This window comes from Arvicanthis niloticus, chromosome 20 (genome assembly GCF_011762505.2).
Source record: "Arvicanthis niloticus isolate mArvNil1 chromosome 20, mArvNil1.pat.X, whole genome shotgun sequence".
Lineage (NCBI taxonomy): Eukaryota > Metazoa > Chordata > Mammalia > Rodentia > Muridae > Arvicanthis > Arvicanthis niloticus.
In genome coordinates this window covers 48,186,750-48,299,105 of record NC_047677.1, presented here as the reverse complement: position 1 = coordinate 48,299,105, position 112,356 = coordinate 48,186,750, and the positions used below count along the sequence as shown (strand labels likewise).

Sequence of the window (112,356 nt, the reverse complement as noted above, 5' to 3'; positions counted from 1 at the left end):
TTATGAGAGGATGTTTTGCTGAAGCAGACATGTGGTGTTTTTCTGGAAGCTGCCTGGAAAGGGGCATGTGATATTTTGCTAGAGCTTGAGAGATATTCTTTTGGAGAACACATGACGTTTGGAAAGAGTATAAATATAACTCAACAGATGGCAGACAATGCTGTGTGGCATTGGTTCGACTTGCCACTCTTTGCTGATGCTGGTCTTCACTGCCGATGCTGTGGCATTGTTTTGCCTTGCCTTCTTTGATGATGATCATTTGTCATAACATTGGAGAAAGAAATGAACCAAAGAACTTCTGGTGGTGTTCCAGCAGCTTCTTCCTGCTTCTGCAGACTCAGGCCAATTGGTAGAGCCTCAGAGTTTCTTCTAGATTGAACTGCCATTGCTGACTCCTGTGAACTCAACTGCTGATATCCTGACAAAGCAGATTGGACTCACCCCCAAAGAACTATTTCTAAACAGGTCCACACCCTCCTTTGCCCTGTTAACCTTTCTTTTCTACTACCTCGGGTGGGTGGTGAGCTAAAAGAGAGGTTAAAACTTTTAAGTAATCTTATTAAAGTAAGTTTTGGACAATATAAGCCTACACAGGGCATCTGGAACTTTCCATGTGTGGGTTATGTTACCAATACTGCATTGGTGCTGGAGGACATCAGACGCTTGGGTAGACTGAGGACTGTGGGGACAGATTGGGAAGCTCCTTCTCTTGGACACAGTGACCCTGAGGCACCAGGGCTTCTCCTATTCAGACCTTCTCTGCAGGGTAGTTAGGTGGCTCAGGCCTGAGTGAGTGTCACAGTTCACACTCACCTAGTGTCACCGCTCACACTCACACAGAGTCACAGCTCACAAACTCACCTAGTGTCACAGCTCACACTCACCTAGTGTCATAGCTCACACACCTAGTGTCACAGCTCACACTCACCTAGTGTCACAGCTCACACTCACCTAGTGGTTTACACACAGTGTGACTTTTATCTCAGGCACTCAGGAAGCTAAGGCTCCAGGCCAGCTCGACTGTCTAAATGACAGTTCAGTTAGGAGAGCTTGCTTCTGGTTTTGTTTGTTTGGTGGCACCATGCACTTCCTTGGTTGCTTCCTGCTTTCTTCATTTGTGTAAGGAAGCTGACTTTAGAGTCACATGTGCCTCATTGTGTAGAGCAGCTAGGGCTGTGTAGAGTGACCCTGTCTCAGCGTTTGAGTGGAGGCAGAGAAGCTGAGTGTCCCCCTCCTCTATCCCCAAGCCCTGTGGAGCTGAGCAAGTCACTTTGTTTCTTACCCGAGGGAGACACAGGAGTCACTGCAGGCAACTACAGAATGAGCACACTGGTATGGGCAGGGTGGCCCACTGCCTTTAATCTGCACTTGGGTGACAGACAGGCTGATGTACAAAGTGGGTTCTAGGCCAGCCAGTATACAGTGAGGCCTTGTCTCAAGCAAAGGGATGGGGAGAGAATGGGAACTTGGGAGGCTGGAACATGGTCCTTTCTTGTGAGACTTTCCTGTTGGTTGACAGGTGGCAGTGTTTTTTGGCGGTCTGTCTATCAAGAAGGATGAAGAGGTGCTGAAGAAGAACTGCCCACACATTGTCGTGGGGACTCCTGGCCGAATTCTAGCCCTGGCTTGAAATAAGAGCCTGAACCTCAAACACATTAAACACTTTATCTTGGACGAATGTGACAAGATGCTTGAACAGCTCAGTGAGTGGCCGTGCCCAGGCCCCAGCTCAGGTGGTTTGGGGAGCCGCCCTTTGAGCCAAATGATGTATGTTTGACACAGGAGCACTTGTGTGCAAGGACAACTCTTATCTATCACCCATGACTGATGGCTCTGGGCTTTCTTCTCTTCCCCTGGTGCTGTGCTGTGCTGTGCAGCGAGGCCGTGTGCTCAGCCTTGTGCTCTCCTTTCTGTAGCAGGTAATAGAATGTGCTGACACCACACGTCATCACCACCGTCCCCCCCTTAGGGATGGACCACGTACTTACTGGGTGTTACACTAGAGCAGCAGGTGCCTGCCCTTGTATCCCAGTATAGCATGCGTGATCAGGATTCACACATGTGCAGGTTTCTGGAGTTAAACTCTGGAATTCATCTGGTAAATGTTCACAGGAGATCATGTGTTCCATGTTGTAGCGTTCCAAGTGGGGTTAAAAGACAATTTTCATTAAGAGTTTCACTGGGGAGTGCTAGAGAAATGGCTCCTTAGTTAAGAGCACTGGCTGCTCTTGCAGAGGACCTGGGTTTCATTCCCAGAGTCCGTACGACAGCATATAACCAACTATGTGGGAAGCAGCTCTGCTCTCGCCTTTCATTGCTTGGGGGGAAAAACAACTCCATATATGGCGAGCCTGCTCTGAGAGGTGTGGTTCATCCCTTCTTAGACAGGCATAGGGAGAGCAGCTCAGGAAAGGGCCTTCAGAGGTGTGTGCGAGTTTTCTTGGAGACAATGTGTATGTATAGGTCTTACCTCATAGCACTGGTTAGCCTGGAACTTGTTATGTTAGAGACCAGGCTGACCTCAAACTCAGAGATCTGCCTGCCTTTATCTCCTGAGTTCTGGGATTACAGATGTGAGTTTATTGTTTTTAAATGTGTATGTGTGCATGCATGCCTGTGCCCATAGAGGAGGACAGAGGCATTGAACCCCTGCAGCTAAGTTACAGGCAGTTGTGGGAGCTGGAACCTAATGTGGGTCTTCTGTAAGAGCAGCAGGCGCCCTTCACTGCTGGGCCTCTGTCCAGCATCATACTCCATGTTTAAGGGCCACTGTTCCCTGAGCCTCTGGTGAGCTTTGTCCCCACTTTGTAAATTTGGACTTTAGGTTCAGTCAATTTCTTGTCTGAACACAGGAGTGGAACTTGACCCCAAGTCTTTTTCTAAGTGCATTCCTAACTCCATGTTGTTACTAGTATACAGAGCTCCTGGTCCTCCAGCCAGGACCTCCTAAGTGCTGGGGTTACAGACATGTCCCACAAAGCCTGGCTTGTTCCTGAGATCATGGAAACGCCACATCTCTGCAGTGGCTTCCCTCAGAGTTTCATTGGCCTCACCAGCCTTAAGTCACTGACTCATTATCTTCTGTGAATTTTTTTTGCAGACATGCGTCGGGATGTCCAGGAAATTTTTCGCATAACCCCCCATGAGAAGCAGGTCATGATGTTCAGTGCTACCTTGAGCAAAGAGACCTGCCCAGTCTGCCACAAGTTCATGCAAGATGTAAATACCCTTCTACCTTCTCTCCCTCCACTCCCCACCAGCTGCCTCCTCCCCCTCCTCGCCCTCTTCTTCCAGACTCCCTTGTCCTTCAAGCACCAAGAAGGGAGCTTATGCCCATCTGGGAGCAACAACTCCTTGAAGAAAAACACAGAGGCAGAGACAGTTAGTGATAGGGTCTGCGCGTGCCAGGGAAACTCCGGAAGACTTGGTCGGGTTAACGTGAGAGCGGGTAGTGTTTGACATTTTTTGATCACGACATTTTTGAACCTCTTCTCCCTGTGGGGGTAGGGCAAAGTGGTGTGCCCTATCACCCTCCCACCGTCTCCTACACACCCCCTTCAGCCACGCACCCTCCAGGTGGCATGGAGCATTCAGCTGGAGCCTCTGCTCACCGAAACTCTACAGTCAGTGGCAGGAGAGCGAGAGAGGGACAGTCAGGTGCAGGGCCTGTCCAGAAGAAGAACAGACAAACAGCACCATGAATTGGCCCCTCCCAACCTCCAGGAGCGGGGGCCTTTGGCACGTCAACCCCCCAGTCCCCTACTTCTTCCCTCCCATACCTCCCTGCGCCCACCGGAGCCTTGGTTGATGTGAGCTGGCAGCAGAGAAGCGCCGAGGCACGACGACAGATGCAGACCTGCGAGCAGTGGAGCAGCCGCGGAGGCCACGGGGAGCCTGACCAGGATGCTGAGGACCCATCCAGCCTCTTTTTCTGTTCCCGGTTTTTTCCTGAACCTAATATGCTGTACCCCATTTTCCCCATACTTGTTGGGGGAGGAAGTGTCCTGAGTGGGATGGTGGATTTTTTTTCTCTCATTTTTTTAAAATGAGGGTTATAGGAAACATCAAATGGGAAGCTGTACTGACAAGTGACCAAGTGGGTGTCAGTGGAGAGACGGAGCAGTGGATCCTTCCACTCTTCCCAGGCCTTCCCTTGAGAAGATGGCTTTCTGTGGGGCTGGGCTGGGGCAGAATTAGGAGGCAGCTGTGGGACTTATTTGAGGAGCCTGCCTTCTGGAAGAGGTTTCTGTGACCCTCGCCTTGGTCCCTGGCTGTGTAAACTGTCTCTCAAGACAGTGTGGAGAGTAGGGCAAGTCCAGCCTGGAGTTCACTGTCTGCCTCTGTTTATGCTCCTTCCTTTCCTTCAAGGGTTAGGGATGGGGATGTTTTATTTTTTATAAAATGTGAGGCGATTTCCTTTCCGTTGCTCTTTTCACCTTTGATGCTAAAAGATCTTTGTATTAGAACTGAAGAGAAAGTGGCAGCTGAGCTATAAATCTCACAGCTGCTGAGAGGAGGGAGATGGAGAGAGAAAGAGACACCATGCCCTCTAGTTAGGAGTTCAAGAAAGCAGGCAGGCTCAGGGATGGAGGTCTGAGGGCATCTGCAGGGGCTGGGACTCAGCGGGTCAGGTAGGAGGAGCTGCTTAGGGTGTTGCCTGGTACCAGGAGAGAAGAGAGGAAAAGGGCAAGTTGTGCTGAGTTAGAGCTCAGAGCTGGCCTGGCCTGGCTGAGGCAGGTGTGGGTGAGGGAGGCTGCAGTTCTGTTGTCTGGGACCCTTTGTCCCCAATTCCCCAACTGTAGATGGTTTTCACTGAATTCAGAGGCCATTCTCTTCTAAAGCAGATCTGGTGGTTCTGAGCAGGTGTCTCTCACCCTGAGCCGTGTTTGCTCCTCTTTAGTGACATTTTAGAGAATGTACTACCTCAACCACCCGAGAGCTGGGGTCTGTGCTGCCGATGCCTGGCTATTAAGTGGCTTTTGATGGTGTCCAGTGCAACCTTCTGGTCTTGAGGACATTTGCCAAAGTGCAGAGAGGACAGTTGAGTGGGGCAGTTGTCCCTGCCTGTTCTGGTGACATCACTGCCTCTCCTGGTGTTCTGGCCATGCTCTTCCCTTGAGCACGATGCCCTGTTATCTTTGCTCCGCCACTTCCACCTGGTATTGGGCACCTTGCTCTGTGCAGAGCTCCCATCTCTAACCATTGTCAGCTGGGCTTAAAATTTAATTGATGTGGATGCTATCAGATCTAGCTGGAAAGAGACCTCAGCACAGAGTATTCTTTGTGGTGGGGAAGGGTTTTCAGTCTTCTCTCTCCTCCCCATCTTTCCATGGGGTGTACTGGAGATCAGCGTCCTCCACCCTCCCAGTTTAACTCCCCCACTCTGCCCTCCTCTTGCTCCACCCCTCCTCCCCCTCAGCCTATGGAGATCTTTGTGGATGATGAGACCAAGTTGACGCTGCACGGGTTGCAGCAATACTACGTGAAACTGAAGGACAACGAGAAGAACTGGAAGCTCTTTGACCTTCTCGATGTCCTCGAGTTCAACCAGGTCAGTATCGAGGGTCTGAGTGGCGTGAGCACTGCACATCTCCAGCTGTGCAGAAGCCTGTGTAGAAGTAGCCTGTGATTGACAGGCCGTGTAGGTGAAGCAGTGGATGGCGCAAGTCTGAAGTGGGAAGATGCAGTTGGGTAAGAGCGAGGTAGAGTACTTGATGACATCAATAAGCAGAGAAGAGCTTTGCAGGCACCTGACACCTCAGAGCGAGCCTGGCGGCTGTGCTAGGCCGCTGTAGAGCTGTGGGGGTCTTGGTGTTTGAAGATCATTTGGTTTTCTAGTCTGTAGTTCTCATTATTAACATGTTCACAGGTTGCCTTGCCCTTGTGAGTGCTGGTTTGAGGTCTCGTGTCCACGCAGCTCAGAGGCCAAGATGTTCAGACATTAAGGCCTAGACAGATGTACATGCAGTCAGGTTGAAGAGCAGAAAAAAACATCTGTGTAGGGATATCTGTGTTGGAATAAGGGACTGTGGAAGGAATTCCTTTAGAAATTGTGCCAGGTCAGGGAGGTGGTGGCACACGCCTTTAAACCCAGCATTCAGGAGGCAGAGGCTGGCAGCTCTCAGGTCTACAGAGTGGTCTACAGGGTGAGTTCCAGGACAGCCAGGACTGCACAGAGAAGTGCTGCCTTGAAAAGCAAAAAAATAAAATAAAATAAAATAAAATAAAAATTCTGCCAGATGTGTTAGCATACCTCTTTAATCCCAAGCGCTGGACAGAGACAGGTGGATCTCTGAATACAAGTTTGGGGCCAGCCTGGTCTACATAATGTGTTTCAGACAACTAGGGCTAATAGAGAAGCCTTGCCTCAGACTTTCTGCCCTTCAGAGGACGCACACTGAGTGCACAGCACCTGTCCATATAACTGCCCTGGTGATTGAACACACTCTTGAAAGTGCACCCATGTACACCTGTCATATATTCACAAAACCATGCACACAGAGATTTTAAAAACTTCAAAAGTGAGATTTCTGGGTCTGGGGAAGTGACTCAGAGTTTAGAGCACTTTGTTCTTCCAGGAATTCCCAAGTTCAATTCTCAATGCCTATGTCAGCTCCCAATCACGTAATTACAGCTGGTGGAAGAAGAGGGTCCAGTGTCCTCTGCTGGCCTCCACAGGCACCAGGCGTGCATGCACAAGCCTGTGTGCAGGCAGTCCACACACCTGAGCCTGACTGTAAAAAACTGGTACAAGTATCACACCCATGCTCCCTCAGGTGGTGCACATACATCACGCCCGTGCTCCCTCAGGTGGTGTGCATACACCACACCGGTGCTCCCTCAGGTGGTACACATACATCACGCCCGTGCTCCCTCAGGTGGTGATCTTTGTGAAGTCCGTGCAGCGCTGCATCACCCTGGCCCAGCTTCTAGTGGAGCAGAACTTCCCAGCCATTGCTATCCACCGTGGAATGCCCCAGGAGGAGAGGTGGGTTAGAGGCAGGCAGGTGGGCGGCCATGTGTCCTTGTGTGTTTGTCTGTCCATGTGTCCATGTCCTGTCCTGAGGGGGAAGCGGTGTGGAGAGAAGGGAGTCTCAACCCTCTCATTTTCTCTCACAAAGGCTCTCTCGGTATCAGCAGTTCAAGGATTTTCAGCGGAGGATTCTTGTGGCTACCAACCTGTTTGGCCGAGGCATGGACATTGAGCGTGTGAACATCATGTTCAACTATGACATGCCCGAGGACTCGGACACCTACCTGCACAGGGTAAGCTGCCCAATCTCACCCCCACTGCCTGTGTGTGTGCTCTGCACCTTCCTCTCCTCTGTCTTCCCTATGAGGCTTGCAGTCTTCCCCTTCTCCTTCCAGGTGGCCTGAGCAGGCTGATCTGGCACCAAGGGCTTGGCCATCACATTTGTGTCAGACGAGAAAGATGCCAAGATCCTGAATGACGTGCAAGACCATTTCAAGGTCAACATCAGTGAGCTGCCCGATGAGATCGACATTTCCTCCTACAGTGAGTGCTGCCTTCATGTGCATGTGTGCATGCATGCATGTGTGCGTGCATGTGCGTGCGTGGGTGCGTGTATGTGTGTGTGTGTGTGTGTGTGTGTGTGTTTCCATTTTGTATCTTATTGTAACTGACTGTTTTTTCTTCAGTTGAGCGGACATGGTAGAGGATTCACCCATTCTGGACTGTGGCAGTCTGTTGTAGAAGAGGACACGGGGTCAGGAGGAAACACTACCAACCACCCCTGACACCTTGGCCCACCCTATCTATGCTTCTCTGTGTCACCACCACTCCTAAACCTAGTCCTGATTTATCAGCGTTGTTTGTTTGTTTTTGTTTTTTAACAAAACTAAGAATGAAACAACTGTGTCTGTGGTGTCTGTAAGCACTCTGTTTGGGGCTTGAACCAGGGTCACTCTGAGGGCTTTGAGCCCTATTGTGGGGCAGCAGGGTCATAGTGAGGTAGGGCCCAAACCCAAGAGCCGGTGGCTTCCCAGCTGCCTTCACATCCTGGTTTCACTCACTTTCTTTTTTTCTTTCTTTTTTTTTTTCGGAGTGCTGTGCTGTTTGTTGGCCATGTTTGGCAGTTCATGTATTCCTGTCTCATGGACAAATGGGAAGCTAGCAACGGGTCATGACAATGGAAAAGACTCCAGGAAAGGTGTCCTCAGGGAGACAAAAATCTCCTGCGATAAAACCTGCAGAAAAGCCAGACAATCATACAACCTCTCCTTTGCGCCGAGCAAAGGCTGCTTAATTTACATTTCCACCACATTAGGGATTAATGACTCTGAATTTAGGAGCCTGCAACTTTGGTGTTTTCACAGGTTCTTCAGGTGAGTGTAAAGCGACAAAAAGAGCAGTATGTCGCTAAGTGTTAGAGCTACCCTCAGTGGGGAGAGGTGGAGAGAACCCTGGTGTCCACAGCTCCTCTGTTCACACCGTGCTGACTGAGGGTCTCCACTCATGAAGAAGATAACAGAGGCTGGAGGCCGGTGTATGTTGTGGTCCCACCATTAGATTATCATAGAGGAGCTAGCTAGGAAGTGCAGAGGACCCTGCCTCACCCCTGCAGGTGCAGTCTGCATTTTGGTAAGACTCTAGGTACATTGTTTCCACTTTAAGACTTGGGACAAAGTAGTCAATACTATACAAATGTCCTTTAAGAACAGAGAGGCCGTCTGTGGTTCTGAACTGCTTCCCTCTCACCAGCTCTCTTACATGTCCAAACAGTGTCACTTGTTTGCCTGATCTCCATGGGAATGTGGCTCTGTGCAGGCTAAAAGGGTCTAGCTGTGCTTTCTCAGTGAGCCAAACTTCTAAAGGTGAGCTCTGTGGTTTCTTTCTTTCTTTTTTTTTTATTGGCTATTATATTAACATTTCAGATTTTATCCCCTTACCCCCATTCCCCCCACCACCTGGGAACCACCTAGCCTATCCCCCTCCTCATGCTTCTATGAGGATGTGCCCCCACCTACCCCCCACTCCCACCTCCCCACCCTCAATTCTGCCCCACTCAGTGTTCAGCCTTCATGGGACCGAGGATCTCCTGTCCCTCCTATGCCTGACAAGCCCATCCTCCCCTATATGTACAGATGGAGTCATGGGTCCCTCCCTATGTGCTCCCAGGCTGGTGGTTTAGGCTGGGGAGCTCTGGTTGGTTGGTATTGTTGATCTCCTCATGGGGCTGCAAACCCTTTCTGCCCCTTCAGTCTTCTCTCTAATTTCTCCGTTGGGAAACTCTTGATCAGATCAGTGGTTAGCTGTGAGCATGCACCTCTGCATGTGTCAGCCTTTGCCAGACCTCTAAGGAGACAGCTATATCAGGCTCTTGTCAGCATGCACTTCCTGCCGTCCACATCAGTGTCTACCTTTGGTGACTGCACATGGGAAATACCCAGGTGGAATGGTCTCCAAACGGCCCCTCCAGTTTCTGTCCCACACTTTGTCTCCATATTTGCTCCCTTGAGTATTTTTGTTACTTCTTCTAAGTAGGACCGAGGCATCCACACTTGGTCTTCCTTCTGCATGAGCTTCATGTGGTCTGTGAGTTGAGTCTTGGCTATTTCAAGCTTTTGGTCTAATATCTGCTTATCAGTGAGTAAATACCATGTGTGTTCTTTTGTGACTGAGTTATCTCACTCAGGATGATATTTTCTAGTTTCATCCATTTGCCTAAGAATTTCTCAAATTTGTTATTTTTTAATAGCTGAGTAATACTCCATTGTGTAAATGTACCACATTTTTTTTTTTATCCATTCCTCTGTTGAAGGACATCTGGGTTCTTTCCAGCTTCTGTCTATTATAAATAAGGCTGCTATGAACATAGTGGAGCATGTGTCCTTGTTATATGTTGGAGCATCTTCTGGGTATATGCCCAGGAGTGGTATAGCTGTGTCCTCAGGTAATGCTATGTCCAATTTTCTGAGGAACCGCCAGACTGATTTCCAGAGTGGTTGTACCAGCTTGCAACCCCACCAACAATGGAGGAATTGTTTTCTTTTTCCACATCCTTGCCAGCATCTACTATCACCTGAGTTTTTTATCTTAGCCATTCTGACTGGTGTGAGGTGGTATCTCAGGGTTGTTTTGGTTTGCATTTCCCTGATGACTAAGGATGTTGAGCATTTCTTAAGGTGCTTCTCAGCCATTTGAGTTTCCTCAGTAAAGAATTCTTTGTTTAGCTCTGTACCCCATTTTACATTAGGGTTATTTGGTTGTCTGGAGTCTAATTTCTTGAGTTCTTTGTATATCTTGGATATTAGCCCTCTATCGGATGTAGGGTTGGTAAAGATCTTTTCCCAATCTGTTGGTTGCTGTTTTGTCTTATTGACAATGTCCTTTGCCTTACAGAAGCTTTGCAATTTTATGAGGTCCCATTTGTCAATTCTTGATCTTAGAGCATAAACCATTGGTGTTCTGTTCAGGAACTTTCCCCCTGTGTCTAGGTATTTGAGGGTCTTCCCCACCTTTTCTTCTGTTAGTTTCAGTGTATCTGGTTTTATGTGAAGGTCCTTTATCCACTTGGACTTGAGCTTTGTACAAGGAGATAAGAATTTGCATCCTTCTACATGCTGACCTCCAGTTGAACCAGCACCATTTGTTGAAAATGCTGTCCTTTTTCCACTTGATAGTTTTAGCTCCTTTGTCAAAGATCAAGTGACCATAGGTGTGTGGGTTCATTTCTGAGTCTTCAATTCTATTCCATTGATCTTCCTGCCTGTCTCTGTACCAATACCATGCATATTTTTTTTTTTTTTATCACTACTGCTCTGTAGCACAGCTTGAGGTCAGGGATGGTGATTCCCCCAGAAGTTCTTTTATTGTTGAGAATAGTTTTTGCTATCCTGGGTTTTTTGTTATTACAAATGAATTTGCAAATTGCTCTTTTTATCTCTATGAAGAATTGATTTGGAATTTTGATGGGGATTGCATTGAATCTGTAGATTGCTTTTGGCAAGATGGCCATTTTTACTAAATTAATCCTGCCAATCCAGGAGCATGGGAGATCTTTCCATCTTCTGAGATCTTCTTCTATTTCTTTCTTCAGAGACTTGAAGTTCTTGTCTTACAGATCTTTCACTTGCTTGGTTAGATTCATTCCAAGATATTTTATATTATTTGTGATGATTGTGAAGGGTGTCATTTCCCTAATTTCTTTCTCAGCCTGTTTATCCTTTGAGTAGAGGAAGGCTACTGATTTGTTTGAGTTGATTTTATATCCAGCCACTTTGCTGAAGTTGTTTATCAGGTTTAGGAGTTCTTTGGTGGAAGTTTTAGGGTCACTTAAGTATACTATCATATCATCTGCAAATGGTGACATTTTGACTTCTTCCTTTCTTATTTGTATCCCTTTGACTTCCTTTTGTTGTCTAATTGCTCTAGCTAGGACTTCCAGTACTATATTGAAAAGGTAGGGTGAGAGTGGGCAGCCTTGTCTCCTCCCTGATCTTAGTGGGGTTGCTTCAAGTTTCTCTCTATTTAGTTTGATGTTGGCTACTGGCTTGCTGTATATTGCTTTTACAATGTTTAGGTATGGGCCTTGAATTCCTGATCTTTCCAAGACTTTTAACATGAAGAGATGTTGAATTTTGTCAAATGCTTTCTCAGCATCTAGTGAGATGATCATGTGTTTTTTTCTTTGAGTTTATTTATGTAGTGGATTACATTGATGGATTTCCGAATATTGAACCATCCCTACCTTCCTGGGATAAAGCCTACTTGATCATGATGGATGATTGTTTTTGATGTGTTCTTGGATTCAGTTTGCAAGAATTTTATTGAGTATTTTTGCATCAATATTCATAAGAGAGATTGGTCTGTAGTTCTCTTTCTTTGTTGTGTCTTTGTGAGGTTTAGGTATGAGCGTAATTGTAGCTTCGTAGAACAAATTGGGTAATGTTCCTTCTGTTTTTATTCTGTGGAATAGTTTGAAGAGAATTGGTATTAGGTCTTCCTGGAAGGTCTGATAGAATTCTGCACTAAAACATCTGGTACCAGACTTCTTTTGGTGGGGAGACTTTTAATGACTGCTTCTATTTCTTTAGGGGTTATGGAACTGTTTAGATAGTTTATCTGCTCCTGATTTAATTTTGATACCTGGTATCTGTCTAGAAAATTGTCCATTTCATCCAGATTTTCCAATTTTGTTGAGTATAGGCCTTTGTAGTAGGAGCTGACGATTTTTAAATTTTCCTCAGTTTCTGTTGTTATGTCTCCCTTTTTAGTTCTGATTTTATTAATTTGAATACTGTCTCTGTGCCCTTTGGTTAGTCTGGCTAAGGGTTTATCTATCTTGTTGATTTTCTCAAAGAACCAGCTCCTGGTTTTGTTGATACTTTGTATAGTTCTTTCTGTTTCTACTTGGTTGATTTCAGCCCTGAGTTTGATTATTTCCTGCCATCTACTCCTCTTGGGTGTATTTGCTTCTTTTTGTTCTAGAGCTTTCAGGTGTGCTGTCAAGTTGTTAGAGTATGTTCTCTCCAGTTTCTTTTTGTAGGCACTTAGAGCTATGAGTTTTCCTCTTAGTACTGCTTTCATGGAATCCCACAAGTTTTGGTATGATGTGTCCTCATTTTCATTAAATTCTAAAAAGTCTTTAATTTCTTTCTTTACTTCTTCCTTGACCAAGTCATCTTTGAGTAGAGTGTTGTTCAGTTTCCATGTGTATGTGGGCTTTCCATTGTTTTTGTCATTATTAAAGACTAGCCTTAGTCCATGGTGGTCTGATAGGATACGAGGGATTATTTCAATCTTTTTGTATCTGTTGAGGCCTATTTTGTGACCAATTATATGATCTATTTTGGAGAAGGTACCATGAGGTAGGTGCTGAGAAAAAAAAATATTCTTTTGTTTTAGGATGAAATGTTCTATAGATATCAGTTAAATCCAATTGGTTCATAACTCCTGTTAGTTTCATTGTGTCTTGGTTTAGTTTTTGTTTCCATGATCTGTCCATTGCTGAGAGTGGGGTGTTGAAATCCCCCACTATTACTGTGTGGTGCAATGTGTGCTTTACTAAAGTTTCTTCTATGTATGTGGGTGCTTTTGCATTTGGGACATAGATGTTCAGAATTGAGAGTTCATCTTGGTACATTTTTCCTTTGATGAATATGAAGTGTCTTTTTTATTACTTTTGGTTGAAAATCGATTTTATTTGATATTAGAATCACTATTCCAGCTTGTTTCTTGGGACTATTTGCTTGGAAGATTGTTTTCCATCCTTTTACTCTGAGGTAGTGTCTGTCTTTTTCACACAGGTGTGTTTTCCTGTATGCAGCAAAATACTGGGTCCTGTTTATGTATCCAGTCTGATAGTCTATGTCTTTTTATTGGAGAATTGAGTCCATTGATATTAAGAGATATTAAGGAAAAATGAATGTTGCTTCCTGTTATTTTGTTAATAGAGGTGGAATTATGTTTGTGTAGCTATCTTCTTTTGGGGTTGTTGGAAGATTACTTTCTTGCTTTTTCTAGGTTGTAGTTTCCCTCCTTGTGTTGGAGTTTTCCATCAATTATCCTTTGAAGTGCTGGATTTGTGGGAAGATATTGTGTAAATTCGGTTTTGTCATGGAATATCTTGGTTTCTCCATCAATAGTGATTGAGAGTTTTGCTGGGTATAGTAGTCTGGGCTGGCATTTGTGTTCTCTTAGGGTCTGTATGATATCAGTCCAGGATCTTCTGGCTTTTATGGTCTCTGGTGAGAAGTCTGGTGTAATTCTTATTGGTCTGCCCTTATACGTTACTTTACCTTTTTCCCTTACTGCTTTTCGTATTTTTTTTTGTTTTGTACATTTGATGTTTTGATTATTATGTGACGGGAGGTGTACTTTTCTGGTCTAAACTATTTGGAGTTCTGTAGGCTTCTTGTATATTTATGGACATCTCTTTCTGTAGGTTAGGAAAGTTTTCCTCTATAATTTTGTTGACGATATTTACTGGCCCTTTAAGTTGGGAATCTTCACCCTCATCTATACCTATTATCCTTAGGTTTCGCCTTCTCATTGTGTCCTGGATTTCCTGGATGTTTTTGGGTTAGTAGCTTTTTGTATTTTGCATTTTCTTTGATAGTTGTGTCAATGTTTTCCATGGTATCTTCTGCACATGAGATTCTCTCTTCTATCTCTTGTATTCTTTTGATGATGATAGTCTATTATTCCTGATCTTTTTCCTAGGTTTTCTATCTCCAGGGTATTCTCACTTTGTGATTTCCTTATTGTTTCTACTTCCATTTTTAGATCCTTGATGGTTTTGTTTAATTCCTTCACCTGTTTGGTTGTGTTTTGTGCACTTCTTTAAGGGATTTTTATGTTTCCTCTTTAAGGGCTTCTACCTGTTTACCTGTGTTCTCCTCAAATTCTTTGAAAGTATTATTTATGTCCTTCTTAAAGTCCTCTATCATCGTCATGAGAAGTGATTTTAATCCTGAATCCTGCTTTTTTGGTGTGATGGGCTGTCCAGGGCTAGCTATGATGGGAGAACTGGGTTCTGATGATGCCATGTGTTCCGCGCCCCTCCGTGTCCCCTTCGCCCGTGGAAGAGAGACACGTGAGGCAGTGTTCGGGTAGTTGCCACAGCGAGACTTTATTCTTGTATAAGCAGAAGCGGAAAGACAGAAAGACTGGAAGAGGCACTGCTTATATACACCCTAGAGTGACGTGTTCACTTCTGATTGGCTGTTCACTCATTACCCATAATACACCCCAGGATGGACAGTGACTTTGGCCCACTTTCTGCCTTTGCACCTGCGCAGTCAGTTGTTTACTAGTGGGAGGACAGGATGCCCTCGCCATCTTGTAATGGCGAATGCTGACACGCTCACTGCGGCTCCCAACAGCCATGTAACTTCGGATTCTGTTGCTTACGTTCTTGTGCTTGCCTTTCACCATCTGGTTAACTCTAGTGCTACCTGCTACTCTGTGTCTCTGACTGGAGCCTGCCTTTCCAGTTATCTTGTGTCTGAACTCCTCAGGGTCCAGATGTCTCTGTGATCTTGTAATCCTGAGCTCCAGCTGCTCTGAGTACAGTGGTACCTCTAGGATGCCTCAGGATATGGTGTTTCCACGGTAGCAGACCAGCTAGGTATCCACTGCTCTGAGTGCAGTGTCTCCTCTAGGATGTCTCAGGATATGGGTGCCTGCTGCTCTGAGTTCAGTGTCTCCTCAAGGATGTCTCGGGATATGTTGTCCACTGCTCTGGGTTCAGTTGCTCCCCTAGGATGTCTCAGGGTTTGGTGTCTGTCGCTCTGAGTTCAGTAGTCCCTCTAGGATGGCTCGGAATATGGTCTCCACACGGGAGCAGACCAGCTGGGTGTCTGCTCCAGGCACTAGGCCCAGGAGAGGGGGTTCACTCACTTTCTAATGTGGCTGTGGACTTGAGGCTGGGGCACTGCTGGGGCTCTGAAGGTAAAGAGCAAGCTCCATGTCCTGGTACCTTGTCTCCTTAAGCTGGATTTCTTGTATGAGGGTCTGTGTCTCCCAGGCATCCTGCCCTGCTAAGTGGGGGCCTGCTAGAGCCCACCCAAGGGCGAGTACGTTCTCTCTCTCTCTCTCTCTCTCTCTCTCTCTCTCTCTCTCTCTCTCTAGCAGAAGACTTGAGTTTGGTTCATAGCATACATGTGGCAGTTCACAACCATCTGTAATTCCAGTTCCAGAGGAGAGATCACCTTCTTAGGGCCTCCATGGGCACTCCACACACATGGTGCACAGACATGGGATCCCTGGAGGGGCGGCAGAAGGAGGTGAAAGTACAGAGTGCATCCCAGCCGCTGCCTGCACTGCTCCACCCGGAACTGGGGACCAGTGCTCTGCAGACCTTGAATGCACTTCAGGGTCAGGCATTGCTAAGGCACCGTGTGGGCCCCGCCTGGTCTGGCCTGACAGAGGCTGGAACTTGTGTTGCTGGTTTGAAATTTCAGATCCACACAACAACAGTTGTACCACCAGCCTCAGCACTAAGTGTTGTAAGGGAGGCCATGTGGGTGGGCGTGGCTCAGAAGGGGTAGGTGGGATTACTCTGGGTCACAGGAAAATGGATGTCTTCAGAAAGACGTGCCCCAGAGTGCAGGCTTCCATGGGGAAGAGCACTGCCCCTGCTCAAATGTCCGAGCAAAAGTCTCACCTTCAGTGCCCCTGGCTGCACCTCTCTCTATGCCTCCTTGGGTTAGCAAAGAGGAGGATGGTCTCTGCACAGAAGAGCTTTCCCACAGTCGGGGTCTCTCCTCAGGCTGAACTGCCTTTACCTACGGCCAAATGCCTCAGTCTCCGTTTCATTCTTTGTTTTAATTTTCAGAATATTTTACTGTATGTGTACAAGTTTTGACAGCATCTGTCTAAGTGTACTAAATGTGCATTGCCTGTGGGGGCCAGCAGAGGGCACTAGAGGGCACCCGTGGAGCGGGTTACAGATGGCTGTGAGCCACCTGACTCAGTGCTGTGCATCACAGCTGGGTTTTCTGCAAGTGCTCTCGCCGCTTAGCGCTCCATTCCTGAGATCCTCTTTCTGAAGAGATCTGGCCGCCACATCCTGGTGGGAGGGATGGATGTTCACAGGAAAAGCCAGAAGACTTAGCCTTGCTAGGTTTCCCCACTGAAGACAACTACCATTGGAGTTCCCTTTGCCCGGTCATGTGTGCTGGATAGTTTTATGTCAGCTTGACACAAGCTAAGCCCATCACAGGAGGGAGCCTGTTGGGAGCCGCAGTGATTCGCCATTCCAAAATGGCGCGGGCATCCTGTCCTCCCACTAGTAAACAACTGACTGCACAGGTGCAAAAGGCAGAAAGCGCGCCAAAGTCACTGCCCATCCCGGGGCGTAATATGGGGTGATGAGTGAACAGACAATCAGAAGTGAACACGCCACTCTAGGGTATATATAGCAGTGCCTTTCCCGGGCTTGGGGTCTTTCCGCTTCTGCTTATACAAGAAGTAAAGCCTCGTTGTAGTAACCACCCGAATATTGCCTCACGTGTCCTTATTCGTGGGCGAAAGGGGACACGGGAGGTGCGCGGAACAGGAGCCTCAATTAAGAAAATTCCTCCATAGGATGGGCTGCAGGCAAGCCTGTAAGGCATTTTGTCAATTAGTGAGTGATGGAGAAGGGCCCAGCCCTACTCCCTGGGCTGGTGGTCCTGGGTTCTGTAAGAAAGCAGGACTGAGCACATTCTTGAAAAAGGGGAGGGAGGATGGGGAAAGGAATGTGTGGCAGGGGTGGGGATTAAAAGGAGCCGGGGTGGAGGCTGCAAAGTGAATAATGGAAAAAATGAAAGGCTGATTTCTGGGTGTGGTGGTACATGCCTTTAATACCAGTACTTGGGAGGCAGAGGTAGGCAGATCTCTATGAGTTCAAACCCAGCCTGGTCTGCCAGGGATGTCAGAGAAACCCAATCCTGTGTTGACAAATCACAATGGTGGGGATTGGGGGTTGGGGGAGAAGGCTGAGCAAGCCAGGAAGAACGGGTCTTCCATGGCCTTTGCATCAACTCCTGCCTCTGGGTTCCTGCCATGTTTGACTTCCTGTCCTGACTTCCCTCAATGATGAACAGTGATGTGGAAGTGTGAGCCCAATAAACTCTCTCTGCCCCAAGATTCCTTGGTCATGGTGTTTACCACAGCAATAGAAATTTCAACGGAGACATGTCACTGTGAGGTTGGTTCTCACACAGTACAGTCTCCATGAAAGCCCTAGAGAGTGAAGGCAACCCCTTCACCCTTCCAAAACACCAATACAGCTGCTGCCCTCTTCCAGCCATCTCTAGAAATGTTCTTGCAGGTGGCGGCTGCAGTAGGAGCTAAGGATCCCAAGATCTATCTAAAAAAGAACCAGGTGCTGGGGCTGGAGAGATGGCTCAGTAGTTAGGAGCACTGGCAGCTCTTGCAGAGGACTTGAGTTTGGTTCATAGCACACACGTGGCAGCTCACAACCATCTGTAATTCCAGTTCCAGGGGAGGATCTGTCGCCTTCTTAGAGCCTCCATGGGCAGTCCACACACGTGGTGCACAGACATGTATACAGACAAAATGCTCACACATAAAGTAAGATTTAACGTCTCAAAAAAAAAGAGAGAGAGAGATTCAGATAGTGTTTTCTGTGGGTAATGTTGCTCTGTGGATACTATATGCATATGGTGCACAGATGTGTGTGCAAGCAAAACAGACATATACATAGGAATAAATCAGAGGTTGGAGAGATGGCTCAGAGGTTAAGAGCACTGGCTGATCTTCAGAGGTCCTGAGTTCAATTCCCAGCACCCACACCGCAGCTCACAACTGTCTGCAACTCCAGTTCCAGAGATTCCAACACTCTCACACAGACATACATGTAGGCAAAACACCAATGCACATAAAATGAAAATAATTAAAAAATATATTTATTGGGCTGGGGAGATGGCTCAGTGTGGTGGATAGCCCTAGCCTCTTGTTGTCATGGTAATTCCACTCCTGGGAGGGGCCACTAAGGAGGAGTAAATCTTGTGAATCTTCTGTCCAATCGAATTTGTTAAATAAAGGCTACAGCCTGTGATTGGGCAGTAGAAGAGGAGTGGGAGGAGCCAGAGGCAGGGGAAGAGGATAAGAGTGAGAAGAGCCGTTGGAGTGAGAGGGCAGTTGGTGGAAGCAGAGAAGCTGGGGAAGACCTTGACCTAGGAAACCGCAAGTTGTTAAGAGCTCTCATAGCCGGGGAATAGTGTAGTTTAATGGTAAATCTGCCCAATCTAGGCATGCAGCATTCATTTGATATTTATTGACTTGTGTCTTTATTCTACGGACTCCCTATGGGCAAGAGATTTACCGCAACAAATTGGTGCCCAACTTATTATTTAGAACCCAACTAACTTGAGATGAAACTGTATTGAAAGCTGAATGGGTCTGAGGATCTACAAAGAACAAAAAGTTACAAAGTACAAAAACTTCCCCAACAGCCAAAGGTCAGGAGCAGCACTCAGCTTACAGCTGGGCTTGCTCACTGCCCTGTGAAAACTGAAAGAAGGGTCTTCCGAGAATTCAAAAGTGAAACAAAAGTGATTGCAACGAGACCAGTAGGTCATAGTAAAGAGAATTAAAAAAAAAAGGTGAATAGAAATGGATAAATAGATGAAAAAGACTTTAAAGATGCAAGTAGTAAATTGCAGGCTGCTCTAAGTTAAGAGAGCCAAACAGAAAAATAAATAAAAGTTATAGTAACAAGAATGGAGTGCCGGGCGGTGGTGGTGCACGCCTTTAATCCCAGCACTTGGGAGGCAGAGGCAGGCAGATTTCTGAGTTCGAGGCCAGCCTGGTCTACAGAGTGAGTTAGGACAGCCAGGGCTACACAGAGAAACCCTGTCTCGAAAAAAACCAAAAAAAAAAAAAAAAAAAAAAAAATGGAGCAAGAAATAAGTGAATAGAAACAGATAAATAGATGAAAAAGGCTTTAAAGATGCGAGGAGTAAATTGCAGGCTGCTCTGAGTCAAGAGAGCCAAACAGATAAATAGAAAGGTTATAGTAATGAATTGTAAGGAGGGACTGGTGATTCTAGAACACAACTGCCTGCGAGGTAGTTTTCAGGTAGAAACAGTGAATTGAGGGCTCCAGACCAGATAATTTTTCAATATAAAAAAAACATATTTTGATACTTAAAGATGTCAAAAACAATAGATATCTTTTGGGCTTTATATGATGATATTTCAAATGGTTTGACAGGAATCAACTTAGGGAGAATCCAGTGTCGTGTGTGTGTGTGTGTGTGTGTGTGTGTGTGTGTGTGTGTTCGCGCGCTCGCTCTTGTCTCTGCTCTTCAGAACAGTCCTGAGCTGTCTTGTGCTCACAATGACCTGGGGAACATGCTCAGAGCCCCGGGCCACTGGGAAGAATCTAAGCCATGTTATCTGACAGGAACTGAAATGCAAGCAAGTTTTGCAGTATGTTGGGGTCCACACTAGCCCCACGTTGGGGCGGCCAAAAACGTTGCAGCTCAGGCAAAATGTTGAGGCCCGGGCCGACCCACGTTTGGGCGGCCACTGTATCCAGGCCCAAGCTGCCGCTCCAGTCCGCAGGTCGGGGTTCAGCAAGAGTGAGGGTGAGGGCAGATTCTACCTAATGTCTGATGTGTCTGATTCTCTGATCTCAGTCTGAATCTGATCTGTTCTGTCTCTGCCTTTTATATGTCTCACTTCTAAGCCACGCCTCTAAGTTACACCTTTAATCATGCCCTTAGGTCTTGTCTCTAACTCTGATCTCTATACTTCTAAGTCATACTCTTAAGTCACACACCTTTAATCTCACACACCTTTACTCTCACACACCCAAGGTATCTAAACCAAGATTATCAGAGTGTGCTCAGCTGTTGTAGGCTATTGTAATCCAAGTCTCATGTCAGGGTATATGGCTCAAGATGGCTGCAAAGCTGATAGCTGCTTTCTGCTAAAAGTCGGCCCCCAACAGCAGTAGTTTGTCATCATGGCAGCTGGGTTTTCAATGCTTTGCCACTCTATCTATCTATCTATCTATCTATGGTTCTGCGTACCTCCAGTTGTCCTGGAACTCTCTGTGTAGACCCAGGTGACCTAGAACTCCAAAGATCTGCTGCTTCTGTCCCCACCCCACCCTAGTGCTGAGATTAAAGGCATAGGCACCACACCAAGGTTTTAATAACACCTTGACCGGCTTTAATGATAAATTCTTTAAAGGTTGTCATTGCTGACCTACAATTTCCCAAATGGCTTGTAACAATTTCGTGGTGTCATGAAAGAGGTACGCTTTTTGACAGCAGTGTGGTTCCCTGTTTTCCTGGCTTGTTAAAATCGAGTGGGTGTACTCATAGTACCAAGTTCCACAGTCCAGGAGAGAGCCGCCTGCAGGCCATGTGTGGAACTGCAACCACACATCCTGATCAGTGTTGCAGCCTACCCTGAGCTTTGAGGGTAACAACAGCAGTGAAGCAGGGAAGCCAGGTCAGCTCGCGTCTAAAGCGCCATCTTCCCAGAGCTTGCAGCTTTTTTGGACAGCAGAGAAATTGAGACATCCCCCAGGAGGTGAGGGGGGAGGCTGGACTCAGGATGTAAACAAGCACATTTCTGAGAAAGTGAAACTGGCTCGATCCACAAGCATCGCCTCCCAGAGTCACCTCTGGAGGACTCAGAGCAACCCAGCAGCCCAGCGGCCCAGAGGAGGTTCTCAGAGTTCCCGGGTCCCAGCTGTCATGAGTCTTCACCCGGGTTGTGTGAGCTGCCTTTGAGTCACCCCTTACTCCTGTAAGTAACTGTCTTAGGGTTTTACTGCTGTGAGCAGACACCATGACCAAGGAAACTCTTATAAGGACAACATTTAATTGGGGCTGGCTTACAGGTTCAGAGGTTCAGTCCATTATCATCAAGGCGGGAGCATGGCAGCATCCAGGCAGATATGGCACTGGAGGAGCAGAGAGTTCTTGTTCCTCTTCTTCTTCTCCTTCTCCTCCTCCTCCTCCTCCTCCCCCTCCCCCTCTTCTTCTTCTTCTTCTTCTTCTTCTTCTTCTTCTTCTTCTTCTTCTTCTTCTTCTTCTTCTTCTTCTTCTTCTTCTTTATTTATTTTATACATAGGAGTACACACCAGAAGAGGGCATCAGATCTCATTAGAGATGGTTGTGAGCCACCATGTGGTTGCTGGGAATTGAACTCAGGTCCTATGGAAGAGCAGTCTGTGCTCTTAACCTCTGAGACATCTCTCCAGCCCTGAGTTTTACATCTTCATTTGAAGGCCACTAAGAGAAGACCTAGTATGGTTAGGAGGAGGGTCTCATTGCCATCCCCAAGTGACACACTTCCTCCAACAAAGCCACACCCACTTCAACAAGGCTGCACCTCCTAATAGTGCCACCTCCTGGGCCAATCTTATTCAAACCACCACAATCACCTGTACTCGGGGTAACCCAGTAAAGTCTCACTGGCTCACCAAGGTGGTCTTTGGTGCCATTGTTACTTTTGCCTGCTGTGGGTTCATATTTTGGGGTGAGAGGAGGGTGTCAAGTCTACCAGGACAATCCTGTCACACAATGTGGGTGCACATTTGAATTTAGCAAGCTGTAAGCAGGGAAAACCGCAGGAGGGGCTGATGGGTTACAAGGGAGCTGTTCCTATCAGCCCACCTTTGCTGATGGTTACTCTGATGTGAAAACGCTCTAAAGGAGGTGCAGGATGCTCAGGGAACCTTACTGTACCACACCAGTGCCATCGAGACTCACCCTGCATCTGTAGATGCACACAGAAATCCCCTTCCACTTACAAGGATCCAGAGAACACCCCAGAAACAGTAGCTGTACTGCTTTAAACTTAAGTCTGGCTTTCCTGGTGCTTAGTGTAACCCGGCTTGTTGCCTGCAGACTGTGCAACTGGACAGACTATGATGAATGAATGAAGATGCCAGCCAGCATGTGGCAGACCCTCTGCATCCATTTATAAATATGCCACACCCTCTTTCTCAAGGTGCACTGGCTGGTTCTGTGTCAATTTATACAAGCCGGAGTTATCACAGAGAAAGGAGCTTCAGTTGAGAAAATGCCTCCATGAGATCCAGATGTAAGGTATTTTCACAAATAGTGATCAAGGGGGCTGGGGGGAGGGGGCATTGTGGGTGGTGCCATCCCTGGGCTGGTAGTCTATAAGAAAACAAGCTGAGCAAGGCATGGAAAGCAAGCCAGTAAGCAGCATCACTCCATGGCTTCTACATCAGCTCCTACTTCCTGACCTGCTTCAGTACCAGTCCTGACTTCCTTTGGTGATGAACAGCAATGTGGAAGTGTAAGTTGAATGAACCGTTTCCTCCCCAACTTGCCTCTTGGTTATGATGTTTTGTGTAGAAATAGAAATCCTGACTAAGACAAACCTAGTCAGGGCATGAGCCACAGCTTATGGCCTAGGCATGTGTTAATGAATAACTAGTCCCAGTGTCGTCATTCCGGGAGCAGATCTGGGAAAGGAAACTCATCACGGGCCCTTCTAAAGCCTCTGGGCATTTTTGGATGCCTTGAAAAGTTAGGAGATGACTTTGAAGTTCAAGAGATGGCGCCTCAGCAAAAGCCAGCTGCAGCTGGGAAGGACTTCCCACTCTAACCCATGGGACCGGAGCCAGGGAAAAGGGGGGTGAAAAAAAGCCACTAATCCCTGAACAGGAAAACCCACCAATCCCTGACCCACCCCAAACTGAGGACTTGAAATCCCATCAAGCCTTACTCTGGAAATCTTTGCCCTGAGAAGCCCTGCCCTCTCAGAAATCCTACATGAGACCCACCCTTTGTCCAGTTCCCTGCTGCCCACACCTGGGAGCAAAGGCCACGATCTCTGGTTTCGTCCCTCCACACCCTGGATCCTGCAATAAATCTCTTTCATGAGATTTGCTGCCTGGTGTGACTTTCTCTCTCTCTAATCAGAAGAAGACAAGAAGAAACACAGCAATGAAGAGAAGAAGGAAGATGTGGACTGAGGCACCTTAGATCCTGCGCTCAGCTGGGGAGACTCTCCCCTGAGAGCTGCAATGCCTCTGCTGAGGGGGCTTCCTCTCAGAGCTGTGTGGATACTGGGCCCCTGTGTCTCAGGATGCCCTTCCACAGGGACACTGTCCCACCTCAGAGCTGTGTGGTTCCTGGGCTTCCAAGTCCCAAGATCCCCTTCCATCTGAGCAGAAACACATCTACAGCACCTCCCCCAAACCCCAGCCAGAGCAGAGAAACATTGGGAACAGGTCTGGGAAAGAAAAAATGGACATAATATATTTACATAGTTATGTGTATCCCACTTCTCCCCGTGACGAAATGACATCACTGCCTCACACCAATTGTTCGGCCAGTATAATTTCTCCACAGGTATTTACTAAGCTTCACTCCCCCCTGGCTGCTTTAAGCAGGACTGTTCATGTACACTCCAGGCCTGGGACCATTTAACCCCCTAACTGCTGTCTCGTACATAAAGTCAATGCCTCAGGACCAGCTGATAGGGTTGAGTGGAGGGAACTCTCTCAAGCATGGCCAACAGCCCCACCATTTGTTAAGAAGCTGTAGCTGGTGCATTAAAATCCATTTTAACTCAGGCCTCTGAATATTTCATTACTTGGATGACCTGTTAGTATGACAAGCTAGAAGGCAAGATCACACCCTAACCTCAGAGAATCTTAAACAACAAGCCATAAAAGCCCTAACAGAAAGAGGCTTTATTATCCACAGTTAGATTGAACTAGTTCGCCGGGCGGTGGTGGCGCACGCCTTTAATCCCAGCACTTGGGAGGCAGAGGCAGGCGGATTTCTGAGTTCGAGGCCAGCCTGGTCTACCGAGTGAGTTCCAGGACAGCCAAGGCTATACAGAGAAACCCTGTCTCAAAAAAAAAAAAAAAGATTGAACTAGTTCAGGCTGCAGAGATGGCTCAGCAGTTAAGAGCACTGACTGCTCTTCCAGGGGTCCCGAGTTCAATTCCCAGCAACCACATGGGGGCTAAAAACCATATGTCATGGGATCCAATTCTCTATTCTGGTGTCTCTGAAGAGAGCTACAGTGTACTCATATACATAAAATAGAATAAATCTTTAAAAATGAAAGATTCAACTTATTGGTCCTATCACATTTCTAGAAAGACAAATCAGTGTACCCTCAGTCTGGCCAGCTACACCTGTCAGTGACTTCCCCAGTGCATTAACCCTAAATAACCCCTCAAAGCTTCATAGGCAATAATAATTGGTTTAGGTCTTGGCTCACCGTACCAATGAGGTAATCACACTTCTTACTTAAGGGTGACAAGGACCCCTTCTCTCTGCTCTCCCTGATGCCAGCAGCCAGAGGGATCCTTTGTTCTACTAAAGACCATGTTAGAAACACCTGGCTCGTTATGATCCACAACACCCAATCCAGGTTTTACATTCAGTTCTTCCCCACAGTGTTTGGAGCCTTACATCAACCTCAGGGGATGCTAGAATGGCTCCATGCTCCAACATGGGTTGCGCCTCAACTACTAACCGAGGTTTAATCTTTATCCACTGTTAGGACAGGAAGAGAGCATACCTTATAAATTGTAGGTAAAGAACCTGATTTCTGGGCTGGAGAGATGGCTCAGAGGTTAAGAGCACTGCTTGTTCTTCCAGAGGTCCTGAGTTCAATTCCCAGCAACCACATGGTGGCTCACAACCATCTATAATGAGATCTGGTGCCCTCTTCTGGTGTGTCTGAGGACAGCTACAGTGTACTCATCATATACATTAAAAAACAACTGATTTCTGTTTTCCCTTCCCCATCTCAGGCATCCAATGGCTCCTGAGAAACCACACCTCTTTTGCTAATAGCCTCATTGGCTTCCCAGGACAGACAGACAACCATTACCCTAAAGATAAATTCCTGCAGCAACACCAGTCTTTAGGTGGCTTCCTTCTCCACTGTTCTCTTGGTCTGCTATCCCAAGTCCCACAGCTTTTACAGATGGAGAGCCACAGGATGCTGTCTACACAGTATACCAAAGACACACGGGCTCTTGGTCACATTTTCCCCTCTTACAGATAAATCTCCCCAACTTAAAGAACTGTATTCCATCTTTCTGATCTTAACATATCTAAAAGAACCAGCTAAACTATATTCAGACAGCAGTTATACGGTCAACTTCCTCCCGTGGCTAGCCTGCTCCTATGTCAGACTTGGTGGGGACCCTTTTTCCCAACTATTAATTAAGATTTCAAAAATATTTTAAACTAGAACATATCCCATTTTTAGTCAGCCATGTGTGGTCACACTCATCCCTCACCAGAGCTGTCTCTGATGGCCACAGATCAGCTGGTAAGATTGTTACACCTGGGGCCTTCACTCTGTCACCCCTCACTGCTAAAGAACTCCCATCAGACAACCATATTAACCCAAAGGGGCTACAGCTCAAATTCCCCAATGCCCCCATAAAATACCTCAAGCACATCCTCAGAACTTGCTCCTCCTGTCCCTCCCTAATTCACACCCCTGCTACACAACAATTGGGCACCAACCCCAGAGGCCCTCAGGCTAATGCCCTCTTGCAAGAATGACGTCACCCACATCCCATCACTCCATACACACAAAAATTTGTATTTGTTACTGTTGATACCTATTCTCATTTAAAACCTAATTAATCACATGTTCTCCATCTTTGCTATTATGGGGGTCCCTCTCCATGTCAAAGCTGATACTGGACCTGCATTCATTCAACAGCCATCAATTCTACAATTTCTGCAAGTCTTGAAAAATTGTCCACCACACTGGTGTCCCTCACAACCCTCAGAACTAAACTGTCATTGAAAGAACAAATCAAATACTTTAGAAAATAATTAATGATACACAAGGCTTCCTACCACCAACTACCAAATTAAACCTGGGATTATTCACACTGAATGTGTTCAACATCTATGTTACCCAAGACAAACCTCCCACTGTCTGTCACTGGAGTCAACCACCACTATCCATCCTGGTCAGATGGAAGGACCCATTTGACAGGTGTTGGAGAGGGTCAGGTTACCTATTAACTACAAGAAGGGGATTTGTTTGTATCTTTCCAGAGGACCAACCTCACCCTGTCTGGGGGCCAGCCTGCAATATCTGATGAGACCCCTCCAGTCGGAAAGAGGTCACACCTGGGGATCACAGAGAAAACAAACAGGAGACCATGCAGGCACCTGAGGGCACACAACCAGATCACCTGGAAGGACACTCATGTCCTCACTGACACAGCTCGATGCAGCTGTTTCCACCCCCTCCCCCACCCCACACGAGGCTCCTTCTGTGTCATTCTCATGGCTGTTTTTACCCTCCTTAACACCATGCTGGAGCTACCCCCACTCCTGCTAACACTATGCTTTGCTTGTTAATGTCAGGGAACCATATCATGGGGAGAACCAGATAATCGGGACTGGAAACTGCTCACCAGCAGGATGTCAGAAACCCATTATGATTCCTACACACAAATGCCACTTCCAGTGCTGGTTCCTTTGCTTGCTTTCCTTGACAATCAGACACATCATGCCTTAAGGACGTTAACACCTATGGAGGATTTGCCTATTGGTCCTGTAAGTTAAAAATGGGGGTGCATGGGACACCCCACACTACAGATATACACCACCCTACCCTTCCTAATGTTAACCACGTTTAGATAAACACTGCAGAACACTGGGAGGAAACATGGAGAATGGGGTGATTTATGTTCCCTTTGATACCAAACCCTCTTCCCAGTGGACAGGGGGTCTACAGTGCAGAGACAATGACCCAGGTCCACACAGACAATCTCAGGACTGAGAATGAAGATCCTTGTAAATAAAATACATACATCTGGAGCTACACAGGCTTCATCTGGGAAGAAACAGGACGAATCTGTGTTTCAGCCCGAGTCTGAGAAGACAGATCCTGAGGGAAGAGGCAAAGTCCTCTTTACAGTCAGGCTTGGCAGTGTGAGCCGCCCACTGCAGGTGAACACAGAGCCTGGACTCTGTGGGGTCCGTGTGGGACTTGCAGCCCAGCGACTCCATTTAAGGAGAAGCATCTCTCCACTGCATCCCCGACCACTTGTACTGACATTGTATTCCCGGAAGTGGCTTTTCTTCTAGAAGACTCCAGGGTCTGATTTCTGAAGAGAAGGAAGAGGAAGGGTGGAGGAGAGGACACAGAGAATCTGGCCTGTGGGTTTCTCCTGGTGTCCAGACAGCTCCTGGGTCGGAACTCGGAGACACCATGACAAACAGCTCTGTCCACAGCACAGGGTTCAAAGTCTTAGTCTCCAGGCGGTGAGGTCAGGGGTGGGGAAGCCCAGGGCTGGGGATTCCCCATCTCCCCAGTTTCGCTTCTGCTCCTAACCTGGGCCAGGTCCTTCCGCCCGGACACTGATGACGCGCTGTCAGGTCTCACCCCCATTGGATGACGCGATCCCGGGGAACCAATCAGCGTCGCCGCGGGCACTGGTTATAAAGTCCACGCAGCCCGCGGGACTCAGACGCCCCGGATCGCAGACGGGGACGATGGCGCCGCGCACGCTGCTCCTGCTGCTGGCGGCCGCCCTGGCCCCGACCCAGACCCGCGCGGGTGAGTGCGGGGTCGGGAGGGAAACGGGCTCTGTGGGGAGGGGCGGGGGCGGCACCGGGAAGCCGCGTCCCCGCGTCGCCCACCGGACCCTCCGCCCCTTCTCCACCCGCGTCCCGATCCCCGCGCCCGGCTCCCCTCCCGGCCCGCGCACCCGCCCGGGGTCCCGGGAGGAGGTCGGGGTCTCACCGCGCGCCGCCCCCAGGCTCACACTCGATGCGGTATTTCGAGACCGCCGTGTCCCGGCCCGGCCTCGGGGAGCCCTGGTACATGGAAGTCGGCTACGTGGACGACACGGAGTTCGTGCGCTTCGACAGCGACGCGGAGAATCCGAGGATGGAGCCGCGCGCGCGGTGGATGGAGCAGGTGGGGCGGGAGTATTGGGAGCTGAACACACGGAACGCCAAGGGACATGAGCAGAGTTACCGAGTGAACCTGAGGACCGCGCTCCGCTACTACAACCAGAGCGAGGGCGGTGAGTGACCCCGGGTCGGAGGTCACGACCCCTCCACGTCCCGACACAGGGGCCGGAGACGCCCCGGGTCCCAAGTCCGAGGTTCGTGGGCAGAACCGACCCGGGACCGGTTTCCCTTTCAGTTTGAAGAAGTTCCCGGTGGGCGGGGCCGGGGCGGGCGGGCGGGGCCGGGGCGGGTGGGCGGGGCCGGGGCGGGCGGGCGGGGCCGGGGCGGGTGGGCGGGGCTGACCGCGGGGTCCCGCAGGCTCTCACACGTTCCAGCGCATGTACGGCTGTGACGTGGGGTCGGACGGGAGCCTCCTCCGCGGGTACACACAGTACGCCTACGACGGCCGCGATTACATCGCCCTGAACGATGACCTGGAAACGTGGACGGCGGCGGACACGGCGGCGCAGATCACCCGACGCAAGTGGGAGCAGGCTGGTGAAGCAGAGATATACAGGGCCTACCTGGAGGGCGAGTGCGTGGAGTGGCTCCTCAGACACCTGGACCGCGGGAAGGAGACGCTGCTGCGCACAGGTGCAGGGCCGCGGGCAGCTCCTCCCTCTGCCCTCGGGCTGGGGCTCAGTCCTGGGGAAGAAGAAACCCTCAGCTGGGGTGATGCCCCTGTCTCAGAGGGGAGAGAGTGTCCCTGGGTGTCCTGATCCTCATCACAATGACTGCACTGACTCTCCCAGGGCTCAGCCTTCTCCCTGCACAGTTCCCAGTCTGTCTCAGGAGGGAAGGAGAGAGTTTCCTGACTTAGTAACAGCAGCTTCTCCCTGCTGTCAGCCATGGCCTCTCCCAGGCCTGGTTCTCTGCCCACACCCACTGTCTGTGGACACTGACTCCTGTCATGCTGAGTGTGTCAGCACTTACACCTCAGGACCGGAAGTCTACACCTCAGGACCGGAAGTCTCTTTTACCCAGTGGGAGACATGGACTCCCCTACACTAGGCTGGTTCCCCCAGTTTCTAGAACTTTCGACATGAACACATTCTCACAGATCCCTATCTGTCTGTAGAGTTTTCATCTCTTTGACAACACAATTCTGTCTATTTCCACAGTGCTGAATGGTCACGTGAGCCTTTATGGGGTAACCTGGAGCAATGTAAACTGTGGGATCTCTTTTCTTGTTTCTGACCTCTTTCTGATTCCGCTTCCTCTCCCTCTCCCTCCCTCTCCCCTCCCCCTACCCCTCTTCTGCCCCCTACCCCTTCCCCTCCCCTCCCCCATCCCTCTCCCTCTCCCTTCCCCTCCCCCTCCCCCTCTCCCTCTTTCCCTCTTCCTCCCTCTCCCCCCTCCTCCCTCTCTCCCTCCGCCTCCCCCTCCCTTCTCCTTCCCCCTCCCTCTCCCTTCCCCTCCCCCTCTCCCTTCCCCTCCCCCTCTCCCTCCCCCTCTCCCTCTCCTCCCCCTCCAGCTCCCCCTCCCCTCTCTGCCTCTCCCTCACCCTCTCCCTACCCTCCCCATCCTTCTCCCCCTCTCCCTCTCTTCCCCCTACCTCTCGCTCTCCCTCTCTCCCTTCCCCTTCCCCCCTCCCTCTTCTTTCCCCTCTCCTTCCCCCCCCCTCTCCCTCTCTCCCTTCCCCTTCCCCCCTCCCTCTTCTTTCCCCTCTCCCTCCCCTCCCCCTCTCCCTCTCCCTCCCCCTCCCTCTTCCTTCCCCTCTCCCTCCCCTCCCCCTCTCCCTCTCTCCCTCCCCCTCCCCCTCTCCCTCCCCCTCCCTCTTCCTTCCTCTCTCCCTCCCTTCTCCCTCCCTCCCCCTCCCCTCTCCCTCCCTTCTCCCTCCCTCCCCCTCCCCTCCCCCTCCCTTCTATCCCCTGCCTCTGCCTTCCCCTCCCCCTCCTCTCCCCTCTCCCTCTCTCCCTCTTTCTCCCTCTCTCCATCTCCTCCTCCCCCTCCTACTCCCCCTCCCCACTCTGCTTCTCCCTCTCCCTCACCCTCTCTCCCTCTCCCTCACCCCTCTCCCTCCCTCTCTCCCCCTCACCTCCCCCTCACTATCCCTCCTCCCTTTCCCTCCCCCTCCCCCTCCCTCTCTCCCTCTTCTTCTGGCATTATTTTACTTCCAGTCAGTTTCTGTCTGCACTGGAGTGAACCTGTTTCTCCAGGCCCTTGTATTATCACTTGTATCAGTTTCCACAGACTGGATGATTACACAACTTAATTCAGGGTTCCAGCTAAAGGAGAGATTCTTGTGAGCTTAGACTGTTTCCTGTCAGAACTAAACATCCAGAAGCCTCCTGCTCTTCCTCTGCCCCCACAAGTTACAGTGTTTCCCTAATGAATCAGGAACTGGACTTTCTGAGAGACAGGGTCTTCTGCAATCCAGGGCTGGAGTGAGAGGGAAGATCCACACACCCTGTGAGCCTGCTGTGTTCCAGTGAGTGCTGCACTGGGGTCCACAGCACACTCCAGGGATCCTGTGTAACACACCTGTACCTCTCACCCCAGAGGCAGGGGCTGGGGGTCATTTTCTCTGGCTGAGTGTCAGAGGTTCACCACATTTCTGCTACACACTGTGTGATGGCTGTTCACTTAGACTGACGGTTATGCTGGTCAGCAAGATGACCGCAGTGGTTGAGTCTCAATGGTGGCTCCCTTTCAGGAGCATATGATTCTAATTTCTAATATAGATATGAAGACAAACACATATTAAATTACTTATTTTCCATTCCCTCTTCCATTCTGTGACTTCCTATCTCCTGCTATAGAACATCACATAAGGTCGGCCATGTTGACCCACTGGCTCATGTGGATTCCCTCTTAGCTTCTGAGTTTCCCAGGATAATGTGCAGTTCTGTGCTGAGGGGACCAGCTCTGCCTGTTGGTCACTAGTGCAATGACAGTTGAAGTGTCAGACACATAGTTCAGTGTCATCATTGATTTAGCTGAGTCTTATGTAGATTTCACTTTGTCTTGTTAATTGTGGGATTTCTTAAATCTTCCACACAGATCCCCCAAAGGCACATGTGACCCATCACCCCAGATCTGAAGGTGAAGTCACCCTGAGGTGCTGGGCCATGGCCTTCTACCCTGCTGACATCACCCTGACCTGGCAGTTGAATGGGGAGGACCTGACCCAGGATATGGAGCTTGTGGAGACCAGGCCTTCAGGGGATGGAACCTTCCAGAAGTGGGCATCTGTGGTGGTGCCTCTTGGGAAGGAGCAGAGTTACACCTGCCATGTGGAACATGAGGGGCTGTCTGAGCCCCTCACCCTGAGATGGGGTAAGGAGGGTGTAGGTGCAGAGCTGGGGTCAAGGAAAGCTGGAGGCTTCTGCAGACCCTGAGCTGGTCAGGGCTGAGAGCTGGGGTCATGACCCTCACCTTCATTTCCTGTATCTGTCCTTTCCAGAGCCTCCTCCATCCACTCCTTCATCCACTGACTCTAACATGGTGATCATTGCTGTTCTGGTTGTCCTTGGAGCTGTGGCCATCATTGGAGCTGTGGTGGCTTTTGTGATGAAAAGGAGGAGAAACACAGGTAGGAAAAGGCAGGGTTTGAGTTTTCTCTCAGCCTCCTTTAGAAGTGTGCTCTGCTCATTAATGGGAAACACATCCACACCCCCGCATTGCTGCTGTCTGCAACTGGGTCTGCTGTCAGTTCTGGAAACTTCTAGTGTCAGGATCTTCCTTGAACTCTCACAGCTTTTCTTCTCACAGGTGGAAAAGGAGGAGACTATGCTCCAGCTCCAGGTTAGTGTGGGGGACAGAATTATCCCTGAGGCCATTGGAGTGAAGCTGGGGATGATGGGAGCTCTGGGAATCCATAATAGCTCCTCCAGAGAAATCTTCTGTAGCTGTCACTTGTACCTTGATATGAATACATACACACACACACACAAATATATATACATTTGTTTTGTTTTACCCTAGGCAGGGACAGCTCCCAGAGCTCTGATATGTCTCTTCCAGCTTGTGAAGGTGACACTCTAGTGTTGATTGGGGAGAGGCAATGTGGACATGATTGGGTTTCAGGGACTTCCAGAATCCCCTGTGAGTGGTGGGTTGTTGGAATGTTGTCTTCACAGTGATGGTTCATGACTCTCATTCTCTAGCATGAAGACAGCAGCCTGGAGTGAACTGAGTGACAGCAGTGTGTTGAGGTCTCTCCTGTGACATCGCCCAGTTCTCTTTAGGCAACACTGTCTGATGTTCCCTGTGATCCTGTGGGCTCATGTGAAGAACTATGAAGCTCAGCCTGCCCCTGCACACCAGAACCCTGTCCCTGCACTGCCTGTGTTCCCTTCCACAGCCAACCTTACTGGTCCAGCCAAGCACTGGGAGACATCTGCATCCTGTCAGCTCCATGCTGCCCTGAGCTGCAGCTTCTCACTTCCACACTGAGAATAAGAATCTGAATGTGAATTTGATTGTTAACATCTTGACCTGAGGGTTGGCTGCTAGTTAATTTCATGAATTGAGAATACTTAAGAGATTTTTGAAGAAATAAATTGGCAGATGGAGAACCTTCCAGAATCTGTGTCACTATGCTGTGTCTATCTCTTGGGACAGGATGAGGTGCCCAGGTGTGCTCAGTCCATTGTTGTCTTTGATGGGGTCACTAATGGGCTGTGTCACCTCTGGTCTCTGCTCTCTCCATCACTATGAAGCACATGCTGAGAGTCTGTGATCACAAGGACACAGGGATGAGAGATGAACAGACAGATCACATCCTATACCCGAGACCCTGAGCCTGGTCCTGTTTCCAGGATTATGAGTCACTAGGTCTAAAGATCAGAGACCCCAGTGGGGATCCTTCAATGTCCTGGGTACACAAGATAAGTCACTACATTTCCTCCCATCCTTTTGTTTTAGCTACTAATGATGCAGTCTTGAAGCTGCCCTGGGCACTCCCTGTAGCCATGCTACTGTTGTGGTTTCTGCTTCTCCTTCTTTCCAGGGTTCCTAGGTATAGGATATGTTTTTCTGTTGAACTCTCAGGAGCAAATCCACAGCTGAGATTATTGGCTTCGATTTTCAAAACCTATTTTTAATAGGGGTTCTTAAATGTTTAACCTCTCTTCTAGTTCACTACCCACAGGAAAGTGGAAAAGAAAGGTTATTGGGATGGGGAAGCAGACCTGTTTAGAAATGGTTCTTTGGAGCAAATCCAGATTGTGTTGTCAGGATATCAGCAGTTCAGTTCACAAGAATCAGCAATGGCAGCTCGATCCAGAAGAAGCCAGGAGGCTCAGCTGTTTGCTGTTTAGAAGTAGTACCTTGGGGTGATTTCAATCTCCAACTGACAGGATACCAGCAGTCCAGGTCAGTAGTGTCTGGATAGCAAACAGGAATCATCAGCTGGGGCACAACCCAGCAGGAACTGTCAGGCCTCCATCAAATTGGCATGAGTCAGCAAGAATGACCAGGACCAGCAGGGATACCAGGAAAAGTTCTCTGCCATGACTCTCTCAACAAAGTGAAGATCAGTGAAGATGAAGACAGGAAACCAACGTAGCATTGCAAAGTCAGCTGTGCAAGCCTGCCATCACTGTCCATTGTGTCCTGTTATACTCCCTCCAAACATCACATGTCCTCACATAAGTCTTGCCTCAATAAAACACCACATGAGTTTGTCTGAGCAAAACTCCACTTGAGCCTGTATCAGATGACACATCCAGAAACTTCCACTTCACTCTGCCAATCAGCCCAAGTCTGCACAAGCAGCAAGAAACAGCCAGAACATCACCAGAAGAGTTTTGGTGCGTTTCTCTCTATGGAGTCAGGAGAAACAATGACCAATAAACAATGGTAAGGTTGACCAATACCATGCAGCCTCGTCTACTGTCTGCTGGGTTTTATTTATATTCCTTATAAACACCATGTGTCCTTTCATGTGTCTGCTTTAGCAAAACAGTTTTTTTCACCTGTGTCTGCTTATAAAACATCATTTGACATAACTGACTTTCTGAAGGAACCAGAAGTTTCCACTTTCAGAACAGGGATGCATCTCTCTCCTGTAACTTGGGTATTGTCCCCTGAACCCTTTATACTCCTGGACTATCTTATCTTTTAGCAGCTTGTGTTCTTGAGTTAATTCTCTGAAGTCTCTTAATCTCTCTTCCCAGCTCAGTGAACCTGTGGCTTGCAGCCCTGACATGGGCATGCAGGATGCAGTATTCAGCATAGTCTGCCTTAAAGTCCTGTTCATAAGCCTGTTGTTGCTCTGCATTGTGGATGGCTCTGTATTGCAGGAGACCAAAGTCCTACACAGAGGGCTGTGACCATTTAAATTAACTAATATTTATAGCACTAAAGATACTGGAGCATAATCCGAGGTAAAATCTGCCAGCTCAGCAAGAAAACATTATTTTTTTAAACTTTTTTTTTTTTGGTTTTTCGAGACAGGGTTTCTCTGTGTAGCCCTGCTGTCCTGGAACTCACTCTGTAGACCAGGCTGGCCTCGAACTCAGAAATCCGCCTGCCTCTGCCTCCCAAGTGCTGGGATTAAAGGCGTGCACCACCACCGCCTGGCTATGTTTTTAAACTTATATATCTTTTTTTTACAAGCCTGATTCTACAACTAAGCTGTCAGCTCTTCTGAAATCTCTTTCTATTCATGTCATTCTATCATGCTAGTCTACATTTCTCTTGAGCTCTAAACCCAAGAGGGCTCCTTAGCTCTCTTTCCTAGATATCTGTTTCATCTGGATCCTGCCAGATGCATCTCTATTGTTCCTGCAAGCCCAAAGAGGAAATCCCCATCACTTACCTGGTGATCCTTCCAGAGAGGCTCTTCCAAGCAGAGAAATATATATATGGAGAGAGAAAGAGAGAGAGAGAGAGAGAGAGAGAGAGAGAGAGAGAGAGAGAGAGAGAGAGAGAGAAAGAGAGCTGTCAATGAACCACATCACTGATCACTGTCATGAGATGTTCCTACTCAGGGATTGCTAGCTTTTTTTTTTTTCACCCCCTTTTCCCTGGCATTGGGCTCATGGGTTAGTGTGGGAAGTCCTTCTCAGATGCAGCTGGCTTTTTCTGAGCTGCCATTTCTGTGGGGCTGCTGGAGACAGGAAGAGCCTGGAGAGGTGATGCCACTGTGGACAGCTCCTGAGTGTTTCACCAAGGCTGCAGACTGAAGCAGGACAGAAGGTGTTGCCACCATGGACAGCTCCTGTGATGCCTGCAGGCTGAGGAGATGTAGTGGAGCCGCCATTTTAATGGGAGCCCCCATTTTGGACAGCTCCTGTGGGACATTTTACTGAGGTGGCCTGTAGGCTGGAGCAGGAAGGAAGGGCCTGCGGCCACTTTGACAGATTTAGTGTTAGGGACTACAATAACCCAGGATAAGCCCTTTCTCCCTAAGTTGTGTCTTGTCAGATATTCAGCCACAGTGATGGAAAAATGGAACTGTGTTGGTTACTTTTCTGTTGCTGTGATAAAACATAATCTCCAAGGAAACTTATAGCAGGTTTATCTGGGGTTTAGGATCCCAAAGAGTTTAGAGTCCATCAACATTATGACAGCAAACACCAGGCATGGCAGCAGGAACAGCTGAGAGCTCACACCTCCAACCATGCCTCCCAGTGACATACTTCCTCCAGCAAGGCCACACCTCCTAAGCTTCCCCTAACAGCACCAACTGGGAACCAAGTATTCAAATGACGGAGAATATGGGGGTCATCTTATTCAAAGGACCACAGTAACTCACACAGACAGTGACACCCAAACTCTCAGTGCAAATATGGGATCTTCCAGTTGTAGTGCCAGGGAAATGTTAACAATTCCCCAAAACCAGACAGGAACTGATCCGATGTAATCACAGTAGGGCCTTTTTATTTGAGCTAGCTCAGGCCAGTGCACCGTGCCTTGCAGGACATTTTTGGTGGTGAGGAGTCCCAAATATGTACCACGGCAAGGCTTTATAGTAAGCAGCAAGTGGTGGGTAAGTGTGCAAGCATCTAATTGGGAAGTTACTATGGCTTAAACATTATTAGCTGGTGCCAGGAGTCATATCATAAACTTAATTTTTGCTTCCCTCTGCACTGGTGACCATTAGTCAGGGGATTGGCTTGTAACCTGGGGGTGCAGTTTTGTTGTGGGAATAACATGTAGACACAGGTCTTGTTGGGGTAATAATCTGTAGACACTGGTCTTGTTGGGCATTAGCCTAGAGACCAGTGTTAGGCTCAGGTTTTGGAAACTAATGCTAGGTACAGGCCTCTTAGTTTGCCTGAGTTAAAGTTCTCTAAAATGGAGTCTGAATTAGAAAGGTTTGTTCTCTCACAGGTGGCAGCCAGCTGACACTGTCACATGTGGGATCTAGGCAAGAAAGCCTGGTTCTCCAGAGTCACCCAAGGGAATGCTGGTACCTATCTGTCAGGAAACACCTTTTCTAATGTCATGGTGGGCACCTCTTGTATGTGCCAAGTCCAGGAATGAAGAAACTTTCCAAAGGAAACATTCAAACCCAGTAGTCTCCAAGGAAAACATGGAGATGGCTCAGAGTATAAAGGTTCTGGCCACCAAGCTTGGCTCCCTGAGGTTGATCCACGGAAGCCACATGGTGAATGGAGAGACTTAATTCCTGTAAGTTATCCTCTGAGGTTCACGTGGGAATCATGACATGCACATCCCTACACATAATTATTAAATTAAACAGTAAAAATGAAAAAAGGAATCATGATGGTTTCCTGTAGAAGGACATGGAAACACGTATGTATAAGGACACGTATGTCTAAGGACACGTATGTATAAGTTGTGTCCAGTTTGCCTCCAGACTTTCCAGTGAGTGAGTTTTCCTATGTCCAAAACCCACATTGTGATGAGAAGCTGCCAGGAGGATTGAAGGGCAACCCATGCAAGGACAATCACAGGAGTTTTAAACTGTTTTATGTAGTATGTATTTATACTATTGCTTTATGTGTATGGTGTGCAAATGAGGGCACTCCCCAGCTGTGGAGTGTGTGTTGGGGGAGAGGGATTCAGAAGACAACCTTTGGGTACCAGTTCTCTCTTTCCATGTGGGAGACTGAACTCAGCTGGTCAGACTTGGTGGCAAACACCTCTGCCTGAGTCACCTCACCATCCTGGCCTGGGTGCCACCACCCTGTTTTTGGAGGTGTTGATAAATTGAACCCAGGGCCTGTGGTGTACAAGGTGGACACTCTAGTCACTGAGGCACATTCCCAATGTTTGAAAACCAGTCAGCAGACAAGGGCTTTCTGTTATTTCAAAGGACTGTATTAAAGCTTTGGGATTAAGATGAAATTAGAGACTGTCTGTTAAAAAACAGACATGGGTGGTGTACAAGAAGCACATTGGCAAAGCAGCCCCCTGATCTGAGGACCTAAATCTAGGAGAACCAGGACTGAAGAAAAAATTTCAGGTTTCTTTGGAGACTCGCTTGTGTCATGAAGAAACTTTCTTGTGTCATGTGATGTTTTTCTGGAAGCTGTCTTAGGAGAGGATGTTTTTACTGAAGCAGACACGTGGTGTTTTCCTGGAAGATGCCTGGAAAAGGGGCATGTGATGTTCTGATAGAGCTTGAGAGGTGTCCTCTTGAGAGAACACGTGATGTTTGGAAAGGGTATAAATATAACCCAACAGACCATGGATGACCCTGTGTGGCACTGGTTCACTTTGCCTGTCTTTGCTGGTCTTCACTGGGCTTTGCTGATGCTGGTCTTCACTGTCGATGCTGTGGCATTGGTTAGCCTTGCCTTCTTTGCTGATCGTTTGTCATGACTTTGTAGAGAGAAATGAACGGAATAACGTCTGGTGGTGTTCCAGAAGCTTCTTCCTGCTTCTGCAGACTCACAAATTGGTAGAACCTCAGAGTTTCTTCTAGATTGAACTGCCATTGCTGACTCCTGTGAACTCAACTGCTGATATCCTGACAACACAGACTGGACTCACCCCAAGGAACTATTTCTAAACAGGTCCACACCCTCCTTTCCCCTACTAACCTTTCCTTTCAACAATGAGCTAGAAGAGAGGTTAAAACATTTAAGTAAGCTTATTAGAGTAGGTTTGGACAATATAAGCCTACACAGGGCATCTGGAATGTTCCATGTGTGGGTTATGTTACCAATGCTGCATTGGTGCTGGAGGACATCAGACGCTTGGGTAGACTGAGCACTGTGGGGACAGATTGGGAAGCTCCTTCTCTTGGACTCTGTGACCCTGAGGCACCCAGGGCTTCTCCTATTCAAACCTTCGCTGCAGGGTAGTTAGGTGGCTCAGGCCTGAGTGAGGCCCTGTGGCTGCAGAGAAAAGAATCACAGAGAGCCAAGGCATAAAAATAAAGATGGTGTCACCTCTGAGTAAAATTATGGAGCTGGAGAGACTGTTCAGAGGTGAAGAATGCTACTGCTGTTCCAGAGGTCCTGGGTTCAGTTCCCAGCTCTCACCCACTTTAACTCCAGTCTCAGAGGGGATAGGGCGCCCTCTTCTGTCCGCCTGGGGCACTACATGCATATGGTGCACAGACATGCATGGAGGCAAAACACCCATTTACTTAAAAATATTTTTTAAAGAACAAAAAAGAAATGGAGAGAAATATGATTTCTGTAAAGAGATCCCTGAACAGTATTTGGGGTCATTACAGCATGTAGGAAGACCTCCAAACCCTAGTGCAGGACTCTAGGGTCCCCTGCACTGGTCTTAGGGATTCAGCAAGGGAAGGGAGAAATTGACACAACTCCCTCTACAGTGGTCTGATGCTCCTGGTCTATGAAGTCTGTGTGTTCATTCATTTATGCTGTTTGTGTTGTTGTGTCTTCTTGTAGTTCAGGTTGACACTGAATTTTTTTTTTTCAGATTTTATTAGGTAATGTCCTGCCTGCATATGTGCCTTCCCGCCAGAAGAGGGCGCCAGGTATCACTACAGAAGGTTGTGATTTACAGCGTGGTTTCTGAGAATTCAACTCAGGACCTATGGAAGAGCGGTTAATGCTCTCAATCTCTGAGTCATCTCTCCAGTCCCGACCTTGAATTTTTGATCATCCTGCCTCACCTCAGCATGCCAGTGTCGGTCAGGATCACACGTGCTCTGTGTGTGTGTGTGTGTGTGTGTGTGTGTGTGTGTGTGTCTGAGTCTCTCTGTCTGTCTCTCTGTCTCTGTCTCTGTCTCTCTCTCTCTCGCTCGCTCTGTGTGTGTGTCTGTCTGTCTGTCTGTGTCTGTGTCTGTGTCTGTGTCTGTGTCTGTGTCTGTGTCTGTGTCTGACTGGTGCTGAGTAACAATCTGGGGGAGGAGCCGGAGGTGTAATCTCACTCAGAAGTTGTGTTTCAGACCGAAGATCTTAAGGACCCGTGAAAACCGCAAAACAGAAGGTTTGGGGCTGAAGGGAAAATCCCTGGCTGCTTCAGTATGAAGAGGGCAGAGGCGATGACAACTCCCTGCCTTCCTGAGCATTCAAAGCTCACAGCTGCTTAGGTGATCAGGACCTGGACCGGCTCCTACTCCTGTGTCCTGCTGCCCTCTGGCGGCCGTGAGCGGCAACGCAGCTCCCAAGGGTCCTGGGGACAGACTAGGTTATGTCAAATGTCCCTCCAGACTGTAGACTAGAGTCCATGAACTAACTGGACTTCTTAGAGTTGACTTCTCCAGCCCCCGAAGCTGTCTGGGTCACACTGAAGAAGGGCCACACTAAGGAACCAGGTATCCCCTGCACAGCCCCCACATCAGAGCATTAGTTTCTTTTTCTTTTGTGGTTGCTGTTGCCTGGGATTTATCCCAGAGCTTCCTACCTGTAGACCGTGTCTTAACTACACACCAGCTGAGTTTAAAGTGACCCATCTAAGAAAGGGTCCCGGGTTTCTTTGGGAATGTCTTTAATCCCAGCCCTCAGGAGGGCGGATCTCTGCATTCTTCAACCACACAGCAAGTTCCAGAACACCCACGACTAAAGACCGTGATCCCCAGGACTGACATCTAGAAGGGGGTGGTGGAGTCGGTGGGAAAGTTGTAACAAGTAAGAAAGGAGCATGGATTCCCAGGGCTGGATCCCCAGGTCCCCAGGATCCCAGCCCTGGGAAGTGAATGGGGTAAAGGAAACAACCTCAAATTACTTCATTTTTCCTTGACAGCGTCTTTCACCTGAAATTTCCCCTCACATTGTAGATGGGACCTGGGGACAGCTTCCAGCAACTGAGCTGCATCCCAGCCCTTTACTTTTAAGATGTAGTCCAGGCTGCCCTTGAACTTATTCTGTAAGTGAAGCAGGCTTTCCATCCAGTGCCTCAGGCTCCCAATTAGCCAGGATTACAGGTCTATAAACCAGCCTAGCTTTTGTTTAAGACTTGGTCAAGGTTGCCAGGCTATGATGCACATCTTTAGCGCCAACACTTGGGAAGCAGAGGCAGGTGGATCTCTAAGCTTGAGACTAGCCTGGTCTACAGAGTGAGTTCCAGGACAGGCAGAGCTACACAGAGAAACCCTGTCTCAAAAAACAAACAATTTGGTCAAGGATGTTCCTTCACTCTAGAACCTGTGGGTCATGACCCCTTTGGGGGTCAAAGAACCCTTTCTCAGGGGTTGCTTAAGATCATCAGAAAACACAGATGTTTATATTACTATCCTTTTTGTTGGTGGTGGTGGTGGTTTTTCAAGACAGGGTTTCTCTGTGTAGCCCTGGCTATCCTAAAACTCACTCTGTAGACCAGGCTGGTCTCGAACTCAGAAATCTGCCTGCCTCTGCCTGTCATTATATTACTATTCTTAACAGGAGCAAAATTATAGTCTAGGGCACAGCCGTGCTCACCATCAAGCCTGGCTTTCCTGGTGTTCTTCCAGCCAAGTCTTCCCTGCTGAGCTGCCTCCTGACATGGTGACCCGCACAGCTCAGCTGTCCCTAACTCCTGCTGTTTACAGCACCATGAAAACACCTCATACCTTTTAATAACGAATTTGGTTGCTGTTTGGAATAAGGAATATTTTATTAAGTTCTTTCTCAAAATACTTTCGTGATCCTGACCTACAACTCCATATTAACACAGTAACAGCTTCAGAACGGGTGTTAAATTTTTTTTTGGAGATAAAGAAATATGAATCCACATTAATGGTCCCTTTTGCCAAAGGACTGCTGTGAAACACCCAACAACTGATCAGTCTGTATAATGTATCCACTGATAGCCAACAACTTTCCCTACTCTCTGCAAAGCTATTCTTCTTTCATTAGTTAATTATGGAGGGGAATTAAGATTTGCATCCCCCTTGAGAACATCAAACAGAGGTTTAAGTTCTCCTGTGTTGAGCTCAAGGTGAGGTGTTAGCCAATTAGCATCTCCTCGAAGCTTTTGAAAATAATTTAAAGTAAGTAAACTATCTTATCTTATTTGAATTTTCTGTGCCAAATTTGTTTAGGAATATAAGTGATGTCTTAAATATTGAAATGATAATTGCCTTTGAATGTTTTCTGGAGCAACAAGCACTCCCCAAAATTTTAAAGCTCATTGTATGAGAGCAAAGACTTGCAGAAAAACTCCTTCAGAGAGATCAGCTAATAAAATAGCATACAATGAATAATATACACTGAAAGATTTAAACTCCTAAGTTCTTGTATTAAGGAAGCAACAAATTTGTTATGTAATGAAGGGCTATTAGCCATTTCTTGAGGCAAAACTTTCCAATGATATTGCTTCATGGGCTCTCAAAAATTGCGAGTAAATTCACCGAATGCAAACCTCCCACCTTTACCAGGGTGTAAAGGAATGGCATAAAAACAATCTTTTAAATCCATAATAATTTTATATGTATTTTCTGGAATGGCAGCTAGAGTAGGCAAGTCAGGCTGTAATGCCCCACAAGTTTCATAAGTCTTAAGTCTGAACTTTGTTTTGGATTAATGGAGTAACTAATCTCTTGTAGCTGGGTGAGAGTAATAGATGATATATCCAGAGCTATTACCAGTTTTCCGTGTGATTTTGTCTGTGTGGGGTAGAGCAATGTCAATGGCCACTAGGGTAAATTTTCCATGCCTAAACCCTGTCTACTGGGATTTCCTACAACTTGAATGGGCTTGGTGGTGCCCTGAGAAAATCTCCCCAGTCCTTGTCCGGGTTGGAACCCCGGCCTCATCATCCGTTGAGTCACCACCTCATCAGGGCTGTATCTCAGCACTCCCATTAGAGACAATACATCTCGGCCCCAGAGGCTGATGGGGAGGAACAACATAGGGGTTGACTGTGCCGTTGTTCCCTTCATTATCAGCCCAAGTAAGACCTTTAGCACTTTGTTGAGGGTTGGCAGTCTGGCCAATACCCTTAAGATGGGGTAATGAAGTGGTTAAATGTGGAAGGCCATTTGTCTAATGAGATGACAGTGGCATCAGCCCCTGTGTCAATGATTCCCTCAAACTCTTTGCCATCAAGTCTAATTTTTAAGGAGGGTCTTTTTTCTGTAATGGGTTGGATCCAATAGACGTCTGACGAACCAAGGCCATCAGCGCCTCTAGAGGTTTCATAGATACATTGTTACCAGGGAAAAGGGAAACCAGAGGAGCTGATCAATCCTTTGGCCTTTGTGGATGGGCAGGGGTCCCCAGGAGGAAGAGGCCAAAATGTTAATCTCTCCTGTGTAATCATTGTCTGTTATCCCAGGGGACATGTGCAGACCCTGTAATGGCCAGCTGCCTCGCCCTAACACCAATCCACACATCTTTGGGGGCTGTGGGCCAAAAGCTCCTATGGGTGGATTTGAATTCCCATTTCTGGGGTTAATATTGTGTCGGAGGAGGAACAGAGGTCCAACCCTGCGCTGCCTGCAGTTGCACAGCAGAGGGAGGAGACTGGGTGCCTGTCAAAACTGGCATCTGTGGAATGAACCCAATTCCCCTGGGGCTAATCCGAGAATTGGAGGCCAGGGGTTACCCCCGCGGGAAGTTTCCCTGTTTCTGGGAAAGGATATTGCCCTGTGCATCTGTTTCAGAACGACATTCAGAGACCCAATTTTTGCCACATTTACAAGGGAGACAGACAGTATTAGGTGCTGCTTTTGGTTCAGAGCAGTTTCTATAGAAGTGAACAGGCTACTTACAATTAAAACAAAGTTTTGAGCTCTCTTGTGCTGCGTTTTGTCTCAATGCAGCTCTATTGGCTAATCCCATAGCGTGCTCTGAGCCTATCCCAGCACAAAGCTTAATAAAATCAGAAATTTCTGCTCTGTGGAGATGGAGACGTATTGCCGCTTGACAAGCAGTGCTGGCATTTTCGAAAGCGGGGTGTTTTTTCAAAAGCGCTTTCGGTTTCATCTTTGCCAACGAGTTGTTCTGTGGCATCATTAAGCCTGCTGATGAAGTCACTATAAGGCTTGGCCGGACCTTAGCAAATTCTAGGGAGAGAGGTGGCGGCCAAGCCCTTAAGGGAGAGGCGTTTCCATGCTTTAAGTCCAGCATTTTGTATTTGCTTCAGTAGCCCTGGGGGAAAACGGACTTGTGCCTCATCGGTGTCAGAAGGGCTGCGCCCTGGGAGCTTATCCCTAGTCCAAGTCCGAGAGGCTCTGCTTTCTAAATTGCGGAGCGTAATTTCTCTGCAATTTTCAACAAATTCAGTCTTCCATAGAACATAGTCTCTGTCGGATAAAGCCGCTCGGGCCAGAGAGTACCAATCATTGGGAACGAGCCATCAGTCACTGAAGATCTCTAAAAAGGACAATGTGAGGGGGGCCGTGGGCTCATAATTGGAAACTGCCATCCTAGCCTTACTACGGTGACGGGAAGGCAAGGACTGGCCCTGTCATCCTAGCCTTACTACGGTGACGGGAAGGCAAGGACTGGTCCTGTTTTCTTGAAAGACCCTCTTGGGGGGGTCTTTAGATGGTCCTTCAGAAGATAAGGTTGTTAACTCTAAACCAAGTGCCCCAAGTTCTTTGATTAGTTGGAGGTGTTCCCTTTTACTCTCTAATAATGCTCGTAGAGAGGCTGTGTCCCTGGAAAGTTGGAATTTTGCTCGAGAAATTAAGTCTTGAGCCAGCTGGGGTGAAGCACTGACACTGTCAATGAAGCCACAGGGGGTGCAGAGGGAAACAAAGGACAGGCTTTGAGGATAGGAGGGGGTCTGTCAGAATTGTGATGCTTAGCAGGTCTCTTCCCCAAGGCCTCAGTGGGGGGCAAGAACTCATCCATTTCTAGCAATGGATATATCTGGGGTGGTGGTGTACAATGTATAGATTTGGGGTGGGGGGTGGAATTGGGGTAGGGAGTTTATTGAGAGGTTCCTGGTCAGGTGGTATGGGAAGATTTTTGGTAACAATCTCAGGAATTCAATGGCCACCAAGGAACAATGTGTGTGGGGGGGGGAGGGGGAGAGTTTCAGCAAGGACTTCTCCTCCTTGTACAATAACCCTCTCAAGATCAAGATGTTGGTTATAATTTTTAAAAATAACATGGATAAGGTTTCAATAGGAAAAAGCCTGAACTGGAAGCGCTTGGGACTAAAGGTGGTAGAATAATAATCTGGTCAGGCATCACCCACGCATTTCCATCATCCTACATTAATGGTTCCTTCTTGAGGAAACCAGAGACAAACATCAGAAATAAAAACAAAAAATTTACGAAGATCTTTCTTTTTAACCCAAGTTCCTCTCGTCTTGAGGGCCTCCTTGAGACCCCGGGGAAAAACCTCTTGCTTACCTAAGGCCTGTCCAGTTTGCTTCATCTGACTTACCCAGATCAGCTGACAGACGGGCGATCATGAGGAACCTGTATAAACCCTGTAGGTCGGTGGTTTCTGGGGATGAGAGGCCACTCCCTGAGGCCAACGGTCTCTGCGACCCTTACTCAAATAAGGGCTCCCCATTCAGGCACCAAATTGCCCTGACCCATGGGGCCTTCGACAGGGTACCCTAAGAGAAAGGGGGAGAGAATGGAAGGTGTCGAGAGCCCAGTCTGTTATCTGTCGTGAGCAGGTTGTGATAAGGGTTTAGGGTCCCCGTGGGGAGAGGAGCAACAGGTCCTCTCCACTGAGGAATCCTATACAGGATTGACTGTGAGATGGTCGGTTCGCCGAGAGGGGGGAGAGAGTACGCCAGAGACAGAGGTTTGATATTTAATTGCTCTTTAATAATGCACAGCAAACAATATATTATCACCAATGCTAAAGCTACTGTAACAATGAGGTATTGCCACATTTCCTATGCATTGACTCTATCAATGTCAATACAATAAACACAAATAATAAGTTGCTAATTACCAAGGAAATAAGTATAGCAATAAGTGCATTATTAATTGTGGGTTATACGACCTGAGTCCTTATGACTGTAGTTTCTATCAGCTCAGGTCCGGAGAGTGCTTGACTATGAAGTTAGAGGCTTCGGTCTCTCGGCTGTCTCCTTGATGATCAGGTACAGAGTGCTCAGTCTCTCGGCTGCTGCTTTGATGATCCATGCTGCAGAGTGCTTGGTCTCTCGGCTGCAGAGGAGGCCTGGACGGAGGATCACGCTAGGTAACCGTGGCTACCAGTGTGATGAAGTGCTCCGGCCAAGGGCTCCTTTTTATGCTTGAATTAGGGTTACTTCTGACATACACAGCAGATAACCAGATGTGTCTGGTTATCTGTGGGCTATGACTTCATTGCAGCTGGTCATCACACTTATTCAAAACAACTTGTTTTTGTGCACAAATATTTTGATTCATAAGGTTTCAAAACAACTTCTGGTTATCACAGCACTTCAAAACAACTTCACTTCAAACTTGGTTTCTTTCCTATTACAATATGGAGTTGGTCCTGTTAAGGGCCTGCTCCTTACAATCCATCCCCTGGTACCTGAAATGATGTCAACATGAAAGGTATCACTCAGCAATCGCAGTTGGGGGATTTACATGATTTCGGCACAAAGCTCTTTGATAATTTCCATCCATCATATCCATCACTGCATGGTTGCCCTTCATACAACCTATGGGGTGTTCTGGTATAGTATTAGCTTTTCTGGCTATTTTGTATGTTCTCCAAGCTGAGCACCAATCTAAATATGCTGCAAATTCAAACAATAAATGGTAGATAAGTGCTCTAACCAGTGCTGTGCTAGCAAATGATTGTAAGCTTTTGGGGTGTGTGTTTTATCTAAGTGATTCATAGCGCAGTGCCAGTCTCCATCTAGGAGATGCAGGGCTTCCCAGGTGCTGTGTCTTACCATAGTTCTGCATAGCTCGTAATGGGGGTAGTTGTCCTTAGTTAAGTAGCAACTAATCATGCTACTGAGCAAGTGACATAAGTGGTCAAATGGGTGTTTATGTATTCTGGCACTTCTGTTATGATTTTCATGGTGTAGTATGTGGTTCTGGGGGTTGTTAAATCTGGACAGGTAGGCTTATTACCTTGTCTGATTCCATGTCTCAGAATCCCTTAAATAATTCAATGAGGGCTGCTATGGTTTTTACTGAATGGACTGGTCCTGCTAGGCTTACTCTGAGGTGGGGTGGTGCTCCTTTCAGTATTATTTTGGCAAATCCAGGTAGCATGGGTGCTGCTGTGGGGTGTCTACCTCATTGTAGATGAAATATAGGAGGCCTAATTTCCTGGCCAGGGAAATTGCATCTTGGTAGGTTGCCCATTTGCCTGCTGCTTCGAACTGTGCTAGGTCTAGGGTGGGGAAGGCATATCTCCATGGGGATGTTATCCAATCTAGGAGAGGTTTTGTTTCTCCTCTACCTACTTCCAGTACTTGTTCAAGGGCTTTGAAAATGGCAGGGTTCTCAATAATATTTCTAATTCGTCTCATTTCTCTTTCATGTAACAAGACTGTATCGGCTCCTTGTTCCCATAATCTCACTATATATGTGGTGTCCTTTGCACCATTTTGGGCATACTGTTTTCTTAAATCTGAAAATTCAGACTGTGTAAAAGGTCTTGACTCCTCTATTTCCATCCCGTCTAAATTTGGGGGTGGTGGGAACTGACCACTTCCTCCTCCTTTCTGAGGGTTTTTTAAAAAATCCAATTTAGGAGTCTTTATGTATGGCTATTATTGGGAAGGAAACCACCTGTCCTTGGAGGGTGATCAGGCCTCCTCTGGATTTGGCAACACTCATGGCTAGCCTTTTGCCCATCAATCTGTCTTTATCTATGTCTTGTATGGTTTTCATAGTGACTGCCGGTACCTGATCCTTTTTGGCTTGTTCTGCTGCTATGTGAACGGTATCAGAATCAGTCAGAGGATGCTTTATATCAACAGGTTTCGTGCCAATTCTGCCCTTTACTGCCTGTGCTGCATCCTTCCATTTCAATTCTTCTTCCGTTTGTGGCTCTCTGCCAGTAACGGGGTGTATTTTGAGCCTTTTAAATTTTTTGGCAAGCGCTTGCATGTTTAATATAGGAGATCAGCCAGCCAATACAGAAGCCTAATTTCCTTTTTTCTAATATACCACTGGAGATTACTGAGGCCCTTGCTTTTCATTAATTCCTCAAATCTCTTGTCAGCCTGTCTCTCCACTCTTTTGCTGAGGAACCTTCTCATCAGTCAATCCTGCCAACTACGACAGCTGTCTAGAACCCAGTATGTTATCTGTCGTGAGCAGATTGTGATAAGGGTTTAGGGTCCCTGTGGGGAGAGGAGCGACAGGTCCTCTCCACTCAGGAATCCTATACAGGATTGACTGTGAGACGGTCGGTTCCCTGAGAGGGGAGAGAGTATGCCAGAGACAGAGGTTTGATATTTAATTGCTCTTTAATAATGCACAGCAAACAATATATTATCACCAATGCTAAAGCTACTGTAACAACAAGGTATTGTCACATTTCCTATGCATTGACTCCATCCATGTCAGTACACAAATAATAAGTTGGTAATTAACAAAGAAGTAAACATAGCAGTAAATACATTATTATTCATGAGTTATATGACCTGAGTCCTTATGACTAGTTTCTACCAGCTTAGGTCTGGAGAGTGTTTGACCACGAAGATAAGGGTGTTCTGCAGCTTCCAACAGCTCTGGTCCAGAGAGTGTTTGACCACAAAGTTAGAGGCTGTCTCCTTGATGATTGGGTACAGAGTGCTCAGTCTCTCGGCTGCTGCTTTGATGATCCATGCTGCAGAGTGCTTGGTCTCTCGGCTGCAGAGGAGGCCTGGACGGAGGATCACGCTAGGTAACCATGGCTACCAGTGTGATGAAGTGCTCCGGCCAAGGGCTCCTTTTTATGCTTGAATTGGGGTTACTTTTGACGTACACGGCAGAAAACCAGATGTGCCTGGTTATCTGTGGGGCTATGACTTCATTACAGCTGGTCATCACACTTATTCAAAACAACTTGGTTTTGTGCACAAATATTTTGATTCATACGGTTTCAAAACAACCTTTAGTTATCAAAACAACTTGTGGTTATCACAGCACTTCAAAACAACTTCACTTCAAACTTGGTTTCTTTCCTATTACAATATGGAGTCAGCTCTGTTAAGGGCCTGCTCCTTACAGAAGGGACAGGAGACACAAAGAACGAGACCAAGACAAGTTTTCTGATTAAGGTCCTCGAGCTGTATTTTCTCAAGCAATTCATACAGGCAGGGAAGAGGATAATGTGTTTGGGGGAATTTCACAGAAGCTGGGCATTCTGCCAATGGGGATATTTTGTAGCCCCGATGTTTTTGTCTGGCTCAGGGCACAGCAACCACTTTCCTTAGGGCGCAGTGACCACTGGCCACCTGCTTTCTCAGGAATTGATAGCTGAGGAAAAACAAAACCTAAAACTATTCTTTCAAAATGGAGTCAGGTTGGCTCCAGGCACATCTCCATCCACAGTAAGCTGGGAGGCTCAGCTGTTTGCTGTTTAAAAGTAGTGCCTTGGGGTGATTTCAATCTCCAACTGACAGGATACCAGCAGTCCAGGTCCCTGGTGTCAAGATACCAAACATGAATCAGCAGTGGTGGCACAACCCAGCAGAAACAGCCAGGCCTCCATCTGTGAGTGGTGGGTTGTGGGAATGGCCTCCACCAAATCAGCATGAGTCAGCATGAATGACCAGGACCAGCAGGGACACCAGGAGGAGTTCTCTGCCATGACTCTCTCAACAAAGGGAAGATCAGTGAAGATGAAGACATGAAACCAACGTAGCATTGCAAAGCCAGCTATGCAAGCCCGCCATCACTGCCCATTGTGTCCTATTATACTCCCTCCAAACATCACATGTCCTCACATGAGTCTTGCCTTCCACAAGTCTTGCCTCAGCAAAATACCACACGAGTCAGTCTTAGCAAAACCCCACTTGAGTCTGTATCAGCTGACACATCCAGAGACCTCCACTTCACTCTGTCAGTCAGGCCGCTGCAGAAGCAGCAAGAAGCTGCCAGAACATCACCAGAAGCCTTTTGGTGCATTCTTCACTAACAGAGTCACAGAAACAATGACCAATAAACAATGGTAAGGTTTACCAACACCATGCAGCCTCGTCTACTGTCTGCTGGGTTTTATTTCTATTCCTTCTAAACATCATGTGTCCTTTCACGTGTCTACTTCAGCAAAACATCCTTTCACCTGTGTCTGCTTCAGCAAAATATCATTTGACGTAATTGATTTTGGAAAAAAACAGAAGTTTCCACTTTAAGAACAGGACTGCTTCTCTTCTCTGTCCTGTAACTTGGGTACCACTTCCTGAACCCTTTACACTCCTGGACTATCTTATCTTTTAGCATCTTGCGTTCGGGAGTTAACTCTCTGGAGTCTCTTAATCTCTGTTCCCAGCTCAGTGATCCTGTGTCTTGCAGCCCTGACTTGTGCATGCAGGTATTCAGCATAGTCTGCCTTAAAGTACTGTTCATAAGCCTGTTGTTGCTCTGCATTGTGGATGGCTCTGTATTGCAGGAGATCAAAGTCCTGCTCACAGGCCTGTAACCATTTAAATTAACTAATATTTATAGCACTAAAGACACCAGAGGAAAAAAAGACACCAGAGGTATAAACTGAGGTAAAAACCTCCCAGCTCAGCAAGGAAACTATTTTCTTAACTGTATATGAGATAATCTACTTACAAACCTAATTCTACAACTAAACTGCCAGCTCTTTAGAAATCTCTATCTGTGTTATTCTTCTGAGCTAGTCTGCATTTCTCTTGAGCTCCTCCAAACCCAAGAGGGCTCCTTAGCTCTCTTTCCTAGATTTCTGTTTTACCTGTGTTCTGCCAGATGCTTCTGTTGTTCCTGCAAAGCCTAAAAAGAAACTCTCCATCGCTTACCTGGAGTTCCTTCCATAGAGGCTCTTCCAAGCTAAGAGAGAGAAAGAGACAGGAGGGGGAAAGAGAGAGAGAGAGAAAGAGAGAGAGAGAGAGAGAGAGAGAGAGAGAGAGAGAGAGAGAGAGGGAGAGAGAGAGAGAGAGCTCTGTCAAAGGTCCAGTTGCTTATATAAGAAATCTAGCTCTTCCCATACAACCTTGGCAGACTGAACCATGTCACTGTCGGGGGATTTTCCTGTTCAGGGATTGCTAGCTTTTTTCTCACCCCCTTTTCCCTGGCATTGGGCTCATGGGTTATCGTGGGAAGTCCTTCTCAGATGCAGCTGGCTTTGCTGAGCTGCCATTTCTGTGGGGCTGCTGCGGACAGGAGGGGACTGGAGAGGTGTTGCCACTGTGGAGAGCTCCTGTGTTGTTTCACCAAGATTACAGGCTGAAGCAGGAAAGAAATTGTCGCCACCATGGACAGCTCCCGTGATGGCTGCAGGCTGAGATGTAGTGGAGCCGCCATTTTAACAGGAGCCCCCATGTTGGACAGCTCCTGTGGGACATTTTACTGAGGTGGCCCATAGGCTGGAGCAGGAAGGAAGGGCCTGCGGCCACTTTGATGGATTTAGAGTTAGGGACTATAATAAGTAAGGACAGGCCATTTCTCCCTAAGCTCTGTCTTGTCAGATATTAGGCCAAAGTGATGGAAAATGGAACTGTGTTGGTTACTTTTCTGTTGCTGGGATAAAACATTGTGTCCAAGGAAACTTATAGAAGGTTTATCGGTGATTAGGGCCCCAAAGAGTTTAGAGTCCATCAACATCATGACAGCAAACACCAGGCATGGCAGCAAGAACAGCTCACACCTCCAACCATGCCTCCCAGTGACATACTTCCTCCAGCAAGGCCACACCTCCTAAGCTTCCCCTAACAGTACCAACTAGGAACAAGATTCAAATGACGGAGAATATGGGGGTCATCTTATTCAAAGGACCACAGTAACTAACACAGACAGTGACACCCAAGCTCCCAGTGCAAATATGGGATCTTCCAGGTGTAGTGCCAGGGAAATGTTAGCGATCCCCCAAAACTAGACAGGAGCCGATCTGATGTAATCACAGTAGGGCCTTTTTATTTGAGCTAGCTCAGGCCAGTGCACCATGCCTTGCAGGACAGTTTTGGTGATGAGGAGCCATGCATATCTATCGGGGCAAGGCTTTATAGTAAGCAGCAAGTGGGGGGTGAGTGTGCAAGCATCTAATTGAGAAGTTACTGTGGCCTTAACATAATTCGCTGGTGCTGGGAGTCATATAATAAAGTTAATTTCTGCATCCCTCTGCATTGGTAGTCATTAGACAGGGGATGTGCTTGTAACCTGGGTGTGCAGGTTTGTTGGGGGTGTAACCTGGAGACGCAGGTCCTGCTGGGGGTTAGCCTAGAGACTGGAGCTAGGAGTGGGTTTTGTTGGGAGGTAACTTGGAAACTAATGATAGGTACCAGCCTGTTAGTTTGCCTGAATTCAAGTTCTCTAAAATGTAGTCTGAATTTCAAAGATTGGGCCTCTCACAGGAGGCAGCTGGCTGATACAGCCACAAGTGGGACCTGGGCAAGAAGGCTTGGTTCTCCAGAGTCACCCAAGGCAGTGCTGGTACCTATCTGTCAGGAAATGCCTTTTCTAATGTCATGGTGGGCACCTCTTGTATGTGCCAAGTCCAGGAATGAAGGAACTTTCCAAAAGAAGCATTCAAACCCAGTGTTCTTTAAGGGGACCATGGAGATGGCTCAGAGTATAAAGGTTCTTGCCACCAAGCTTGGCTCCCTGAAGTTGATCCACGGAAGCCACATGGTGAATGGAGAGACCTGACTCCTGTAAGTTATCCTCTGAGGTTCATGTGGGAATCATGACATGCACATCCCTACACATAATTATTAAATTAAACAGTAAAAATGAAAAAAGGAATCATGATGGTTTCCTGTTGAAGGACATGGAAACACGTATGTATAAGGACACATATGTCTAAGGACACGTATGTATAAGTTGTGTCCAGTTTGCCTCCAGACTTTCCAGTGAGTGAGTTTTCCTGTGTCCAAAACCCACATTGTGATGAGAAGCTGCCAGGAGGATTGAAGTACAACCCATGCAAGGATAATCACAGGAATTTTAAACTATTTTATGTGTTATGTATTTATACTATTGCTTTATGTGTATGGTGTGCAAATGAGGGCACTCCCCAGCTGTGGTGTGTGTGCTGGGGGAGAGGGAGGCAGAAGAGAACCTTGAGGGGCCAGTTCTCTCCTTCCATGTGGGTTCTGGGGGACTGAACTCAGCTGGTCAAATTGGTGGCAAACACCTCTACCTGAGTCACCTCATCATCCCCTCCTGGGTGCCACTACCCTGTTTTGGGAGGCGTTGAGAAATCAAACCTGGAGTCTGTGGTGTACAAGGTGGACACTCTAGTCACTGAGTCACCTTCCCAATGTTTGAAAACCAGTCAGCAGACAAGGGCTTTCTGTTATTTCAAAGGACTGTACTAAAGCTTTGGGATGAAGATGGAATTAGAGACTATCTGTTAAAAACAGACATGGGTGGTGTACAAGAAGCACATTGGCAATGCAGCCCCCTGATCTGATGACCTCAATAAAGGAGAACCAGGACTGAAGAGAAAATTTCCGCTTTCTTTGGAGACTCGGTTGTGTCACATGATGTTTTTCTGGAAACTGTCTTATTAGAGGATGTTTTTGCTGACACAGACACATGGTGTTTTTCTGGAAGCTGCCTGGACAAGAGGCATGTGATGTTCTGATAGAGCTTGAGAGGTGTCCTCTTGAGAGAACACATGATGTTTGGAAAGGGTATAACTATAACCCAACAGACCATGGATGACCCTGTGTGGTATTTGTTCACCTTGCCTCTCTTTGCTGGTCTTCTTTGAGCTTTGCTGATGCTGGTCTTCACTGATGATGCTGTGGCATTGGTTAGCCTTCCCTTCTTTGCTGATCTTTTGTCATGACTTTGCAGAGACAAACAAACCAAAGAACTTCTTGTGGTATTCCAGCAGCTTCTTCCTGCTTCTGTAGACTCAGGCCAATTGGTAGAACCTCAGAGTTTCTTCTGGATTGAACTGCCATTGTTGACTCGTGTGAACTCAACTGCTGATATCCTGGCAACACAGACTGAACTCACCCCAAAGAACTATTTCTAAACAGGTCCACACCCTCCTTTGCCCTATTAACCTCAGAGTCTCAGAGGGGATAGGGCGCCCTCTTCTGTCCACCTGGGTAATCCACGCATGTGGCACACAGACATGCATGGAGGCAAAACACCCAGAAACATAAAAATATTTTTTAAAGAACAAAAAAGAAATGGAGAGAAATATGATTTCTGTAAAGAAATCCCTGAACAATATTGGGGGTCATTACAACACGTAGGAACACCTCCAAACCCTAGTGCAGGACTCTAGGGTCCCCTGCACTAGATGTACACACTGGTCTTAGGGATTTCACAAGGAAGGGAGAAATCAACACAACTCCACCTACAGTGGCCCCTGATGCTGCTGGTCTATGATGTGTGTGTTCGTTCATTTATGCTGTTTGTGTTGTTGTGTCTTCTTGTACTTCAGGTTGACCTTCAATTTTTTTTTTTTTTTCAGATTTTATTAGGTAATGTTCTGCCTGCATATATGCCTTCCCGCCAGAAGAGGGCACCAGGTATCACTACAGAAGGTTGTGGGCCACTGCATGATTTCTGAGAATTCAACTCAGGACCTGTGGAAGAGCAGTTAATGCTCTCAATCTCTGAGTCATCTCTCCAGTCCCGACCTTGAATTCTTGATCCAACTGCCTCACCTCCGCATGCCAAGTGTCGGTCAGGGATCACACATGGTGTGTGTGTGTGTGTGTGTGTGTGTGTGTGTGTGTGTGTGTGTCTGTCTGTCTGTCTGTCTGTCTGTCTGTCTGTCTGTGTCTGACTGGTGCTGAGTAACAATCTGAGCGAGGAGCCAGAGGTGTAATCTCACTCAGAGGCCGTGTTTCAGAACGAAGATCTTAAAACCGAAAAACAGAAGGTTTGGGGCTGAAGGGAAAATCCCTGGCTGCTTCAGTATGAAGAGGGCAGAGGTGATGACAACTCCCTGCCTTCCTGAGCATTCAAAGCTCACAGCTGCTTAGGTGATCAGGACCTGGACCAGCTCCTACTCCTGTGTCCTGCTGCTCCCTGGTGGCCGTCATCGACATTGCAGCTCCCAAGAGTCTTGGGGACAGACTAGGTTATGCCAAATGTCCCTCCAGACTGCAGAGTCCAGGAACTAACTGGACTTCTTCCAGCCGACTTCTCCAGCCCCCGAAGCTGTCCAGGTCACACTGAAGAAGGGCCACACTAAGGAACCAGGTATCCCCTGCACAGCCCCCACATCAGAGCATTAGTTTCTTTTTCTTTTGTGGTTGCTGTGGCCTGGGATTTATCCCAGAGCTTCCTACCTGTAGACCGTGTCTTAACTACACACCAGCTGAGTTTAATATAGCCCATCAAAAAAAAGGCTCCAGGGTTTCTTTGGGAATATCTTTAATCCCAGCCCTCAGGAGGGTGAATCTCTGCATTCTTTGACCACATAGCACGTTCCAGAACACCCACGACTAAAGACTGTGATCCCCAGGACTGACACCTAGAAGGGGGTGGTGGAGTAGGTGGGAAAGTTGTAACAAGTGAGAAAGGAGCATGGATCCCCAGGGCTGGGTCGGGATGAGCTTAGGCCCCCAGCCTAGTACAGCCAAGGCCCTGGGAAGTGAATGGGGTAAAGGAAACAACCTCAAATTACTTTATCTTCCTTGACAGCATCTTTCACCTGAAATTTCCCCTCACGTTGTAGTTGCGACCTAGGGACAGCTTCCTGACACTGAGCTGTATCCCAGCCTTTACTTTTAAGATGCAGTCCAGGCTGCCCTTGAACTTATTCTGTAACTGAAGCAGGCTTTCCATCCAGTGCCTCAGGCTCCCAATTAGCCAGGATTACAGGTCTACAAACCAGCCTAGCTTTTGTTTAAGACCTGGTCAAGGTTATCAGGCTATAATGACACACACCTTTAGCCCCAACACTTGGGAGGCAGAGGCAAGTGGATCTCTAGCTTGAGACCAGCCTGGTCTACAGAGTGAGTTCAAGGACAGGCAGAGCTACACAGAGAAACCCTGTCTCAAAAACCAAACAATTTGGTCAAGGATGTCCCTTGACTCTAGAACCTGTGGGTCGTGACCCCTTTAGGGGTCAAAGAACCCTTTCTCAGGGTTGCTTAAGACCATCAGAAAACACAGATGTTTATATTACTATTCTTTTTTGTTGTTGTTGTTTTTGTTTTTTCAAGACAGGGTTTCTCTGTGTAGCCCTGGCTGTCCTAAAACTCACTCTGTAGACCAGGCTGCTCTGGAACTCAGAAATCCGCCTGCCTCTGCCTGTCATTATATTACTATTCTTAACAGGAGCAAAATTACAGTTATAAAGTAACAATGAGAATAACTAATGGTTGGTATCACCACGAGGAACTGTATTGAAGGTCACAGTATTAGGAAGGTTGAGAACCACTGCTCTGGAGTCTGCAAACTTGTACAGAGATGGGCAGCAGGCAGCGGGAAGGGTCTGGGTCACATGTAAATGACAGGATCTGTTTTGGAGCCAGGTCCACCCCTGCCTCAATGCATGGGTACAGGTGTTACAGGCCCTCTACCCTCAAAGGAGCTGTGACAGCCACTTAGAGGCTGACAATCTCAGAATCTCTGTGGATTTTTCCCATGGTAGCCTTCGGAACAGTGCACTAAGCTATCATGTTCCCAGGCCTTGTGGCATGTGCCACCCTCCTGGAGAGTTACAAACAGTCCCCTCCTGAGCAACTATGCAACCCCTGGGTCAGAAGCAACAACAGACCTCGGGCTACTACCCCGCCCTCTTCCTGATACCCACCAGGAACTTGCTAGTCTACAATAAAGAAATGCTAAAGAATTCGAAGGCCCAGAGACAAAGGAGAGGACATGGTCCCAGCACAGTAAGTACTTACTATTGCCACAGACAGAGTGAGGCCCGCCAGGAGGTGATGTCACTGTTCCAGTGAAGCCCACAGGTCAGCTACAGGGTGGGCTGCACTGCTCTGCCCTAAGAGCTGAGGTCAGTCAGAGACTGGGGCGGTGGGAGCTCACAGGCTGTGAATGAACAGCAGAGGAGCTGACTGGGAAATTAAGGTCACCTCAGAAGCCCAGGGAGTGGCCTTGGGCACACACTTTTGAGGCAGAGGCCTGGCAATGGAGTCTGAGTGAGGGACTGAGGTGTGTGGAAGCCTTGGAGACAACAGGAACAGGAAAGGGGGTCCCAGGTGACAGTGTGCGACCTACAGAGTCCATGGGAGCTTAGGGCCTGGTGGGTCTGAGTCAGAAGTTGGGCTTGTGTTTCTTCAGCTCCACCATGAGGTGATGGATGTTGATGAGCTCGGCCCTGGCAGGGAGCGCGCGGAGCTGGGGCTGGGACAGCACCCGGTGGAAGCGGTGGTACAGCTGGATCAGCTGGGTCAGCGCCCCCTGCACAGAGGGGACTCGGGGTCAGACTCATGGTGACAGGACCTGTCAGAGCTTCACCAGAGTCTCAGCACAGTGCTTGTTGGCCTTCAGGGCGCTCGTGTGATGCAGAGCCCAGAGGAAAGAGCAAGGAAACAGACAACCATGGGACACAGGCAAAGGGCTGGGAGTGGCCAGTCACCTGGATGATGCTGGTTCCATTTCGGAAGTTGGTAAAACTCCGCATTACATCCTGACTCAGGGACTCCACAGAAGCCTTCCAGGAACTACCAAAGCCACGGATCAGCTGAGTGACTCGGGCTGATCACCAAATGAAAGGGCGTGTCAGAGAGCAACCAAGGCTGGTGACCGTCCACCCAGCACAGAGCAACCAGGCCTGGTGACCTTCAAGGCCTGTCCAGGGCACAGGTGTGCTCACCATCAAGCCTGGCTTTCCTGGTGTTCTTCCAGCCAAGTCTTCCCTGCTGCACTGCCTCCTGACATGGTGACCCCCACAGCTCAGCTGTCCCTAACTCCTGCTGTCCTTAACTCCCGCTGTTCACAGAGCCATAACAACACCTCATACCTTCCTCTCCTCGGAGGCGCTCAGCCTGCCCACGCTCAATCAAGGCTTCAGCCTCCTTCACAAACGCCACCAGACCCCCGAAGGGGGGAGACAGCAACTCTTCAATGAACTCCTGGAGAGAAGAGCAAGCTCACACAGGGTCAGACTCCGGGGAACAAAGGACCCATACTCTGGACAGTGATGACTAATGACACCCAGACAGCAGCCTCTGTGAGCTCTACCTTAGGTAGTGATATCACAAGGTGCAAGGGACATCCCCAAGGATTTACTTCCAGAACCAAGAACCAAGAAGCTGGCTCATCAGGGAACAGTGCTTGCCACTGGTCCCCAGAACACATAGTGGAAGAAGAAAGGAGCCCACTCCTAGAAGTTGTGACTTCTGACCTCCATGTGCTTCAGATGTGCCTGTGCAAGCCTGCATGCACACAGACACACACACACACACACATACACACACACAAACGAACAGTTCCCTGCAAAGCAGAAGTGTTTGTTTTGGCATGTGCATGCACACACATGCATACGTATAATGCACACACAGGCACACACACATAGTTATAGTTTTACTTCGCTTCTAAGCACTCAGTGCCATGAAAAGGTTAAATGAAACAGACTAGCAATGAGGCACTGGGCTGTAATCATGACTGCACACGGAGGTCAGACCATCACCATCACAATCTTCCTACCACACCCAGGCCCTACCTGTGTCCGAGCATTGAGCAGCTGCTGGAAACTCTCCACCTCTTTGCTGTCATCTGCAGCCCGCTCCTGAGGAAGACAAAGAAGTCAGGAGCTTGGGACCCCCTTTACTGTGTAGGGACTCCCCGTGGGAGGAGCAGCGTTACCATCAGCACACCCAGCATCATGTCATAGTTGTTGATCAGAAACACAAGCTGCTCCTTCCTGGAAGAGAACTCTGCAGCCACTCGGAGGACAAAATTCTCCACCTCCACCTGCAAAAGCCAAGCAAAAGCAGCAGGTTAAAGCTAGGTGACAGGGCCCCTCCCCCTGCTGGCAAGTCTGTCCTGCCCAGCCCCACCTGTAGCTGTCCCAGCAGTTGCAGGGTGCGTTCATTGGGGATGGTCTGGTTGATGCTGACAAGTGCAGAGGAGAACTCAGCATAGCGACGTGTGATCTTGGAGCAAGAAGGGAAGGCTCACACCTGCCTGCCTGGCAGACACAACCCCCAGCTGCCTCTGCAACTCCTGTCCCCAGTCAGGACAGGAGCTGTCTGCCTAAGTTGACTCCTTTAGCAGTACCCAACCCACCACTCAGGGTGATCACAAGACCCCCGTGTTACCCTCACCCGCCCTTACATAGTGGGGCCGAGTGTCCAGTCCCCCAAGGCGCTGGGGGTCAGTGCTGCGGACACTCTGGACATTCATCTCCAGGATCAGCTCAAACCGAGGCCACAGCAAGGCAAGCACCTGCTCCCAGTACCTGCAGGCTCAATCAGAATCAAAGGTCAGCTGGCTAGGGGTGCTGGCTGCTCAGGGGAGCACAGCACCAGTGCCTGCCCTGGGACACACAGATGGGAAGAAGGGTGAAGGACATCAGGTGAGGAGGAGCCCAGGGTCAGGACAGAGTTGTTTGCATAAGATAAAAAGCTGACAGCCTCCAGGCACAAGGACCAGAGCTCAGTGACCTGTCCAGGGCAGGGACGTCCCTCTTTGCTGCAATGTTGCGGAACCGGAGAACAATGTGGATACAGAGGAAAACAGCAATGGCGTCGTAGCAGTCGGCCAGGTAGGACTCCAGGTGTTTCTGTGGTAGAGAACTGAATGTTAGCCTGTTGTTCGAGTGGCTGTAGGCAAACACATGTACATTTCTTTGGGGACAAGGCTCTGGCCAGGGAGACCAGCTCCTTCTCTGTCCACAGGCACCTGAACGGCCTGACTTCCTCACTAACCACACTTATGTAAGTTCCCACAGCAGGAGCCGGGGCTGACTTGGGATGGGAGCTCCAGGGCCAGGGCTTGGAGAACACTCATTCTCCAGGAGTTGCTGTCTGCCTGTGGAAAGGCACGGAAGTCAGAACCTCACCAGCGTCATGGAGAGCGTGCGGCCCATGACAGCGTGGAACAGGTCATGTGCAGCCAGGCCAGACACGATGAAAAAATCACAGATGAACAGATATTCACGGCAAGAGTTGTCGAGGAGGGCATAGTGCTGGCTTCGGAAGAGTGCTTCAAATGGATACTACCGAGACAGAGAGACACGGGTGGGTCTCGCACTGACCCCGTGGATATGGAGAGTCAGCACAGCTTAGTAATGAGAGCTCACAAGACCACACACCCAACCTCCAGGCAGGGAGGAGCACCCTGAACAGGCACTGAAGAGGGGGCACAGGTCACAAGAGAAGCCCTGCCCACTGGCTGCTGCAGCCCCCACATCCACTTCAGCTGTTTCCTCCCGACGGCCACGCCCACAGCCTCTGCAAGCCTCTAAGTCCATGGCTCCTAACCTCCTGCATCACAGCAGGCCAGGGACCCTCATACTAACACTTAGGGAACTGATCCTTGGCCATGGAGGGGTAGCCTCGACATACCCTCTGCTCTCCACGCTGGGCAGTATGGGGCACCAGGATGGGGGCCTCGAGCTCGGCCGGTGAGATGACAGCACCACGGGTGCCCAGGGTAAAGATGGTGTTCCTGCTTCGGAGGGACGGCTTCGAGAAGAATCGTGAACAACATCGGAGTCAGGGAAAACAATGATACCGACAGCACCAGGCCCAACAAGCCAAGGCCTGAGGGTCCCAGGAAGCTAAATATGACCTGGACAACCATTTACAGAACCAGAGCCTTGCTTCTCCTGACACCCATAATGGCCATCAAGGTTTTACAAACCCTGTGAAATAAATGTGAAAAACTGTCAGAATGCTTCTTGGAGAGTAAACTCTAGCTTTCACATCCTCACAGGTCGAGAACCACAGAATGGGTGAGAAACATAGCCCTGGGCTGAAGAGATGGCTCAGTGGTTAAGAGCACTGACTGCTCTTCCAGAGGTCCTGAGTTCAATTCCCAGCAACCACATGGTGGCTCACAACCATCTGTAATGGGATCTGATGCCCTCTTCTGGTGTGTCTGAAGACAGATACAGTATACTTTAAAAAGAAAAGAAAAAGAAACAGAGCCCTGCAGGCTGGACGTCCCCGCCATGAGCCAGGCGTGTGAGGCTCCCCTCTGCAGGATATCCTTCTTTGCTGTGTCTTCTACACCCATTAGATCGTCTTTCTCAGCAACTTCCTCGTACTAGAGAAAATAACAGAGAGCTGAACCATCACTCTCCACCAGGAGCAGGTGGGGAGATCCGCCCTCCCCCCCTCCTCTCCCTTCATCTCCAGCCTGGCTCACCTGCACTTTCATGAGCCGCCCCACATAAGAGCGGTAGTATGACAGGTAGATCTTGCTCAGTGTCTCTACATACTCATCCCTGATCTCCTTGGCTGTAGCACACTCATTGCCCAGCAGGAACTGATAGAAAAACCTGGAAGGACCAGGGCAAGTCAGACACCCTGGATGCCCACGCTGGACTGCTGAGAGGCTCACAGGCCACCCTGTGCCCATCCTGGGGTGGACACCTGTACTTCAGCAGGGCCGTCTGGGGGATCTGATAGTTGGTCATCGGCTTTCTGAATGAGTAAATCTTCTGAAGAATGAACTCACGGATCTTTGTCACTGCCTAGACATGGGAAACAGACAGACAGGCTGTGATGGGGTGGCTTTTACTGTACGGCAGGAACAGGGTGAAGATAAAGGAAAGGAAAAGAATCCTTCAGTTATGTTGTGATTATGGAAACACGGTCTCTCTGTGCAGCCCTTGCTGGCCTGGGACTCACAGCCTGAGTGTTGGGGTGTAATCATGCACTACCACGCCTGGCCTTATTTTTCCAGGTTGTTTCATTTTGTAAATATGGAAGGCTTTATAATTCGTGTGTCATCCCTTACTTACACAGGGGCCATGCTAATCTTCTCTGTATTGTTCTAATTTTAGTATCTAGGCTACCAAAGCAAGCATTACTTGTTTTTGAGGCAGGGTCTCATGTATCTGGGGCTGACCCCAAACTCCATTTCTTCTTCCACCTCCTGAGTGCTAGGACAACACACTTGTGCCATCATGCCAACGTACACAGCACTGGAGACAGAACCCGGGGCTTCCCGCATGCTAAGCAAGCGCTCTACCAACTGAGCCACGTCTCCAGCCTCTTCAGATTTTCCAGGGAGCTGGAGGGCCATCTGCACTACAGGAAGCAGTATGAAGCTCTTGGGAAGCTGACTCTAAGCTGTCCACTCCCCACCTTGACCCGGAGCCGGTCGAGCACGCCTCTGACATCTGCACAGGCAGCGGTGCCTCTCGCCTCCTGTTCTCTGACCGCAGCTGCCTTGGCATCCAGCTCCTGTAGCTGCTCCAGGAACCTGGGCTCTGTCACTGGAGCTTCCAGAATTGCTCTGAGGAGCAGGGGAGGATGGGAGTGTTAGACTAGAGGGGAGGTACTCAGCTACTCTGAAACAGGCCCCTCACACCTCATGTGTCATTTCTGCCTCTCTCTGTGGTCTCATGCCTTCCACATAATATGTACAAAGAATTCATCTCTGAGTCACACCTCCTCACGTGGCCGTGGATCATTCCTAACCTGTATCCTATCCTATAGCAGCTAAAGCACAACCAGTTAGGAATTCTTTTTAAATTGGTTATTTTATTTATTACATGTCAAATGTTATCTCCCTTCTCCATGCATGTGGTCACAGGCATGAGCAGACACACCTGGTCTCTACACGGTACCTGACAACCCCAGCCTGAAGACCTATGTTGTTAACTGTGTAGGTGACCCAGCCCAACCACCTGCTCTGGACATTACAACCCTTCAAACCAGTGACTCACGTGACCAGAGCAGAAGGCACCACCAGCCCATCGACGAGTTCCCCAAGTTTTCCTCGAACTGCCTGTCGGTTACGAAGCCGGATGTTCATGGCTCCTGACTGCTCCTGCAGGGTCCGGATCTCAGAGCTGATGGAGCTGAGGTCGCTCTGAAAAGCTCCCAGCATCTGCTCCATGCGCTGTGGGGACAGCAGAAAGCATTGTGGGCATGACTCTTGGTTGACAGAGAATGGGGACAAGTGTGCTACCCAAGTCTCTGAGTGAAAACCCCGGTATCCTGCAACCCAGGAGGGTGAGAGGTCTTCATTTGTACAAGGGGGAAAAAAATACTGGGGGGGGAAAGAAGGAAGAGCAGAAGACAATTACTTCAGATTTGTGGCAAGAGGTGAGGGCCACCTACCTCCAGGACAGCGTCACAGGCTGTGATCTGATTGTGCAGAGATGCTATGTTTTCACTCTCTTGGATATCTGACCCACAAAAGTCAAGGGCTTCACACAGAGCTCTGCAGATCTGCAGTACTTGCCCCCAGGTTCTCCCGAAAGTAACAGAAACCTGAGAGAGATGCCATCCCTGTGGGGGCTACCTGCATCACACCCCCTAAAACCCCATGTCAGTAACACCCATCTTTTCCCTCTGCTGGAGGATACAGTCCCGGATTGATTTCTGCTCAATCTGCTGCAGTTCCTGCTCCACCTGCTTTGAATAGTGTCGAAGATCCACACCCTGGGGAAATGACAAAGTTGGGAAGAAGCCACAGTGAAAGGACACCAGAACAGACTCAGTGACTGGATAGAGGGGAGCCACAAGGGTAAGGGAAGGTGGGGGAGATCAGCGCAGTGGAGAGCCTCACCGTTCTGAGAGCTTCCTTCACTAACTCATCCTCCAGATTTGCCTGGATGTGAACTGGAAACAAGTTTATATTTAGGGTCCCCTGCCACACCTCCCTCTGCCCACACTGGGCACACACCACACCCATCTCCCCTTCCCTTCCAGACCCCATCCTCTCCAGTTATAGGCACAGCTGCTTTGCCCAGTGGGACTTTCTGCTGTTTCAGCTCCTCATGGTCTGAAGAACCTCTCGCCCAGCCTTGGATATGAAACATCTTTGCTCTGTTAATCTATGGTGTGTGCTGTCCCTGCCTCTCAATCACTCTGTCTTAGCTGTCTGCACATTTATGTTCAAACAGGATTTATTTTTACTTAATAGTAGTCCCAAATAGTAGAGCAAAAAGTGATGCATCAATTTTGTTATAGTATACTGCTGTAACTATTCGACTCTTAACTGTTCATATCTTACTAAGTCTAAACTAGAAGTTAAATCTTCTTAATTCATAGATTAAACTTTATACATACATTTAAAAAAATACAGGGCCATCTACTGGGGTCATGCAATATATTCCTAAAGAATAAAGGGGCCGGGCAGTGGTGGCGCACACCTTTAATCCCAGCACTTGGGAGGCAGAGGCAGGCGGATTTCTGAGTTCGAGGCCAGCCTGGTCTACAGAGTGAGTTCCAGGGCAGCCAAGCTTACACAGAGAAACCCTGTCTCGAAAAACAAACGAAAATAAATAAATAAATAAATAAAGGGTCTGCTGTGCCCACACCCCATGTCACCACTTACCATCCACTTCATCCAAGATGAATTCATCAGAGGTGATATCCAGCTCCCCAAGTTGTAGGGGCTCTTGGAGTCCAGAAACACCCCCCTGGAGAGGGACAGGTTAATGAATGTGGGATACAAAAAGAGACGTTGGAAACAAAATACAACAGCATATCTCTAATCCTGCAAGTGTGCCAGTGGTGCTTTGGGAGGTTGCCGTAGTGAGTGGGTAAATGATTCTCGTGCACTCAAATCTACAGTTTTGGGCTACTGAGAATATCAGGATGAATATCAGAATGGAGTTGCTAGAGTTGTTCAAATGAGAAAAAACTAGGATTAGTCAAACTTGCCTTTGAGTTTAGGACCTCAGTCTCCTGCTATCCCAGGTGATCTACCTGAGGGAGTTCCAGAGGCTAAAGTTGTCAGCTTACACAGTGTTTACCCATGTGTCAGGTGCACCTCAAACATACTCATTAGACTAATCCTAACGACCACCTACAAGGAAGGTCCTAACAGCGTCTCCACTTTATAGGTGTGAGAAGCGTTGGCACCGAAAACACAGCAAGAGGTGGGGCTGGAAGTGGGCCTCAGGCAATCAGTTCCAGAGGCCACGTTGTTAATCTTTTACACTACGTTCTTATTTCTACTACAAAAAAAAAAAAAAAAGTGAACAGGAAGCTGACACTGTCCCTGGGACTTGGGTTTCTGCCACTTTGGTTCCTATGAAGGCTTGGTCACCATCACCCGTAGCAGGACAGCTCCGAGCCTTATGTCTGAACCCAGCCTACACCTTCCTGAGGAGAGGGAGGACATGACGACACTCCGGAGGACAAACAGCCCCGTGCTCTCACCAGTGGGCCCTCCTCCTCCTCCATATCAGAGGCCCCAGCCCGCAACACCAGCTCTCGGGCAGCAGCCGCCATGGTCGCTGCGGCTGCCATTCCCCCGCACCCTCACTTCCGGCAACTGTCAGTCTCAGAGTCCGTTTCAGGAAGCAAAGCCACGAGTCTTGGAATGTCTTCTATGGAGCAAAAAAATGTTCTCAGATATTTTAGTTAACGTGATTGGCTCTAGTTTCCCCTGTTAGGTTTGATCAGTTCGGTCAAGTGCAAACGGGAAAGTGAAGCTCTGGAACCCAACCCTGCTCCGGAACCTTCGCCCCTTGCCCTCACAGACCGGTAGGACGCCAAAGAAGACGGACCGGAAGTCACAACGCCCTCGCAACCAAACTGTCTCAGTACCAGTTCTCCCTTAGGAAGAGGCGGGGAGAGAAGCAGTTTCCGGAAGCGGTCCTCCGGCATAGCCCCGCCTTTTCCTCCAGGATATTATATAAGGGCCAAACGTCACTTCCGCTCTCTCTTCCACAGGAGGCCTACACGCCGCCGTCTGTGCCGCCGCCATGGTAAGAGCGGAATCCGCGCTGAGATCCGGCGACATCGGAGCCGGGGCAGGGAGAGCTTTCCGTCAGGGCTCCGGGTGTGCCCTGTGCCGCGGGCCGGCGGCCTTCCCGGAAGCGATGGAGCGCGACCCGGGAGGGGACGACCTGAGACGTGGGATTCCGGGGAGCAGGGCCCGGGGAACGGTCACTCCGCGGACACGCCAGAGTTGCCGGAGCCTGGCCGTGTGTAGGGTCCCGCCCTCTCCCCAGGTCCGGGTGGCCGCGCTCACCCTCGTGTCAGAGGTTGCGTTTTCCCGCGCTCGGCGGCGAGCACTTGTGTCTGGAGGAGTTGTGTGAGCGAGCACTCAGTGGAGGTGCTCGCCGGATCCGACCCCGCCTCGTGACCCTTTCGCTTGGGTGGGACCTGCCTTGATAATCGCCCGTGTTCTCTTAGTCTCTAGTGATCCCCGAGAAGTTCCAGCACATCCTGCGAGTACTCAACACCAACATCGATGGGCGGCGGAAAATCGCCTTCGCCATCACCGCCATTAAGGTAACAGTGCTAGGGGCCAGGGAGCAGTTACAACAACTAACACCTTACAGCAAAAGCCTCAAGTTTACCGAAGGTCAAACCAAAACATGGCTCCGGGGGCGCTGAGGCGGGAGTGTGGTCCTACCCCACCTTCCTAAGGGCTCCCTAGATCTTCAGCTTATGAGGGCCGTTCTAGAGTGTCCTCTGAGCTCAGCGAGCTTTGGGCAGAGCTCCTGTGAACTGACATACATCTTAGAAGGTGGTGAGACCCGGCGGTGATGGTTGGGGGTGGTTTACAGGAGATAACCAGATGCTACAGTGGTAGGTGACATGGTTGGTACACAAGCTGTCATGTCTCCTGCAATGGTAGGTGGGAACTGGGATGGTTCTCTGGGCAGAGCTGAAAGTCTTCTATATAGGAACATAACTTTTATCGAAGCTGGTGATTCAGGGAATAATATACCGCTGGCCAGTGTGTTCTCCTTGAGAGCAAGGACCAGACCTGTTTGCTGGGTTGCTGAGTACTGAGAAATTTCAGGGAAGCTGCTGCAGTTTTATAAGGTGGATACAGGAGGCCTGGGTCGCTGAGGGCATGTCAAATGGACGTAAAGTTGGGGTAAATTTTTTAACCTTAAGTTTTGCACTTCAGAAAACAATAGGGGAGGGGTCCCTGGTAGGGTGGACAGAACACTGTCTAGGAGGTTGAAATGCCTGGGGAGAGGATTGTTCCATGTGATAAAACTGAGGGTCTTGGGAGGTGATGACAGTTCACTCACGATGCAGACAGGGTGAATTGGGGCCTGTGCAGTGTCCATGGAGACTGGGTACTGAGGGTCTATTGGTCCTGTGGGAGGGTGAAGAGGTGAAGCTTGTTGTGACAATTGAGCACACCTTTAATCCAGCACTCCAGAGGCCGAGGCAAACAAACCTCTGGGCTTGAGGCCAGCCTGGTCTGTAAAGTTCCAGGACAGCCAGGGCAACACAGGGAAAAGGGGGAAAAAAAAACTGCCTCAAAAACAAAGGTAAAGTTTTTTGGGAGTTTGGGGGTAGAGACTATGGGATGAGTTCCTCCAGAGGTGATTAGGGTGAAGTGCAAACTGACCAACAGCCAGTGAAGAACTGAAGTTTTCTGGATTCTTTAAGACTTCTGCTTCTCACTTAAGGTGGGCATTTGGATGTTTGGAAGCACATAGGATGGGGTTGGACAGACAGAAGTACTGAGCTGAGTGCTTACAAAGTCAGCAAGGTGACCATGGTGCCACACTTGGTAGGGAAGTTGGCCTTGAACCCTGAAGCTCTGGCCCTTGCCTTGTCACCATAGCCAGCCTGGCACCATATATACCTTTTTCTCATAGTTTAACAGCAAGCAGTCTCAGAAGTGAAGATCACGTGGAGGCAAGGGTTGTGAAGGTGTTTGTATGTCTGAATGCACATACTGTGTCTGCAGAGGCTGGAGGGTGGCTTAGATTCTCTGATTGGTAGTTAGAGGTATGAGTGCTTGGTATTGAACGCAGGTCCTGGCAGGTCTAGAGGCTGGGCACTGAGGGGAGCATCCTGCTTTTGTGGAGTTGACTTTGTGGCAAATGTCCAGAGCGTCCTCAGCAGTGTTCCCTTCTGGTTAGTATGCAGGCTCGGTCTCTGGAAGAGTGATCTGGAACTCCCTGTGGGTGGCGTTAGTATGGGATCTCTGACTCTGGGCTGTAGCAGTCCTGTCCCAGCCTCCAGGGTGCTGGGATAACAGGGGAACACCTGCACAGCCTGTCTGCTTATGGAGTGATGGGTTAATAAGGGGAGAAAGGTTTAAGGGGGCTGGAGAGATGGCTCAGCGGTTAAGAGCACTGGCTGCTCTTACAGAGGATCCAGGTTCAACAACCAACACGCACCAATCTGTAACTCCAGTTCCAGGGCATCAGCGTGGCTTCTGGTCACTGCACGGGGCACAGACATTGCAGGCAAACACTCATAAACAAAACAGAAGTAGACACTGGAGAGAACTCAGCTGTTAAAGGCACTGATTGCCTCCAGAGGTTCCATCCCCCCTCCACATGGTGGCTCACAACCATCTATGATGGAATCCGACTCATCTGTCTGAATACAGCGACAGTGTACTCATGAATAAAATAAATCTTTAAGCCTAATTCCCAAACTTTTAACCTCAGGGTGTGGGGCGGAGATATGCTCACGTGGTGTTGAGGAAAGCGGACATTGACCTCACCAAGAGGGCTGGAGAACTCACGGAGGATGAGGTGGAGCGGGTCATCACCATCATGCAGAACCCACGACAGTACAAGATCCCGGACTGGTTCTTGAACAGACAGAAGGATGTGAAGGACGGGAAGTACAGCCAGGTGTGTTGGGGGTGGGGTTGGCCCGGCTGTCCGCAAAACTGGACTGAGTCAGGAGGTAAAGCTGCTGCCTCTGTCTCCAAATCCAGGTTCTGGCCAACGGTCTAGACAACAAGCTTCGTGAGGACCTTGAGCGGCTGAAGAAAATCCGAGCCCACAGGGGGCTGCGCCACTTCTGGGGGTGAGTGGGTGAGGCTTCCCCTACCTGGGTGCTCCTGAGCAGGCTGCAGGCTGCCTGCCCGTCTCAGCTCCTGCTGCTGTGTGACCTCTGTCTTGTTTCCCTTCTGCAGCCTTCGTGTCCGCGGTCAGCACACCAAGACCACTGGCCGCCGGGGCCGCACTGTGGGTGTGTCCAAGAAGAAATGAGTCTCTGGGCCTCTGCTGTCAATAAATAGTTTATATACCTATGACCTCTGTCTCTGTCGTCTTCTTCCACCAGCAGCTGAGATAATGCCACAATGCCCTGAGCTCTGGCAGTCTGACCGGGCTGCAGGAGCAATGCTTTTGGTGTGCTTGAATTTAAATGTCCCTCCCACGGGCTCCTGTGATTAGTGAGCGCTGTGGTCCTGTGGGCCTTTCCACACCTGTTGGTGTTGGCTCCTCCCTTTCTGTAGGGTGTTCACAAGGAGACTGACTCAGGTGTAACTGCATCTGGGCGGGTACAGCCACCACTGAAAGGTGGGGCAGCGGGTGTTGGTAACCTCCAGGGGGAGCTTGGGCTGGTTTCGGTTGGGTCTCCTGGGGTTGGCGCACAGAGCTGCCGCGAAGTGGGTACAGCACGACCAGATGCTGCTGCTCCGGTGAGTTACCAGCAGGTACTGGCTGCTCTAGAGGTCCGGCGTGGTGGACCACGTGCTTTACGGTAGGAACAGACAGGGAAGGGATGCATCAAGTGTGAGATACAGACTGCTTGTCGGCTTCCGGTCTAAGTGGCATGATGGGAAGGTGGGGGGAGGGGCGGGATGGAGCCGCGTTCCGCGTGCAGGCTAGGGAAACGAAGAAGCCGTCCCCGCGGCCCGCTGCCGTGGGCCGGGACCGAACCGCACGACTATTCCGTGATGCGCCAGGGCCCCGTGCTTGGGTCACCGCGTCTCTGCTGCAGCTGCTGGTTAGGCCCGCCCTCCCAGCTTCCAGCGCTCTTAACAGCTCTGCCCACAGGTCTCTGCGGCACACCATGCCCCTCAGCCTCTTCCGGCGCCTCCTCCTGGCGGTCTTACTGCTGGTGATCATCTGGACCCTGTTTGGGCCTTCGGGCTTGGGGGAGGAGCTGCTGAGCCTGTCCCTGGCGTCCCTGCTGCCGGCCCCAGCCTCACCCGGACCGCCCCTGGCCCTGCCCCGCCTCTTGATTTCTAACCCCCAGGCCTGCGGTGGCTCCGGACCCCCTCCCTTCCTGCTCATCCTGGTGTGTACGGCCCCGGAGCATCTGAACCAGAGAAACGCCATTCGGGGATCTTGGGGTGCCATCCGCGAGGCCCGGGGTTTCAGGGTGCAGACGCTCTTCCTCCTTGGAGAACCTGTAAGACAGCAGCTTGCTGACTTGGCCTCAGAGTCAGCAGCACAGGGGGATATCTTGCAGGCCTCCTTCCAGGATTCCTACCGCAACCTCACCCTCAAGACGCTCAGCGGACTGAGCTGGGTGAACAAGTACTGTCCTATGGCCCGCTACATCCTCAAGACGGATGATGACGTGTATGTCAACGTCCCTGAGCTGGTGTCAGAGCTGATACAGAGAGGGGGGCCTCCAGAGCAATGGCAGAAGGGCAGAGAGTCACAGGAAGAAACAACAGCTGTCAGTGAAGAGGACAAAGGCCCGGCAGTGCCCCTTCTGTATTTAGGCCGGGTGCACTGGAGAGTGAGCCCCACTCGGACACCAGAGTCCCGGCATCATGTGTCAGAAGAACTGTGGCCGGAAAACTGGGGTCCTTTTCCACCCTACGCCTCGGGCACGGGGTATGTACTGTCCATCTCTGCTGTGCAGCTCATTCTGAAGGTGGCCAGCCGGGCCCCCCTTCTACCTCTAGAGGATGTCTTTGTGGGAGTAAGCGCAAGGCGAGGGGGCCTTGCCCCCACACACTGTGTCAAGTTGGCTGGTGCTACCCACTACCCGCTGGATAGGTGCTGTTACGGGAAGTTCCTGCTGACATCCCACAAGGTGGATCCGTGGAAAATGCAGGAAGCCTGGAAGCTGGTGAGCGGACTGAATGGGAAAAGGACTGAGCCCTTCTGCTCCTGGCTCCAGGGATTGCTGGGTACCTTGAGGTGCCGGTTCATAGCCTGGCTCAATGATTGAGGGCCACAGAAAACAAGACAGCACCTCAGGGACCTTTGCCCCAAAGTCGGTGGTGCACAGGCTGCAGTTCCTTGTGGTGACCTATTTCCTCACAGCCGAATGAAGCTGCTGCCAACCAAGGATAGATAGGAGACTTGGGGCCTGGCCTGCCAGCTCCAAACACCAGGGAGTAAAGCACAGGGGGTGGGGGTGGGGAAGACTCACCAGCAGGGACAAGGGCCCAATAAACATGTCTCTCTACCTCAAGTGCAGTGTCTTCACCAGGACCCAGCACACCTGGAGAGCCCAGAGGTTGCAAGACTGCTGCCATGTTTGTCTTTATGACAACCACTCTGGGATAAAGGCCCAATCTGAGGCGGAGGCAGTGGTGGGGAAGACAGGCAGGGCAATGAGCGGAGTCTAAACCAGCCCCACACAGGGGAAGAACAGATCTACAGGATGGTGCACACACTTCTCCAGAAACCTTGTTTAATGCCGCTCATCTACGGAGCTGACTACTCACACCCAGTTGAGACACAGGCACACGGGACGATTTCCTTGTGGATCTTTGTGTTTTATTTACACTTTGCAGGTGTGTGTGTGTGTGTGTGTGTGTGTGTGTGTGTGTGTGTGTGTTGTGTGTGTGTTTTCTCCTGCCCCATGTCTCCTGGGAACTGAGATGAGGCCTGGCATCAGTGCCTCTGCCCACTGAGCACCCCGGTCCCTGAGGGTCAACTGGAGACCACTGTCTCTGGCTCATCGTACAAATCTATCCAGTGCAGATGGACGGGCTCCAGGAGGCTTGGGCATTTCTTGCGTTTTCTTCTGCTGCTGCCCAAGGCTCTGCCGGACTTTGTCCTGGGAACAAAGTGGGAAGGGAGAGGAGGCAGTGAGCGGAGGCACCGTGAGTGGAGGCTGGCTGGGGATGTGTAGGCTCACACCCGCCCCCGAGCCGACTCACCCTGTGCTCCTGGTCCATGACCTTCTTCTTCCTCCTCACTAGGCTGGCTGTAGAGCTTCGGCCCTTCTGCTTTGCCTTGGGTTGGAAGGCAGCCTTGGCATCGGGGTCATAGCCCTGACATGGGACATGAAGGAAGTCAATGGCGGTCCCAGTGACTTGGCAGCACCCACATCCTGCGCTGCCTTTCAAAATGGGGCGGGGCACAGAGGCGAGGGGGCGGGGCACAGGGCGAGGGCTAGACACTCAGGCAGAGGTAGGGGGGCTGCACAGTAGGCAGCTTCATACCAGTCTCTCTATCCGCTCCTTCTTCTGCTGCTCCAGAGTGATCACATCCACCTCTGCCAGGGCTCGGGGGTCCAAACAAATGAGCTCTGCGGGTACCTGGGAGTGTCACAGGACGGCAGTGTGTGAGGAGCCACAGGGAGGTGACACCACAAAGGAGTGGAAGCCAAGGAGGGCCACGTTCAGCACAGCTCACCTTCTCCAGCAGGGCCTTCACCTCCCATTCCTGCCGCTGCTTCCGGCTCCGGTATGGGTTATTCTCCAACCCATCGAAGTTGGGCTCCGCAGCGCCTGGGGGGGAGGGGGGACACGGAGCTGAACCTAGCTAGTCCTGCAACTCTGGACTACTGCCTCTCCCCAGCTGTTGCCAACCGGTGCACACTTGCAATCAAGCTGGGCCACTCACCAGGGACCAGCATGCTGGTGAAGCCTCCACTGTGCCCCACCCCCAACACATCTTCAAAGGGGCAGAACTGGAGTCCATGCACATGGCCTGAGAGCCGGTGGGTGAGGTAGGGCTGCTCCAGGGACGGTGGGCTGGCCTTGCCCTGCCCTGCCCATATGTTGACCACATCACCCATTCCCGCAACTAACAGTCCCCGCTGGGAAAGGTCCAGGTGCCCTGCTCCCTGGGGCAAGGTCCGGGAACTCAGGGGCTGAAATGTCCCCCGCAAGTCAAAGATCTTCAGCTGGTGGTCCAGACCAGAGGTGGCCATGTACCTGTGTGGGAGATGGACTAATTAACCTCTCGCGGGGACTGACTGGAGCCTGTGGCCAAATACCAAGTAACCTACCCTGAACATGGAAGACAGCACCACTCCACACTAAACGCTGCGCCTCGTGCAACCTACCCGTGTGTCCACTCCTTGTCGTTTGCTTGTTCTGAGAGTCGCACTATGGAGCCCTGAACTCACAGAACTCTTCAGCCCACCTGTACCTCCAAAGGCTGAGGTTAAGGGTGTGTGCCCCGCCGTTCTCAAGGCCATCAAGGAATCCTGGGTTAGAGAATGGCTGAGACAGACAGAAACCAGGCCTGTTTCTTTTGGGGTTTTGATGTGCTTGTGGGGAGGGGAGAATGAACCTAGGGCCTTGCGCCTGCTGGACAGTCCTGCTACCTCCCGCCCTGCTTCCTCCCGCCCAAGCCTATCTGGTGCCTGCTTCCAAATCTACAGCACCACCCTGCTCCCCAGTCACAGCTCCACAGAACACATGCCAGTCTGTACCTAAGGGACATTCTACTTCAGGGGGCAGCACAGCGGCGCAATAAAGGTGCTGAGTATTTAGAGAGGCCTTCCCTAGCCAGAGAGCCTAGCTGTGACCTCAGACCAACTGTGACAGCCATGAAAGCGGAAGTCTGTCTGTCTTCAGGGTTGGTAGGACACACAGAAGAGGAAAAGGGCTGTGTGGGTTTCCTGGGTCAGTGCCACAGCATCTCTCCAGACATGATGTAACAATGAAGACCATGTTTCTCAAGAACATCTCCCCAGGTGGGCGTGGCAGCATGCGCCTTTAATCCCAGCCATGCAGAGGTAGGCCTGCTCTACAGAGGGAGTTCCAGGACAGGGCTACATACAGGTGCCTAGCAACCCTGTCTTGAAAAATCAAGAGGGGCGTGGCGGGAGGTGGGGGACAGAGGTAGGAAGAAGAGAAAACCCTCCTAAAAAGCAGCAAACTTAACACACAGAGTGTACCACACCTAACCAACTTCCTGACTGTAAACGCTTTTCTCAGAGAGGAGCTGAAGTGGACGAGCCTTGCCAAGGGGCCAAGGAGTCTCTTGCCTTGACCTTGGATCCAGGAAGGGACTGAAAACTTGTCTGAGCAGAGGTTCGCCAGGTGACAGAGCTTAGTAGAGCCCCAGCAGGACAAAAAGGCCACGGGGCTAGGCATGGTTGTGCATGGCCTTAATCCCAGCACTTAGGTGGGTCTCGGCGAGTTCAAGGCCAGTCTTGTCCAGAGACAACACAGTGAGCTCCGAGCCAGGGCTACATAGTGAGACATACAAAACAGCCATTGGTGCAAACCAGAAACAACTGAGGTCCTGGCCAGTGTCACACCCTCAGGTGGACCTGACATGTAATCCAGGATCCAGTGGATGAGTTCCTGTTGGGCACAGGAGCATTTCAGCCTCCAGAAGCTGGCTCAATGCTATCCTAATGCAGGCCTCCAGGAAGCCCAGGGGAAGAGCTCAGCCCCACCTGTGGCCTGAGGGGACCCAGCCGGAAGCAGGGACCAGCTGAAGATCCGAAGCCTTCCAGACGACAGGATGACACCACTGACGAGGCAGTGAAACCCTGGGCAGGAGAGTTTTGGGCCCAAGCAGGGTGAGCTATGGCTCAGGCCTAGTATCTACTGAAGGCACAGACATGCTTCCCTACTCTCTGGAGCCAAGCCAGCAGATGGGGGGGGGGGGGGACGGGATGGGGGGGGATGCAGGCAACACCAAAGTACTTGTTCACAAAGACAATGATGGCAGCCAAAGCCATCTCAGCATCTTGAAAGCTTTTGCAAATGGGTAACTTGTTTTGGTTTTAAAAAAGAGCTGGGCGGTAGTGGCGCACACCTTTAATCTCAGCACTTGGGAGGCAGAGGCAGGCGGATTTCTGAGTTCGAGGCCAGCCTGGTCTATAAAGTGAGTTCCAGGATAGACAAGGCTACACAGAGAAACCCTGTCTCGAAAAACAAAAAATCAAAAGAGTGACACCAACCAGGCCCAGGCCAGAGAGCGCTAAGAGAATGCTGGGTTTAGACTGTTTCTGTGTGTGGTGCAGACTGGTCTTGATCTTTCATCCCCCTGCCTCAACATCCTGGGTGCTGTGGTTAAAAGACTACAGTCGCTGCTCTGGCAATCAATGCTTCTGATTCCTGATGAACTGGGAACCATGTGGCTCAAATCATTAGAAAGAAAGCACTGAGGCAGAATCCCAGAATGCCAGCACTCAGGAGGTGGCTGCAGGAGGCCTGCTACTCTTCTGGGCCAGCTTGAATTACGGAGAAAGACAACCCTTTACCCTCACACTCAAACTGTGCGGGCATGGGTGGAGATGAGGGAGGGGTTGGAATGTCAGTTTGCTAAGCCTTTGTGCGATGGTAACGCAGAGTTCAGGTGCAGAGCAGAGACACAGCTAAGTCTAAGATGTCAGCTCAGAGACAGCTGGGCGTAGGCTGCGATGGGAGTCTCATGTCCGAGGGAGGACCCTCAGGGAGGACCAACGTTCTACATGACCTAGCTCCTCCCCTCCACCACTCACGGGGTACCCTTGCCAGGCTACACTGGACTGAGCTGGGGACATGGGCATGAATCCCGAATCTACCCTCATGTGGCTACAAAGTTGAGTTCAGGTTGAAGAATTTTTTTGTGTGTAAGGGAACAGGAGAGAAGGTGCTTCAGAGAGGAAGTGACACAGCAACTGACAGGCCCAGCAAAAGGGACAAGGCACCACATCACAGAATGGAGGCACCACCTAGGAAGTGCTCCTGGGAACCACTCCATAAGCCTGCACACGACGTGCACCAAGCTAACCCCACACCCCTCAGGATCAGGAAACCGGCACACGGGCTCTGTAACACGCCCACACTTCATGCAGCCAGTCGGCTGCAACGTAAGGCCACATTCAACTGGATGCCATCTGTGCTCCTACCTCTCTGCCCAGCCGTGCCCAACACGGTGTCCCCAAACACGTGACTTACGTGCCTGTAGAATCCACAGCTACAGCCCGCACCCCACCACGGTGACACAGGATCTTAGCCAGTGGCTCCTTCACAGCTGGACTCCATAAAGACACTGTGCCTGAAAGGCGGAGGACACTCCGGGTTACTACTGCAAACCCAGCCCAGGGCTCCAGAGGCTTTGGCCTCAGGTTATTAAATGGAGGACAGACAGGACCCAAGGGAAAGACTTCCACAGACCTGGGCGACAGGGCACAGCATGGTTTCATGTGAACAAGGCCCTGGGTTCAGTTCCCAGCCCCACAAAATGTATTAGTGTGTTAGTAGACGGTCAGGAGGGGACAAGAGGACCAGGCCAGCCAGGGTGGCATATACCTGCAGCTCCTTCTGTACAGAAAGCTAAGACAGGACAGTTTCTGGAGCCGCAGGTCTGAGATGGTCACCAAACCTTGTCTCAAAAAAAAGAAAAGAAGAAAATCCTGGAACTGACCGTTACTGTGTCCCAGGTGGATAACAGCATTGTACGGGTTCTGAGCCATGACACTGAGCCGTCCTGCCCGCGCATTCAGGGCCGTCACGATCTTCCCCACTGACACATCCAGGTATGTCAGAAAGCCTGTCTCTGACTGAGAGAGAAAATAAGATGTCCAGCTGTCCTAAAGGAGAGGGGTCCTCCCAGGGACCGCCACCAGGCCCTCTGCTCCACGGCCACTCACAGCGGTGGCCAGGAGGAAATGGAAGGGGAGGAATTCAAGCCGGGTCACTCGGTCGCAGCGACGGATGCAGTGGAGCTCAATGCCCTGGTTGTCATAGACGTAGAGCCAGCGGTTCTGAGCGACTGCGAGCAGAGCCTCAGAATGGAGAAAGCTGGGTAGAAAGGAGGGGTGATTTCATGGGAGGAAGGAGCACAGGGCACTATCCAACAGGGAACGGACTGGCCCACCCTCATCAATCGCCAACAGAGGGAATACTGACTGGATGTCCCGCACTGCTTCCATGACGTTGATCTCACACATGAGCTTCTTTGTCACCCAGTCGAGGGCAGCCACGTGACCCCGACGCCCTCCTAAAGCCAGGTGTCTGTTGGAGGTGAAGCAAAGGCAGAGTATTAATGCAGGGAGCACCGTGACCCAGACTGGAATAATTCAGCCAGCCCCATCCCAGTCCTCGACAGACGGGAGGAAGCGCGTTGCTGCAGACAGTGGCAACCAGACCCGCACTGCATAACTGAAGAAGGCACAGGTCGTGTGTACCTGAGGAGACGCAGCCAAATCTTAGTTCAAGAGTCGCAGAAGGGGCTAGAGACATGGCTCAGTCAGCCAAGTGCTTGCCACAAAAGTATAACAGCCTGAGCCTGAATCGCTGGCACACATGCAATCCCAGTGCCAGGGAGGCCAAGACAGGCAGATCTTGCTGGACACCGGCTCAGTGAGGGAGGGACTGAAGAGATGGCTCAGTGGTGAAGAACGATTGCTGCTCTTGTGAGGACGCTGGGTTCGGTTCCCAGCACCCACACATCAACTTACAACCAAATCACTCACAATGCCAATCCCTGGGGATCTGATGCCCTCTTCTGACTTGCATGGTACCTGGCACGCATATGATGCTCAGACATACACGCAGGTAAAACACTCGTACGTGTGAAATTATAAATAAAAACTTAGAAACATTAGAAAATAAAGAAGAGGTTCAAGAGAAGACCTGGTGGCTGAAGTATTTTCTGAACAAGCCTGGTGACCTGAATTTGAACTCCTGAACCCACTGAAGGCAGATGGAGAAAATGACTCTCTCTGAGCTGTCCCCACACACTGTGTCACAGGCACACACAAGCACACTCGTACACACCAACAATAATAAGCAGGAAAAAGCAGTATGTGAAGACAGCACGTTGACCTCTGCTGATCTCATGTATGTACTCATACACAGTGACGTCACTGGAAGCCAAGGGGCTGAGGGCGGGTGTAGCTCAATAGTCAGTATGTGCTTTTCGTGAACACAAGGACAAGGGATCCATATCCAGAACCACCAAAATGAGCTGAGTCTCCTCCAGCTCTGACTGTGACGATCCTCTACCATAACAGGCTACAACTCCCCCCCCCCAAAAAAAAACTATAAGCCAAACTTAACCTAACTTCTTCCCTTAGAAAGGGGGCGGGGCAGTATGGAAGAGGGGCAACGCAGCCAAGCTAGGAGTGCAGGCATGTGTGTCCAGCACCTGCCTATAACCCCAGCCCAAAAGGAAAGGAAGGCAGAACAACCACAGGAGGATTGCTGGCTTCCAGGTTAAGAGAACACAAGGCCCAGGCTCTCTTCTGGCCTCCAGGTGTACACGTGTGAACACACACAGATAAATAATTAAGTCTTTTTTTAGAGAATAGAGCATCCAGAACCTTACCTCCCTGTTCTAGAGTAGCTGAGTCTGTAGGGTCCAAACTGCCTCAGCTTCAGGTCAAAGTGCTAAAAAGGATCAAAAACAACCGTGAAAGAATGAACTCACTCCACCCATGCAGTCTCCTGGTCCCCTCTTCCCGCCCGGGCTCACCTTGGCAGCGCTCGCAATGTCCACAGCCTCCACGATGTCTGTCTGCAGTATTTTTGCTGTGTCTTCCCCATCTTCTCCTTCCAGAAACCTGAAAGGCAGTTAGGACGACGACGGTGACGCTCCCCACCACGAAGTGGGCATACAAACATAAAAACACCAAAAAACACCCGAGAGACAGGAGAGGGAAAGCCCAGGCCGGGGTCCACTCACCCAGGTTCCTCTGCAAGCAGCAGCTCAGCGCGGGCAGCCCTGACGCTCGCCTCTTCCTCCTGCGCTTCGGCCTTCTCGAGTTTGCTTCGGGTTTTAGTCTTCGAATGTGGGAGCTACGGCATGGACGACAGGGTCGGAAGAACCGAAGAGCGTACTTGGGGGTCCCAGGAAAGCCACCGGAGAAGCTGCCACCACCGCATCCAAACCCTCGGCCTCCGATCCCTCTCACAGCCCGCTGGTCCTCACCTTTTTGGACTTGTCAATACGACAGAACTTCCGGGCCACCTCCAGGGGGGCGGGGACGGGTCCTGGGAACGGGTCCTGAGCCTGGCGAGGACAGGGAGGCAAGAGGCAGGTTCTGATGGCCCCGGTTCTTCTCGTTCCCAGGGGGCGACCTGCACCGCCACCCTGTCAACCCCGGCCTCACCCCAGACAGGGTCTTCTGCGGCTTCTTCCGGTCTGAGGCATTCTGTGGGATCCGGGGCTTCTTGGACCTCGAGGGTCGCGGATCCCTAGTCCTCGCCTTCTTCCGAGGCGGTCCCGGGGAGGCGGCGGCGGCCGGGGTGGTCTCCTCCTCCCAGTAGCGCCGCGGTTTCTAAGGGACAGAGGAGAAGCTTTCGCACACCCAGCCGGAGCCCGAGCACGGAGCGCGGATGCCTCCCACCAAAGCTACCTTCCTCTTGGCCTGAGGCTTTTCCTTCTTGGGTTGGACACCCCTACCCGGCTTGGGAGCTGTCTCCATCTCGAGGAGCGAACAACGATCCACGTGCGAAACTCCGTTCCACGGTAGCACGGCTTTCTAGGACACTTCCGGAAGTCCCCAGGACTTCATCCAATCATCGCAGTGCGGGCATCCGAAGCCTCTGGCGCCATGTTGAATGAGGGCACGCCTCTGCGAGCCGGATAGGTTCGCCCAAGGAACAGCTTCTAACCAAATAAAGATTAAAAAGCATGTCTGGGCCCCGAGTCTTGGTAACGACGAGCTTTGATTTTCCATATTAACTTTTCTGCCTTGCCCAAAACCTCTCGAGCCGAGTCTTTTAAGTGGAACGAGTCTCACACAAGTCAGAACTACAAGTTCCGGCATGTGTCAGAATGTAACTTCCGGCGCCGTCTTTTTTCCCCCCCGGCATGCCTTGTTTACTTCCGGGTTTAGTAATACCGAGGGTAGAGCGTGGAAAGGTTAGGGTTTGGCTTGGAGGGTTTGGGGGTCTCTTCTTTCGCTCTCCCTTGCCTGGGGAGTGGCTGTTCTGGACGAAGAAAGGCTGCGGTGCCTCGGAGAGCTGCGGGTAGGAAGTGCTGTCCTTCTGCAGGGCCAGGAAGGGGAGTTCAGGTGCCTTCCAGAGCTTGCGACAAGCGACCCCCGCCCAGGAGGCTTTCTCCTTCACCATGGCCGAACTGATCCAAAAGAAGCTGCAGGGAGAGGTAGAGAAATATCAACAGCTGCAGAAGGGTAAGAGAGCGGAGCTGGCGTGGTCTTGCCCCTGTCCACTCTCAACCATGATGAGGCATCGTGCCCCGTCGGGGGGATCTTGTGTGCAGCGAACTGCCCCTCGCTTCTGTATCCTCTCTTTCTTCGTCACAACCAGTCTCCCCAGAATTGTGCGGTTCTGGGTCCATTTGATGTTTTTTAAATCTTGTATTTTCCTCTCACCACCCCAGACTTGAGTAAATCCATGTCAGGGAGGCAGAAGCTTGAAGCACAGCTAACGGAGAATAATATCGTGAAGGAGGTGAGGATGGGACGCTGGGGGCGAGGAGGGACTTTCCTAGGCACGGTTATCTCATACAGCGCCCCGTTCCCTCCTCAGGAACTGGCCTTGCTGGATGGATCCAACGTGGTCTTTAAGCTTCTGGGACCCGTGCTTGTCAAACAGGAGCTGGGAGAGGCTCGGGCCACGGTGGGGAAGAGGCTAGACTACATCACAGCGGAAATGTAAGTGCGGCAGCTGCCATTTTCACGGCAGAAGTGTTGAGCTCGTGCTGGATAGTTCTCCATAGTAGCACCGGCTTACCCATTTCTGTAAAGTCCTGACTGCCCTGGAACTCCCTCTGTAGCCCGGGCTGACCTGTCATAGATACGCCTGCTGCTGCCTCCCAAGGGATAGGATTAAAGGCGTGTGGCACCACTCCTGGCCTTTTTGTGTTACATTTGGTGGGGGGCACATGGGCTGTGGCCCACATTAGTCAAAGGACAACCTGTGGGACTATTCTCCTCCCTACTGTGGGGTTCTATAGTTTGAGTTCAGGTGTCAGCCTTGAAGGACAGCGGCCCTACCCAATTGACCATCTCACCAGCCCTTTCTCCCCCTTAGTGCCCTCTCGGCTTTTTGTCCCACAAACCTCAAAATTTCCTCCAGTTTCCCTTTGTAGCATAATATTGATAATATTGAGCCCTCGCTGACTTCTCCTTCCTGCTCACCTCCCTTCCCCTGCCTCAGTAAGCGCTACGAATCGCAGCTTCGGGACCTCGAGCGGCAGTCAGAGCAACAGAGGGAAACCCTCGCCCAGCTGCAGCAGGAGTTCCAGCGGGCCCAGGCAGCAAAGGCTCCTGGGAAAGCCTGACCCCATGGGAAGGGGAGGGGAGGGAGGGATGAGGCTAACCCTGAGCCAATAAAATATACACAGAACCAAGCCTTCTTTCTAGCCAGTCTTTCTTCACCGGTCTTCCATCCCAGTACACTTCACACCTCTGAGATTCACATTCTTAGAACCGAAATCTCTGTGGCCGCATTCTGGTGTTTTGTTTTCCTGTGGCTGAGAACTGAGCTCAGGGTGTTGCCTGTGCGCCTTCAGTTTCAAAACTTAAGTCTAAAATGGCTCCAGCTATTTCTTGCCCAGACATACAACCCTTTAGCCTCCCTTATGTCGGTTGGTTACCTGGAGACGCCGGAACAGACACTGCCTACAGTGCAACACGTCATTGCCACGGAACTGGCATGGTCGCTCACAGCGAGCACCTGTCTCCCTGAGCAGCTCTAGAGCATTTCCTGGTTTTCACCTGTCTTCTCAGGATTGGTTTGAATGTGCCTTTAACTACTCAGAAATAACTTCTAAGATTTTAAAATTTATTGTATGTATGTGATCACACTGTAGCTGTCTTCAGACACACCAGAAGAGGGCATCAGAAACCATTACAGATGGTTGTGAGGCACCGTGTGGTTGCTGGGAATTGAACTTAGGACCTCTGGAAGTGCAGCCAGTGCTCTTAACCACTGAGCCATCTCTCCAGCCCTCCTTCCAAATTCTTATGTCACTAAGTCCACAGGGATCGCTGTCATTCGGGAGCCCCTGCCTCTTAGGGTCTTAACAAGAAAAACAGGTGTTTTAAGGAGCCAGAAGTGAAGGGATCCCTGGGATTAACGTTCACCGATATTTTGCTCTTGGGTACGAGGATGGCTCCCAGGGCCTCATGTATCCCACCAAGTCCTTTAATGCTGAGCTGTACCAGGTACCTCCTGGGACAAGAACCACTGCCCCTTGGTCTGTGCTACCTACATTCAACCCACTCCCCAGGCAGTATCAAGCTCCACACACTGAAAGATGGGAACAGGGTTCAGGTAGTGTTTTGATTTATTTTCTTAGTGTTGTCACAGTGACAAGAACCCCCAGAGTAGGACAAGGAACCCTCAACAGAACCTCTTGTCACTGCCCTCTGCCCTGGACTCAGCCTCTAGGCCTCCCCTGGCCCTTCACAGGCTGGCATGTGGCGGGGGCCATACTCTCCTGCACAGATGGTGTGCCACATTCCCCAGAGGTGAAGCTAGTTGCAGGTATTCAACTTGGTTACATGATCACCGGTCCCATGGGGCTGCAGCTGGCTTCCACAGTGGTTTTGTAAACAGGTGACTTCACTATCCCAGGGTGGCTGGCCACCTTTCAGGATTTCTGCTCTGATATAATGGCCACCATGCATGGCCGCTCACTCCTGGTATGAGTTGCTATGTAAACCAACAGGACTTCATCCTCAGAACAGTGCCCGTGCAATCTTCCTTCCTGTGGCCTTGATTCTGGGAAAGGAGCCCCCTCCTCCCTCGCTCGGAGGAGTTCCTGAGGCAGAGGGGCCGCTGTGAGAACCTGAGGTGGCAGCAGAGGGTCTTCTGCGCTGCCGCAGGAGGAAGTCATGAGATGCTCCGTCCATGGCATAGAAGACATTAGCTGAGTGTGGGATGGTCAGCTCTGTGGGTTCAGAAGTGGGGATGAAGCATTTGGTCCTCCCACAAGCGCCAGCTACAAGCACCTTCCTTTGGTGTGCCCTCCCTCCAGCCTGCTCACCTCGCTCCCCTGGTAGCAGCTGCACCAGCTCAAACTCTGAAGCCACAGCAGAATCGCGATTGTTCTTCTTAAGGACACGGCTAATAACACTTGGAGCCTTGTCCTGGCTTGTCACCTTGCAGAAGAGACCGAAAGAACAATAAACAAGCCGGGCAGTGGTGGCGCACGCCTTTAATCCCAGCACTTGGGAGGCAGAGGCAGGTGGATTTCTGAGTTTGAGGCCAGCCTGGTCTACAGAGTGAGTTCCAGGACAGCCAGGGCTATACAGAGAAACCCTGTCTTGGGGTAGGGGGAAACAATAAATATACCATAATGACCTTTTCCCATCCTTTTAACCCAACCAAAACAGGTCACCTGTGTCTAATACTTTAAACAAGAGCCAGGCAGTGGTGGTGCACGCCTTTAATCCCAGCAACTGGGAGGCAGAGGCAGGCGGATTTCTGAGTTCGAGGCCAGCCTGGTCTTCTGAATGAGCTCCAGGACAGCCAAGACTACACAGAGAAATCCAGTCTCGAAAAAAATAAACAAGAAATCCAAAATAGTGGCTGCCAGTGCCCCATCAGACCACCAGCACTTCTCTGTGGGAAAACTGTTGGCTCTGACCGTTTAATGCAGCTCCTGAAAAGTCAGGGTGTGGCCGCTAATGCACAGTTGCCACCAACATCTGAGTCCCACAGAAGCTATAGCTGAGTCCTTCTGGCCACCCAAACCCAAAATTAATGCCTAATAAGGTAAGGTCCTTCCCGCCCTGCCCAGCCCCAGGCTCCCTCACCAGGATGCTCTTGTAGACGCTGCCGTCCTCCCCCAGCTCCATCTGGACTCGGATGATTCGGCAATCAGACGACCCTGGCCCAGACGCCCCGCCCCCAGATCCAGCACTCCTAGAGGCCCCCTCTCCTGTGCCCCCACTCAAAGGAGATCCACAGGAGGCTGAGCGTCGGTGACCTCGAGAAGGCCTAGGGGAGGAGGTTGGAGGAGAGAGGTGGCCAGGGTCAGCAGGGCTGTGCAGGGAGGAGCCGCTTTCCAAGGCAGAGTCCAGAGATGAGACGGAAGGCCACTTCATGTGCTAGGGGCAAACGGGTGAGGTCATGAACGAAGGGAGGGAGGCTGAAGAGATAAGTCCTGATGTGGTCAGAGGCAAGAGCAGGCTCACCTGGGCGAGGCGAGTCAGCAGAGGAGCCGGGGTTCCAGGCACCTCATCTCCCCCCACACTGGGTCGATCCCAGGACACAAGCGGGGTGGGGCCTCCAACAGAGCCCAGAACTCTGCAGAGGCAAGAAATTAGTGCCAGGGGCAGTCGCAAGTTCCCTCGAAACCGGCTCCCAGCCAGCCAGTAATGTCCTCACTCCGTCCACTGTGTGATGACTAGTGTTGGCCGAAGCGTCCTTGCAGCAGGGGAATCACTGGTACCCGGTGGCTCCACTTCACAGGATACGCGGTGGCTGGACAGGATAGGCATGGGCAGAGGTTAGGACGTGCCACCAATGCACATACACACACCTGTCCCCGAGCCAGAGTTCTAGAACCCAACCACCCAGCCAGTCACCTCTGAGCTTCAGTCAATGGCTGGAGGCCCTGGAGCCATTGCTGGATATCGGGGTTAGGTCGGAGGTCGTAGCCGCGGCACTGGTTCTGCAGGCGCAGCAGCTCCGAAAGCACGGCAAACTCCTGGGAAGGAGCCCTCAGACTGCAGGAGCCAAAACTCAGGGCCCCTGACTTCACCCCCCCCCCCAACTTCCTGGGACACAGAGGGGGAAATCCGCCACCCAGCCCCACCCCCACACTCCTCTCACCTTCCTCCGCTTGTCAAAATTAATGTAGCCGTTCTGTGAGGGTAGTGGGAGAGGGATGAGGGGCTAATCCTGCTGGGGTGCCAGTGAGAACACCCCCCTTCCCCAAACACAGCCAGTGTACCAGACACTGAGACCTCGGCATCCCATCCCTCCTCTCCCTCCCATTCACATCTCAGACCTAAACCCAACCTGATCCTTTTTTGTTTGTTTTTGAGACTGGGTCTCACTGTGTAGCCTTGGCTGGCCTAGAACTCACTATGTAGATCATGCTAGCCTTGAAGTCAGAGCTCTTGCCCCCTCTGCATTCTGAGTGCAGAGATTAAAGGTGTGTGCCACCATGCTGGGCAAACTAAATGTTTAAAAACAAGCAATGTGGACAGGCTGGCCTCTAAGTCAGAGAGACTGGCCTGCCTCTGCCTCCTGAGTGCTGAATTACAGGATGCCCAGTTTCTCTTGACATTGACAGAGAGCATCTAGCTTCTCATGAGAAAATGGAGCTCACAGCGGGACAAGGAACTTTCTGGAAACCTCAGTGTTTCGTTTTGTTCGCAATGCTGGGGATGGAACCCAGGGTCTTGAACAATCCAGGGAGTCACTCACACCACTGCCAGCTACTCACCCTTTACATATTTAATAAACTATATGTGCCAACGTTCCCAGTGTGCCTAAGCACTTGACAAATTACGAATGTATGTTTCTCTCCCACTAACAGGCTGATGTACATACATACAGTCGGATTAATACCGACAGACCACACTGACGTGCAGAGGTTGAACTACTTCCGGTGGTAGTAACAGAACCTGACTCCAGAGACTGCACTGTTTCTCCCGCCTGTAGCCCCTCTGTGGAAGGGTGTCTGCCTGCCCCTGAGGGGCACATGTTGAGCCACCAGGGCAGATCACACACACCCCCACTGACCTCTAGCTCATCCTTGGAGGCTGCGTCCAGCATCACGAGATCCTTCAGGAAGGTTCCCAGATACGGAACCACACCCTGCAGGCAGAGACCGGAATATGAGCCCTTCTCTCCTTCCCTTCAGACACAACTGTCTATTCACCTCACCAGGTAAGCCACCCGTTCCCAGCCCCACTGAACACTCACCCCACCCCTGAAGCCAGACCTTGGGGCTTTCTTGGAGTGTGGCTCCACAGGGGGCTGCAGCTTCACTTCCTGGTGGTGACAAAGAAAAGGTGATGGGGAGCAGGGGAGGAGGGAGCAGGTGTGGAGGCTGGGGAAAGCAAGATTGCCCTCACCTGCATAAGGAGTTCTCTGCTCTGGGAATAATTATCCTCCTCTGAGAAAATCTGGCACAGGCTGGAAAAGACTCTGAGGCTGTCCCTAGAGAGGAAGAACAGGGCCCTGAGTGCAAGCCCGGGGTTCGGAAGCTTCCGCACCCCAGGCCTCAGGCACTTCAGTCATCCTACCTGGTTGTCTCCCCCCAGGCTGCCCGAAGCCTGTGGATAGGGCTGGACTGCAGAGCAGACACAACAGCATAGACTGAGGAGAAGTTCCGAAGCAGGCGGCACTCCTGTGGGGACCCGGAGAGCACAGAGTCAAGGCCCTAAGGTCCCTCGCCACCCCACGAAAGAGTCCCCAGCCAGCAGCGCTGTTCTCTCTTACCTCGGCCACACGGATCCACTTCTCCAGGAGCCGGGCCCTCTGTGGGGGTCGGAGTGGCCTCACAGTCACCTCTCTTGGCCCCTCTCCAGTTGAGGTGGCCCCCAGGACAGAGCTAACTACTGCCCCCGCCACCTTGTTGAACTGCATGACGGTAGCTCGGACAGACGGGCAGAGGTGAGAATGTCCTGGCCGGTCCCTGTGACCCCACAGGCTTCCCAAACACTGAGAGGGGATCAGATTGAGAAACAGCTCCTGCAGGGCAGAGGTCATAGGTTACAATTTAGGGTCAAGCCAGGCAAGTTTCCAGTATGGGTGGGGGGTGGGGGAGATCTGAGGCTCTTAAGTGCAGTGGGGTCAGAGTTCAAGGGGGAACAGCCAAGGGGCGAAGGGAAGAGAAGGGTCAGAGAAGCAGACGGAAGAGGAACTGCACCAGGAGTATTGGAAGCAAGAAAAGGATCTGGAGCCAGGGAGAGGTTAGTAAGGGGTCAGAGAATGTGGGGTCAAAGGTCAAGGTCTCACCGCATCTAGCAGGGTCAGCTGTTCGGCCAAGTGGTCAGCGAGGAACACCAGGACATCCGTGGGGTCAGCAGGGGAATCGCCAGGAAGGGCCAGGGGCTTAGGAAGGTCGGGGGCCCGGGGGTCCACCCGGGCCCGGAGGTTTCGGATGAGGTCAGCACTGCCCCCCACAACACCCTCCCGTGCTGCATACCCTGTCCGAAGCAAGAAGCTCTCAAGCCGGTCAAGTTGACCCTTGACCTCAGAGCCAAAATCCTCAGGGTGAGAGGCCAGCCAGGTTGAAAGTACAGAGATGGCTACCCTGAGAGAAGGGGAACCAGCCAGGGGTCAGAGGTCCAGCCTCAGCTCCCTCTGAGGGGACTGAGGTTGAGACAGGGCCACTCACCCTGTGGTCCTCTCTAGCTCGCCTGGAGGATGCGATTCGAGGGCTTCCAGCCTGGGGATGAAGAGAGGGTCTACCTTGCAGCTTTTCCAGCCCCCCTGGTGCTGGGGGTGCTCAGAGGGGATCCAGGAGCCTCCTAACCCTTGGCCCCTGACCTGTCAGTCACAAGCCCAAACAGGGCAGGAGTGGAGGTGAAGGCCCGGTGGGTGGCCAGCAAGGCTGGAGTGAACGTCATGTCAGCCCCTGACGTCCTGGCATCCAAGAGGTGTCTGACCAGGGCCTCCAGGGTACCAGCACGGAGCCTTCGGGAGGAGCGAGGGGGAGGCAAGGGAGCCTGGAGAACATGGAGGGCGTCTCACTGAAGGTCTCCTCAATCTTACTGTTAGGTGTCTGGGAGACTCCAGACCTAGTTCATTTTTGCCACGGTTCAGAAATGGCTTAAATCACACAACACAAGAGTGCTACCAGATCTCCAGCCTAATGCTCTGGTAACAAAACAAAACAAAAAAAATCAAATTAAAAACCGAGAGGCAACACCTCAAAATCGTGATCTCACCAGGGGATCAAGAGGCCTATACTGGCGGCTTGTGACAGTAAAGGTCGCACCATCCTCCTCCTCGTCCCAGACTGACACAGAAGCCTGGAGGAGCAGGAAGAGGAAGTGAGTTGCACAGCGCCTTCAGTCCCCAGCCATCGACCCCAGGCCCTGCTCCTCCCTCGGCACCCTCACCTGTGATGGCGGGGGATAATACCAGCGAGTGCGAGGGGTAGAGGGTACTGGTGACCCCAGGTCTACCCCACCCTGGGGCTCAGACAGCCCCCCCTAGCCACCTCAGAGCTCGGTGGAATGTAAGAGATTGCAGTGGGGGTTTCAACTGAATGCAGAAACCCTTCTTCTGGTCACCCCCAAATCCCCTTCCCCCCACAGCTGAGCCCAACACAGCAAAAAAGCAGGGAGCAAAGTCATGAGCAGAGCTCCCGAGGAAGCACAAAGGCAGAGAGACCTGAAGCAGAGAGAAGCTGAAACTTCAGGCCGGCGCAAGACCCGCCCTCCCTGACAGAACCAGAGGAGCCCAAATTTAGTCCTTCCGCAGAGACTCCCTTTCCCCAGGACCCCGAATACAGCTTCCACTTAATCTCAGCACTGGGGAACCCCTGAAGGTGGCTGTTCCAATCCCAGTTACAAGAAAGGGAAGTAGGGATGATGGGGGGGGGGACGGTAGACTCAGAGTCATGTGGCCCTAGCCCCTCCCCCGACCGATCCCGAAAAACCAGCCTTGCCAGTCACCCTAACTTTACCAATGTCGGGGCCCAGGAGTCTGGGTCCTCGGGCTCTGAATCTAACTTCTTGGACCCTCCTGAAGCCCTAAATCCTGCTGCTGGTCACAACTATCAGTCTCTAAGGACCACGCTCTACCTATCCTGGGATCATCTCTCCAGGTGCCAGAACCTCTTGGCTTGCTGCCCTCTATTGAGCACCAGGGGGTGGGGGAAGAGGCGGCGAAATCTGAGGGCTCCCTCCCCAATCCTAGAGGCTGAGGATCTGGTTACTGTGGAAACAAACCCCTCCCAGCCAAACAAAAACGAGGAGAGAGACAGGGACCAAGACACACTACTGCCCAGTGGCAGCCGTTTGAGGCAGGTATGGGCACGGAGGGCCTGAGACCCGCAGGCACAGCCAGCCTGCCTGCCAGCCAGGCATTCCAGGCAGGAACTCGGCGGGTTCCTGCGGGCGGGTTCAGGGCGAACTTCAGAGACACCCGGACCCGCAGCCAGGGGACAGATACCCATCCAGAGAGAGAAGAGTGTGGCGGGGTGTGAGTGAGGCAGGGAGGAAGAGACCGAGGGACCCAGGGACACCAAAAGGAGAAGAGTCTCAAGTATTTAATGCCCTGCCTCCCGCCACCCGCGTCTCACCTCTTCTTCTTCCTCATCCTCTTCCTCCTGCCCCCCGCCCACGGCCCGGCCACCTGGCTCCCCACCCTTTTCGGGGTCCCGGCTCCGGAAGCTGCTCAGCACGACTCCCCCGGGGGGGTTTGTGTCCAAAAGCAGCCGCAGGGGCCGCGGGAGCATGGCCGAGAGAAGGAATCAGCGGGGTCGGGCCATGGGGGCGCCTGGGGAGAGACGGGTGGGATTGGGGTGGAGTCAGACGGGCGTGGGGGAGACCGGCAAGAAGGGACCTGGGTGGGAGCCCCTCGGGAAGGCTGGGGGAGGGGAGATACAGGAGTGGGGAAACCCGAGCCCTCGGTGCCGTGCTAGGGATTAGGGGGATAACTAGTGCGGAATGGGCAGGGTCACCCGGTGCTCCGGCTCTGACCTGCTCGGGAAGGGTGAGGGGCTGCGCACGGGTCCCCGGCCTCTGTTCTTGTCGGTCTCCGGCCCTCTACCGAGTCCCCTTCCCGGCTTTTCCGCGATGCCCCACTCCTGCACCCCGCCGGGCTCCCGGGCCCTCCCGCCCTTTCCGCTTCCCCCCTCCCCGCGTCCGCCCGACAGCAGGAGCCAAAAAGGGAAGGAAGTGAGGACAGGAGCCAGGGCGACCGACTAGGGGAGCGCTGGATGCCGGGGGCTGGGACGCAGGCTGCAGGTGCTCCCACTCACTCCACTGTCCCCTGCAACCCTACTCGGGGATGCTGAAGCCCACGTCTCCCAGCCCAGACAGACAGGAGATCGGGGTCCCGTCTCAAGCCTCCACGGAGGGCAGATACGGAATTTTAAGTCACTTTCTCTAACAAGAGCGACGCTGCCAGTCCCGAGGACAGCGCCCTAGTGAGGGCGCGACCCCGTTACTGCAGCCGGAGAATGACACCGCCCCCGCCAGCACCGGAGTGCGACGGAGCAAATCCGCGCCGGGTTTTCTGAGCCGCCCTTATGCCCGCCCACTCGCGGGGGGGGGGCGGATGCCCGCTAGTGCAGCGCTTCCGGTTCCACTCCGGTCCGTCCCTCCGGGCGTCCGGCTCTCCGGTGCGCCAGCGTGCGCGCAGTTCCTACGGTGGCTGCGTCGTCTCCCCTGGTGTGGTTAGACCAGGTAAAGGCAAGGTGGTGACCGAGAGGTCGGCTGTGCTTGGAAACGGGAGACTGAGAGGCCCGCATGGAAACTCTGAGATTCAGACTTGATTGGCTCGCGAGGACCGGCGGACAGGAGGGGACAGCCATCCTTTTAGTACGGCACGAGGGACACTGGTGAAAGGACGAGGCCCACCAGGCCTGGGTCCCGGAGATGGCGAAGGTGGAGCAGGCAAAGGAAACGCTGTGGAATGGATGGAGGGCTGGAGAGGTAGGCTTTAGTCCGCCGTGGGCTCTACTGTTGTGGGCTGTCCAGAGGTCCCTGTTGTGGCTTTATTCCCTGGGCGGTGATTCTCAACCTTCCTAATGTTACGACCCTTTAATGCCGTTCTCCAGGTTGTAAAATTATCATTGCTACTTCGTAACTGTGATTTTGCTAATGTCGTGAATCCTAATGTAAATAAATGTCTCGTATTCCCGATGGACTTGAAGGGGTCGTGACCTACAGGTTAAGAACTGCTCTCTAGAGCATACAGTGATTTTTTTTTAAGTATAAAATAGAGTTTATTCAGGGCATGGAGAGGGGAGTCAAGAGGATAGTAGAGGCAGAGAGAGAAAGAGTAGAGAAGTAGAGGCTGGCCGTGAGCACCTGAAGATGGGATGGGGGAGGGAACGAGAGGGAAGGGGTGAGGGGACAGACCCGGGAGCAGGAAGGCAAGAGCAAGAGACAGTGTTTCTTTTTGACCCTGTGACTCTGTATTCTCGTATTTAGTTCTCTCAACAAAGGCTTGATACCTGTAAATCAGGTTGGCCTCGAACTCAGGGATCCACATGCCTCTGCCTCCAGAGTGCCGGGATCAAATGAGTGTGCCACTAAGCTTCGCTTTTTTTCTCATTTTAAAATTTTAATTCGATGCCAATAGCTGTAGCCCACATAACAAAAACCCGTTGGGCTTCTTGGTCATTTTAAAGATGTACTGGAAACAAAAATCTTTGAAAACCACTGGAACATTAAGAATGGTAGATTTTGCCGGGCGGTGGTGGCGCAAGCCTTTAATCCCAGCACTTGGGAGGCAGAGGCAGGCGGATTTCTGAGTTCGAGGCCAGCCTGGTCTACAGAGTGAGTTCCAGGACAGCCAGGGCTACACAGAGAAACCCTGTCTCGAAAAACCAAAAAAAAAAAAAATGGTAGATTTGTCTAAAAACAAAACACTTCTAGGCATGGTGTCCCGATGCCATTTTTGTTACTCCGGAGGCAGAGACAAGTGGATGTATCTCTGGGACTTCGAGGCCAGCCAGTTTTGGTGAGGGTCCAGGCCAGCCAAGGCTACATAAAAGAGACCTTGTCTAAAAACAAGAACAAAACGACAAAGATAAAGTTAAAAAAAAAAAAAAAAAAAAAAACAAAAAAAAAACCCGACTAATCCAAGCCATTCAGCGGAGGGAGTAAAAGAGGCTATGAAGGATGCTGTTCTGGGTAGAAGCAACTGGCATCATTTGGGCCAGAGTGGGATGCTCTTCTGTGCAGGAGCTATTGGAATCATTTGGGCCTGAGATGAGGGTGGCTTCCAGTGTCATTACTGCGACTTCTGCAAGAGAAGAAATAAGTGGGTGATTTGAAGCTTTGGGAGTGAGGTGAGTTCCTTCTGGTTAATCTAGAAACATCCTTATAGTTACGGGTGCGGGAGCAGGCTGGGGCTGGCATTTGCCACCTGCCAGACATAGTCCCAAGTGTCCTAGCTCCTGAATTTTCTAGAAGACACCGTGGGTCAGCTGAGACACCGAGCAAACCCCATCGCTGGGCTGTGCCCTGAGCTTTGGAGTTTCTCCCGTTGTTGACATGTTGAAATTGTCTGGATAAATAAGACTCTGACTTGTGGGCAGCACAGTGGGCTCCCTGGTCACTGTTCTTTCTTGCTTTAGGAGACTGTTTCCCTCTGTAACAGTCTCTTTGTCCGCTGCCTACTCTCATGGTTTGATGGCACCCCACTTTACTCTGTAATAAATCCTGATTGTCCTCTGCTCTTTAAAAATAAAAATTTAAGCTGGGGGATGCTTAGCAGGCAGACTCAATCACAGGCTTGAATGTGATCCAGGATCCTACAGGGTTCTGGGAAAAAAACTGCTTCCCTAGAGTTGTCCTCTGATACCAACCAGGTGTGGTAACACACCCCACACATTCATACACACTCACAAGGGAAGCGCTTTAAGAAGAAGAAAGATGGGCTAGTGGGGTGGCTCAGGAGGTAAAGGTACTTGCCGTTCTGAGTTTGATCCCCAAGACCCACAGGGTAGAAGAAGGAGAAAACCAACTCCCACAAACGGTTTTTGACCTCCACATGTCTGCTGTGGTATACACAGTCCCACACAAAGAAATGTAACTTCTAAAACTGACAAAGGTCCAGTAATTGAGTGTGATAACACTCCATTAATCCTAACACATAGGAGGTGGAGGGAGGAGGAGGAAGAATTTTAAGATTATCCTCAAAAACCTGGCAGTGGTGGCACACACCATTAATCCTAAGAAGGAGGCAAGCAGATCTGTTAGTTCGAGGCCAGCCTGGTCTGCAGAGTGAGTTCCAGGACAGCCAGGGCTACACAGAGAAACTCTGTCTCAAAAAAAAAAAAAAAGCCAAGGTAGAGGCCATGGGGTGTGTTTCATCTTCAAGCAAGTTGAGGGCAGCCTGAACTACACCAGACCTGTATCAACAAAAATGTAATAAATGTATAAAAATGTATGATTAAATGTCGCCTATTTCATTTTACTCCTCTCTCCACCATGAGCCAAGGTTTCTGGGTAGCAGCCTAGAACTCAAGATAGAACTCAAGATCCTACACGAGTCTCTGAAGTACTATTCCTGGAAACACTGGCCAACACACCTGGCTTTTTTTTTTTTTTTTTTTTTTTCCCCCTTTTTTAAATGTAGCTACTAATTCTTTCAATTTATGTGTGTGTTACATCTCTAATGGATGGAACTGCCTGAGTAATTTTTAAAATCACTACTCCTAAGGAAACAGATCCAGGTCTGAGGTGAACTACACTGAAAATGAGGAAGGATTCAGACCAGGTGTGTGTGAAGCAGGTGTGTGTGAAGTCACACCTGGCTCTGCAGCCTGCGTCCCTCCCCAGAGTAACCAGCAGGAGGAGGTAAAGCCCAGAAGTGGGGCACTGTTACCTTTGACTCTCTGGGAAGGGTCAGGCTGGCAGGCGTGACCTTCTCCTTTGAGACTCCAGGCATCATCAGGTAGGCAGCTATGGGAAACAGATTGGGAAGATGTGGGCTTGCCAGAGGGAGAAGGAAGTGGGTCAGACTTCAGAGAGTGGGCAGGGTATGTCCTGTGAGGACAGGCCTCACACTTACCCAGCCAGCCTAGTGCCTTGATGAATCCCAGAAGGAGAAAAGCAGACAGGAACAGGCCTACGCTGTCCTCGACTGAGGGCCCGGAGAAGCCTAGCAAACAGAAGCAGTGCAAATGAGCTTGGTGGTTCCCAGGGCTCACCCTGGTTCAGAGGTCCCCCTGGCAATTACCTGCCACCTCCAGGGTGACTTCAGCACTGCGCCCGGATGCTGGCAGGCTAGGGTGGTGCACCTGACAGGCATAGCGAACTCCATGCTGCTTGGCAGTGACTGGGGGTAGCTGCAAGTGCCCAGACTGGCTGACAGAGCCATCGGAATGGTGTCGGACGGTGGAGAGCCACGTCTTTCCCTCAACCTTTCTAGAACTTCCTTCTGGGCCACCTCTGAGCTCCCATTTCACCTCCAGGCCCTCCGCAGGGTAGAAGTGGGACGCAAGACAGAACAGTTCTGGGGGTGACTCTCCTGGGGCAGCCCACACAAGGGGTGCCGGTGTTAGAGACACTCTGGGGGGCTCTGAAGAAAGAACAGGAAAGGAAACTGAGGGAATCCACCTCCTTCAGTTGTCTGTCTCCCCTTAGAACTTCACAACAACCCCATGCTAAAGCTTCCGGATGCCTGAGACTCCCAGCTATGCTCAGTATCATCCCTCCCCGCTGCCACGGTGTTCCCCAACTCACTGTGCACAGTCAGCTCCAGGGAGACCTGTCCTTGCAGATAGGGCAGGTGTACAGTAGCCAGGTAGACGCCCTCCTGAGAAGGCTTCACGGCAGGCAGCCAGAAGGTCCCGTTCCCAGTCCACGGCCCCCAGGGCTCATCATCGTCCCAAGCAGCAAACGCTGCAGCCTTTTCCTGGGCTGGTGGCATTTGCCCAGCCAGCCCAGGAGTTGCAGCCAGCAGCAGGTAACCCTTTCCCCTGTGCTGGCGTCGCCACTCCAGCCCGAAGGGAGGAGGACCTGCGGCCAGAGAAGGACCATCTTCCAGAGCGGGCGGCGCGTAGGCAAAGCTCAGGTCCAGCACTGCATCCTTTCCCAGTTGGACTCGAGGGGCGGGGCTGTGGGTGAGGACAGTCAGCACCGCTGGGAAGAAAGGAAAAGGGGAAGCAGAGCTCAGGGCCATCCAAGCTCCAGTTTACCCACGCTTCAGAGTTGATACTACTACTGTAAGGCTAAATCAAGGTGATGGGGGAGCGGGGAATCACAGCCCTGGAGATTCTGTGCTGAGCACGCTGCCAACCAAGATTCTCAAATTCTATAGATGGCCGGGATCTAGACACACCAGAAAAGGGCATCAGATCCCATTACAGATGGTTGTGAGCCACCACGTGGTTGCTGAGAATTGAACTCAGGACCTCTGGAAGAGCAGTCAGTGCTCTTAACCGCTGAGCCATCTCCAGCCCTTATTTTTTACTTTCCTACATTTTTACTGACTCATTTGTTGTGTATCTGTATTCCTGCATGGTGTGCTTGTGGAGGTCAGAGGACTTCCCAGACGGACAGAGTGAGGACAGTGTGGGTCCTGGATGAAGCTCACTTCATCAGCCTGGCAGTGAGGGCCTTTACCCAGTCACCTCCGTGACCATGCAGGGCTCCTGCTGTTTGTTTTTGAGGTTGTATTTTAATTACAGCGTCCCTCACTGGCCTCCCATATCCCCCCCCTTCAAATTCCTGACCTCTTTTATTGCTACTGTGTACATATTTGTATGTGTATATGCATGTGTATATTCCTAGTACAACCTGCCTATAACATGTGTCTAACAAGTGGTTAGAACTGCGTGCTGTGTGCACTAAGTATTAAGGAAAACAGACTCAACGCTGGCTATGCAGCGCCACGCCCAATTGTGTGTCCAGCACGAGCAAGGCCTGGCACTGGGTTCCCAGACATTCCAACAAGAAGGAGACTAACCAGGGCTGGAGAGATGGCGCAGCGGTTAAGAGTGCTGACTTCCCTTCCAGAGGTCCTGAGTTCAATTCCCAGCAACCACACAGTGGCTCACAACCATCTGTAATGGGATCTGCTGCAGGATCCACTGCCCTCTTCTGGTGAGTCTCAAGACAGTGTACTCATATGCATAAATCAGAAGGAGATGATTTCCTACCCTAGTGTTCTGTGAAAACATAGCCATCCAGGTAGGGTGGCCTAAGCCTGCTGCAGCAGCTTTCTGGAAGGTGAGGTAGGAGAGTCCTCAACTGACCACTGACCTGCCTGGGCCACACAGTGAGGGCAAAGGAAGTCTGCTTAGTAGCTGACCTTGTGTCTCAACCAAAAACTGCCAGAGGCTGGGGCTGAGGTTTGGTGGTACAGAGCTCCCTAGTGTGCACAGACTCTGGCTCAGTTCCCTGGGGGCAGGCAGGTGACACAGCAACAAATAAAGCCACTTTCCTGATTCTCTCTTCTTATATATGAGATTTTAAATGATTTCTTTTATGTGCATTGGTGTTTTGCCTGTATGTCTGTGTGAGGGTGCCAGATCCCGAGGATGGAGCTGTGAGCTGCCGTGTGGTTGCTGGGAATTGAACCCCGACCCTCTGGAAGATCAGCCAGTCCTCTTAACTGATGAGCCATCTACCCAACCCTGTTTTCATGAATTTCTAATCAAGCAGAAGTGACCTGAAAGGGACTTGATGAGGAAGACAGGACATAACAACTTGATTTCACCCCAAGAGTCTATGAGAAGCAGTCTTCCAGAATCAGCCCTGCCTCTGAGCACCCCCGGAGCTCAGACAAGAGCCTAGAGAGATGACTTTAAACCACAAACTGCACTTCTGAGGATCCAAGCTCGGTTCCCAGCACCCATGCTCACAACCACCTGTAACCCAGCTCCCGAGGATCCAACCTCTTCTGGATTCCCTGGGCAGCTGCACTCACATGCACATACCCGGACACACACACACATAAAACGAGAACTTTATATACAGCTAAACAACTAATACAGTCACTGAGCCACACACTCCGGCCCTGCAGAAGGCACACGGGTTTCGACAGGTCTAGAGGCACGGTGAGTCTACATCTGGTGACCTGTCGCTGAGCACCCAGGGCCACCCTGTAACAGGGATCCACATGCCTGAACTTTCAGTATGTTCTTTGCTGGTTATCTGGAGCTTGATCTGGGAAACACGAAGTCCTAACTTTTTCTTGGTGCTAATTACATTCATTGGTTCAGTGAATTGCTGCACATAGACTTGCTTCGATGTCACAGAGTAGCTGGGAAAATAGATCCTACTTTTTACAGTTGGAACAAACAGACCCACAGGGCAAAGGTTGCCACCAACATCCCACATGAAGACCGCAGTGTGAGGTCCAGTTCTCTTGAGAGAACTACGTCCTCACGATGGGTCTGCACAGGAGGAGCTAAGAATGTGGTGCTGCCAGACTGTCCCCATTAGGAGATTTCAAAAGATGAAGGCAAAGCACACAGAAGTTTGGTGAGAGTATTTGCTAAAAACACCAGAAATGGAGAAAGCTGATGATTCTATCTACCTGTGAGTTGATGTCCAGGGAGAAGAGCAAGCGCTCATAGACACTCAAGACAGGTCTACCCCATTTCTGCATGCCTGCCCATGGAGCTTCCCCTTCCCCTGTCCAGCACAGCAAAGTGGTGGGCCTCTGGGAACTCAAACTGGACTATTTAGCAAGTGAGTGGCCTGTGCAGTCTCCCTTCTGCCCACTAGAGGCCACTGTCCAAAAAGGGACCAAAGACCATGGCCACGAGCCTTAAGAAGAGGTTCCTTGCTGGACTTGATTATCGCTAGGCTCCAGTGGGCTTTGAAGAGACTCAAAGTGTGATTTTTGAAACCTGGAGTGAGTGCAGAAAAAAAATCCGGGTGTTGGGACTCCCTAACCTTACGAGTTTCTCAAATTCTGGTATCTGGAAACCGACACCCTGAACGCCTCCCCAACCCCTCTACAAAGCCCCGCCCCCAAACCACAGTAGCTTTCAGGTTTACTCTCCGCCTTCAATGAAAGGTGAAGATATAAAGTCTAACCAACTCCCTTAACAAAAGTGTGTGTGTGTGTATGTATATGTGTGTATATACACACACATATATATCAGCATATATATATGTACACACATATATGTATGATATATATATATATATACACACATACACACACATATGTATATATACTGATCCCCAGTTGGAGAAATGACCCATTCAAACCTCTCGCCAAACTGGCCGATCTAGACCCTTAAAAACCATCTCCTGCTCCTCTTCTTCTTGGCTACCTGTTGTCATGGTGATGAGGACAGGCTCCTGCTGAGGCTCCAGCTGTGATCTCAGCAGGCTGGAGAGGCTGAAGACTGAGCTGGATACGCTGACCTGCAGCCAATCCCCGTCCAGGGCCCGCGGGCAGCTCCGCTGCGGAATCAGACCTCTAGCCCACTTCGCCGAGGCGGGGAACGGGATGAAGCAGCTCAACTCGCAGTGTGGGGTGGGGGCGCCTGCGGGGTACCGCCTGAAAGCAGCCAGGAGCATTCCCGCGGGGTCTGCGGAACCGAAAAGGGTGTGACCGTAGCCCCGGCTGGAAACGCGCCCACTGCACACAGGCCGGAAGACACAGACTAGCAGAGTAGTGAGCGACTTAGCACCCAAACTTATTTACAGAAGGGAAACCCGAGGCCCGGGGTCCCTACGTGAGCTAAGAGGAGGCCATAGATGCAGGTGAGTCCCGAAGACTCACCATCCACCTTGAAGTATAGCTTAGGGTCAAGATCTGGCCGGGGCGGTGGTCCCCTGGGTCCATGGCGCAGTAGCAATGCGGCAGGTTTCTTGGACAAGCCACCCCCACCTGCATCCTCCACGAACCAGCACTCGATCGCCTCTGGTCCAGCCGAGACGACGGTCGCCAGGCCTGGGGGAGGGGCTCCGGTGACCAGGCGGCCACAGGGTGTCCGGCGACCGGCCCGCCCCTTCAGACCCGCCACGGGACCGCCTCCCTCTCCTTCCCAGCGTGTCCTTTCCTGAACAAGAAGTGGGGTCTGCTCACCCAGTGCCACGGCCACGAGCAGAGGCAGAGGCTTCATGGTGCTGCGATCTCCCCTACCAAGTCTCTTCTTCCTTTCACTTTCATTTTCCCTCAAAGGCCCGGGTGAGGAACTGGAAAGTCCCCGCCCGGGTCAGGTGAGGGCGTGACTGCAAGTTGGAGGAACACCGCCCACAAGGGCCAGACAGAGATGCCGAAACCCTGCCTCCGGCTCTCCCACCACTCCTCATCCTGCGCCCACCCCGTGGACCACCGCACAGCGTGGAAACTTTGAGCCCTTTAGCAGCCTAGGCTCCGCCCTTCGGCTGCGTCCTCTCAGCGCCACCTCCCTTAGAACCATCCTCCCGCGTTCCCAGACCTGTTGCCAGGTCCCAGCAAACACAGAGGGGTGTTGGGAAGCCAAGTGAAGTGACCAATAAATATTTTAATCACCGTTAAAAATTAAGACCTATACTACCCGGCTCACTCCTTGTTGCCACCCCACTTTCATGACAACCCGATTTGAGATCCCCATGGCAAGAGTGGGGGTAGTACAGAAATAAGGGGCGCATCCTTTCAGAGGAGAAAGGACAATCGGTAAGACTCAAAGGCCTCATCCCACAACACAAACACAGACCTCAGGCACAAACTAGCACAACCTGACTGTTGGCCCTGTGACTCCAGGATGCTCAAAAGGTCCCTTTTCCATCCCCTCACCGTGTTAGCACTACTCCGTGAAGGTGGGGCTCTGGTGTGCTCAAGGGAAAAGGAAAAAACAAAAAACGGCTTAGTTCCAGAGGTATCGAGGAAGGGGCTGAGGAATAAATAGAACGGGCTGGCGATGGTGCAACCTATGCCCTTCTCTAGAATATATACAAGTTCACAGAAGTAAGGGAAGACTGTTGGGTGGGGGGAACCCCGGGAGCCACGTTGCCCTTAGACTAAGCTCCCCACTGCCTGCCCTTCAGTGTGCTGCTCCTCCACCCCCACTGAAATCCATCTCCACTTTGTGCACGCTGGGTGGAGACCAGACACGCCTGTGGGACGGGGGTGTGGCCGAATTAGCCTCATCGCCACTGCCCCCGCCCACTGCGGAAGACTCCCTCTTGGGTTGCAATGCTGTCCCAGAAGGTGCCCCGGATCCAGGTCCAGGTACCGATCCGGCCCCGCCCACGCCCATCCGGTGCCGGCGCTCACAGTGTCCTCGGTGTCGCATGAAACTGTCCCGCCACATGAACTTCTTGGCGCAGACACTGCATTCATACGGCTTGAGGCCTGTGTGCGTCTTCATGTGCTCCGTCAGGTGGTGTTTCATCTTGAACTTTTTGTTGCACACGGGGCAGTCAAAGGGTCGCAGGTTGAGATGCATATTCACGTGCCGGTCCCTCATACTCTTATGTGAGAAAGCTTTCCCACAGTGGCACAGGAAGATCTTATTGCCGTCGCTGTTGCCTGTCCCTCCAGGGGCCCCGCCAGAGCCACTTGGTATGCCCAGCCCCACCGCGGAGGTGCCCCCCAGGGTCACTGCCCCGTGTTCTGCTGTAGTCCCTGGCGGCTGGCCTGGAGCCTGCGAAGAGGAGGATGGGAAAACCAAGATCTGGTTGCCCGGCACATCCAATGGAAGGAGGGGGCGTGGAGGGTGGGTGAGGGCATAGGAGGAAGGGGTGGGTCCTCCGGGGTCATCAAGCCCTGCCCCCGAGCCCCCACCCTCATAGGGGCCAAAGTCATTAGAGGATTCACAGAAGTTGACCTGTTCCTCCCCCTTGTCCGCAGGCTCCGTCAAGGTCCGAACGTCACTGATACTGAGGGTAGCCTCGGGCTCTCCCCCTGCAGGGACCCCCGAGCCACCCCCCAGTTCTTCATCCTCGTCATCCTCACAAGTCAACACCAGATCTTCCTCCTCTTCCTCATCCTCTAGATCCGGGTCTTGGTGGACCAGAGACGCCGGTGCAGGGCAATTTCTAGCTCGTTTCACATACACCCAGTGTTTCTGCGGCACCGCGCTGGCAGGCGTGCAGTTAGACCTCCGGAGCCCAGCCCCGGGGGCCACCGCCCCCCTCCCATCCCCACCGTCATCGCAGAGCTCATCCGCCTCCAGCAGCAACTTCCCGGAGGTGGTGCCCGCACTGCCAACCACGGGGACTGGGAACACCGGGCCACCATCTCGACGGTTCCCACTACCTGCTGCCGAGGCCACAAACGCATCCTGGGAGGAAGAGAACTCAGTGGACTCCCGGGGGCTGAAGTAGTTGCTACTGCTGGGAGACTGATTCTCGCTGGCCCGGCTGGAGGTGTGGGAGCGTACGGAGCCTACGGTGGCGGGGGCGACAGTCCCCCCACTCCCTGAGGGGACACCGGCACAAGGGACAGAGGCAGAGGGGGCTGCAGCAGTCGTGACAGTGGTCGCTGGGGCTGAGGACCGACCCTCCCGAAGGAGTTCTGTGCACTTATCCACAATGTGCCACATCTGGAGGACCGACCCCACTGTCAGGAAGTTGACAATGTCCGCCGCAGCCATGCTGAGGCGGCCCGTGTACGCTGAGGCCAGGACAGTCTCGAAAGCGCCTGGGTCCATGACGCTTGGCAGTGAGATGGAAGTCATGCCTTTGAGTAGGACCTGGTCGTGGAAGTAAGGAGAGGAGGCAGCCAAGACCGCCCTGTGAGCACGGAACTCCCGTCCCTGCACGCGGATGGACACATCGCAGAGCTGACCCTGGAGACGCTGCTGGTTGAGGGACTCCAGGAGGGCACTGGTCACCTCAGGGAAGGACACGTGTACCACTGCAGCTGCCGGCAGAGGCAGTGGCGGTGGAGCCAGCGACAGAGGCAGTGGGAGAGTGGCCCCACTGGGTGACAGAGGAGATGGCTCCATGTTGAGGAAGGAGATACCCCCCCAGCCACAGGAACAACGGAAAGAAGAGGGCGGCCGGGGGGGTCTCTAGGGGAAAACAAGAAAGAATAATAGCATTTTGAAAAGACATAGCCCATCACAGCATTTAAAAAAAAAAAAAAAACACCACTGAGATAGGTACACCTGTCAACCCCATGGTACAGATGGGGCAACTGAGGCTCAGAATTATTAAAACACCCAAGTACAACAATCAGACGACATCAAACCGCAGCGCTAGCAAAGAAAGTATTCCAACGCCGAGCTCAGTACTCCTTCCTGGGTCAGGAAATAGGGGGCTCTCGGGGAATGGGTGTCTGTCCTAGTCTACAGCTGCCCGACAGCCTCACTTTCAAAAAACGCCCCTCCTGGGTGTTACCCACCAATTTTCTTGGGGTGAAGGGGTGTCCTCCACAGTTCTCAAGCTCCGCCCCCGACAACCCCCGGTTAATCCCCGACTCCGCCCCTTCAGGACCCTCCAGTGCTCCGCCCCCTAGATCCCCGACCCCGCCTCGTATTTGCCCCCGCCCCCGAACCCCGCCCCCCACTCCTCCCCAATCGCGCCCTTGGACTGTTCCCCGGCCTGAGGGGGCCCCCAGCCCCGCGCGTCCCCGCTTACCTGGCCGCGCGCCCCCGGGCCCCCCCTCACTCGGCGACCAGAGCCGCAGCCCCAGCCCCTCCCGCCGCCATCTTGTGCCGACTCCCTCCGCCCTCCGCCTCCACTCCGCCTCCCGGACCTGCGACCTTAAAGGCGCAGGCCAGCACCCCTCCTGTGCCGCTGGGCAAAATTTGACCGACACCGACACTTTTCCTTTAAAGTACCGGCTCGTCATTCCGCCTTAAAGGTACCAGGTCCCCTCTGCGGTTGAGGACTCAGGAACTGATTCGGCCGAAGCCTTCGTTCCCCTTTAATCCTACAAGCCTACCTTTTCCCATTGACCAGTACTGGCTTCCGCTCCTCAGGCTCCACCCCGAGCTCTGGACATTAGCTTGCTCGCGGGATCTAACAGCCCTTTTCCCAGCATATGACAGAACCATGAAGCCCCGCCCCCTTCCTCCGGGCCTGGATTGGCCAAATAACCTTGAGTCAGCCCCTGATTGGCCTTTCCACTCATACCGCTCAAACTGAGAAAGTAAAGCGGCTTAAGAAGGCTTCGGAAGCACTTATCTTTTCAAGTGCCTTGGGGAAAGCTCAGGGAAGGGGAAGGGTGAGGGGGCATCCAGGTGACAGCTGTCACAGGAGAAAGACAAAGAATACAATAAAAAGAAATTCATTGTTTATTAATGTCTGTGTAAAACTTAAAACATCTGATTTTTTTGTTGTTGTTAAAAGAAACACCACCAAAACGGGAGGAGCTCCGTCCATCTTTTGCTCCGTCAACTTCCAACAGCCATACAAAACCTTCTGGATGCTGGAGGTGCAGGGACTGCTAATCAGAGTCTGAGAGCACGATGATCTCCTCGGGGTCACACTGTGTGGCCACACTCTGCAGACAAGTCATGGAGAAGGAAGGGTGAGCCAGGCATGGTAGCCCAAGCCTTTAGTCCCAGCACTGAGTTTGGGGCCAGCCTGGTCCACATACAGAGTTCTGGGACAATCAGGGCTACATAGAAAGACCCTGTCTCAAAAACAAAACAAGGCAGGCTGGAAGGCTGGAAGGCTGGAAGGCTGGAAGATGGCTCAACCACTCAGCACACTGCTGCTTTACAGAAGACCTGTGTGTTGTGTCCAGAATTCACATGGAGACTTACTGCCTTCTCCGTGTCTCCAGATCTCGAGGATCAGACGTCCTCTTCTGGTCTCCATGAGCACCAGGCACACATGTAGCACACACACACACGCCAACAAACATGTATTTATATAAAATAAATCAGTTTGTGTTTTACATGGGCTCACTATGGAGCCTTAACTATCCTGGACTCTCGGCGTAGACCAGACTGTGGCCGTTAAGTTATAGAGATCTGTGTGCCTCGACCTCATGGGGGCTGGGGTTAAAGGAATAAGCCACTATGCTGGGCAAAATAAACCGAAACACACACACACAGCCAGTCTCTGAGACTTTGTGGGTTCTTTTTCTCCCCCTTTATCTGCCTCCATCACTAGACAGGAAAGAAGTAAGGTAGAGGAGACAGACGGGAACGTCAGTCTAATGTAAGGTAGAGGAGAGAGACAGGGACCTCAGTCTAATGTAAGGTAGAGGAGAGAGATGGGAACCTCAGTCTAATGTCTCTTTCTGTTTCTTCTTCCAGCAACACTAACAAACCACAACCAAGCCCTGGACTACCACCAACCACGCCTCTGGGAGGAGGCAGGGAGGGCCTGGCTACCATTTATATGCTCTCCTGAAAAGTTCCCAGAATTCCAAACATCACGTCACACAACCAAAGCAATGGTCTGTAGCTGGCAAAGCCACATCTCTGCTAGAGCTGGAGGCCAGTCAGTCAGCTGCAGAGGTCAGCTGGAAGCAGCTACACATCCTACACGGGTTAAAATGGCTTTTGGTTGGTTGGTTGTTTTTTTTTTTTTGAGTTTTAGACAGTTTCTCTGTGTAGCACTGGCTGTCCTGGAACTCACTCTGTAGACCAGGCTGGCCTCAAACTCAAGAGATCCTCTTGCCTCTGTCTCCCAGGACCAAAGGCATGCACTACCACCACCCAGCTCTGAGTTTTTATAAAGAAACCAAAATTCCAAAATTGTCACTACACAAGCACACATGCATGAACACATTCACGCATGCACGGCAGGTGGGAAAACAGAAGAGCAGTAGGTACGACACCCACAGAGAGTGAAAGAGTGAGAACGAACTATCAGGACGCCACCCCAACCTACCTTATAAATACACGACCGGAGAGACCGAGACTGGGGGATCTGGAGAACCAGGGATGGAGAAGGGCTGCACAGGGAACTGGTCACCAGTTCATGGCTGGGAGAGTCCACCCTTGTGGAGGAATCAGCGACAGGGGCCACAGAGGCCACGGGGGGAGACAGAGTAGGCAGGAAGCCCGACTCCTGCCCACTGGTCTGCTGTGCCATCTGCTTTTTTATATAGCTAAGGACAGAGGAGAAATGACAGACAGGGCCTGAGACCACAGGGAGACCTAGAACCTGCCTCCTTGCCTGCCTTCTTCCTCACCCGATGTTACCTGTTTTCTAATGGTCCAGATTCCAGTTGCTTCTTTTCCTTCCGAAATCTCTTGCTTGGGGGACTGTCATCGTGCCAAGTGTGAGAAGAGACACGCCCATTGAAGGATGTAGAGGTAACCACAGCTGCCCCATTTTCCAAGATGTTGGGGAGGGAATCTTCTGACTTTTCCCTGGTAATGTCCCTTTCCTCAGGGGAAGGGGTGGTATCCTCAGGTAAAGCTTCAATCTCTAGTCCAAAAAGCTGGGACACAGGACTCTCTTCCCCCAGGAGCAGCAGCTCTTGGAGCTTTTCTCCACTGCTTTCAGCATCGGTGCTGGGAGGGTCCAGGAAGGCTCCTGGCGGTGATGCTGGCATCTTTGTCAGTCCTCTGTTTTGCTGCTCCTCCAGGGACCTGAGCCCTTCTGTGGGTTCTGAGTTCCTTCTAGGGAAAATGTGCAAAGGGGATGTGGGACTCTTATCTCCTTCATTATCTGGAAGAGAAAAGGGGAGGGGTAGATGAGGAACAGGGATCAAGCAGACTGTGCAAAAGACGGAGGAGGAGGAAGGAAAGGCTCAAGGGGGAACTTATGTCCGACAGAACAGAACTAACACCACAGGGGTGCTCCCCACAGGGGTGCTCCCTACAGGGGAGCTCCATTTACGCATATACCTCCTTCTTCCTCTTCTTCATCATCCCCCTGATCTTCCTGCAACTGTTCTAGATTCTCATCTTCATCTTCAGTGACCTCTTCCTCATCCTCCTCCTCTTCCTCCTCCTCCTCACTTTCCTCGTCGTCTCCGTCATCATCAGTCTCATCTTTGGAGGTAGTAGGGCACTCCTGGGATGCCATTCCACTAGGACCCTGGGGGAAAGAGGAGTCTCTTTTAAGGAATCCCTTGCCCCAGAGGTTTTGGTAGCATGAAGACTTGACTCTGGGACCTCAGTAATGGGGCAAGCACATCCCCAGTGTTCTTTCCTTGCTTCCTACGATGCTCTAGGAGTCACCCTGGAGTCCCTGGTGGCAGTGCAGGGTGAAGACAAGATCTGACAGGTGTTAACCCTTTCATACCTCACCAGACTCCGAGGAGGCTTTGGGGAGGTCTGATGATTGGGAAGCAGTGCCTAAGAGCCGGGCCCGTCTCCTCTGTCTCTCGCCCTCCTCGGTCTTGTCTTGCATCATGGCATACTTGGAGATGACCTCATCCAGCCGGCTCATGGCCAAGGTTCGATTCTCCCGAAGGCGTCGAGCCAATGTGGGATCAGACAGGGCGGGGTCAATGCCTGTGTGGGAAAATGATCAGAGAACCCCATCCCAATCCTATAAGGGATTAGAGATGCCTCCATTCAACCTGAAGGAGGCATCGCAGGAGCTTCCTACCTGGCCTATAGTCATCTGTAAGGTGGCAACCAAAGTTGTAGATGAGATCCAAGTGGCGCCGCTCCTGCAACCTGACACCCACATCACGGAAGGCATCCTGAGCCAGGAGCTGAAGCTGCTGCCTGGGAAGGCCCAGACTGTGGCGGGTGGCTGCCTTCTCCACTGCTCTCAGCACATCTCCATAGTCCGGGAAAGTATCAGGGCCCGGCTTGTTGATGAGCCGCTCAATGCGCCTGTTGACCTCTGGGTACCTGGTGCCTCTGTAAGGAATTCGCTGCTCTATGACCCGCCCAGTCAGAGAAGAGCAATCCTTCAACTCACACAGGCGCCCAAAGAGGCGGATCAGTTTCCTCTTCAAGCGGGCCTCCTGCATATATGAGGAGTCTGGGTCATCCAGCTCTGACAGATCCAACTCCTTTTCCTGTAGCCGCCGGATCTCCACGACATACAGTGCCAGCAGTTGCTCCAAGCGCTGGATCTGCCTCCGGGAACCACGAGTCCTTGAGGCCTCAGAGGCGGTGCTTTCAGTGTTTGTGGGGTTGGAAGGGGGATCCGTGGGAGGGTTATCACCAGCCGACTCACTGGCCGCTGAGGCTGCAGGAGCTAAGTTCAACTTCTTCTTGACTGAGTGAGCTTTAAGAACAGTGCAGAGCTCATTAATGTAAACATAGAGCTTCGCTGGCCGGTTCCGAGACCGAGACAGAACCCTGGAGAGGATATTGCAGAACTCTGCGGAGGCCAGAAACACAGGCTGGGCGCGCTGCTGCAGTTTGTGAAGAAACGGAACCACCTCAGGGTGGTCTGATGTCTGCATCTTACACAGTTCAAGGAACTAAATGGTTCAAGGGAAGGGACAGGGAGGGAAAAAAACGGAATCAATGAGAAAGCCAGAACAATCAGCCAATCAAACACCCCCTTCCCTGGGATCTGCCCTATCACATCAGAGTGGGTCACATCTTTTTCTTTTAAGATTTATTCTATATATAAACACACTGTCACTGTCTTCAGACACACCAGAAGGCATCAGATCCTATTACAAATGGTTGTGAGCCGCCATGTAGTTGCTGGGAATTGAACTGAGAGCCTCTGGAAGAGCAGTCAGTGCTCTTAACCACTGAGACATCTCTCCAGCTCTCTGGTAGTGACTTTTAAAGATTTATAATTTATTTTATATAAGTACACTGTAGCTATCTTCAGACACAACAGAAGAGGGCATCGGACCTCATTATAGATGGTTGTGAGCCACTATATGGTTGCTGAGAATTGAACTCAGGACCTCTGGAAGAGCAACCATCTCTGCAACCCAGTGGTTCATAGGTTCACATCTTTAATCCCAGCTGTCAGGAGGCAGAGGCAGGTAGAACTCTGTGAGTTCAAGGCCAGCCTCATCTAGACAGTTCCAGGCAGTCTGGGCCACAAAGCAAAACCCTTATCTCAAAAGCAAAAGGAGCCTTCAAAGCTTACCTCCTCAAACAGCTTCTCGTTCTCCAACTTGTAGCACTTCCGGCTACCTGAGTTACTGCTCCCTCCATCCCCATGGGGCTCAGAGGGACCAGAGGCTTCTGGTCCTGGTGAGACAGGATTGGAGGGTAGGTTGGAGGACCCTGGCTGAGCGGCTACTTCATCGTCGTCATCATCATCATCATCAAGCACAATGATGCTGTCATCGGTGGCCATGGGGAAATCAAATCTCCCTGAGGAAGAGAGTGTTAGAAAGGTCAGACTTCTGGGAAGGGAAAGGAGACTTGGGAAGAGGCCCTCCTGCTTAGTCCCATCCCATCAGGTACCTCGGGTTTCAGAATAGCTTAGTCCTTTCCAAGCTGTCTTCAACGCCTGTCTTCTGCAACTACCAGTTTCAAGCAGTTCTGGGGGAAAACCTCCCGATCATCTTAAATCCTCACCCTGAACTCCAGCCCCCGCCCCGCAGTCAATTTCCTGCCTTTCGGTTGCGTTTTCCCCACTCCCTGTGAGCTGGTAAGTTTTCTTACTCCCAATCCAATGGGGTACAAGATCCCACCCACGCTGCTGTTTCAGTTTTCCTGTCTACAGGAACCAACATCCCTGTCGACACCACCTTCTGGGTTCGCCCTCCTCTCCACCTCTCGCCCTCTCGCCCTCAAACGCGACAGTCTTCTCCGACTTCTTCCTAAACTCCAACTCTTAGACTCCGAGGTTAAAAGGTTTCCCTCAAGAGCCCGGCGTCCTCCCCGCCCCTACAGTCATCTCCATGTTCCACCTACGTCAAAGCGGGACTTCAGGCTGGAGATTTTTCACCTCCGGTCCTCTCCCTCTCTCACCGCACCCCGGTTTCCCCCATTCTCGGGGACTCGTAACCGACGACGAGCCCACCCAGCTTCGGCATTCCTAATGCCGGGGCTTCCAGCCCCAGGCGAGGGCAGTCTCCAGCCTCAGCTTCCCGCCAAGTAACGCTCTCCGCGTTCCAGCCTAGGCCGCCACACTCCCCGTCAGGGCTAGCAAGGTACCATACAAGCTCGCCCCTCACACTCGTCAGCCAGGCCCTGCCGACGCTTCGCCGCCGCCACCCCCGCTCCGCGCACGACCCGGCCCCCACCTCATAAACCGTCTCTCGTGGCTCCCCTCAGCGCGGACCGCAAATCCTCACAAAGTTCCCTCCGCCTTCCTTCTCCTCCCACCCCCACCTCAGGCCCAACAACGGACCGGAAGCCGCAGAGTCTCCGCCTGCAGCACCTGAGGGCGGCCATATTGCTGCACGGAACTCAGGGCTCTTGGAACCGGAAGTGACGCTTGGCCCGCCCACCTAGGCTGCCGCTCCGGGTGCGCTGACGCCCGAGGGGGCGTGGCCTAGAACCAGGTAGATGGGGCGCGCCACGTTGCCGTACGGCACCGGCCTGCTCGGCCAGGCGTGGAGCTCTTTGCACCGGCTCTTGCCGGAGCCACTCGGCCAATCAGAAACTTCCTGCCTCAGACCTGCCTCCACCACCCCACGCCATCGGGTGGAAGGAACCCCAACCAGGTACCTAAGGAGCTAGCGTTTCTATGGCTGTGCAGAGCTCCAGGGAAAGAAATAAAATATTTTCTTTTCCTGTCCTGGGTTGGTGTAAGCCTGGAACTCCCCTACGTTGCTCTCCCTCGAGCCCCGTGTTCCACCGCCTGGAGGCGACGCGCCCCTCGAGGCTGTCCAGCCCCGGCCTCCTGGGTCAGGTGCACACACGCATGCACACACATGCATACAATTGAACTCAGCATGCTGCTCGCTTGAGATATTGTTATTATTGCAGTCGGCGACTGGCAGCTCAGTCTGCACCACTGACGTAATGACCGAGGACCCTGGTGGGAACCGTGGGCCCTCAGTTTCTCCGAGGGTCGTCCTGACAGTACAGAAGGCAGTGCTTCACGGCGGGGGTTTGCAGGGCAGGAGGTGGAGCGCGGGGTAACCTGGCGCGGGCTTGGGGAGAAGCCGTGCAAGCTGCCGCTGGGAGCGCTGGGAAACGAAATGCGGCTCGTAAAATCCCGCGGGGTGTCTCTTCCTCCTGGACAGCTGCGGAGAAAAGGAAGAGGGGGGGAAAACCACTGTGATGCTCGCCGGGCCCAGGCAGGGAGGCGAGCTCCGCAGGTGTGCTGCTGAGGAAGCCTGATAAGTCAACACCCTTTGCGGGGAGACCGCATCACCGCTGCCTGCCTTCCTCGGTGGTGGGCATCTTGCCAATTTGCAGGACCAAGCATGAAGCCCAGCTGCTCTCAGAGGACCCGAACTTCAAACTTAAACCCACCCTCCTCGCCTCCTGTCATGTCTTCTGGACTTACAGCATTTCAATTGGGGTGGGGGTAGGGGGAGCTCTCCAAGGGCTCTAGAGATAATGAAGGATTTAATTTTCATGTCCTTGGGTTTCTCAAAATGGGTTTCCCCCATCTCTTGCTCTTGCCAACTTGCTCCGGGCTCTGTCCTCTCGACTCTTACCCCTCTCCCCATTTCCTTCCCCCCTTATCTCTCCACGTGGTCATGGCTGGCCTCTTCTCTTCTCTTCTCTTCTCTTCTCCTCTCCTCTCCTCTCCTCTCCTCTCCTCTCCTCTCCTCTCCTCTCCTCTCCTCTTCTCTCTCTCTCTCTCTCTCTCTCTCTCTCCCCTACCCTGTCAACTCTCCTCCCCATGCCCTGAATAAACTCTATTCTATACTGAAAAAAAAAAAAAAATGGATTTCCCTGAGTGTATGCCTGAAATGAAGGTTCCCCATCATGAAGGTTCACAATTGTTTATATTCTGTTTTATGTGTGTGCCAGTGTAAGTCTCTACAGGCAGGACATGAGTGCAGGTGCCTGCTGAGGCCTTTAAGAGCACCTGTTGCTCTTGTAGGCTGTTTCCAGCACCTGCCTAGTGTGACTCAAAACCATCTGTAATCCTAGTTCCAGGAAATACAATAGGCTTGTGTGTGGTGAACATTCATGCAGACAGTCATCCATACACATAAAGTAAAATAAGTGTATTTTTAAAGTTAATCGTTATAAAAACTGACAGCAAGCTGAAGGAAATGGAAGAATGGGGTGGGGGAGTGGGGGAGTTAGGAAGTGAAAGAAGAAAAGTTCTGTGAAATGCTGTCATCTGGACAAGGCTGGCTTATGGCACTGACCAACTCACAGAAGCCCAGGTTACCTGCGCCAGGTAAGGGCTGTCAAGATTCCATCAGAAATGAGGAAAGGGGCTCAGGAGGATCCCCACCCATCTCTAAAGAGCTATTAGCAATTAATTGTTGAGGGAGTCTTTTTCTGCCCTGGTACATCCAGGGAGCTCCTGTAAGTAACCCCTAGGTGTACTCCTGCAAATAACCCCAATTAAACTGAATCACAAAACAAAAGAGACCGGGAAATAGAATCAGCTTGGGGGAATAAAAGCTTCCCTGGACGCTGGGCAGTGGTGGCCCACGCCTTTAATCCCAGTACTCCGGAGGCAATGGCAGGCAGATCTCTGAGGCCAGCCTAGTCTACAGAGTGAGTTCCAGGACAGCCAGGGCTACACAGAGAAACCCTGTCTCAAACAAAAACACAAAAGCTTCCCTAGGAGTGAGAGGGGGATTCAAGAGAGAAGTGAAGAGACTGGAGAAATGGTTCAGTGGTTATGACCACTGACTGCTCTTCCAGAGGTCCTGAGTTCAATTCCCAGCAACCACACAGTGGCTCACAGCCATCTGAAATGGGATCCAATGACCCTACATTTCACATTGTTTGATCCATTCTGTTCTTGTCAACAGCTCAAAGTAATTTTATGTATCTGGGATACTTTTATGTATGTGGAGTTGGGATTAGGAAGGTTCTAACCTGGAGCAGGGCTGGGAGTCTCAGGAAGGAGGATGCCAGTGTGGGGTCTTTGAAACAGTGGATAAGGTGACTAGGAACTAGAAGGCGTGGGCTCTGATGCTGAGAGGCACCCCAGACATAAGTCACTGCTGAGCCGTATGTCCCTTTTTCCAGATGCAAGGGAAACAAATCCTTTCTGCAGACAGGAACCTGTTTCACAAGTTTCTAGGGGAATTCTGGCCTTTAACTGCCAGAGACACTTCTAGAGTCCAGTTTGAGGTGGGCCAAGACTCATTTCTGTATATATGCACAGCCTAAGACCTAACATGTCCCAGCTGTATCGCTCCTGGATAGATACTCGAAGAAACCTAAGGCAGAGCACCACAGAGACACATGTACATCCATGTTTATTGCTGCAGTGATCACAATAGCCAAAAGAATGGAAGAAGCCAGCCGGCCCCTAAAACAGACAAACTGTGGTACAGATATACGATGGAGTCTTACAGCTGGGAAGAAAACTTCAACCATGATACTTGCAGGAAAACAAAAAGAAATGAAATACATTCTTAAGCAAAATAAGTTATTCAAAAGGAAAAATTACCCCCTGTATTCTCTCATATGTGGGTTCTGAAATTACACTTATATACCACATGTATATAAAGGTAGGTGTGTGTGTGTGTGTGTGTGTGTGTGTGTGTGTGTGTTGCAGTACCCACTTCAGGTGACTCACAGCCTCCTGTAATTCTAGCCCCTGGGGATCCAACACATTCTGTGGACACCTGAACCCATGTGCACATCACACCCACAGACAGACATGCAGATAAAGATAATCTTAAGAGTGTTGGCCTTAACTATCTCTTCCACCCCAATCTCTCTAACCTCTCCTTTCTCACCTCAGTAGCCAGGACAGGTTGTCTATAAGAAGATGCTCACAGTTCCAGAGCTGCCTCCTCCTCAGGGGTCCTCAGGAGCCAGTGCTGAAACTTGGCCCATGGCAGTGGCCACAGCAGTTTGTAAGCAGCCTCCAGCATCAGCAGGGTCAGGAAGAGGACCAAGAAGGTGAGGAAGATTTTGTCCAAAGCCCGCCGAAAGGGCCCCCGAGGAGGAGTGGGGCCCTGGGCAAATGCTAGGAATATGTCTCCCTCCTCCACACCACCCTCTTCCTCCCCCGCCATTTTCAAGCAGAGTGGGACAGCTGGCTAGCTCAGTGTGTGGACTGGAAGGCCTGGCTCAGCACTGCCTGGATTAAAGGGGACATGCTCTAATGAGCCTGCAGCTGCTGGGTTTGACCCTAATTCAAGAACCCAGGTAGAAAGGAGAGAAAGGCATTAAGTTTGGGGGCATTTTTTTTTTATCTCTTTATAAGTTTTATTACTTTCTGAGCGTGTTAACTCTTTCTCCCTTTACCTGGGTTCCAGGGATGGGTCCGGTGTC

The 112,356-nt window shown here is 51.0% G+C and overlaps 12 protein-coding genes, 1 long non-coding RNA gene and 2 other non-coding genes across 30 annotated transcripts; 6 read left to right on the top strand and 9 right to left on the bottom strand.

Annotated features, from left to right (window-relative positions):
• The first annotated feature begins 1,757 nt into the window (after window positions 1–1,757).
• Window positions 1,758–1,833, top strand: LOC117725003 (small nucleolar RNA SNORD83). Its single transcript, XR_004608871.1, has one exon. It is a non-coding gene; the product is annotated as a small nucleolar RNA SNORD83 (small nucleolar RNA).
• Window positions 1,834–3,421: 1,588 nt separating this feature from the next.
• Window positions 3,422–7,868, top strand: LOC117724264 (spliceosome RNA helicase DDX39B-like). Its single transcript, XM_076916723.1, has 5 exons — window positions 3,422–5,551; window positions 6,879–6,988; window positions 7,122–7,266; window positions 7,369–7,516; window positions 7,660–7,868. Exons 1-4 carry the CDS (start codon window positions 5,330–5,332, stop codon window positions 7,375–7,377), a joined length of 486 nt encoding a protein of 161 aa, XP_076772838.1. The 5' UTR covers window positions 3,422–5,329; the 3' UTR covers window positions 7,378–7,516; window positions 7,660–7,868.
• A 13,128-nt stretch (window positions 7,869–20,996) lies between these two features.
• On the bottom strand, window positions 20,997–27,930 carry LOC143435195 (uncharacterized). The gene is made up of 2 exons (XR_013105268.1): window positions 27,806–27,930; window positions 20,997–27,695 (listed from the first exon to the last, which is right to left on the bottom strand). It is a non-coding gene; the product is annotated as an uncharacterized LOC143435195 (long non-coding RNA).
• On the top strand, window positions 27,820–32,958 carry LOC117724484 (H-2 class I histocompatibility antigen, L-D alpha chain-like). Of its 5 annotated transcripts, none has more exons than XM_076916600.1 (8): window positions 27,820–28,030; window positions 28,233–28,502; window positions 28,747–29,022; window positions 31,432–31,707; window positions 31,835–31,963; window positions 32,143–32,175; window positions 32,356–32,403; window positions 32,538–32,958. In XM_076916600.1, exons 1-8 carry the CDS (start codon window positions 27,835–27,837, stop codon window positions 32,540–32,542), a joined length of 1,233 nt encoding a protein of 410 aa, XP_076772715.1. In that variant the 5' UTR covers window positions 27,820–27,834; the 3' UTR covers window positions 32,543–32,958. The 5 variants fall into 5 exon arrangements, with proteins under 5 accessions (XP_076772715.1, XP_076772714.1, XP_034380231.2 ...); XM_076916599.1 differs by having other exon boundaries at window positions 32,128–32,175; XM_034524340.2 differs by lacking the exon at window positions 28,747–29,022 and having other exon boundaries at window positions 32,128–32,175.
• Window positions 32,959–55,110: 22,152 nt separating this feature from the next.
• On the bottom strand, window positions 55,111–65,352 carry Vps52 (VPS52 subunit of GARP complex). 3 transcript variants are annotated; one of them, XM_034524315.2, is made up of 20 exons: window positions 65,015–65,350; window positions 64,185–64,269; window positions 63,414–63,466; window positions 63,211–63,286; window positions 62,963–63,030; window positions 62,566–62,741; window positions 61,982–62,132; window positions 61,265–61,365; window positions 61,038–61,170; window positions 60,878–60,935; window positions 60,233–60,366; window positions 59,728–59,883; window positions 59,330–59,448; window positions 59,001–59,124; window positions 58,724–58,819; window positions 58,530–58,637; window positions 58,387–58,452; window positions 57,685–57,796; window positions 57,301–57,419; window positions 55,111–57,122 (listed from the first exon to the last, which is right to left on the bottom strand). In XM_034524315.2, exons 1-20 carry the CDS (start codon window positions 65,102–65,104, stop codon window positions 56,976–56,978), a joined length of 2,172 nt encoding a protein of 723 aa, XP_034380206.1. In that variant the 5' UTR covers window positions 65,105–65,350; the 3' UTR covers window positions 55,111–56,975. The 3 variants fall into 3 exon arrangements, with proteins under 3 accessions (XP_034380206.1, XP_076772713.1, XP_076772712.1); XM_076916598.1 differs by lacking the exon at window positions 58,724–58,819 and having other exon boundaries at window positions 65,015–65,352; XM_076916597.1 differs by lacking the exon at window positions 65,015–65,350 and having other exon boundaries at window positions 63,414–64,105; window positions 64,185–64,245.
• Rps18 (ribosomal protein S18) lies at window positions 59,299–68,828 on the top strand. The gene is made up of 6 exons (XM_034524352.2): window positions 59,299–59,430; window positions 65,531–65,565; window positions 65,996–66,094; window positions 68,233–68,421; window positions 68,508–68,599; window positions 68,709–68,828. The coding sequence occupies exons 2-6, from the start codon at window positions 65,563–65,565 to the stop codon at window positions 68,782–68,784; spliced, it is 459 nt and encodes a 152-aa protein (XP_034380243.1). The 5' UTR covers window positions 59,299–59,430; window positions 65,531–65,562; the 3' UTR covers window positions 68,785–68,828.
• Window positions 61,591–61,701, bottom strand: LOC117724988 (U6 spliceosomal RNA). The gene has a single exon (XR_004608860.1). It is a non-coding gene; the product is annotated as a U6 spliceosomal RNA (small nuclear RNA).
• Window positions 68,829–69,062: 234 nt separating the features above from the next.
• Window positions 69,063–73,516, top strand: B3galt4 (beta-1,3-galactosyltransferase 4). Its single transcript, XM_034524343.2, has 2 exons — window positions 69,063–69,218; window positions 69,577–73,516. Exons 1-2 carry the CDS (start codon window positions 69,205–69,207, stop codon window positions 70,706–70,708), a joined length of 1,146 nt encoding a protein of 381 aa, XP_034380234.1. The 5' UTR covers window positions 69,063–69,204; the 3' UTR covers window positions 70,709–73,516.
• Wdr46 (WD repeat domain 46) lies at window positions 71,241–79,181 on the bottom strand. Its single transcript, XM_034524323.2, has 15 exons — window positions 79,025–79,181; window positions 78,779–78,946; window positions 78,598–78,678; window positions 78,352–78,464; window positions 78,142–78,229; window positions 77,995–78,056; window positions 76,575–76,679; window positions 76,316–76,466; window positions 76,090–76,225; window positions 75,621–75,720; window positions 72,337–72,650; window positions 72,127–72,221; window positions 71,934–72,029; window positions 71,649–71,762; window positions 71,241–71,545 (listed from the first exon to the last, which is right to left on the bottom strand). The coding sequence occupies exons 1-15, from the start codon at window positions 79,091–79,093 to the stop codon at window positions 71,444–71,446; spliced, it is 1,794 nt and encodes a 597-aa protein (XP_034380214.1). The 5' UTR covers window positions 79,094–79,181; the 3' UTR covers window positions 71,241–71,443.
• A 307-nt stretch (window positions 79,182–79,488) lies between these two features.
• Pfdn6 (prefoldin subunit 6) lies at window positions 79,489–80,986 on the top strand. Its single transcript, XM_034524353.2, has 4 exons — window positions 79,489–79,804; window positions 80,014–80,084; window positions 80,163–80,287; window positions 80,793–80,986. The coding sequence occupies exons 1-4, from the start codon at window positions 79,741–79,743 to the stop codon at window positions 80,914–80,916; spliced, it is 384 nt and encodes a 127-aa protein (XP_034380244.1). The 5' UTR covers window positions 79,489–79,740; the 3' UTR covers window positions 80,917–80,986.
• A 920-nt stretch (window positions 80,987–81,906) lies between these two features.
• Window positions 81,907–89,777, bottom strand: Rgl2 (ral guanine nucleotide dissociation stimulator like 2). 4 transcript variants are annotated; one of them, XM_034524308.2, is made up of 18 exons: window positions 89,255–89,777; window positions 88,855–89,051; window positions 87,494–87,577; window positions 87,093–87,271; window positions 86,941–86,991; window positions 86,559–86,856; window positions 86,040–86,291; window positions 85,844–85,947; window positions 85,673–85,757; window positions 85,521–85,589; window positions 85,338–85,412; window positions 84,420–84,452; window positions 84,173–84,294; window positions 83,973–84,068; window positions 83,780–83,891; window positions 83,399–83,692; window positions 82,627–82,741; window positions 81,907–82,530 (listed from the first exon to the last, which is right to left on the bottom strand). In XM_034524308.2, the coding sequence occupies exons 2-18, from the start codon at window positions 89,008–89,010 to the stop codon at window positions 82,319–82,321; spliced, it is 2,337 nt and encodes a 778-aa protein (XP_034380199.1). In that variant the 5' UTR covers window positions 89,011–89,051; window positions 89,255–89,777; the 3' UTR covers window positions 81,907–82,318. The 4 variants fall into 4 exon arrangements, with proteins under 4 accessions (XP_034380199.1, XP_076772706.1, XP_076772705.1 ...); XM_076916591.1 differs by lacking the exon at window positions 88,855–89,051 and having other exon boundaries at window positions 89,255–89,776; XM_076916590.1 differs by lacking the exon at window positions 89,255–89,777 and having other exon boundaries at window positions 88,920–89,054.
• A 1,042-nt stretch (window positions 89,778–90,819) lies between these two features.
• Window positions 90,820–98,547, bottom strand: Tapbp (TAP binding protein). Its single transcript, XM_034524334.2, has 8 exons — window positions 98,286–98,547; window positions 97,980–98,150; window positions 97,525–97,785; window positions 93,977–94,375; window positions 93,471–93,812; window positions 93,303–93,392; window positions 93,117–93,193; window positions 90,820–91,529 (listed from the first exon to the last, which is right to left on the bottom strand). Exons 1-8 carry the CDS (start codon window positions 98,320–98,322, stop codon window positions 91,518–91,520), a joined length of 1,389 nt encoding a protein of 462 aa, XP_034380225.1. The 5' UTR covers window positions 98,323–98,547; the 3' UTR covers window positions 90,820–91,517.
• Window positions 98,548–98,686: 139 nt separating this feature from the next.
• On the bottom strand, window positions 98,687–102,139 carry Zbtb22 (zinc finger and BTB domain containing 22). Of its 4 annotated transcripts, XM_034524322.2 has the most exons (3): window positions 101,768–101,873; window positions 100,012–101,199; window positions 98,687–99,828 (listed from the first exon to the last, which is right to left on the bottom strand). In XM_034524322.2, exons 2-3 carry the CDS (start codon window positions 101,131–101,133, stop codon window positions 99,226–99,228), a joined length of 1,725 nt encoding a protein of 574 aa, XP_034380213.1. In that variant the 5' UTR covers window positions 101,134–101,199; window positions 101,768–101,873; the 3' UTR covers window positions 98,687–99,225. The 4 variants fall into 4 exon arrangements, with proteins under 4 accessions (XP_034380213.1, XP_034380212.1, XP_034380211.1 ...); XM_034524321.2 differs by lacking the exon at window positions 101,768–101,873 and adding an exon at window positions 102,075–102,139 and having other exon boundaries at window positions 98,687–101,199; XM_034524320.2 differs by having other exon boundaries at window positions 98,687–101,199.
• A 264-nt stretch (window positions 102,140–102,403) lies between these two features.
• Daxx (death domain associated protein) lies at window positions 102,404–108,387 on the bottom strand. Of its 4 annotated transcripts, none has more exons than XM_034524309.2 (9): window positions 108,225–108,387; window positions 107,440–107,517; window positions 107,117–107,346; window positions 105,653–106,484; window positions 105,344–105,555; window positions 104,944–105,136; window positions 104,293–104,764; window positions 103,979–104,198; window positions 102,404–102,635 (listed from the first exon to the last, which is right to left on the bottom strand). In XM_034524309.2, the coding sequence occupies exons 3-9, from the start codon at window positions 107,327–107,329 to the stop codon at window positions 102,579–102,581; spliced, it is 2,199 nt and encodes a 732-aa protein (XP_034380200.1). In that variant the 5' UTR covers window positions 107,330–107,346; window positions 107,440–107,517; window positions 108,225–108,387; the 3' UTR covers window positions 102,404–102,578. The 4 variants fall into 4 exon arrangements, with proteins under 4 accessions (XP_034380200.1, XP_034380202.1, XP_034380201.1 ...); XM_034524311.2 differs by having other exon boundaries at window positions 108,332–108,352; XM_034524310.2 differs by lacking the exon at window positions 107,440–107,517.
• A 3,464-nt stretch (window positions 108,388–111,851) lies between these two features.
• On the bottom strand, window positions 111,852–112,105 carry Smim40 (small integral membrane protein 40). The gene has a single exon (XM_034524354.2). It carries the CDS (start codon window positions 112,095–112,097, stop codon window positions 111,852–111,854), a length of 246 nt encoding a protein of 81 aa, XP_034380245.1. The 5' UTR covers window positions 112,098–112,105.
• Between the last annotated feature and the right edge of the window lie 251 nt (window positions 112,106–112,356).

Bases quoted from the DNA above. Each gene is read 5' to 3' on its own strand.
- Pfdn6 (XM_034524353.2), top strand. From the start codon at position 79,741: ATGGCCGAACTGATCCAAAAGAAGCTGCAGGGAGAGGTAGAGAAATAT. The intron at 80,085-80,162 runs GTGAGGATGGGA...TTCCCTCCTCAG, and splicing joins AGAATAATATCGTGAAGGAG to GAACTGGCCTTGCTGGATGG. The intron at 80,288-80,792 runs GTAAGTGCGGCA...CCCCTGCCTCAG, and splicing joins GACTACATCACAGCGGAAAT to TAAGCGCTACGAATCGCAGC.
- Smim40 (XM_034524354.2), bottom strand. From the start codon at position 112,097: ATGGCGGGGGAGGAAGAGGGTGGTGTGGAGGAGGGAGACATATTCCTA.
- Zbtb22 (XM_034524321.2), bottom strand. From the start codon at position 101,133: ATGGAGCCATCTCCTCTGTCACCCAGTGGGGCCACTCTCCCACTGCCT.
- Daxx (XM_034524309.2), bottom strand. From the start codon at position 107,329: ATGGCCACCGATGACAGCATCATTGTGCTTGATGATGATGATGATGAC. The intron at 106,485-107,116 runs GTAAGCTTTGAA...TGAACCATTTAG, and splicing joins ACGAGAAGCTGTTTGAGGAG to TTCCTTGAACTGTGTAAGAT. The intron at 105,137-105,343 runs GTATGAAAGGGT...TCTTTCCCCCAG, and splicing joins CCTCCTCGGAGTCTGGTGAG to GGTCCTAGTGGAATGGCATC.
- Wdr46 (XM_034524323.2), bottom strand. From the start codon at position 79,093: ATGGAGACAGCTCCCAAGCCGGGTAGGGGTGTCCAACCCAAGAAGGAA. The intron at 72,651-75,620 runs GTAAGTCACGTG...TCTCCCACACAG, and splicing joins GCTGTGGATTCTACAGGCAC to GTACATGGCCACCTCTGGTC. The intron at 71,763-71,933 runs GTATGAAGCTGC...GTCCCATGTCAG, and splicing joins AGGAGCGGATAGAGAGACTG to GGCTATGACCCCGATGCCAA.
- Vps52 (XM_034524315.2), bottom strand. From the start codon at position 65,104: ATGGCAGCCGCAGCGACCATGGCGGCTGCTGCCCGAGAGCTGGTGTTG. The intron at 63,467-64,184 runs GTAAGTGGTGAC...ACTTGTTTCCAG, and splicing joins CATCTTGGATGAAGTGGATG to TTCACATCCAGGCAAATCTG. The intron at 59,449-59,727 runs GTGAGGTTCTGA...TCTCTACCACAG, and splicing joins GCACGCTCTCCATGACGCTG to AAACACCTGGAGTCCTACCT.
- LOC117724264 (XM_076916723.1), top strand. From the start codon at position 5,330: ATGGGGTGTACTGGAGATCAGCGTCCTCCACCCTCCCAGTTTAACTCC. The intron at 5,552-6,878 runs GTCAGTATCGAG...GTGCTCCCTCAG, and splicing joins ATGTCCTCGAGTTCAACCAG to GTGGTGATCTTTGTGAAGTC. The intron at 6,989-7,121 runs GTGGGTTAGAGG...TCTCTCACAAAG, and splicing joins GGAATGCCCCAGGAGGAGAG to GCTCTCTCGGTATCAGCAGT.
- LOC117724484 (XM_076916599.1), top strand. From the start codon at position 27,835: ATGACGCGCTGTCAGGTCTCACCCCCATTGGATGACGCGATCCCGGGG. The intron at 31,708-31,834 runs GTAAGGAGGGTG...TGTCCTTTCCAG, and splicing joins GCCCCTCACCCTGAGATGGG to AGCCTCCTCCATCCACTCCT. The intron at 32,176-32,355 runs GTTAGTGTGGGG...GTTTTACCCTAG, and splicing joins AGACTATGCTCCAGCTCCAG to GCAGGGACAGCTCCCAGAGC.
- Rps18 (XM_034524352.2), top strand. The intron at 66,095-68,232 runs GTAACAGTGCTA...TTTTAACCTCAG, and splicing joins TCGCCATCACCGCCATTAAG to GGTGTGGGGCGGAGATATGC. The intron at 68,600-68,708 runs GTGAGTGGGTGA...TCCCTTCTGCAG, and splicing joins GGGCTGCGCCACTTCTGGGG to CCTTCGTGTCCGCGGTCAGC.
- Rgl2 (XM_034524308.2), bottom strand. From the start codon at position 89,010: ATGCTCCCGCGGCCCCTGCGGCTGCTTTTGGACACAAACCCCCCCGGG. The intron at 86,857-86,940 runs GTGAGTGGCCCT...CCCTTCTCTCAG, and splicing joins GAGCTAGAGAGGACCACAGG to GGTAGCCATCTCTGTACTTT. The intron at 83,892-83,972 runs GTGAGGACATTA...TTGCCTCTGCAG, and splicing joins GTCATCACACAGTGGACGGA to AGTTCTGGGCTCTGTTGGAG.
- Tapbp (XM_034524334.2), bottom strand. From the start codon at position 98,322: ATGAAGCCTCTGCCTCTGCTCGTGGCCGTGGCACTGG. The intron at 98,151-98,285 runs GTGAGCAGACCC...CCCCTCCCCCAG, and splicing joins GCTCGTGGCCGTGGCACTGG to GCCTGGCGACCGTCGTCTCG. The intron at 97,786-97,979 runs GTGAGTCTTCGG...TCGGTTCCGCAG, and splicing joins GCTATACTTCAAGGTGGATG to ACCCCGCGGGAATGCTCCTG.